General features: G+C 33.5%; 4 protein-coding genes across 4 annotated transcripts; 3 read left to right on the top strand and 1 right to left on the bottom strand.

Moving 5' to 3' along the window:
* Positions 1-6,807: 6,807 nt before the first annotated feature.
* Positions 6,808-42,313, top strand: LOC137925347 (myrosinase 1-like). The gene is made up of 11 exons (XM_068768770.1): positions 6,808-6,878; positions 15,987-16,093; positions 19,017-19,164; positions 22,035-22,201; positions 29,576-29,836; positions 32,535-32,623; positions 34,391-34,538; positions 36,019-36,185; positions 37,318-37,470; positions 39,811-39,902; positions 42,040-42,313. The coding sequence occupies exons 1-11, from the start codon at positions 6,853-6,855 to the stop codon at positions 42,311-42,313; spliced, it is 1,632 nt and encodes a 543-aa protein (XP_068624871.1). The 5' UTR covers positions 6,808-6,852.
* A 10,345-nt stretch (positions 42,314-52,658) lies between these two features.
* Positions 52,659-89,561, top strand: LOC137925405 (myrosinase 1-like). Its single transcript, XM_068768837.1, has 11 exons — positions 52,659-52,709; positions 60,709-60,818; positions 65,483-65,630; positions 67,347-67,513; positions 68,650-68,910; positions 78,925-79,013; positions 81,604-81,751; positions 82,929-83,092; positions 87,397-87,549; positions 88,140-88,231; positions 88,885-89,561. Exons 1-11 carry the CDS (start codon positions 52,681-52,683, stop codon positions 89,000-89,002), a joined length of 1,479 nt encoding a protein of 492 aa, XP_068624938.1. The 5' UTR covers positions 52,659-52,680; the 3' UTR covers positions 89,003-89,561.
* Positions 89,562-90,560: 999 nt separating this feature from the next.
* LOC137925383 (ATP-dependent RNA helicase DDX24) lies at positions 90,561-106,295 on the bottom strand. The gene is made up of 14 exons (XM_068768815.1): positions 106,073-106,295; positions 104,632-105,064; positions 103,898-104,428; positions 102,865-103,017; positions 102,068-102,221; positions 100,689-100,866; positions 99,805-99,934; positions 96,661-96,793; positions 95,885-95,974; positions 94,972-95,083; positions 94,239-94,356; positions 92,595-92,772; positions 91,969-92,131; positions 90,561-90,677 (listed from the first exon to the last, which is right to left on the bottom strand). Exons 1-14 carry the CDS (start codon positions 106,217-106,219, stop codon positions 90,579-90,581), a joined length of 2,619 nt encoding a protein of 872 aa, XP_068624916.1. The 5' UTR covers positions 106,220-106,295; the 3' UTR covers positions 90,561-90,578.
* Positions 106,296-106,992: 697 nt separating this feature from the next.
* On the top strand, positions 106,993-113,010 carry Art4 (arginine methyltransferase 4). The gene has a single exon (XM_068768774.1). The coding sequence runs from the start codon at positions 107,125-107,127 to the stop codon at positions 108,718-108,720; it is 1,596 nt and encodes a 531-aa protein (XP_068624875.1). The 5' UTR covers positions 106,993-107,124; the 3' UTR covers positions 108,721-113,010.
* Positions 113,011-117,721: the final 4,711 nt, after the last annotated feature.

Raw genomic sequence — 117,721 nt, forward strand, 5'->3', positions numbered from 1 at the left:
CTTACTCAGACACTGCTCCCAATTCGCATCCAAAAGACGTAACCACGTGACCTTATGTGAAAACCTTAATATGCCTCCGTTCAGCTTACCGGACCTTCTCAAGAAAAAATCTACAGCAGAATCTTTTGATGAGTTGGCCGGGCACATTGTCCTAAATCTCAAGGCATTTAACGGTCTGTAGCGCTTGGGCAGCGACTTAAATAAAATAATGTAGCAACTAATATATAATCGAGTATTCCAAATTGTATTGTTAATATATATATAAATTTTAACTGTATTTACCCATAAGAGAAAATTGTGTAAGATAAATTGTAAAAAATTATAAAACGCTGTCGTGCCTCGCAGCTGGGAGAAGGATCCGTATCAAATAGCGGCAACCCTCTCCCAACTGTCTGCGTTTAGTTTAAGCGAAAAATAGATATTGTAAAAAAAACACTTGCGATACAGATTAGAATTAATAAAAAAAATATATCGTGTAACGTTGCATGATAGCGTTCCTTATCTTATATATATATATATATATATATATATATATATATATCTTATTTATATATCTTAATTAAAATTATAACAAAAAGCATAAACGCAAGAAATATGTCTCTGAAGGCAGTTCTGCTAAGAGCGTGCAACTCAACAGTTGCTCTTTTCAAATATAGTTTTATAGATGCGCAACAATAATTAGATTCCTCTGCATTAACATTTAATTCCACGCATTAACATCAGTATAGTATTCTTAGATATAATATTATACTGTTATTAATAATATATTTTCAGTATTGTTTTTAAATCTCTCCGGTGGCAGATCTGAAATTTATTGTGGAATTTTATTGTACATAGGTATACCTTGTGCATTGAATGTTTTATTTTAATTTTTAAGGATCAAAAGTAGGAGAGCGCTTACATTTATATCAGAGTTCCCCAAACTTTTTTGTGTCGTAGACCCCTTGCCATGTTTATCCGTGTTGGGTAGACTAGGGGGTCTACCCAACACGGAAAACCTTACCTGATATTGATTTCCTATAAATTTCTAACTTTAGTGAAGTTTAGTGTTAAAAACTTAAAGTAAAAACACATGTTAATTTATACATTTATTAATTGAATTTAAATTAAAACTACTCAAAATAAAATTTTGTAACTGTTATGTAAAATATACGTAACATTAAATAAACATAAAATAAACTATAAATAGAATAACATAGGCAATAAGTCTATATTTTTAGTGAGAAGGATGACCTGATGCTTTAATAATAAATTATCAACATTTGGCGTCAATTTTGTAAGGGTTAATCTTAAATCTACTCGGCTAATGATGTCCAGTCTGTGGACCCCCATTTTCATTTCATTGACCCCCAAATTTTTTTTCACTGACGTAGACCCCTTGCAGGTTGTCATAGACCCCTAGGAGTCGATATAAGACACTTTGGGAATCACTGATTTATACCTTGTATTAACACAATGTCTATCACAGTTTTATTAAATAATTTCGTATGTTACTGCGACCTATAATATATTTTGAATTAAAACTTAATATATCATAAAACTTATACCGGATTGACAGGAAGGAAATAATAAATAACATGACCCATCATGTCATGAATAAAAAACATTTTTTTTAATTACGATGTAATTATTTTGTGCATAATTTATGTAAATACAGATAAAACGAGAAACGGTCAGTTAGATGAAGTTACATATAAATAAAATAAAATACATGCGACGTTCTATCTGTGAGATTAAACTTCAATATAAAAAAAAATTAAATTTAAAAAAAGAATTTCAAAATTAATAATTTTAGTTTTTAACGTATTCTTTAAGAGGACAAATTTAACTACAGGAAATATCTTCAATTAATAGATTAATTTTCTGCAAATTTCTTACTTAGGATGGATTTCCGCAAGATAAGGCCTGAATCCATTAGTTATATATAATTCATACTTTGTGCATTAATTATATATGATTGCTGAACAAACAAGTTTTTCAGCCTACCGCGTGCTTCGCAGTGTCGAGATGGATATGGTCTTGGCGCAGCTCTTCACGGGTCACGGGGGTTCTCTGAATACCTTCACAGGTTCAAGCTCAAGGAGGACCCCTCGTGCTTCTGTGAACCGGGCGTGGGCCAGACCGTGGTCCACCTTGTGGCCCACTGTCCGGCGTTCGAAACACCGCGCGCAGATTCCGAATGCCGGATGGGCAAAAAGATAGAGGAAAGAAGTATCTCGGCCATCATGCAAGACGAAGGGGAGAGAGAATGCTTCCTCAGCTACTGCAGGAAGGTGGTGATGCAATAGGTAAAAATAAAACACAGTAATAGACTCAAATAGACTTAAATATGAATAAAAAAAATTAAAGCAAACACTAAAATATAGAAATAAAATAAATAAAGTAGTACCAAAAATAGTGCAATAAACAGTATAATATAATATGATAATTATAAAGAAAGTATGTGTTAAATATTTGAACAATAATTGTAATGTAGCAAAATAAAATAGTAAGGAAACCTAGAATGTAGTGGTTGAGGATAGGTGTATGGCTAATGGAATGAAAGCAAATACTAATTTCATGGAACCTAGGGAAAGCGATTGTTGTATATTTATCTTATTTATTTTTCCAGAGCTGACTCGAGCCAAATACATTGGTACTTTTCTTATATCTGTAAAAAGATTTAAGTATGTTTGTATATATGTATACCCTAAACTGCTCTCTCCTTCATGTCTCTCATCTCCATGCAAAGGTTGTCTGGTAGAGATCGACTCCAGTGATAAGACCGCCTCTTGTACCTCTATACGTATTGTTTCTTTTTGATAATTATCAATGGTGTACATAATAAATGTAAATAAATAAATATGTTAAATATATGAACAATAAATGTAATGTTGCAAAAAAATGTAAAATGTGATATAAATAAAATTGTAAGGAAACCTAGAATGTAGTGGTTGAGGATGGATGTATTGCTAATGGAATGAAAGAGAAAGACTGGGTAAATTGTGGAATAAAAGAAGCGGTACGACGGATAATATGATGCGTGAAAGAGAAGAATGATAAAAATGAAAAATATGAATAAATTACTGGAAATAGAAAGTCTCTGTCCCACACGAGATAGGGGAACGAGAGGTCCCCAACAGCGGGGACCATTAAAAAAAAAGAACAAACAAGTTTTCAGATGATAGACAGCACCGTCCTCTGCGTACCATAATACCACACTGCGATTGAGGTATATCTACCTTAATAGATATCTTTGGGAAAAGCCTACGCCTGTCATTGGGCGTCTATGGGCGGAACGGACAATATGAGAGTGTATTGTAATACCGAGTACAGTTGCCAACAAAAGAGTTACAAAGTATATGAAGCTTAGAGAAATGTATAGTTAATGGTATAAATACATTAGCAGAAATTAAATATGTTATCATTTGCCATTATATATCTCAGTTTTATAGAAAAGACAGATGTGGGTATCGTTAGTAGAGTAGAGAAAAGGCGTAAGAAAAAGACTAATATATAGCTCCTTGTGCAACTGTGACACAGCGGTGGAGTAGTATGGCATGTAATCACTTGCTGTATCATATACGGAAGACAAAGATAGGATTTTGAGATAGAATTGTGAGAAAAAAATCACCAGCGACACCCCCCACCCCCTCTAATGAAAGATGACGGTAGACGTCGAATCTTCTTGTGCTATAAAGTAAAATTATATATATGTGTAATGTGTAAATATATCTATATACATATATATATGTATATATACATATATATATATATAATAAAATGTAAATTCCGTCAATCTGATAATAAAATGTAAATTCTCTACTTATTCTTCCAAATCAATTATTTCCCCTTCAAAGTAATCGCTTTCCGATAAAACGCAGTTTTTCAAATGCATTCTTCAGTCTTCGAAACAGTTGAAATGGTCTTTTACCTGTATAAAGTTTCGTGTGTGGCAAGCGAAAATCCTGTGTCGATAGCCTTTTATTTCTATATATTTTGCTACGCCATTAGACGTGTTATCTTTTATATTGTTCTCTATTTACACTGGCTACATGTGTGTTAATTTTTTTTCTTAGAGAATCTTTTCACTAAAAGAGTCTTTATATGTCATATACGTGTAGATTGCACGAACAACTCTCTTCTATACCAAAAAATTGTATTTACAGGTTGGTTATATATGTAAGCCTTAAACAGGTGAATGCCAATCACACTATATAAAGTGATCACTTTGATTCACTCTGATATGTGACATTAATTTATTTTTTCATTTCGAAAGCGAAATTGTTTTTTTTTTATTTATTTAATATTCATTGCAAACGCTAGGATAATTTTAAATAGATTCATAATAATAAACAAAAGAGTACAATGGGCGGTCTTATCACACAAGGCAATCTCTTACAACCATAGTATGGAAAGATAGAAGTATTTATAATGGGTAGTTAACGTGTACAAAACATACATATATACATACATATGTATATAACTAATATACTTATAATCAATAAGGTATAACACATATAAATATTATACAATAATAAATAAAAAGACATCATACTGATTTGGATCGCACTTGCCTCAAAAAGAATAAACAAACAGAGAAAGAAAAATAAATGAATTAACAGATAAATAATCATAGGTGTAGTATATATTTCCTAATTATTTTCTTAAAAATAGGTAGTGACAGCACGTCTTATATTTAGCGGTAAATCAGTCAACAATCGAACGGCCTGTGTGGTAAAAGATTTGGCCATAAACGAAAAAGAATGCGCCGCCATTTTTAATTTCAGATTCTCTGATGATCTCAAAGACATCTCATGTGTATTATAAAGAAATTGAAATCTTATTTTTTATTATTAATTATGGGCAATAACAAATCTTTACTTACAGATAGTAAACAAAAATTAATTTTGACGTATTAATACGAATTCAAACTTTTTTGCTACAATAACATTACCTCGCTTATTATTTCTGAAATCACTGATTTTAACAAGGTGTTGTCATTATTTCAGCTTATATACACCCATTGCAACACATAGGCCTTTCCCAAAGATATTTGTGGTGGATATACATAGGGCTTATAATATCGAACTAAAATCTGAATATCGGTATTTGATATTTAAAATTGGAAATATCGAGATACCGATATTAAAACCGGTATTATTAATAAAAAAATTATTAGCTATATTTTTACTTACGTCAGTTGTTATATTGACTTGTTTACAAATAATATATGAAATCCAATAAATATTGTTCTGAAATGAGTTAATATTATTTATTTTATTACATAGATAGTAGGAGTAGATAGATACAAAAAACGTGCGAGTATAAAAAATGAAATATAAAATTCTGTGTTACATTTTACATATAATAGGCTCGTATGGCATTATATAATTAAAGAAGCAAAAAATATGATTAAATTTAAAGTATTTATGATTAAAACATAAACAATCGATCATATCGGTTCTCGGTATGTGTGATAAATTTGCCTGATATAGATTTTAACACAACGAAATTCTTTACATATCTTCAAAAAAATTCTTTCAATTGATTGATATTATTTTAAATGAGATTATATTGTGCATCACTTAAATTTATATCAACTAATGTAATATTAAAATACCGGAATTTTTAAATGAATACAGGTTTTTTTTGATTTCGGTACTCAGATCCCGGAATTCCGGTATTGTAAGCCAGTGATTCCCAAAGTGGTCTATATCGACCCCTAGGGGTCTATGACAACCTCCAATGGGTCTACGTCAGCGAAAAAAAATTTGGGGATCCATGAAATGAAAATGGGGTCCACGATAGTGGATCTCAACACATACACTGATAGTATCTATTTACTTGCATCATACTATGTTATAATATCAAAACATTTACATTATTTATAAATAATGATATAAAGAAACAGACTGGACATCATTAGCTGAGGAGATTTAAGATTAACCCTTACAAAATTGACGCCAAATGTTGATAATTTATAATATTATTAAAGCATCAGGTTCATCCTTCTCTCTAAAATTATTGACTTATTGCTTATGTTATTTTATTTATAGTTTATTTAATGTCACGTATATTTTACATAACAGATACAAAAAATTATTTTAAGTAGTTTTAATTTAAAATTCAATTAATAAATGTATAAATTAACATGTGTTTTTACTTTAATTTTTTAACACTAAACTTCACTACAGTTAGAAATTTACAGGAAATCAATATCAGGTAAGTAGGGGGTCTACCCAACACGGAAAAACATGGCAAGGGGTCTACGACACAACAAAGTTTGGGGAGCTCTGCCCTAGATATACCTTAATCGCCATGGAAAGCGGGCTAGCGATCACAATATAATGATAGAATCCTTCCACAATCCTATATAATTAATGCAGAAATAATCAATTATTTAAGATTGTATACAGATAATCGAACTATAGGATGTACTATTTATTTATTGACAGCAAGCTAATTCATCTCTTTTAAACTTTTATTTCAATTATAAATCAACCTGTAGGTGTAACAACTTTATTCAGTTGCACAAAAATATCCGCTTTATTATTACTGAAAGAGATTTACTCGTCATTCCTAATAAAAATTGAATTCAAGATACATATGAACAGTTGTTAAAACTTGTTGAAATGCTTGTCTTTCATATCTCCACTGCTATTGTATTATCAACCATATTACTATTACATAGATATTAAATTTGACTGCCAGTGTTTTTGTACAGCGATGAAAGAGATGTATGTAAAAAGATTCCGTTTATTGCTTGATTGACGGAGGTAAAGTCTTTGTGTTTTTGTAGCGACCACGCGTGGACATATATGTTTATATATATACAGCGAGTAATGATATACGTAGTCAGTTGGTTGAAAGATGGCAATGAAGCTTGTTGTTTTTAGGTGAGTGGTGACATCAATGTGTCTTGTCAAAATTAAATATAGAATTTTGATTTTTAAAACTAAATAAATATTTATCGTTATATATTGGAATATAATTAAGAGAATAATATATGAAAACAATTTATTTATGTATCAAATTAATTACATAGTTATAGGTGAGTTGATTTTATTATAGAAATGATTTCGTTTCTTGTTTAAAAAAAAAATAATAATAGATAAAGTTAAAATGGCGTCCATTGGCTGTCATATAAAATGAAAAATATATTTTTTTAAATATTACGTTTTGATATTTTAAATTTCTACTTCCAAGGAGTTTTTATTTTGTAATATTTTTTTAACATTTTTTGTTACCGAAAATGATCTGAATCTATTTAGTGTTTTATTAAACTTAGTGTTTTTACTAACTACGGTGTCTTTTATAATGGAACATATATATTGTTAGTAAAAATATACATATATCTTAAATTGAGAAAACATTCAAGGGCATTTAGTTACAACTGATGGTAGGTTATTGCATATAATGTCAAAATAAATGTGGATTTTAAAAAGATTATTATAAATTATTTTGAATTTGGAACAGATCATGCTATATCTTTATATATTCATTAAAATTATTAGAAAATAAAATAAATATGCGTTCTCCTATAACGGCATCATTCATTTTAAACCAACAATGGTTTCAAACACACCTTTATGAACACACAACAAAATCAGACGCGTTCTTTTTTTAATAAATGTCATAAATTCACTTAATACAGTAATAAAACCATTTTATTACCAGCATTTTTATCAATTAGTCCCTTTACATTGTGTAGATATTGTATTATAGGTTTATATATATGTTTAATTTATATATATATTTAGAAGGCTTGAAAGCTGTCGCTTAACAAGCTGACGGAATTGTTACGATCATTGGATTTTATTATTTAATATATTTATATAATTAGTGTATATAGATATTTAAATATATATTGTGGTATAATAATATATTTATAGTAAGTAGTATCCACTAGTATATTCACATAATGTATTTTATGTAAATAATTTTACTTTTGTATTTTATTTTTTGGTTTTATGATATTAACTTGTTTCATCTGCCTGTATTAATTTATCTCTGAACCGCCTTGCGTTAATTGGTAGAGAATGCAATCAAAAAATAAAAAATGTTATAAATAAATAAATCAATATTGTTGAATTAAATATATTATTGTATTAAACATTATACACATACATAAATAACACAATAATTTAGATATATTATGCGCAAATATATTGTAATAAAAACATTGCATTCTTTTATAATAAATATATATTTATCTATTAATAAGGGACAGATTGAGATACATACGTTATATTTATTATAAATATATATTATATATACGTTTCCTTAAACTAAAATCTACTATGGATTCAAACAATATTTGAAAAGACCCCATAATTAACTCCGACGGGTTTTCGTGGCCATTTTAACAATATCATTAGTAAAAATAAAATGTAAGAACAAAATAAATAAATAAATGTACCTAGCCACCTTAGAGTAAGAAGATGATGGAAGAAAGGCGAGGAAAGAAAGAAGGTATAAAAGAGCAAAACGAAAGATATTGTGAAGGACGAAAGTAAAGAATGGAAGATATTGTGACGCGTGAAAGAGAGTGATTAATAAAGAAAATACGGAAAAATTATTGAATAATAAAGTCCCTGATCCCATTAAGTTAGGGGTACGAGAGGCCCCCAATAGTGGGGGCCAATAAAAAAAAGATCATTAGAGTATATCTGTTTTGAAAGAGAGGGAAAATTGTAAGGAAAGGGAAAGATAGAGTAAAGGTAGAAAGTAAGTAAAAGTAAAAAAATACAAGCACTACGTGATAAAATTATTAAAAGAAAGAAAATGACCCAATCCTTTTCAAAGATATGGGTACGAGAGACGCCTTTAATTTATTGTGTGATATTTCTATATATATATAATAATAATAAAATAGACATATTTATTTTAATGAGCAATGGTAGCGTAGCGGTAAACGACTGAGAGTGGTAATCGCAGATCACGGGTTCGATTCCTGCGGCACAATCTATAATAACTTACACTTTGTATATGTATTAATTATGTAGCAGGGGAGGTCAAACCTGCGGCTCGGACGCCTCGTACAGCTCTTTAAAAGATTATTTGTGGCTCTCAATACATTTACCAGTGTGCAGTAACCGGCGATAGTTTGCTAATCGACCTTTGAAAAGAGACAATCGGCTAATTTCGACTTCGTACAGCGTTATCTCTGTAGCACGAAATACAACGACTGACAAAACGTGACATAAGTAATGTGGGACAGAGATAGCGTTCTACGAACCCGAAATTAGCCGATTCTCTCTTTAAGAAAAAGAAAAGCTTATTTTATATTTCTCTGGGCTTTGTAAAATTAGTAATACATTTGTGGGCAATTGTATTACAACTTGTATTACAATACACTACTCTCTAATCTCTAATGTCTCTGTTTAATTAAAATGAACCATCGTCGTTTTAGCCCAGAGTTCCCCAAACTTTTCTGTGTCGTAGACCCCTTGCCATGTTTTTTCGTGTTGGGTAGACCCCCTACTTACCTGATATCGATTTCCTGTAAATTTCAAACTGTAGTGAAGTTTAGTGTTAAAAACCTAAAGTAAAAACACATGTTAATTTAATAATCCTACAACTTACACGATTTTATAAACATATACAATATTTTTTTTACTTCATAGGTACTTTTATAAATAATGTCAATATTTTGATATTATAAGATAGTATGATGTAGGTAAATAGGTACTATCAGTGTATACACATACACTGTCGTGGACCCCCAAATTTTTTTTCGCTGACGTAGACCCCTTGCAGGTTGTCATAGACACCTAGGGGTCGATATAGACCACTTTGGGAATCACTGATTTAGCCTATACACGACCATTACAAGACATATACCTCCCTCAAAGATACTTATAGAGGGCTATACCATAAATCCCTACGCTTGGCAGGCAAGTTTGCGACTTCATTGTGGTATCGGTAGAGCTCAGTATAATTTATTTTCAGGTTCACAGAACCTTCCGTTCCGTGAAGTCTGTCCCGACGAAGCTGTAAAAGCCTTAAGGCTAAGTACAATAACTTTCACAGAAACAATAGTGTAGTATATATAGACACTGCTGACCATTCTATGGAAACTTATTTGTGTGCATTGGCAATCATATATAACAGGGGTGGTCAAACTGCTTGTTAGTCAGGGCCGCTTTTCACAAATTTGAAATTTTTAGCGATCCGCAATTAAATACGTAATTCGGCAATATTTTTTAACGAAAAAGTACATAAAAATAATTTGATGAAAAACAATTTCATGTCATAAATTAACACTAAAAGCACTATCTCTGTCCCACACTACCTATGTGACGTTTTGCTAGTCGTTGTATTTCGTGCGATAGAGATAACGCACTACAACGCCGAAATTAGCCGATTCTGTTTCCAAAAATCGATGTGCAATATTTATCGCCGGGTATTGTAGGTAGTTTCTCCTTAAAGATAAAATAAATTTATTCAATGTTTCCAGCATTTAACAGAACTCTTATTAATTGAAATTTTTTTAATATTCGACTCTGCTTCGCAAGGTATTATAGTTGTGGAGAAGAATCAGGAAGTATCTCCATAAATGGCTAATTTCATCTCCATTTCAGCATTACAAATTTGAAATGGCTATTAAAATACAAATATGTATTAACGAAAGTAATAAAAAAATTAATATTAAAATCTTCATTAGAGATAAAACATCACAAGGGTAGTAGTCTTTATATTTTTTTAATTTTATAAATAGTATACTTTGCAAATTTAATAAACGCACCTTCAATTCTCTTTGCAAGGTGAAGTAGAAATAAAAATGTTTGTTAACAATATATCAAGTGAATAAAAATACACTAGTCAATTAGAAACAAAACTGTGATACCCGAGGAGTGAAGATAAGACATGGAGGGCGATGTTTGAAATAAATGTAAAGAATGACAAGAACGAATTTATTCCCGGGTACTGTACAAAGATTTATATCATATCATTTATATCATTATATAGTTTTTTTTTATTACTTATAACAGATATATACTTAAAAATTAGATTTAAAACCTGTTGCCTCCCTAATTATCTTGCATTTAACGACGAAGTTTTTATTTAAAGTCGATTAAAACGCCGAGGGCAATTTATAACGTAGGTTCGGTTTAAAAGTTTTATTGAAGCATTGATGCGGTCAATGAACTTTTAAAAAGCAGTGTAAGATTCACGCTCATGTGTCAAGTGTTTTATTTGACTTTTCGTTCTTATTTGAGATAAATTAGTCGAAAAATTTGTAGAGAAATATGTTAAGTGTATGTTTAAATAGATCAGGAAGAATGTCTTCGACTCCTAAAAACAGGGAATCCACCAACATGAGTCACCACAAGCACTAGTACTGCTAGAAAAGAGAAACATAACAAAGAAGGATACTTTAATACAGGCAGCATTTTTTTTATTAATTCTAATTTGTATCGCTAGTGTTTTTATTACAATTTTTATTTATTGCTAAAACTAAACGCAGACAGTTGGGAGAGGGTTGCCGCTATTTGATACGGATCTTTCTTCTCCCAGCTGCGAGACACGATAGCGTTTTATACGTTTTTTACAATTTTTCTTACACAATTTTCTCTTATGGGTAAATACACCTAAAATTTATACATATTAACAATACAATTTGGAATACTTAATTACATATTAGTTGGTACATTATTTTATTTCAAGTCGCTGCCCAAGCGCTTCAGACCGTTAAATGCCTTGAGATTTAGGACAATGTGCCGGGCCAACTCATCAAAAGATGCTGCTGTAGATTTTTTCTTGAGAAGGTCCGGTAAGTTAAGCGGAGTTTTTACATAAGGTCACATGGTTACGTCTTTTGGATGCGAATCGGGAGCAGTGTCTGAGTAACAATACGACGGCATTAGCTACCGAAAGAGAACTGCTCCTCCAATAACAACCCTGTCGATGAAGAAACAGTGTATCCGGGTCACACAGATGCGGACACCAATAGTGAAAAAATTTTTAATTTCATTTCGAGCACTGATCGACAAATCTACAACCTCACAAGACCAACATCTATCAGAGAATAGATAGAGAGAAAGAAAGAGAGAGAGAGATTGAGAAAGAGAGGGCGAAGAATGTGTCACTGTCAAATCAAGGAATTATTTGTATTGAATCTTTTGCTCACATTGATGTCGTCAATAAATATCTTTAGTCTTCGTACAATGTTGTTTTGTTCAACTAATTGATTTGTTGTTCCTTGTAAACTAAAGTCTTTGTAATGTATCAGGATCAAGGGCAGCTCTAACTCGTGTAGCGCCCGTGTGCAATGAAACCCTGGCGCCCCCTAGACCTAACCCCTCTCCCCCGCGGCTATAACTATTAACTTTGCCGTCGTAACAACAAAGTTTTTTCATATTCCAACAAGCTATTTTATAAGTAGGTATAGCTTACAGTATGGTGTAAGTTACGGCCTTTCATCTTATGACGGCAGAATAACACTCATTGTTTTTATGCCTGTAGCACATCTCTGTTGCGAAACTAAGCGGCGAACCGCGATAGTTATGTTTCGTTTTGTGTTTTAACTTTTATGGACAGCGAAATAGAAGCGAAATGTATCTAATTTCTGTTTCGTGTGTGAAAAAACTTTTATTTCGAGTTGCAATAAAATGTTCGAAAAAGTAGTCGCTCATAGGGCGCTCATGTTAGATAACTGGCGCCACCGCTCTGGCTGGCCGCTTCCGTCATGACTTTGTTGTACCATGATGGTCGTGGACGATGCTCTTAGCTGTCTCAGGGAGCGCCGTGACGCCTCCTGAGACACCCTGCACGAAAGGTTAAGTCGCCCCTGAATGAGAGATTCTTACTCCTGCGTACAAACTGAATATTACATATTCGTAATGATATAAGTAAGAACAAGGAATGCTTTAAAAATATATAAAGAGTGATAGGTTGTAGTGTACATATTTCTTTTGTATATCATGTATGTTTTATTAAATAAATAAATGACAAGAATAGTGAATTATATTTTAAATAATAATCTACACAATAAGACACTTTAAAAAAAAAAACTTTTTTGGGGGGAGTGGAAGGGACAATCTACAGATTGGCCAAAACAAAGCTCAATAATGAGGTGATAGTTACACAGATAAATATAAAATTTATTTATTCAAAATTGGACTTTCAACACGACTTATTGATCGTCAACATTTTGATTCTTTTTTATTAATTGACCTATTGTCAATTAATAAAAAAGAATTTGTGTTAATATACTTTCTATCAAATATAACCTAAACCAGAGTTCCCCAAACTTTTTTGTGTCGTAGACCCCTTGCCATGTTTTTCTGTGTTGGGTAGACCCCCTACTTAACTGATATTGATTTCCTGTCAATTTCTAACTGTAGTGAAGTTTAGTGTTAAAAACTTAAAGTAAAAACACATGTTTATTTATATATTTATTAATTGAATTTAAATTAAAACTACTCAAAATAAAATTTTGTATCTGTTATGTAAAATATACGTAACATTAAATAAACACGAGACCGCGACTCTCAGGTTTTTACAAGTTCAAAATGTATTGCGACCACAAAGCGAATACCAACATCTTATAACTTACGCAATTTTATAAACATATATATTTTTTTTACTTAATAGGTACTTTTATAAACAATGTAAATGTTTTGGTATTATAAAATAGTATGATGTAAGTAAATAGGTACTATTAGTGTATGTGTTGAGATCAACTATCGTGGACCCCCATTTTCAGTTCATGGACCCCCAAATTTGTTTTTCGCTGATGTAGACCCCTTGCAGGTTGTCATAGAACCCTAGGGGTCGATATAGATCACTTTGGGAATCACCGACCTAAACAAAGAAAAAATCATTTAAATATTCGTTTATAAAATAATATGTTTTTTTGTATCAATTTACTTTTATATTTATTTTTAATTTTATAAGTGGTATATAAATAATGTATTAGGGAAGGTATTAAGAAAATGTAATTACCTTGAATGAACAATGCCAGTTCTTCGTGATGCGTTTTAAATACACTATATACGTCACTTATTTTTGGAATTTATTGTATTTATTTTGAAGTTATAAATTACTAGGTTTGATCAAAAATGTGAATGAATTTTTATACCGGGAACTACTGTAATTACGTCTTGTAGCTGTCTGTGTTTAAATGAAGATCTATGATAGTTTAATCGATTGAGATTGTCTGTAGTGAATTTAAAAAAACAGCGACCTGTTTATATCTTTCCACAGCCAGAAGAATGAGCTCATGTTAGCCGTTTTCAAGCATCATGGATTTTGTACAACGCGTTGACTTATATTTGTTTTAAATTGCAATAAATACATTTAAAAAACTTTTAAGTTAAACGGTTTTTTGATACCCATATTGTGGTGGTTGTGGAAAATATGTACCTAGTCCGCCATATTGGAACGGCGTCCATCTTGAATTTTATATTTTGACATAATGATCGTGTTTTACTAGCCCTTTCATTTGATACCCATATTGAGGGGGTTAAGGAAAAATATGTAATCCGCCATTCTGTATCGGCGGCCGTCTTAAATTTATAATGTTATTGATTTTATTATATTGTATTGTCATCTAAATTAAATGTGTGTACCAAATTTCAGATCAATCCGACAACGGGAAGGTGCTTAAATTTCAATTTCTAATTTTGATCCAAATAAATTCCGTACGGGTCGAACTAAATAAAACCGTTTAAAAATATGCCAAAGTAGCTGAAGAATTGTTAAAATTTCGTGTACGGTGATGATGTGGTAACTTTAAAGACTGTTTACCTGCGGCATGAGCGATTTAAAACAGGGAATAAATTTGTTGATGATGGGTAAAGCGAGGCGGCAATTTACTTTTTATATGCATTTATAATTTTATAAATGATCTACCAATTATGTTTCGCGGAATTTTATTTAAAAACCTGATTCCGTTTATTACAAATGAAATACAGGTTTTTAGCATTAAAAACTTTGATTTAGACAATTAATCAGTGTCTTGTAAATACACTATGGACGTCCCCAGTTTTTTTTTAATTTATTACAATTATTGTAAACGTAAGAATATTGATTTTTTTAAACCGTTTTCTCAAGAAGGTCCAATGGCTCTCTTTTTTAAAACGAATATATTATTTATGATTCCTGCTAAAACTTTCTCTGCGGTCGCTCTATACTGTTTGAGAGATATCGGATTGTTCTACGTCATTCGGGACAACCCATCACAAGGCATTGTTTACGCTATCCCAGGAACCCATGTGGTACTACCACGAAAACCAATCTATCGTCTGCTTTAGAAAGCTAGTGGTAGTTCAGCTCCTTGACTCTAAACACCCGCAACAGAAATAGAATGTTTTTAAAAGTTATATACGAGTCAAATAAACTATGAAACTGTAATAATCTGTGACCTAAAAATGAGAACGAGGGAAGAAAAGCGATGTGTGAAAGAGAAGGAAAGGTAGAGATTGTGAAGGGAAGAATGAAAGGGAATTGTGAATAAAATTTAAAAAAAATATGTACCCGATGATGTAGTTTCTGCTCCGAACACGAAAGAAGGAACGAGGACCCCAAAAACTAGGGCCATTAAATAACTCCTCAACTTGGTCGGGTAATAGTCAAATATTTAGACAAAATAATTTAAAAGTACATAACAATGTAATATATACGATAAATACATAAAAAGTAAAAAACGTTATAAATAAATAGATATGATTCATTTACATGATAATAAAATCTATGTAATTAGTGCAAAGTAAAACTGTAAATGTAATAATGATGAAATAGTAAAGAGAGAGGTAATGTATAAAAAGAGAAATGATAAAATTACTAAAGAAATTGTGATGAAAGTTAGTCGAAAAGAGTAGAAGTTGATGTGACGTTTGGAAGAGGTAAAGTAAAAAAAATTTCCAAAAAAATATAATTTAAAAAAGAGCTTATCCCAAGGTGGGGACCCCTAAAAGCAAAGGCAAATACAGCCATAAATCTGTAAGTTACATGGTAGAGGAAAAAACCTTTATTAACTTGAAATATTTATGTAACAGTATATTGTTGCCTGACTTGATATGCTGCGCAAGGAAATTTCCTCCTGGGTTCAGATTTGGATCAGCAACATCCTCATACCAGGTGGAAGGTGCGTGGAATGTAAGCGGTGAGTAAACGCTATATTATCATCCTTTTAATTTACATTTATTAAACATTTAAATAATAATGATTATCATTGATATATCTAATAGAATTCGTATGATAAAAGAAATATATAATAAACAAAGGGCTGGTCTGGTCTGGTTTTTCTTTTAAAAAAAAAGCTACTTGCAATCTTTTTCCATCACTCGGAATAGACCCTTTAAATAGTTTTACAACTGTAATTCGAATTTGGAATCACAGTACCCGGCGATAAATATTGCACATCGATCTTTGGAAAGGACAATCGGCTAATTTCGGCTTCGTAGAGCGTTATCTCTGTCGCACGAAATACAAACAGTCCGGTATCTATTAGGAGTTGTTACAACAATAACATATATATATATATATATATATATATATATATATATATATATAATGTATGTATAACGGCGAACTTTTTTTCGAAGATATTTCATTACAGTTAACTGTTTGGGCTGTTCAGAGATAAATTAATGTTAATTGAAGTAATTGAGGATGCGAAACGTGGAAGATCACTAAAGATATCTCGCGTCGGCTCCAAGTCTTCGTTAACAACTGTCTTCGACGTATTCTCGGTATATACTGGCCTGAGAAAGTCTCGAACGTAGGTCTCTGGAAACGCTGCGGTGAGATGCCGATCGAGCAGCAGATCAAACGCCGCAAGTGGAACTGGATAGGCCACACGCTCCGAAGGGACCCTGATCACATACCGAGGCAAGGCCTAGAATGGAATCCTCGAGGAAAGCGAAGACGTGGCCGCCCAAAGCAAACCTGTCGGATGATCACCGCAGAAGTGAAGGCAGTTGGAATGACGTGGAGCGAAGTAAAGCGCGAGGCTTAAGACCGCTCGGGATGGCGACGTACTGTGGACGCCATCTGCCCCATCTTGGGGACATAGGAATAAATGAAAGAATGAAGTAAATAAGTCGAGATATAATATTACACAATTCATATTTAGTGCATTGATTCTATTGCCACTGCGATCAACAACTCGTCTGCCAAGTGTGGCGATTATGATATATCTCCCTATAGATATATTTAGTTAGGTCTATACCATGCAATGGGCGTCTGACTTGCAAGATATATCGAATATATATATACAAAGAATTAAATTTATTTCTTGCAAATTTGGATGACTTTAATGGTACATAGAACCTTGATAGAGTAGTTGTTAAATCTGTTGGTTGAACGTAAATAAACATGTTTAAATAATTCATGCCACTTGAAACAATTCGTATGTAACTTGCTCGTTGAACGATCTTACTTTACTTTTTTATTACAATAAATATGTCTTAAAATGACCTTCCTTTGACATAACGTTAAACGAGTTTTTATTTTATTTTATGGATGTTCACGTGTTTATAACTTAAGTGTAAATATTTACTTAACACCAGAACTGCCTCTCGCTCTGGTACCTCGTGGTCCTGTCCATTTTATAACATTTTTTTTTATTTTTGGTTTTATGATATTAACTTGTTTCATCTGCCTGTATTAATTTATCTCTGAACCGCCTTCCAGTTAAATGGTAGAAAATGCCATCATTAAGTTCGCCGTTACACGTAAAATGTAATAATATATATATATAAATGTGTGTGTGTTTGTATGTATGTATAATCTGTATAGATTAGTATCATACTGATTTTTATCTAATAAATAAAATTCTCGTGTCACGGTGTGCGTGATTGAACTCCTCCGAAACGGTTCGACCGATTTTCAGCGTGCATATTGGCCAGGGCGTAGAATCGGACATCTATTTTTCATCCCCCTAAATGTTAAGGGTGGTTCACCCCTATTTTTTTATTTTTTAGACAAAAATTTTTGTTTTTATTTCTTTATAATACAGCATACAAAAATACATATAAACCTAAATTTTCACTCCTCTACGATCAACTCTTATTTTTTATTTGTTAATAAAATACATGGCAAAACAACGTTTGGGGGATCAGCTAGTATGATATATAGATTAATAACATGGGATGTGTAGAATTGTCATTAAAAGGATAATTACCGAGGTCTTTTCTTGGTTCTTCTCGGCAGAATCAAGATTCTGCACCTGGCAATAGTATATGTATATATCTAATATATAAAATTCTCGTGTCACGGTGTTCGAACTTGAACTCCTCTGAAACGGCTTGACTGATTTTTACCAAATTTAATATGCGTATTCAGTAGGTCTGAGAATCGGCTACTATCTATTTTCTATACCCCTAAGTGATAAAGGTTGTTCACACTTAAAAAAAAAAAACATTAATTTTTTTAACGAAATTTTTTGTTTTAATTTTTTTATGATACAGCATACAAGAATACATACAACCATAAATTTTCACCCCTCTACGATTAACACTTATTTTTTATTTGGCAAAACAACGTTTGCGGGATCAGCTAGTATATATAGATTTATAACATGAAGGATGTTGAATTGTCGTTAAAAGGATAATTATCGAGGTTCTTCCCTGGTTCTTCTCGGCAGGATTAAGATTCTACTACTGGCAATGGTATATGTATATATACATTTATAAATGTACGTTCAAGGCTCTTAATATGCTAAACATCTTATTAACACGTTCACTGCGGGCCCAATTTTGAAGAACTTTCAGCTGGTGTGGCTGAGGTCGAATCAGCCTCAAGCTGAACTTCCTAGTAGTGCGGTTGAGGCCTTTTCTGCCTCATGTTCATCAATATTTTTTTACAATATTGAGTCAATGCTTCGCAGACATAAAGAAAGCTATATTTGTCTTTGTCATACCTCATACGGTTGAGTGTAAACAGCCGCCGCACTAGAGAGAAAACACGAGTTTTACGCGCCGCACCAGTGCAAAGTTTACCATGAGGCTGAATCGACCTCAAGCCGCAGTGATCGTGTTAAGTGAAACCTATTCGGTAGAAGTAAGTTAATAAGTTATTTTCAGACAAAACTGCGAGCATATGGGACACATTTAGTCATTCGAATCCGAGTAAAGTCACCGGGCATGCAACAGGGGATATCGCTTGCGATTCATACTTCAGGTGGAAGGACGATATTAATGTAGCTGCGGAACTCGGATTACATTTCTACAGGTATGTACCACTATACCCATCCCACAGCTGGGCAAAATGTAAATAATTTTTCTGTTACAAATCTAATATATAAAATTCTCGTGTCACGGTGTTCGAACTTGAACTCCTCCGAAACGGCTTGACCGATTTTTACCAAATTTTACATGCGTATTCAGTATGTCTGATAATCGGCTACTATCTATTTTCCATACCCCTAAGTGATAAGGGTGGTCCACCCCTAAATTTTATTTTTAATTTTTTAGACAATTTTTTTGGTTTTTATTTTATTATGATACAGCATACAAAATACAAACAAACCTAAATTTTAACCCCTCTACGATCAACCCTTATCTTACATTTGTTAATTAAAAACTTTAATTTTTTTTGCAAAACAACGTTTGCGGGATCAGCTAGTATTATTATAATATAGCTTAAACAAGTATGTTATTTTTGTAAAAAATATTATAATAAAAATTGTTTTAATTATACATGTTTGGTTATAGCTGTAAATACAAAGAGAAATGTCTAGCCTATATTGTACGTTGATATATAGTTCACCCTCTTCAAAATTTAATGGTTTCAGAAACAATATTGTAGATAGAAAAGAAAGGTGTAATAGATTCAGGCGTTACCTCGCGGAAGTCCATCCTAACTAAGAAAGGGACTAATATATAGCTACTTCCGCTATGCACGACTACTGCTGCATTATATTAAACCAAAAATATTTGAAGAGAAAAGTAATCGCACGTGAGAAACATCTGGCTTATGACCAAAAATGGTTTTTATTTGAAATTTTTCCTCCGGCGAGCGGTCTTAAAGGCAAGACAATATAAAAGCCTTGAAATATATCGATATTTATATAAAAAAAAGAAGATTTTGGTAAAATTGACGGAAAATTATAACGAATTTCGTCGAATCTTTTCGAAAATTATGCTCCGTTATATAGACGTTTAATGGATATGTTTTGTGAAGTTCACGTTAAATTTATCCATATGTTTTTTGACCTTTTAATATGAGTGGACTTACTTATTCTCTGTTGATGCGAGTGCTGTTAGCCAGAAGGCTTTTACGGCTTCATCTGAGCTTAGTTCATGGAGCAGAAGGGTGTGTGAACTTAAATGAGTGGAGGTTACGAGTTACTTGTACTGTGGTATTTATTTAAAACTTTTTTCTAAATGAATAATTTACGAGAAGATACAATTTAAAGCCGTGTTGACGTTGATAATAAATATAATAACAATTATTTAAAATAATAGCGATATTCACAATAATAGTTTTAGAATGAAAGAAAGACTTTTTTTTTGTCCATACGTTTAAGAGACAGGTGCATCAGAAGTATTTATTTTTGATTACTTATATTTCAAAGTAATTCTCAGTGATGTATTTATGACAAATTAATTCCAAAAATAATATATAACTTTCAATTTCTTACACTGCTGGACTTTAGTAGTTCAGGAATATCCGAAACATCTTTTTATCCTTCTTCTTATATATATATATATATATATATATATATATATATATATATATGTATACACTAGCTGATCCCGCAAACGTTGTTTTGCAAAAAAAAATTGATATTTTAATTTACAAATAAAAAATAAGGGTTGATCGTAGAGGGGTGAAAATTTATGGTTGTATGTATTCTTGTATGCTGTATCATAAAAAAATAAAAACCAAAAATTTTGTTAAAAAAATAAAAAAAATTTTTAAGTGTGAACAACCTTTATCACTTAGGGGTATAGAAAATAGATAGTAGCCGATTCTCAGACCTACTGAATACGCATATTATATTTGGTAAAAATCAGTCAAGCCGTTTCCGAGGAGTTCAAGTTCGAACACCGTGACACGAGAATTTTATATATTAGATATATTTTAATATATATATATTTATTAACAAATTCAATTTATATATATATATATATATATATATATATATATATATATATATATATATATATATATATATTAACAAATTCAATTAATAAAAATTATTTATTTTCTTGTTTTGTCGTTTATTTATTGAGTCTTTTTCGTTTTATCGGATATATCGAATAGCCGGAACAAACACACAGACAAAGAATGTAATTATTTATGTATATATATAATTGAATTTGATTTACTTTAGAATAAATATCGCTTAATAACAAACAATCTAATTAGTGATTCTGGCTTGGCCCGAAACAGCAAACTCCAGAGGCCATTGCAGGAAGACCGATTCGACACGATTAAGGAAATAAAATCCGATTCGAATATCTTCAAGGCTACTAATATTTTGAGGACTGGAAAAAGCGTTAACGAAAGTATGTTTAATCAGACCGAAATTACTTTGTAGGGGATGAAATTTATTTGGAAGAATAAATATAGAATTAGCAATTTTTTGCCTATGCCCGAAGGCGTATATAGGCTGAAATTATGATGATAAAACAGTTGTTGGCTAGTCATTAGCATAATAAATATGTAATAAATATATGTGTTATTAAACGGTTTTATTTAGTTCGACCCGTACGGAATTTATTTGGGTCAAAATTATGAATTGAAATTTATGCACCTTCACGTTGTCAGATTGATCTAAAATTTGGTACACACATTTAATTTAGATGACAATACAATATAATAAAATCAATAACATTATAAATCTAAGATGGCCGCCGATACAAAATGGCGGATTACATATTTTTCCTTAACCCCCTCAATATGGGTATCAAATGGAAGGGCTACACTAGTAAAACACGATGATTATGTCAAAATTTAAAATTCAAGATGGACGCCGTTGCAATATGGCGGACTAGGTACATATTTTTCCACAACCACCACAATATGGGTATCAAAAATCGTTTAACTTAAAAGTTTTTTAAATGTATTTATATATGTTTTAAAACATCTACCAGGTTTTCAATCGCATGGCCCCGATTACTGCCTACGGGATTTGTTGACAAAATCAGCGAGGATGGGAAAAACTACTACAATGCTCTTATAGACGGCTTACTTGAACGGGGAATCGAACCCGTGGTCACGCTGTATCATTGGGAACTGCCGCAGAGAATACAAAATTTAGGTAAGACCTATGTTCTAATACAGAGTTCCCCAAACTTTTTTGTCTCGTAGACCCCTTGCCATGTTTTACCGTGTTGGGTAGACCCCCTACTTACCTGATATTGATTTCCTGTAAATTTCTAACTGTAGTGAAGTTTAGTGTTAAAAACATAAAGTAAAAGCACATGTTAATTTATACATTTATTAATTGAATTTAAATTAAAACTACTCAAAATAAAATTTTGTATCTGTAATGTAAAATATAGGTAACATTAAATAAACTACAAATAAAATAACATAAGCAATAAGTCAATATTTTTAGTGAGAAGGATGAACCTGATGCTTCAATAATAAATTATCAACATTTGGCGTCAATTTTCAGTCTGTTTCTTTTTTTCGTTATATAATACATTTTTTACTTCATAGGTACTTTTATAAATAATGTAAATGTTTTAATATTATAAGATAGTATGATGTAAGTAAATAGGTACTTTCAGTGTATGTGTTGAGATCCACTATCGTAGACCCCCTTTTTCATTTCATGGACCCCTAGACCGTTTGCAGGTTGTCATAGACCCCTAGGGGTCGATATAGACTACTTTGGGAATCACTGTTCTAATACTAACTGGTTCAAACTTACTACCGTCAAAAGTCATTGGCCTGTAGAAGTGCTTGTAGAAAAATAGAGTAATTTAAAAATATTTCAGAGATATTAATTTATTTATAACATACATTAATCTATACATATAAATAAATAAGATCGGATTATCTGTGCGTAATATTATAATAACTTCTTTTTACTACACGCATACATATTTATGGTACATAAATATATATTTCATTTTTAAAATTTTTATCCGTCTGTACGTTTGTTTCGGCTAATCTCTGGAATGACGAGACCGATTTTGACAGGACTTATACTGGCAGGTAGCCGATGTAATAAGAAGTTACTTAAGATACTGTTGTTAAAAAAAAAACACAAACTAAATATTTTTTTGGTTAAATTCCACGCGGGCGAAGTCGCAGGCACTGCTAGTGTTGACTATCATTTAATAAGTAAAAAATGGACCAATATTTAGCCACTTCCGCACATGCAGTCGTAGTCACTCAAGTGTCTAGTGTTTAACTCTGTGTTTGGCACTAATCGGTGTAACATAACTCCTGAAGATGCCCCGTGGAGGGGTGAAACACATGTTGAGTGATTTAACGGTGGCAGTTGTGTAATTCGCATTGTTGGCAGCATACGCATTTATCAGCGGGCTGGTGGGCGGTGCACTTTGTTGCACGACTACCACTGCATGTGCGGAAGTGGCTAAATATTGGCCTTCCGCAAAATAACGTCAGATTCTATTAAATATTATTTAATAAATTATTTTTTTAACAATTAATTTATTTTCTTGCTATCTATATCGCACTTGATTTACATTTCTTTTATCAGTCTAATTTAGATTAAAATTATTTAATTTCCAATTCAGGGTCATAGGACTCCATTTAGATAAAGGACATGGTTCATTATACTAGCCCAGTGTACAATTTGATTAATAAACTTTAAACTTACTTTCTCTTTCTTACATTGTATCTTCCACAACTAAAGTTTGAAAATCTTTTTGGAAGATTATACCATCTGTGCGTTTTTAGTGTGTTACTTTGTTTACGTACGTGATTCAGACCTGTTTGGAATTGGTCACAACGCTGCGGCCTCGTGGTCACAAATCTACCTTTTACAAAGTGATCAAAATTTTTTCAAGATCATCATGGCTTTTCCTGCTATGTGACTGAAAAAAAATACATTCTATGCGCACAATGGATTAGATTTTAAATGTTGTTTTACGTTGTCTAAATGACCTCGATAAGGAAGAATTATAGCCTAATTTGAATTTATATTGCGAATGCGTTGCATGTATTCCTCGCATTCGTATAACGTTGCCAGAATTTAATATTTATTGTTGCAATTTTAACAATGGCAACACAAAAGGTTGATTTATTCAAGGTTTTATTTTCGATTCAATTTGTTACACAGCCTGTATAATCTGTTCCATATATATAAAATATCTTTTCAGCTTTTATATCAGGGGGAACGAAAAGTAAAGTGTGCTTTCTTGAGTTAAATTCACACGACTATGTCTTTAACAAGTTTTTATTTCTAATCAACGATAAATTCACCTTCGTTATCAACCACCTTTTGCTATCTAGTATACAAAATCCCGTAGCGGTAAAAACCAATCGAGTTTTCTGTAAAATATGTCGTCAGAAACGACATTACTTTCCGGTCCCCCTAATATTTATTTAAGTTACTTATCTGCGTTTGATCACCACCTCGTCTGATGATAAGCGACGATATGGTTGAAATCTAAGCACCCAGAGTCAGCAGGTACCTTATTCTTACCCTGAAGAGACCTGGGTTATAATTCTAAAGAACTAAGGAAGCCGGCATATCATTCTATACTCGGGCTGTTACATCTGTTACAGTTGGCATATACAGGTTACATGATATATACTAGGGGCACCGGAAAGTAATGTCGCTTTAATTTAAATTCACACGACTACATCTTTAAGGAGTTTTTATTTCTAATCAATAATATATTCACCTTCGTTATCAACAACCTTTTGCCATCTTGTATACAAAATCAATGCCGGAACGGTAACAAATCGATCGATTTTTCTGTAAAATATGTCGACAGAAACGACATTACTTATATATATATATATATATATATATATACATGTATGTATATATACACAAATAACATATATATATTTATACATATATGTATATATATATATATATATATATATATATATAAAAATATATATTTATACAAATATTATATGAAATTTCACCGCTAAAATTGTGAACTAGCTGTTGTGAAAACCAATCGGGTTTTTCTGTAAAATATGTCGATAGAAACGACAATACTTTCCGGTCCCTTTAATATATTTAAGTAACAGAGTTAAAAAATAAGTTAATTTGTATCTTTTTTTTTCTATTTATCACATAACGTAACATAAAAAAGTGAAATAGACGGTCTTATCACTCTAGGCAATCTCTTACAGAGAACCACAGTACGGAAACATAAACAGTTAATAGTTTGCAAGAAATCGATCTTAATAAATTTAAAGTGACATTAAAGTCGTTATTGTTGAAAAAACTTGTATACCACGTATGTGTTTAATTATTTTTTTAAAACTACAATAGATAATGATATCTATAAAGTACATTTGTCTCTTTTATTTTGACAATAAAGAGTTTTTTTGTCCTATTTTATTTGCATATATAGGATCCGGTTTTACTTAAACTTTGTTTACATAAATTAGAATAAAAGCTTCTTTGGGAATCTTACCACGGCTCGCAGCCGTTATTTATTACCGAATTGGACTTATGGTTGTGAGAAAATATACTTTTAGATGTATTATCTATATATATATAAATGACTGTCTGTCTGTATGTCCTCTATAAAATTCTAAACTATTCATTTGATTATATGATAATAATTAGCGAAGTTGTTGTGCATGAGCTTATGAAGGTTTCTAAGTTATTTTGGCCAATTTTAGGATGGCGCCACTGTCATTTCAATGATTTTTATTTTTATATTTGGAAGCGTTTTTCAAATATTTTTGTGTGTTTCATTCAGTTAAATTAATTTATATATATAATTAAATTCAAATTAAATTTTATTAGTTTCTTAATAAATAATATCAATAGAATTACCCAAAATGAATTGAATATATATGTTATGTTTTTCCTTCAAATTTATTCTAGTTGGTGGTGTAACAATAAACAAACGCATAGTGCAGCTGAGTAATATATTTCTAAGTAAGTGTGGTTAAGAGAATATATTTAGATAGAAAATATAGGGCAAATTAAAGCCTTTGGAGCAATTTACGGCTTATAGCTGCGGATATACTTTAGAAAACTATTTTAAAAAGACAAAATTGTTACTGTGGTCTTACAATATATTTATGGTAACGAGATTTGAGCAAAAAGTATGGTATTTTTTTAATTGCGAAGTATTAAATATACAGCATATTTAAATGAAGTCCTTCGAAGTACTTACTCTCTTTGATTTCATTGCACTTGTCCCAATGTTGATTTTACTTTCAAAAGCACTTTTGAAATGCTTTCTAAAGGCCTTTCAATGTTCATATTCTTTTTTTTTAATGGCCCCCGCTATTGGGAGCCTCTCGTACCTCCTATCTAGTTTGGGACAGGGACTTTATTTACACATAATTATTTCAGAGTTTTATCTTATTCGACACTCACTTTCATACTTCTCAATTTCTTTCTTTTATTCTTTCCTTTTATCTTTCACAATAATTTGCAATTTTTGTTCTTTCATTCCTTCTTGCTTTCATCGCCTTCTTTTCCACATCTTTTTTACTCTTAGGTGGCTAGGTACATTTATTTTTCAATCTTTATCTTTATTTTTTTGATATCACAGATTTGTTTGGATTTGAATTTTTTAATACATTGCTAGACTTGTCTTATATTCTATTATTATTTGATAAGTTCGTTTACATGTGCATTTATTTCATTATTGGTTCCCGTTTTTCTATTTGGTTTTGTTCCTTTTAATAGCATTACTTACCACCCTACGAGCAAACGATAGGAATGATGGGCGAAGGTTGTCGTCGCCCATCATTAAGGCGATGCTTTCAATATCTCCTTTCAGTTTAGTCGACGTTTCCAGGGCACAACGCATCCCTGCATGTTCTTCCCTGTAATGTTCATATTCACTTGTTTATCAAAAACATGTCTTTTTGAAAAAAATATTCAGTCTAGTCTGCCCACTGATAAATTCTTAAAGGGTTGCAGTATTTTGACTGTGCAAAGGTAGCATAATCAATAGTCTCTTAATCGGTAACTTGTACGAAAGATTGGATTATATATAAACTGTCTCTATTTAATTTATAAAATTTAGTTTTTTTTGTTAAAAAGCTAAAATAATTTTAAAAGACAAGAAGACCCTATATGTATAAATTATAAAATTAGAATTAATTAAAATTATTTTATTGGGGTGATAGTAAAATTAAATAAACTTTTTTAAAAAAAATTAACATTGATTTATGACTAAATGTTCCATTAATAATGATTATAAAAAAAATTCTTTAGGGATAACAGCGTAATTTTTTTTTAGTTCTTATAAAATGTCAAGTCGGAGTCCTTTGAGTACGGTTTTTATTTTCGGGAAGAACCAGAAAAGCCTGCTGATAATCAAGAGTAAGGCAGGTTTGGACAGACAGACGTTAACTCAAAAACTCGGAAATCAATAGCGATTTGTAAGAACGAGTTTCGCACTGAACTTCTTTGGTAAACATCGGTTAAAATGCTTTGCACGAAGCTATACGAAATGTTTAGTTCCTTGACAAGCTGTTGAACCGATCGCATATTTGATGGTACCATTTTTGCCACTCTTTGCACGTTTTCTTCGGGTTTTGAGACGGAAGTACGCTCCGACCTTTGCCCATCCTAAATCGATTTATTACCGCTTTTAAATAACTTATACCACTTTTAAGCACTCTCCAAAGTCATCAATAATCACCATAAAATAATTTTAACATTATGTGCGCTTATTTGGCACTTTTTTGACATTTAAAACAAAATGTAATACGGCGAATTTGAGCTCATTTTTCTAGCTGTAAAAGATGATAGACAAGTCGCTGTTTTTCAAATTCGCTGCAGACAATATCAATGGATTAAACAATATATACATAACAGTATAAAAATTCATTCACATTTTTCATCAAACCTCATAATTTATAACTTCAAAATAATAACAATAAATTCCAAAAATAGGTGACGTATATAGTGTATTTAAAAGGCGAAGGCGAAGAACGGACTGTACTAAAACATTGAATGCAAAAAATTCATTTGTTATAAACGTATCAGACTATCTAAAGCAGAGTTCCCCGAATTTTTTTGTATCGTAGACCCCTTGCCATGTTTTTCCGTGTTGGGTAGACCTCCTACTTACCTGATATTGATTTCAAGTAAATTTCTAACTGTAGTGAAGTTCAGTGATAAAACTTAAAGTAAAAACGCATGTTAATTAATACATTTATTAATTGATTGATTAAAACTACTCAAAATAAAATTTTTGTATCTGTTATGTAAAATATACGTAACATTAAAAAAAATTTTTTTTTCGCTGACGTAGACCCCTTGCAGGTTGTCATAGACTTCTAGGGGTCGATATAGACCACTTTGGGAATCACTGATCTTAAGTATTTGTACAAACGGACGTAGATACAGTAGTTCCTGGTATTTAGTATTTTTTATCACACTTCGTAATTCATAACTCATGGGAGAATATCAAATAGCGGCAACCCTCTCCCAAATGTCTGCGTTTAGTTTAAGCGAAAAATAAATATAGTAAAAAAAACATCAGCGATACAAATTAGAATTAATAATAAAAAACCATTCGCTTTAATAAAAATTATTTATGTTACCTAGGTAAGCGTAAGAATTAAAAACTGATAATCTTTCACCAAAGATCGTCAAGATACCCGCTCTCCTCTCTTCGGTCTTTCTCTGCTCGCATCCAGTTTTCTACGACTTTTACTACGTTATCAGTCTATCTAGTGGTGCGCCTACCCACTAAATTGTACTTATCGGTTGCACGAGCGATCTACCTATCTCCACCGCCACTACAGACAAGGAATGTTCTCATTTTTTAATCGATTTCGCAGCAAAATTCAAACCATATCTCTCTGTATTGCGCTCTGGGTAAATGTCATTTAACTTTAATAAATTATAAAATACATTACGAAAACATAGCGTTTATTGTAATGCTTTTTGATGAAATGAGAAAATAAAATATAAATGTAAATTTAAATATGAGAAGGTTTTTTAAACAAGAGAGTTTTTTAGTAAAAAAAAATGTTTTTAATAAACAATATTGTTTCTATTTTGTTATACGTAAAATGTAGCAAGACATCAGTTTTCATTTTTAATTTACCTGAAGCTGTCATAATTTTCACTACAAATAATCCGTTATATATCTTTTTTATATATATGCGTTTTCGTATGGTCATGAAATTTAATCGTTTTTGGGTTTTTTTTTCAGTATTTTCGTGTTAATATAGCTTATTAATAAGTTCTTAATTGTTTTTTTTAACGTTTTGTCAATTTTGTTTTTTATTTGTCCTGTTTTAATATATACATTTTTTAATAATTTCATAAACGATAATACATTATACTATTGGATAATTAATATATCTAAAAATATTTAATTTTTTAATATTAGCCTCTATCGAAGAGACTATTCCGACTGTTTTGAGGAATAGCGTTAGCAAAAGTGTATTTTATCGGATGTGGATTACTTTGAAAGAAATTAAATTTATTTGGAAGAACAATATTTTTTGATAATAGTATTATATTAATGCAATTTTGTTCCAGGTGGCTTTGCAAATGCTTACGTAGTGGATTGGTTCGCCGACTACGCAAGGGTCGCGTTCACTTTGTTCGGTGATCGCGTGAAGACCTGGATAACTATCAACGAACCGCTGCTGGCATGCGACGTGGCGTACAATACAGGCAACATAGCCCCTGGCATAAGAGACCCGGAGTTCGCCAACTACCTCTGCGCTAAGCATATGCTACTAGCACACGCGAAGGCTTGGAGAATTTATGATGAAGAATTTAGACATATGTACCACGGTAATTTATTCAGGCGTTATTATGCGGAAGTCCATCCTAAGTAAGAAAAGGACCTATATAGAGCCACTTCCGCACATGTAGTAATAGTCGTGCAACAAAATGCACCGCCCGCCAGCCAGATAAATGCGCATGCGGCAAACAATGCGAATTACACAACTACCACCGTTAAACCACTCAACACGTATTTCACCCCTCCACAGGGCATCCTCAGGAGTAATGTTACACCGATTAGTGCCAACTTGTTGTCACTCTGTGTTTGGCTAGGAAATTGAAAGCTGTGTTTGGAAGTAGCTATATATTTAATGGAATCAGGCGTTACCTTGCGAAAGTTCATCCTAAGTAAGAAAAGGACCTATATAGAGCCACTTCCGCACATGTAGTAATAGTCGTGCAACAAAATGCACCGCCCGCCAGCCAGATAAATGCGCATGCGGCAAACAATGCGAATTACACAACTACCACCGTTAAACCACTCAACACGTGTTTCACCCCTCCACGGGGCATCTTTAGAAGTAATGTTACACTGATTAGTACTAACTTGTTGTCACTCTATGTTTGGTTAGGAAGTTGAAAGCTGTGTTTGGAAGTAGCTATATATTGCTCCTTTTCTTACCAAAGCAATTGTTCATTATTCTTATTTACATTTATGAAGAGCTCGAAGAATTGCTCATTTAAAGTAGCAGTTGTCGAAGCACATCGCTTGTGCAATTGACGGTCATGAGGATCGAAATGTTCTAGAGTGGTCAAGAAGATAAACGTAACGCAGGAAGACTCCCCACTAGATGAACTAACTGACTGCGTGCAGCAAAAGACACCAGCCATTGTTGAGATTGCTGTGGGTGTCTATGATGAAGATGATGATTTTAATCATTTTTAATTGTTTTTATTCCTTTAAAGGCAATAATACAAAAGCCTTCTTTTTCTTTAATATATTCCTCATTCACAGTCGTGACTTCAACTATAAAAACATCATCTTTTATTCATTACGCGGTCACTTAAACATGTTCCTTCTTTATTTAAATTCGTTATAAATTAAAAACTTTTTTTTTTGCATTAATTTAATTGTAAAAAATATTTTATAACATTAGATAGTGATCTAATATAGCAGATATCGTCATTAATATTCTAAGCCACTCTTAGATATTTAGAATAAGACCGGATTTATATAGACTATATAGCAGATATAATACACATATTGACATAAATATCACGTTAAATAAAAATACAGTGTGTAAATTAATATTGATATCGATTTGTCCTAATAAGTGAATTTCGTTCAATAACGTCGTGAAATATTTAAAATATTTTATAAGAAAAAAAAGTATATTTAAAAGACCCGTAGTTACATGATTACTAGTGTTTAATTTACTGGAAGATGAAGGCTTTTCGCGAAGGTTGTCACAATGAGCAGTCCTGCGCTGCCTAAATCCAGGGACTTCTTTCAACCCCCTAGTAGGAGCCCCTAGGAGCCTATCGACGTCCAGTCCACTGGCTTATGTTCACCACTCAGAGCCTTTCAGTCCTAACGCCCGTCAGTTACATTGACTCATAACATGAGTAATTTTAGGAGTTACGTTATTGACCTTAAAATTTCTTAAAATATCCTCATTTCCTAACCAATAACCTTTTTACTGATAAACAATGAATGAATTGAAAATTCTTATTAAATGAAATCGGATATTGCTAATCTCTACACATATTCAAAACATATATATATGTATACCAATGACTCATATTAAAGACGTCATGTATATTGATACGATGTCTATATCCGTGAGCGAACTTCATTTAGATAAACCTTATTTTTCTAATTAAATAAATTGTACTGTACCCGGTGATTAATATTGCACATCGACTTTAGGAAAGAGATAATCGGATAATTTCGGCTTCGTAGAGCTATCTCTGTCCCACACTACCAATGTGACGTTTTGACAATCGTATTTCGTGCGACAGAGATAACGCTCTACAAAACCGAAATTAGCCGATCTAATTAGCTCTTTCGGTCGATGTGCAATATTAATCGCCGGGTACTGTATACAGTTTTAAAATTTGCAAATTTAACCCTTAATAGCCTGATTTACGAAAGTGATTTTTTTTAATAATACTGTGTTTGCTTGAGGGTCTAAATGAAGGGAAAAATAGATTTTTTTTTAAATTTCGTCTGAAAGAATATTATACAACAGTAAAATTCGTACAGCCAACCTATAAAAAAAACTAATAGTATTATGAACGTTCGGTTTAAAAGATTGGTATCAAAATTGACACTCTAGGCTATTAAGGGTTAAGTGATAGCCAAATAATTAAAAATGGTATTAAGTCACCCAAAAATGCCTTAAGGCTAATCGGTTGTCTTTGTATTTTCAACGTATAATGTACTAACTCAATCCTACTTCACATTGCCATCAAGTATTTGCAATTTAGGAAATGTTAGCACAAACTGTAATATTAAAAAGGCGTTGTAAAAAACTAAACACACTAATGATTAAAAAATAATTATAGTTAATTTGAAATAATTAAAGATCTAAGTTAGGAAAAGTTTAAGATTAGAGTAACTTAGTTTAGTAAACACTGTTATATATGATATATTAAATGTAATCGTAAAAACAAAGTCACAGACGCTAATATCTGTGGAGTATATAATAAAAAAAATCATAAAATAATATCTATAGTAAACTTCCAATATATATTTCTATTCAAGGTAAAATTGGACTAACCAATCAGCTGATCTGGTTTGAAGAAGACAGCCCGGAAGATGCAGATATAGCAGAAAGAGTGAGACAATACGTGGTAAGTTTTATTTTTAATTAAATGGAAAATGTAAATCGCATCAAAGTGTACAATGTGTTTATTAAACTAATCCCAAAATCTACTGCGTCTTTCTACCGCCTACATAGGCATTTAATGGAATCAGGCGTTATTTTTCGGAAGTCTATCCTAAGTAAGAAAAGGACCAATATTTAGCCACTTCCGCACATGCAGTGGTAGTCGGAGTCACTCTGTGTTTGGCACTAATCGGTGTAACATAACTCCTGAAGATGCCCCGTGGAGGGGTGAAACACGTGTTGAGTGATTTGACGGTGGCAGTTGTGTATATCGCATTGTTTGCCGCATGCGCATTTATCATCGGGCTGGCGGGCGGTGCACTTTGTCGCACGACTACCACTGCATGTGCGGAAGTGGCTAAATATTGGTCCTTTTCTTGCCTACATAGGCCTTAAAGAACGTTAAGATGCTTGCGCTGCACGCATCAGTGATTTCTTGTGACATTTAATATGTCATCGATCAAGTTAAAATCCTGTCTACGTCTACCGCAGTATATATTAGGGTGACCGGAAATAATGTCGCTTTCTTAACTTAAATTCACACGACTATATCTTTAACAACTTTTTATTTCTAATCAATATATTCACCTTCGTTATCAACCTTTTGCCGTCTAGTATACAAAATCAATGCCGGAGCGGTAGCAAATCAATCGGTATTTCTGTGAAATATGCTTTTCTCTATCTTATTTTACGAACTGGGATATATTTTTCAATATCATTTTCATTTTTATTTCTTTTCTCTTTCTATCTCACCCTTTACAACTTCTATCATTTTTTCTCTTCCGTTCTTCATAGTATGTTTCACTCTCGCGGCATATTTTCACTTCACATTTATACTTCATCTTTCATCCTTTGCCGCACTTTTTTTTCTTTTGTTCCGTTTTGTTAAACCTTTCACAACCTTTTTGCAAGCCACATAAAAATGTGACATTTCCCATCGTCTCCCATGCGGTATGCTATACTGTCGTTGGAGAAATTTTCTCTCATCTTTGCTTTACAGTCACCTTTTATTCTTCTGTATAAGGAACAGCCTGTTATTGCGTGCACCGTGGATGGCCCACCGCTGGGACCTAGGGGCACATGGGACGCTCGCTGATGTTAAACCTTTATCCCTGCGAATCCCCTTCGAGCCAGAATCGTGTCCAGTTCCTCCGTGCGCATGTCGCTGTTAGCCTTGTAGGGTTGTTACAGCTTTTGTTAATAGCTCGTGGTTTTGTGGACCTTAATATACCTCCGTTCAGCTTACCGGACCTTCTCAAGAAAAAATCTACAGCGGAATCTTTTGATGAGTTGCCCCGGCACATTGTCCTAAATCTCAAGGCATTTACCGGTCTGTAGCGCTTGGGCAGCGACTTGAAATAAAATAATGTAGCAACTAATATGTAATTGAGTATTCCAAATTGTATTGTTAATATATTAAAATTTTAGCTGTATTTATCCATAAGAGAAAATTGTGTAAGATAAATTGTAAAAAATTATAAAACGCTGTCGTTCCTCGCAGCTGAGAGAAGAAAGATCCGTATCAAATAGCGGCAACCCTCTCCCAACTGTCTGCGTTTAGTTTAAGCGAAAAATAAATATTGTATAAAAAAAACCACTAGCGATACAAATTAGAATTAATAAAAAAATAGCTCGTGGAATTGTTACTTCTAGTGTGACATTATTAGTCTATTGCAGATAAACCTACCGTCATCATTATTTATATATATGGAGCTATATTATTGTTATCTAGGCAGGTATATACTCCCATCCAATCTATACGAAAACTGGCGGCTGGCCTCCGGAACTGGAACAAATAATAGCCGAGAACAGCAAGCGTCAAGGATACGCGCGTTCAAGACTACCCCCTTTCACACAGGAGGAAATCGACCTTATTAAAGGTGAGTAAATTACATATTTGAAGTGTTTGAATTCGGTTCATATTACCTTATTGTTCAGACAATTGTAACTAAAGGATCCGAAGTTCAGAATATTTTCTCAAGAAGAGAAATAGAATGCTCAAGTCAACGAGCAATGGAAGAAGAAGAAATTTCTCTAGAAGATCGAAGATCGAGCCTCATTCTTATGCTAACATTCTTTCAAAGAGCTATCGAGAAGGCTGTACTAGATGTTTCCGTAGGAATTTAAATTAGGAATGAGCAGATTCGTGGACTAATGAAAGTAAGTAAAGATCAGCGAACAGATGAATTAGCAGTGGACAGATCACATAGCGGATAGAGATCACGAACTGGCAGACGGAGAATAGAACGATAAGGTAGACAGATTATAACCAAAGAGGTTTGTCGCCAGACTTTTTTGAAGTCCTGAAAAATAGTAAAAGAAATAAATAAAATTGCTAATAAAATTGTTGTGATATTAGAAATTTAAATTAAGTGCGATATAGATTGTAATAAAATAATAATAAATAATAAATAAGTTACGAAAAAGATAGTAAACGTAAATATTGTTCAACTCTGTATGGAAGACAAAGGTAGTGAGGCGATGTATCTAAGAAAAGTATGGAAAATGAAAGATATTGTGTAGGAAATTAGAGGAAAGAATAGAAAACTTTGAAAAGGATGAAATATGAATATGGAAATTAATTAAAATTATTTGAAAAATTACAATGTATATACAGATCCTGTCCAACCATTATATGAGTTGAACGACAGGCTTTAAAATTGGGATATATTTAAAAATAGAAAATAAGGTAGACAGATTATTATAGGTAGACGGTATTGTAAATATATGAGAGAAGCCTATATCTAACTGTGATGTCCTGCATCTACAAAGATGATGAAGGTGATGTGATCTAGTTGATAATTTTTAAACGGTTTTATTTAGTTCGACCCGTACGGAATTTGTTTATTTGGGTCAAAATTAGAAATTGAAATTTAAGCATCTTCCCGTTGTCAGATTGATCTGAAATTTGGTACACACATTTAATTTAGATGACAATACAATATAATAAAATCAATAACATTATAAATCTAAGATGGCCGCCGATACAAAATGGCGGATTACGTATTTTTCCTTAACCCCCTCAATATGGGTATCAAATGAAAGGGCTACACTAGTAAAACACGATGATTATGTCAAAATTTAAAATTCAAGATGGACGCCGTTCCAATATGGCGGACTAGGTACATATTTTTCCACAACCACCACAATATGAGTATTAAAAAACCGTTTAACTTAAAAGTTTTAAATGTATTTATTTATAATTTGTTAATCTACTGGAGTGTCGATATGAATATTGTTTTACATGGCAATAATTTGCATTTTAAAATTCGAGATAATAAAATATAAGACAGTAAAGATATAGACATATTGGTTATTACATTAGATTCTTTACTATTTCACAATGAAAAAAAATTCCAGGCACCTATGATTTCTACGGGTTGAATTACTATACTTCTCGTATAGTTAGAAAGGCAAAAGATGATGATGTGTTCGGAAACTGGCCGCTTGGGAATGGTGCCGTGGAGCTGGGAGCGGTGATGAGTGTCAGACCTGAATGGAAGAGAGGAGCATCATCGTGGTTTTGGGTGAGTAATCAATTGCATCACCGCGATTGTTTAAACAACCGCGCGAATTACATCATTAATGGTTCTGACAGCGGCATGTCAAAAGGCACGCAGTTATTTGCGGCGGCGTTACCAACCGGGTCGCGTATCAATTGTCATATATCGTTATATATATATATATATATATATATATATAGTTTAAAAGACTATATTTTGGAGAATATGCCTCGGAGTTAATGTCACTCTTAAGGCTCCTTGATTACTAAATACTTTTCCATGAGAACCTTCTGTAAAGTATTAACAACCTATTATTAAGTATAATTACCCCATTTCCTTTCTTCTTTCGTACAATAATACGTATAAATTCAAACCATCGTTACTATTACACCATAAGCGTTTTATATACACCAATACCTCGCTTTGTGTCGTTTCGTTTTGCGTTTTTTTTGAAGTTGCGTCGCTGCTTAATTAGTACTAATTTTCAATGTGCGTCGTTAGATTTTCGAGGTTGCGTTGCTTTGGATTCGAGTTTTTACTTTTTTTTTGTTTTCTTTTTTTTCCAAAAGATGGCAACACTTTTGTTTCTAATTGCGCCATGCCAAAACTCAGGGATTCCCTTTCTAACTAAAAATCAGCGCAATTTTAATACGGTTTTATTTTCACTTTGTTTTGGCAATTTCAGAGTTCAGTTTCAATTACGTAGTGTGTTGTAATGTAGGGTGTTGTCCTTTTTTTTAAAAGGGAATAATAAATTTATATAAATTTTAACGGGTGAGTTTGCGTTTGTTTCTGTTTACAAAAAAGGTATAAATATTTCCAATTTATTTATTGGCAGAGTTAATTTATTATTGTTTTTTAAATGTTTACTTTGTTCAATATTCTTTTTAAAAAGTAATATTTTCGTAACTCTGGAACCTATCTTCGATCTTTACATGGTTTTGCTATAGAAAATCTTAATTCACTTTGCGTCGTGTTTTTTTGGAACGTAACCACGACGCAAAGGGAGGTATTGGTGTATATATATATATATATATATATATATATATATATATATATGTATATATATATATATATATATATATATATATATATATATAGATAGATATATATATCTAAATTGTTGTTTTAATTCCTGAAATTTTATTCGTCACAGTCCAACGCACCTGGATTACGTCAAAAATTAAAATGGCTGAAGAAAAACTACGGAGACATGGAGATTTTCATCACTGAAAACGGATTTTCAACTTTCAGCAGCAGATTGGACGACGAAGATCGTGTACAATATTTTAAGAGTCATTTAGAACAGGTATATATACATATAATACAGTATAATTTAAATATTATTTATCAACATAATCATCTCTCAGTTTTTTAGCTAAGATCAAAGTGTAGTATCTTTGATCAGCCGACATATTTTATCTTCTTTTTTTTGATTAATTCTAAGCGATATAAATATCGCTAGTGTTTTTTTACAATATATTTTTTTTTTCGCTTTTATCGCTTCAGTTGGGAGAGTGTTACCGCTATTTGATACGGATCTTTTTACTCCCAGCTGCGAGGCACGACAGCGTTTTATAATTTTTTACAATTTTTCTTACACAATTTACTCTTATGGGTAAACACAGCTAATATTTTTACATATTACACTCATCAAAAGATTCTGCTGTAGATTTTTTCTTGAGAAGGTCCGGTAAGTACGGAGGTATATTCAGTTTCTCACATAAGGTCACGTGGTTACGAATTTTGGATTCGAATCGGGAGCAGTGTCTGAGTGATCAAAAGTCTGTACTGTGGAGTCGTCACATGGGCAAGTCTCATTATCGATTATTTTAAAACGGTGCAGGTACTGCTTGCAGTACCCGTGCTCGCTTAGTAGTTGTGTGAGATGGAAAGATGTCTTGATGAGTTTTCGCAGTTTGTTTATGTCGGTGAGTTTTTATGTCAACCCTGAGCCGAGCTCTCGTATCTAGCCTGCCAAATGCGGTTGTGTTCAGCGCGTTTTGCGCTCTTCACGAAACCATGTATAAACTAGCAACATAAAATTTTCGTTGAAAATCCTATAGTTCATCGTTATGTTTTGTGAAGAGTCTATTTGTTTGTACAATTAAACGGCATCACCATCATTATATTAGCTGATGGACACCAAATCCAAGGCATATGCCTTCTCCATGATGACCAGTTCACTGATGATCTGATGACCACGAATTGGTAGACGCGACCTTGCAGTGGGCGTCCATCGACTAAAAAACAAAGGAAATATCGTAATAATAATAAAGTAAAAAAAATCGTTTTCATAATCTAAGTTGAAAATAATTAGTCGAATTTCAATGTATAAAATAAATTATTGTAACATATTTCAAAGTGTTCTATTTAGACAGGTTGATTTTAAAAAGGTTTCAATGCTTTTAGCAGGCAAATAAGCTATATATTTATCTCTTTAAGGTTTTAAATATATCTTATCATTTTATGTACATGAGTATAAATTTAGGAGCCACAAATGTCAATGTCGTGAGTTATCATAAAACCTTTTTTGATTTTTATTTTGATCACTGGCCATAAAAGTTGGACCGTTTTAAAAAAGGTAACGTGTGTCAACAAGAAAACCTTAACCGCGCGTTAAATGTTAGTGATTGGGGTTAAGTAATAGGGTCAGAGGTCCAAAAAAAGAATTTGAGGTTATCCGCTTGGTTACCTGTACTTGGGATATTATGGTCTTTTTTGGCGAAACACAATCAAAAGTTACGCGATATCGGAATTGTTTCGTAAGAAATGGCTTGAAACTGACAATGTCAAGAGAATTACATTCAGTAGAACTACACATTTTCACCTTTACTCATATAAAATTACATATTTAATATAAACATCAACTTTTGAACAGTCTCAAGGCGGACACATTATTCGGAAGGTTTATTATCTTCTTTATAATCATTAACAGTGCAGTAATCTTTATCTCAGAACATTCTTGGACTATATTTCTAAATCTTTTAATAGAAAATATGAAAAGACATTGATACAACAAATTTGACATGTGAAGTTTCTCTATTCCATACTAGATGGCGCTAGTTACATAATAAGTGTAGCAAGATAAACTTTTTACAGATACAGACAGTCCTACCTACTTAGGTAAAAAAAAATAACCTGCCTTCCTAAAGCGCAGGAGTTTTAAATGACAAATTGACTTTACTTTTGGATCACAGTATATATCATGGGTGTCCAAGCTCTTTGATAGTGCGAGCCATTTTACGAAATTTGCAAATTTTTTGCTCGCTCCAATTGAATATGCATATAAAACGCACGATAGAATGTTTTTTTTACAAAAATCATATTTAACGAAATTATTCAAACAAAACTTTGAAATTATTTAGATAATTTCACCTTATTTCTTTAATCAGAGTATGGTACAATAATAAGTAATAATAAAACTAAAAATAAAATGAAATATATGGAGAATTCTGGCTGAGCCAAATGATATGAGAGGTTTCTAATTGTTAATACATAATTTAATAAGGTTTTAAATTACAATTTCACATTACTTTTTGATCACAGATTAGAAATATTTTGTATCTACTGCGTTTCTAATTTCTAGAATAGTCCTTCAAAATTGCGTCTCTGTGGAATGGTTGGTTAAAATCTTTTTTTTTTACAGGTCTGGCTTGCCATCACGGAGGACGGTGTTAATGTAACTGGATATACAGCTTGGTCTATGATCGACAACTTCGAATGGGTGGACGGTTACGAGTTAGTTTCTATTTCTTTTTATGTATCATCATCATCTCTTGTGCCGTTCTAAAAAAGAGCTATTGTTGGTAACAAAAAGGCACAAGAAGAAAAGTATGTATATATTTAATTAACTAAGGGTAGTGGGCAGAAGGCCTGGTCTAATTTTGCACCGCAGCTCGGTACTCCCCTGATGGTGGTGGTAGCCAGCCGCACGATCTCCCAGGACTGGTCAGTCGGCAGCAAGTCGAGAGCAGGGAGCGCCGGTAGTTCACAGGATGTGTAGGTTCCGGTGCAAGGTGATATAATTTCAACAGTGTAAAACTTGCAGTGTAAAAGTCGCAGTGTAAAAGTCGCAGATTAAAAGAAAGTGCGAGGCGATGTAAAGGTTGTGGCGTGAACTAAATGATGCCCAGAGAATGAATAGGACCAAGGCGTGAATTTATAACGTAAATTCTAATTGGCCCCGGCGCGTGAGACGTTACACTCTCTCTCATATCTAGATATTGGATTCCCCCATAGATCTCTAACAGGACCAATAGGACCAGGACCTTTATACCGTCGATGGATATTCTTCTTAACGTTCACTTCGTGGTTTCCACTATAAAAACTTAAATCGCCAACGGCTGCCACTTCAACCAAACTGCTGAGACATGTCCACACCTTGAGTGTGTTTACGTATCTCCTCATTTCTTATTTGATTTCACAGAGAAATATAAACAAAAAATATCTACCGATCCAAAATTCGTTGAACGAAAGCGAGTTTACGAAAGTAACTAGAATACAGTATTTGAACAAACTCGAAATATATGTTTAGAGCTCTGTCTGTTAGAAATAGACAAATGTTATTCCGTTAGCATTAAGCTTCACCAGATCTTTTTAACGTATATATTCTACTTTTAGCGACGTATGAATTGCGACAGATGGCACTACTTACTCCATTTTAAGATATGATATTTTTTTCACTGTTCTAATTTTTATAGGAAACATATGAATTTAGACATGAAATGGCAACTTGTAAATATAACTTCGTCATAAACAAGTTATATTTAACCTTAAGTGGTTTTTATTATATACCTTATCTGTTTTCATTTTCGATGCGCCATCTATCGAGATTTTGTTAAATTCTTTACTATCTGCACAGAGTAACTGTCACTATCTGACATCTGTGTGTGCTAGATGGCGCCCCAAGACAATATTATTAAGTCAGTGCTGCCAGCTTCAGGAACGCAAAAAGCAGTAAATAAAATTTTTAAGAACAGTAAATTAGTAATTTCAAATCATAAGATCTACTGTTCAATATAATATAGGATTGATAAATAGTTATACAACTATCGTTAGATTTACAGCAAATCACCATCGTAAAAGGAATTTCTAGGAGTTGTAAAATTAATAAAAAGACAAAACGACATAGTTCCTCTTTAAACTTGATAGGACGATTTGTACTTCGTATATACAGGGCGTTTGGTTATAGATGTAAAAGCTCTAAATGGTTGAATGTGTAGCTAATTTCTCTGCAAAAAGTTGGAAAAATGTAATTCATGTATAACAAAAATGATACTATTTTGGATTTTTAAGTACGTTTATATACTATTTTATCACGGAAGTCCGTACCTTATCCCAGAGTTGATGAATTAGCTATATATAAAAGAAAACCTAGTTTTTCAAGATCGTTTTTTAAATCTTGTTTTAAAATATTGACCTTCGTTGTTTTTTAGAAATTAACTGTACTATAATGTATGGAAGATACTATAAAAAAAAATATTAGGGGAACCGGAAAGTAATGTTGTTTCTGTCGACATATTTTAAAGCAAAACCGATTAATTTTTATCGCTCCGGCATTGATTTTGTATACTAGATAGCAAAAGGTTATATATGACTTTCCGGTTTCCCTGATATATATAATGGCGTTTTAATGACATTGCAAGTCTTTTCACGATTATATTTATATAAATCTATAACCAAGACAGCAATATAACTTAGATATAACTTTTTTTACAAGTAACATTAACTAAAATAACATATAATAATATATAATAATAATATATAGTCCCTGTTAGTATATCTATTTTATTAAATACATCCATCTCTGTTGGTACTATCCGAATATGCTTTCTCTTATTCATTTCTAAAATATAAATTTCCATTTTTGTTTCAGTGTCAAATTTGGACTTTATTACGTGGACATGAAAGACGAAAGTCGCACACGGGTTCCACGCGCCTCTGCTAAATACTACGCGAATGTGATACGAACTCACAGCTTGGACGTCGCAAGCAAATACAACTCGCAACTTTATTCAACTGTTTTGTTTTACGCACCGCTGCCCATTGTCCTCGTTGTCATTTTTCTCTTGATCTTCTCTTGTCCGAAATATGCTAAGATCTTCACTACAACTCACCACAGATTATTAAATACGCCTGATATGTTTTAATCTGCATGTATTGTTTTGTAACAACGCCATCTAGTGAACAAATCAACATGTCAGCTGATAAACGCCTCATCCGAAATCGCCACGTTGACCGATCTTGAGATGGATTCAAAGACGGGTCTCATCCGAAGATTGAAACGATGATCAGTCTTGACCTTCTTTCAGCGACTACTAGAGTACTTAACTATCTCGTCGGACCACAAGGCACAGGCTTTTCCCAAAGATCGCTACAATGATCAATATTGCACTACCCACATCCAGCTACTTCCTACAACTTTGAATATGTCTTCTATTTATCAAATGAGAGCCTTCCCACGCCGCTTCCGTTATTTAAAAAATAATGCATTAATTTATGAAAAAAAAATAACTAAGAAAAGGACCAATATTTAGCCACTTCCGCACATGCAGTTGTAGTCGTGCAACAAAGTGCACCGCCCGCCAGCCCGCACACATTTTTACATTTCTATCAACTAAAAACACTCGAATGTTGTAATATTTATATATATACAATTAATTTTAGATTAAATTAAGGTAATATCAATGCTTAAATAGACCAAAAAGTTTTATAAAATAAATATACATGTTTGAATAATGTGTTGTTAGTGTTGGCTTACTATGGAACATGCTTTTATATAGAAAAGGTCATGGTATGCGATACAGCTCTAGAGATATACACTATACATAGAGAGAGATTATAGACTAATCCTGATTTTGTTAACATATGTATTGTTTGATTAATTTATATCATACTAGCTGATTCCGCAAACGTTGTTTTGCAAAAAAAATTAAAGTTTTTAATTAACAAATGTAAGATAAGGGTTGATCGTAGAGGGGTGAAAATTTAGGTTTGTATGTATTTTTGTATGCTGTATCATAATAAAATAAAAACCAAAAAAATTGTCTGAAAAATTAAAAATAAAATTTAGGGGTGGACCACCCTTATCACTTAGGGGTATGGAAAATAGATAGTAGCCGATTCTCAGACATACTGAATACGCATGTAAAATTTGGTAAAAATCGGTCAAGCCGTTTCGGAGAAGTTCAAGTTCGAATACCGTGACACGAGAATTTTATATATTAGAGAAGATAATTCTCTTTATTATATATTACATCTCTCTATATAACGCGTAACACCAGAATAAAAATATAGATATAAGATAAAAAATTACAATGAGTGGTATTATCACTTAAGACAATGTGTCATAGAAAAGAATAGTATAAGCAGAAGTGGTGTGAAGTGTGAAATGACAGCAGGCGTTGAGGACGAAAGATTCTCGAAGGATGACCACGAACAGGTAGTCAAGGTGTATATAATCTACTAGATACACCGACATTATAGTTAAAGAGAGCAGTATAATGCTACGCTGTTTAACACGTTCACTGCGGGCCCAATTTTGAAGAACTTTCAGCTGGTGCGGCTGAGGTCGAAACAGCCTCAAGCTGAACTTCCTAGTAGTGCGGTTGAGGCCTTTTCTGCCTCATGTTCATCAATATTTTTTTACAATATTGAGTCAATGCTTCGCAGACATAAAGAAAGCTATATTTGTCTTTGTCATACCTCATACGGTTGAGTGTAAACAGCCGCCGCACTAGAGAGAAAACACGAGTTTTACGCGCCGCACCAGTGCAAAGTCTACCATGAGGCTGAATAGGCCTCAAGCCGCAGTGAACGTGTTAATTCTGCGAGATTGTACTGTTCGCAGATGAAATATCTGTTTTATTTTTTAATATAGATAATAAATCGGGTAATTTTGATTTGAACAAAGCTCTCAAAGAATTGTTTTAAAGTTAACAATTAATTTAATTTCTATCAAAATTAACTACACAATTTTTTTTGTTAAATCAAACATACTAAATATAATAAATGACCATGTTATAAACTATGTAGGCTTTACGAAACACCAGGTGTAACAATCGATTTTAAACTTCATTGGCGGTCTGACATTGAGTTTCTATCGGTCAGGTTATGTTGCAGCTTATGCTGTTAGGAAATTAAAACGGTACTCTAACATTAATACTACTAGGATACTTACTTACTACTTACTCCGCTGGCTCAGTGACCCAAAGTGGGTCTTGGCCTCCGAAGCGAGAGACTTCCACTTTCCTCTATCTTGCGCCATCGTCTGCCATTGGTTGACATTCAATTCGCGCAAGTCTGCCTCAACGCGATCGATCCAGCGATACCTGGGTCTACCCACTGGTCTTCGACCCCTCGGTTTTTCCAGGTACGCTATCTTCACGCTTTGATCCGATCCCATTCGCTCCAAGTGACCAAGCCAGCGGATTCGTTGAGCTTTATATTCGCCAATGATATTTGGCTGTGCTACTAAAGTACTACTAGTAAAAATACTACTAAAAATACTACTAGGATAGTGTATTTTATTTATTTGCACAGCATTATGTCCTATGGATTGATAATTAAGGATAGATGTATTGGTATTGAAAATATATTTGTTTTACAAAAGACCAATCCGAGCAGTTCACAGCTTAGAGCCGCGAATATCCTCGAGAAAGCAGATTAAAGAAGTCAATATTTTTATTGTGGTCTCACAATATATTTATGATAACATATGTTTACAATAATTACAATAAATTCAAGAAACAGAGTCCATAATGTATTTACAAATCACCGTGAAAAACTGTCCGCACCAAAGTTTCGACTGCAAAAAGTATCTAATTCATTTGTAATAAACGAAATCAGATATTTAAAGAAAATTCCGCAAAACATTACCGTACTACCATTAACACGTTGAACGCCATGGCGGACACCATGTGTCCGACAGCATGGCGTTGGGGCCCTGGGGCCACACCATTAAATCGAAAATCGACAAAAAATCGCCAAGGTGTTTTTTGCAAATATTGTCAGTAAAACCCTTAAAAATAATGGGCGACTTACGGAAACAGCGATTTACCCATTATTTTTCTGCGGGGCCGCGCGGGTCACATGCCTTGGTAAAAACAGTCGAAACACTGTCTGTTGGCTCCCTAGAGGCTTCTGAAGTGATCGAGGGCATGCGGACACATGGTGTTCGACGCGGCCTTCTGGACCCAACATGATGGCACTCACATGGTGTCCGTCGCGGCCCACTGAACTAAACATGGTTTTTAGTCTGGCGTTCAACGTGTCAATAAATTTCAAAACGGATGTTAAAAATAAATTGACGTAAAAAGTCTTATTATTCAATAAACTAATATTTAAATGACAAGAAACCTAGGCAGTGACGTCGCCTGATTATTTTGATTTCATTTAGGCTATATCTGATAAAGTGCATAGGTATATATCTGTGTTAAACTTTATTAAGATATGTGTTATATAGTTGATCGTAGACGGGTGAAAATTCAAGGTTGTATGTATTTTTGTATGCTGTATCATAATAAAATAAAAACAAAAAATTTCGTTAAAAAAATAAAAAAAATTTTTAAGTGTGAACAACCTTTATCACTTAGGGGTATGAAAAATAGATAGTAGCCGATAATCAGATCTAATGAATACGCATATAAAATTTGGTAAAAGTCGGTGAAGCCGTTTAGGAGGAGTTCAAGTTCGAACACCGTGACACGAGAATTTTATATATTAGATATTACGAGTATATATTCGGGACGCAAAGAGGAGATTCTCAGTTACTGAGCGAGCCAAAGGAGACAAATTAACCCTTTCCTTACGGCAGTTCGTTCCGCCGAATTGACGCTACTGAACCGGGCATGTGCGCCGCGAAGTGCGTACATTGCATGGCGGTAAGCTGATGTTCGAATTATCTCATTTGTGTTACATATATAAAGATTTTACTGGTATATTAATTAAAAATAGAAGTTAGGATAATTCTTAGTAATTTATATAGCTGTGATAAATCTTAAAACACAGATCTACATATAAGCCCACATTACAAGGTGGATGCCGTCTAACTCCGGCGATGGTAACGAAAGGGTTAATAACAGTGGCGTAGCTGTGGTATTTGGGGCCTGGGGCAGATTGGGGCTTGGTGCCCCCCCCCCCCTCCTAAAGAGTCTAAATAATTTCAAAATTCAGAACAGAATGTAGTTAATATTTAAATTTTTTGGCTCAAAATAATAATAAATATATATAAAATAACATTAGATCTTAATAAAATTTATTAGGAAAATTTAAAAACGAACATTACTCACTTCTTGGTTTGCAAAGTCATTAATCACATTTTCAAAATCAATAGTGTCGACTAGTTCATGTTCTATTGACATTATTGCAAGATTATTTAATCTATTTATCATCAAATAATCTTGCAATAATGTAATAATTTATTATTTTGTCATTTAGGGCCCTTTTAAAAAACACTTTATGTGTTTTGTGAATGAAAAGGCTTAAACACTGTGTATATTATAATTTGTAACCGTTTATTTTTTTTTAATGTTCATATTATTTAACAACTTTTTTAGCATAAAAATAGTAAAAGTCGATATTCTTTTCATGTTATTTACTTTAATATATGGTTTTCATTTTTCTTTTAACATTTCATTATTCATCATTCAAAAAAAAATTCAAAAAAATTATTTTCAACATTGGTGCCCCCCCTACTTGTGGTGCCTGGTGCGACCGCCCCGCTCGCCACCCCCTAGCTACGCCACTGGTTAATAATGAAGAAATTAGAATTAGATAAAAAAAAAAGATATGATCCAGCTAATTGGCAAGTTGAATTGACAGTGAACACGAGTGCTGGCTGTTGACACAGATGGCATCATAAAGTTCTGAATTGCCAACCACGTACCGACTTTTTCAGGTCGTTAAAAGAATCTCGATGGATGCTTATCCCAACCGATCCTTTCAGTTTAATCCGTCTTAGCCTTTTAAATAGTTAAATATATGTATGACTACTAACATTAAGTAAACATTTAAAGACAATTTCGTTCGAAACTATTGAATACATACAATACAATTTAAACCATAATATAAATATATAAACCATAATCTCTGATCCCTGTTTAGTAGTTTTTATTTGTTTTTTCGTTGTTTGACTATAAATCATTAAATGTTCTCAGTGAGATAGTTATAAGGTAACAACTGTAACTAATTTTATATTTCTAAGCTTTTAATTTTGTACTTTCCTACTGCCTTTTGTTACTGTTTATCTCCAATAAAGTAAATAAATAAATAAATTTATAAATTCGATACATTTATATGGTAGTACATATCAAAATAACTACTTATGTTAATACGTTTTTTTATGTGATACATCTATTATTGATACGTGAAATAAATTATTCCTAACTGCACTATTTTACGGTTCAATAAGTTTAAAAAGTCGATAAATAAACCCGTTTTTTTCAAATTTGATTAAAAAAACAAATTAAGAAACATTTAGATACTTCTATTTAGTCTAACTTTAAAAACAAGTAAAGGAATAAATTAATTTATATACATATATCTATCAGTGGTAGCACAGTGGTGTAGTAGTGTAGGCTTGTGATCATAGGTCACGGATTCGATGTCCTGAATACAATCGTACAATAAAAGTATAAAGTCAAACGTATTACATAAAACATTAAAATAAATACATTTAAAAAACTTATAAGTTAAACGGTTTTTTTATACCCATATTGTGGTGGTTGTTGACAAATATGTACCTAGTCCGCCATATTGGAACGGCGTCCATCTTGAATTTTAAATTTTGACATAATCATCGTGTCTTACTAGTGTAGCCCTTTTCATTTGATACCCATATTGAGGGGGTTAAGGAAAAATACGTAATCCGCCATTTTGTATCGGCCGCCATCTTAGATTTATAATGTTATTGATTTTATTATATTGTATTGTCATCGAAATTAAATGTGTGTACCAAATTACAGATCAATCTGACAACGGGAAGGTGCTTAAATTTCAATTTCTAATTTTTGATCCAAATAAATAAACAAATAAATTCCGTGGGGGTCGAACTAAATAAAACCGTTTAATAACAACCTAGCACAGACCAGTATATGACTCATTGAACGACTGCAAATGCGACCCGAAGTTAAATTCCACGTAACGGTAATTTATACACTAGTTCCGTACCGTTCATTCGTTTATTCTACGAAATAATTAAAAAGATACATTTAAAATTTCGCGCTAATATCTAAAGCGAATAATTTTCCCGTTACTCGTACGTGTTTCACATAAAAAATATTATGATAATACATACGTTTAAAGATTATTTTACATATCAATATTAACAAGTTTATCATAATATATTCTTAACATAACAATTTGTTACGCATAAATGCATACGTGCGATAGCATTTATAACGTCACGCTGCTATATAGCGTTTAATGTCAACGCTTTTTAGCATCTTCCAACTTAAAGAGCATTAACAATCTCTTGTTTACAATGGAACAATGAAAAAAAAATTCTTTCGTACAGGTCTTGTTCTTTCTTTTGTTTCTTTTTAGCTCGTGTGAAGTGGCACTGGTCACGTAACTCGTGTAACTGATGGCCGTTATGGTCGAAAGGATTTTGAGTGGCGACCACCAGGTGGATCGAGGGGGTAGAGTACCGGGAGGTCCCTGGAAGCAGGCAGCGCAGGACCGGTCGTCGTGACGAACCTATTCCATACAGTGGACGCTAAAAAGAAAAATAAAAGAAAACCCCAAACTAAAAATAATGATAACAATATTTTGTTTATATATACTAACTTCTCTGCAGACTTTACCACCGGCTGAAAAGTAGACAGGCTTTGTTGTTCTTTTTTGCTGTTTATTGCTCGAAGAATTTCTCGTGTGAAGTGACACTGGTCGGGGAACTTCGCTCGTGCAACTGATGGCCGTTATGGTCGAAAGGATTTCGAGTGGCGACCACCAGGTGGATCCAAGAGATAGAGTACCAGGAGGTCCTTGGATGTAGGCAGCGCAGGACCGGTCGTCGTAACGAACCTGTGCCATACAGTGGACGTTAATCCGCTGAATAGAAAAATGAAAAGATAAGACCAAAAACTAAAAATAAGGATAAAAACACTTCCCTTAGGGAATGTGAAACAATATTTTATGTTTATATATACCAACTTATCTGTATACTACCACCGGCTGAAAAGTAGACAGGCTTTATTGTTTTTTTTGCCTTTTATTGCTCGAAGAATTGCTCGTTAGATCGAAAAGTTTTGAAGTTTCGACCATGAGACGGTAAACGCAGCACGGATAGTGCGTTTTATTACAGGCATAACTTTAAAGGGAATAAAATTTAAGGAAAAATAAATAAAGAATTTACATCTTATTTACAAATTCACCTTACTTTTTGATTACTTTATATTTTACAGATTATATATATAAGAAAAGGACCAATATATAGCTACCTCCGCACATGCAATCGCAGTCGTGCACTTTATTGCATATTATGGTAGCTATATATTGGTCCTTTTCTTACTTAGGATGGACTTCCGCAAAATAACGCCTGATTCCATTAAAGATTATATATAATATAAAGCACCTTTAATATATATACTAGCAAAAAAAACTAATTTATATACAGACACAATATATTATATACTTATAGTGATAGATGGACTGACGTCATCGAAAAGGTAGCGAGAAAGCAAAAGACAAGACAGCGATAAACTCTATCTCTCTCTGTCTCTATATTTGTCTCTCTCTGTCTATCGGCTGAAATAATGATGATCATGATCCTTGGAACAATACACACTCTCGGGCTGTATAACAGTGTCCTTGCGGCGGAAGCAATATCACGTCACACACGATGATCATCACACGGACGAGACTCAAGACGCGATCGCAAGATTCATCGATGAGAATACGGCAGCCGCTGCACAGATACTGGTGCACAAACTGATGATGGTAATATGAAGTAGAGATGAACAAGTGATCACCCGAAACGTAATATTAAAAACTGAACATTGTTATACATTCGTAGACTTATTTACTTACAGTGTAATAACGTAAATGTAAAAACAAAGGCACGGACGCTTATCTGTGCAACATCGAACATAATAATAAAAAATGAGGTTTATAAGTAAAAAACTTTAACATGTAAACTAAAATAAATACATGTAAACAAATCCTTATACCGTCCGTACGTACAACAGACAACAATTCAAAATCCATCATGGCGTCTGATTAGTCGTTGAAATATAAAAACAGTTGTCTGACCTAAATTCTTTATATATCGCGATATTTAATTTTATTGCAGAATATTCACCGTTTATTTTCTTTAAGGTTTGTTCTAACTCCCTATGTAGGTTTATTATATATTTTGAGATTAAATAATGTTCACATTTAGTTAAGTACATAAACTAAGGTAGTATAATGTAATTGATTAAATATACTTGAGACAAATTGTCCAGATAGGTAAATTTACCTTCGCGAAACGTAATTTTAAAAACTGAACATTGTTCTTTTTTTATGGCCCCCGCTATTGGGGGTCGTACCCCTATCTTCTGTGGGACAGGGACTTTACGGGCAAATTTAATTAATCATATAATTTTTTATTCTTTACTTTCTCTTCTTTTATACTTCACATTGTCTTTCGGTCTATTCTTTCATGCCACAATTCAGCTGTCTTTCCCTTTTGCTCTGTATCACCTTTCATTCATTCCTCTTTTCTTTTTACATTTTCATAATTACATTGTTATTTTATATCACATTTTTATTAAATTCTATAATTATTTTACATCACAGTACTGTATATTATTTTGCTCTTATTTTGTCGTTGTTATCTATTTTTTTGCAATATTTACGTTTTATTTCTTTCTATAGCATTTTTTACGATTTTTCAGGGAGGCTATTGACTCCTCCCCGATTTTAACGCCAGACCGGCACTCGAAGTCGAGCCGGAGTCCCTCGAATGCGGGACACTGGGCCACAAGGTGGATCACGGTCTGGCCCACGCCCGGTTCACAGAAGCACAAGGGGTCCTCCTTGAGCTTGAACCTGTGGAGGTACCCAGAGAACCCCCCGTGCCCCGTGAAGAACTGGGCCGAGACCACGTCGACACTGCGGAACTGAACATTGTTAGGGCGTCGTTAAAATATATCTAGGGACATAGTAAACACTGACATGCAAAACCTTGAGTAAAAAATCCAAAGTGATAAACGTAAATGTATAAACGTAGGCAAGAGTGGAATACAGATGCCAATAATTTTAAAAAGACAGATTCAAATAGACAGCGTTAGGTAAGCCTCGAAACATACAGCCTTTGAAAAGTGTTTATTTCCGGTAACGACTTATAGCGATTCTTTTTTATTTCAAATTCAGTTCCTCTAGTATTTTTCTCACTTACATAAGTTTTCCCATGTGGATAACAACATGAATAATGTATAATCTTGTAAAAATTATACGAATATCTCTACTACTGCAATAAGACAGTATGCTTGTCAGAACAAGACTCTATTGAAACACTCGTATCTATAATTATATGCCATTAAGAGTAACGCATTCTGATAGTAATATCTATCAAGTTGAACTATTTTATTACGTGCAAGACCACGGCACATACGAGCACTAAAACCTTGTTAAGTTCGTCGAAAGACCACGGATGCAAGAAGCTTTAAACCAGTCTTATTGATTGAGACCAATATACCTACCTGTATATATATATATATATATGTGTGTATATTTATATATATATATATATATATATATATATATATATATATATATATATATATATATATATATATATATAATTTCCGTGTCACAATGTTAGTTACCGTACTCCTCCGAAACGGCTTGACCGATTTTTACCAAATTTAATATGCGTATTCAGTAGATCTGAGAATCGGCTACTATCTATTTTTCATACCCCTAAGTGATAAGGGTGGTCCACCCCTAAATTTTTTATTTATTTTTTTATACAAAATTTTTTGTTTTTATTTTTTTATGATACATCATACAAAAATACATACAACCCTAAATTTTCACCCCTCTACGATCAACCCTTATTTTTTATTTGTAAATTAAAAACTTTGCAAAACAACGTTTGCGGGATCAGCTAGTACATATATATATATATATATATATATATATATATATATATACATACATATGATGACAAAGGTGATTAACATTAACAACCATTATTCTAGTAAACTACAACAACACTAGAATTACATCTTCACTGTATCGCATTCGATTGTGTAATAACTACACAATAGTAATAAATGCGAAGTAGCAGATGATAATGTGTTTTGTGGAAAAAAAAATTGTACACATTACCCCAGCCCTGGATGACCTCACTTTAGCATTTTGAATCTATTCAGATAAGACAACGCGCGACGCTGTTTTTATGGAACCAATATAATGAACGCGCTCAAAGAAATCTCTCAGTTACATTCACGCATTCGACTATTCAGGGAGCGAAGAAAGAAAATGTAAAAAGAAAACCTCGCAGGAAAATATTTTTTTTTTCAAACTCACTATGACTTATTTGAAAACTACAATTTATTGGTGCGTATTAAATACTTTTTATTTTCATTAATTTAAACACGTTTTAATTTAACTTCGATATAAATAAGTAATTATATTATATTAATAGTTTTCATTATTTCTGATAAAAGAAACCATATATATTGAATGTTATTTATGATTATGATAATAAAACACGGTCGTAAAATGTCGTGATAATAAAGTAAAAAAAAAACCAAGTAAATTGAAACAAGTATGAAACAGTTATGTAAATCTAATATATAAAATTCTCGTGTCACGGTGTTCGAACTTGAACTCCTCTGAAACGGCTCGACCGATTTTTACCAAATTTTACATGCGTATTCAGTATGTCTGAGAATCGGCTACTATCTATATTCCATACTCCTAAGTGATAAGGGTGGTCCACCCCTAATTTTTTTTTAAACAATTTGGTTTTTATTTTATTATGATACAGCATACCAAAATACATACAACCCTAAATTTTCACCCCTCTACGATTAACCCTAATTTTTTATTTGTTAATTAAAAACTTTATTTTTTTTTTGCAAAACAACGTTTGCGGGATCAGCTAGTAATCATATAAAATAGTTCTTTATTTAAATTAATTTTTGTAACTGCAACTTACATGAGCTGTATTTATTTTTATCCGTATTAAAACATATGATTATTACCAACCATTTACGTAATAGGAAAAATGCCATAAAAGTCTAATTTGAGAGAAAAAAAATTAAACTCTATCGCATCCTTTATCTTCGAGTTGCTATCCAAACACACCCTGATCTGATAAGAGATCACAATTCAACACGGGTTTCTTGTTCGATATCACTTTTACAAAACCTCAAAAGAGTGGTAGAGTAGAGAATTATTTCACAAACTCTATTATTACTTAAGAATCAAAAAATACAGTAATACCCCGCTTTACGCGAGGGATACGTTCCAAAAAAAATCGCGTTATCTGAATTCGCGTACAACGAGGTTTATGATCAAACATAGTCAAAAATTATTACAAAAAAATACAAATCATTATAATCAATCACTTTAATTCTAGGAACACTTTATGCAATACATACTCTTATTTTTTACTGAAAAATACATCTGTTGTCTTTTGGGTAACGTTTTGTTTACGTTCTTGTTAAATACGCAACACCCAACACTGTTTTAAATTGTTTGACAGATGGTCAAGACACCATAGAGAAGTTGATGACTACATTATATTTATACGCACTCTTTCGCGTAATTCGAGGCATTTGAGCGCGAAATTTGCAATTCGCGTTATAGTGAAACCGCGTATAACGGGGTCGCGTAAAGCGGGGTATTACTGTAATAGGATATTATAGCTTTAGATACATAATCCGAGAGTAATACTGTGATCAAAAAGTAAATTGAATTGGTTTATAAATTATAAATTCTTTATTTATTCATCCAAAATAAATTTCATTCCCTTCAAAGTAATACCAGTTCGATAAACACACTTTTTCCAGTCCTCAAAACAGTGGGAATAGTTTTTTTATCTCCTCAATTATGTCAAAACATCGTCCCAGCTTTGGCCTTAGTTTGGTGAATAGCCAGAAATCGCACAGAGCCAAATCAGGCAAATACTGCGATCGCGGAACGATATTATCAAGTCTTAAATGATTTTTTTTGAGCGATTTCGGCACCAATTTGACCACAAAACAGCCTTCAATATACTTTGGTCTGAACAAAATGATTTTCCAACTTTTGAAAAACAGAAGCTTCGCAAATGTTATAGACCAGGGATGAGCAACCTGCGCCCCCATGCGGCCCTCGAGGCAAGTAAATTGTAATTTATTTTTGTATATTTTTTCAATGCTAGAATCAAGACTTTAAAGATAATAAAAGTGTCTAATTAGTTGTAAATCGGTTGATTACGAACATGAATTACGTTTATAACATGGTTTGAACCTTAAACATATACTTTTTTTTTCATGGCCCACTGTTTTTGAAACTGCGGACCTCCGAATAAAAAGGTTGCTCACCCCTGTTATAGACAGATCAACCTACAAAGGAGTAATAAATGACAGATCAACCTACAAAGGAGTAATAAATGGTAGTATCGCCTTACTTTTTGATTGCAGTAATACGAGTTGCATATAAAAATGTTACTAACTTAATTACTTGCTAATTGCTTCTTGCTTGGTTTCGGTTGAAGTTGATGCTGTTAGCCCTAAGGCTTTTACAGCTTCATCGGAACTGAGTTCACGGAGCGGAAGGGTCGGAGAACTTAAAAATAAAACAGAAGCTGAACAGACGCGTTCCAGTTGTACGATATCATTCGCACGTAGTAAACCGCTCTACCCGAGTAGAGCTGTTTTTTGTGAATTTGTATCGCTAGTGTTTTTTTTTTTACAATATTTATTTTTCGCTTAAACTAAACGCAGACAGTTGGGAGAGGGTTGCCGCTATTTGATACGGATCTTTCTTCTCCCAGCTGCGAGGCACGACAGCGTTTTATAATTTTTTACAATTTATCTTACACAATTTTCTCTTATGGGTAAATACAGCTAAAATTTATATATGTTAACAATACAATTTGGAATACTCAATTACATATTAGTTGGTACATTATTTTATTTCAAGTCGCTGCCCAAGCGCTTCAGACCATTAAATGCAGATTTAGGACAATGTGCCGGGCCAACTCATCAAAAGATTCTGCTGTAGACTTTTTTCTTGAGAAGGTCCGGTAAGCTGAACGGAGGTATATTAAGTTTTTCACATAAGGTCACTTGGTTACGTCTTTTAGATTCGAATCGGGAGCAGTGTCTGAGTAAGTGATTAAAAGTCTGTACTGTGGAGTCGTCACATGGGCAAGTTTCGTTATCGATTATTTTAAAACGGTGCAGGTACTGCTTGCAGTACCCGTGCCCGCTTAGTAGTTGTGTGAGATGGAAAGATGTCTTGATGAGTTTTTGCAGTTTGTTTATGTCGGTGAGTTTCGAATGGAGTCCTATGGTATGTCGACCCTTCCAAATGCGGTTGTGTTCAGCGTGGATTGCGCTCTTTACGAAACTCATTGGGAAGTAGACATAAGCCGATGTAGAGTGCAAGTAGAGCTGTGTAGTTTTGATGTTGTGTATGCTTAGAATGGCAGCGTGGACCGCAGGCGAGCCAAGGATATATCCGACATACAACCTCCGTTCGTCCACGCTGTTCGCAGTTAGGGAATTTCAATGAAACGTACTTAAAAATGTAAGAAATATAAATGAATCGCTTAATATTTTGCTAAACAAATCTTTTATCACATCTTTAAAACACGATAAAAGTAAGTTAGTAATATAAATTCCAAAGCCTGTCATATTAAAATCTCAACAGTGATGCGAAATAAATAATAAACTAAAGGAGGATTAGTTTCTTATACCGCATTGAGATAATGTTGTTTAATATGTTATCTATTTAATATACAATAAAATAACATAGCAATAGAATAATGAGATTTCCGACATGATATAAACAAGTCATTATCTATTTATACTGATATATTTATTTACGTTAGCATATGAAATATATGGCGCTATCGCCGCCCAAGCGAATTTAAATAAATTCCGCTCCCCGTATCGACACGACATTCGGTTTACATCGAGCTCCCGCCCGCCTAGACCGCGTTCAGGGCGGTCTGGAGAGGCCTCTATCACTCCTGACCACCGAGTAGTCCACGCTTCACACAACTTACACTACACCTCATTCACTACACTATACACCTACACGGGTATAGTATCTCATCGTGCGTGCGCGCAAGCCTGCAGACCTCCTGTTTCCACGAACTCAATTTCGAAAAAGCCTTAATCGGCTAGCAGCATAAAACAAATCAAATGTAATGAAACCTGAAATATATTTATACTTCATAAAATTAATAATGTCTTGGAGTTATCTCATATACAAAATTCTCGTGACACGGTGTTCGAACTTGAACTCCTCCGAAACGGCTTGACCGATTTTTACCAAATTTTATATGCGTATTCAGTAAGTCTGAGAATCGGCTACTATCTATTTTCCATACCCCTAAGTGGTAAGGGTGGTCCACCCCTAAATTTTTTTTATTTTTTAGACAATTTTTTTAGTTTTTTTTCTTTTAATATGATACAGCATACAAAAATGCATACAACCCTAAATTTTCACCCCTCTACGATTAACCCTTATTTTTGATTTGTTAATTAAAAACTTTAATTTTTTTTGCAAAACCACCTTTTCCGGGATCAGCTAGTATCTTTATAAATTTATTTACACCTAAATCATAAACATAAAAAATTGTTTTAGTGTTAAATATGTAATGTCTGTATTTATGATTGTAAAAGTCATCACAATAAAACCGATCTGAGTTTATTATCGACTCTTATATCAGGAAGCGTTTGGTACGCTATACGTTAGTTTAGTATGTTTTTTAATTTCTATCTAATTGGTCTCTTTATAAATTGTTTTATGGCATGTATATGCGGTCACTTCAAATGACACCATGTGTTAAATGAATTATGAATATATATGTGAAATCGTATAAATTTTCATATATAAATTTTTTGTTACATTTAACTTTTAACCCTTAGTAGCCTGATTTACGAAAGTATTTTTTGATATTACTGTGTTTGCTTGAGGGTCTAGATCAGAGTTCCCCAAACTTTTTTGTGTCGTAGACCCCTTGCCATGTTTTTTCGTGTTGGGTAGAGAGCTGGCGGGCGGTGCACTTTGTTGCACGACTACCACTGCATGTGCGGAAATGGCTAAATATTGTTCCTTTTCTTACATAGGACGGACTTCCGCAAGGTAACGCCTGATTCCATTAAATAAACGACTATGAGCGTTGTGACGGCGTCCGCGGGAGTTTTTAAATATGGCGGTTTTTTTGGAATCAATATTACTTTGCTCCAGGGGTGTTCAGCATGTTTTTAATTTCTGGTCTCTTTTTAAATTATTTTTACATATGTGGTCAATTTAAATGACCCCATGTGTATTATACTATGATTAAATAAATAATGAATATATACGTGAAATAGAATAAGGTGTATCATTTAAATTCTTTATAAAAAGTTAAATGTTAACTTTTTTATATATATATTAGGGGGACCAGAAAGTAATGTCGTTTCTGTCGACATGTTTTACAGAAAAACCGATTGATTTTTACCGCTCCGACATTGTTTTTATATACTAGATGGCAAAAGGTTGTTGATGACGAAGGTGAATATAATATATTGTTAATAATATATTGTTGATTAGAAATAAAAACTAATTAAAACTACACTATACGCGTTCTTGCTTGCATCTTTGGCACGCAGCCAACGCGCAGCACGCGCGCGTCTCCTTTGGTAGTTCTCTGAGAGTCTGGAACTAGAGTTCGATGTATAACCGCTCGCAGGCGAATTATTCATTTTCCACGCACAAATTATTGTAATTGTTAAATTGTATTAAATAAACGTTTTTCCAAACCACAAATAAGATTTTATTTATATTTATAACAATATTACTCTGGAATATTACAATTTTTTTTAAGCACAGAGAAATATAGAGTGGGCCATAAATTTTTGCACTTTTGAAACATGTGTAGAAATAAAAGTACAAATGCTATTTTGTTTATCATTTATTTATCGTAATTATCATTCATTGATATTTATTTTTTAAAAATTACATCGTCGAGATGTGCTCCGTCTCGCCGTTGGCCCCTTACTCTCACGGTTTTGGAGAAATCAAGTGTTGCTATTTGCAAAAATTTTTGGCCCACCCTATATTTGAAACGCTTACCTAAATGAATGAAATGTAAATAGATAGCAAAACTTATTTTTATCTTGACGGTAATAACATAATCCTAATGTTGTATATTATTTTATTATCTAATATACATAGATAATATATTAATTCTTCAGATAAGTTAAATTTTATCTTAATGTTGTTTCAGAATTATTTAATAATGAGATACCTACCTACCCAAGCTCTTTCAATTATAAAACGCATACTTAGAAAGTGATCAGGGGCAAAAACAACACATGATATGCGCCCAGAATTTAGCCTAGATCACCTAAATTGTAACATATATATGCCTGTACTAGATAGATTGCAAACCATACATCCAATGGCCTCCATTGAGAAAATTTTGTAAATTATTAATTATATCTCCAAGAAGGTTTTAGCTTTTTAATCAGTCTACATTTATCCTATCAAAACTGCATTTTTTGTTCAGATTTTTATTTACATGCATTACACAAAAACGCATGAATGAGTACACCTACTGAAATATAAAGCCTAGAGTAAGTTATCGAAGTATTGAGTCGTTGTGTTCTAAGTAAATAACATATAAGTACAAATTGAATATACACCAATACCTCGCTTTGCGTCGTTTCGTTTTGCGTTTTTTTCGAAGTTGCGTCGCTGCTTAATTAGTACTAATTTTCACTGTGCGTCGTTAGATTTTCGAGGTTGCGTTGTTATGGGTTAGATTCTTTATTTTTTTTTAAAAAAATATGGCAACACTTTTGTTTCTAATTGCGCCACGCCATCAAAACTCGGGGATTCCTTATCTAACTTGAAATCAACGCAATTTTAATACAGTTTTATTTTCACTTTCCTTTGCTAATTTTGGAGTTCAGTTTCAATTATTTAGTGTGTTGTGCTTTTTTTAAAAGAGAATAACAAATTTATATAAATTTTTACGTGTTGTTTCTGGTTACAAAAAATGTAAATATTTTTACAATTTATTTATTAGCAGTGTTATATTATTTTTTATTTAATGTATACTTTGTTCAATTTTTTTTTAAAAAGTAGTATTTTTTGTAACCCTGAAACCTATCTTCGATCTTTACATGGTTTGCTATAGAAAATCTTAATTCACTTTGCGTCATTTCAATTTGCGTCGTGTTTTTTTGGAACGTAACCACGACGCAAAGTGAGGTATTGGTGTAGTTGAGAATGGATGTATGGCGAATAGAAAGAAAGAGATAGATTGAGAAAATTGTGGAATGAAAGAAGTGGAAAGATAATAAAAAGAGCTATCTACCCAGATCTTCCTACTAGCTCGTGACCACCACTCCAGATAATGCGCATTTATCAGCGGGCTGGCGGGCGGTGCACTTTGTTGCACGACTACCACCGCATGTGCGGAAGTGGCTAAATATCGGTCCTCTTCTTAATTGTTATAAAATTAATTATAATAAAATGATTTTACATCCTAAACTAAAATAGTTTTTTGACGAGTTACTCTTAAATTGTTACAATTAAAAAAAAATTTTTTCTGAATATTATTTGTACTCTAAAAACAACAAAGTGCAAATGTTATCCCCGTTCGGAAGTACATATGTTTGCGGAAAATTTTAAAATAATATTTTACAGTGATATATATAAAAAATAACCACCGGTAAAAACTGAGTGATTCACGATAGGGAAAGTAAAGTTTTAAATATAAATTTGTATATGAAACCTTTACTTTTCATTAAATTTGACATTTTTTTTAATTCTAATGTTTATTATAAATAAAGTATTGTAAATTATTAGGTGTCACTATATGTGCGGCTCGCCAAAAAAATGTTTAAAATATTATATATATTAATATATATATATATAAATATTATATATATATATATATATATATATATATAATATATATTGGTCAAAGACTCGTCTTCAAAAATTGCAGTATTTTGCCACGTGTTGCATGTTTTAGACCTTTTTTTCTTAGTTATAAATATACAAATGTAAATTGATGTGAAAAAGCTTATTATTCAATAAACGAATATTAACAAGAATCCTTGGCAGTGATGTCGCCTGATTTTTTTGATTTCATTTAGACTATATCTGATAAAGTGTATACGTATAAATATGTGTTACACTTTATTAAACTTTAAAAACTTTATTTTGCATTAATATTTGTATATTTTAATGTTGTAATATATAATGTGCATATATATAACATAATGTGCAACTAGGCAAAAAATTTTAAACTTTATTTCTGGTCGCTGACTAAAAATATTTCTCACCCCTGTTATAAATCATTCTACAATACTCTAATGAAAATTCTCTTTGACAGTTTCCTGATTAGCGCGGTATGGTGCCAAGAACACCGGGAGTTCCCGCCGGGATTCTTGTTCGGTGCTGCTACCTCATCGTATCAAATTGAAGGAGCATGGAATGCTAGTGGTAAATATATTTTTAAACGGTTTTATTTAGTTCGACCCGTACGGAATTTATTTGGATCAAAATTAGAAATTGAAATTTAAGCACTTTCCCGTTGTCAGATTGATCTGAAATTTGATACATACATTTAATTTAGATATCAATACAATATAATAAAATCAATAACATTATAAACCTAAGATAGCCGCCGATAAAAAAGGGGGGATTACGTATTTTTCCTTAACCCCCTCAATATGGGTATCAAATGAAAGGGCTACACTAGTAAAACACGATGATTATGTCAAAATTTAAAATTCAAGATGGACGCCGTTCCAATATGGCGGACTAGGAACATATTTTTCCACAACCGCCACAATATGGATATCAAAAAACCGTTTAACTTTAAAGTTTTTTAAATGTATTTATTCAGCATTAGTTTATTTACCACTGCACTTATATTCCACGGCATGGGTGGGCACTCCACTAGGAGTACTGAAGACATGATGAGACAGATGAAATGTAAGAAGTAAGGAAGAGAATGAAATATTCTAAGACGCGTGGAAGAAGAGAAAATAATATATGTGAAAAAATTAATTAAAAGAGAAATAAAAGTCCTTGTCCCAAACTAATTACGGGTACGAATAGACCCCAATAGCAGGGACTCTAAATAAAAAAAATCTTTGGGGAAACCTATGGTTTGGTGGGCGTTCATCGGCTGAAAAGATCATCCCACGAAAATCAATCAAAGATACAAGAGAAGGTACGTATAACGCATGAAGGAACCTGAGTTGTCCAGGAATGAGGGTATGAAAGCCGTCACCAAAACCGTCCAAGGCATGACCGCAAACACAACAGTGTACGACAGAGTAGAAGAATATATTTCTTCTGTAAATTTCTATCACAGAGACGTGTCCACATTATAACGTCTTACATTGCGTTCACTAAATCGCTTCATGTAATGACTATAAACAGCTTTTCGTGTAAATTCAATCATCGGTGCGTGTAGAACGGTGACAAAAGGTTAAGGACCCGCATGTGAGTTACTCTGAATGTCTATCTCCACATAATCATGACCTGAATGCCTGACAACAGAAATCTTGACACACTTTCTACCTTTTCCACAAACAACAATACTTTAATTATACATAGAATTTTTTTGTTGATGGATTAAAAAACTAACATTAAAAAAAATATGTATATATAACAAAAACCATTTTAACAAAAAAATAGAATAACTAATCTAAATTAGCAACTCTTGACACGTAATATAAAATAAATGAAAAATAACAAATCACTGATCGGCATCCATCTGCTATGCCACCTACTTCTGTCAATTGGACTTACACCACTTTCATAATCGATGATTATGCAATTTCATTTATCGACCGATTTTAAGTTGTACAAAACATGGGATTTTTTTGAGAAATTATACACGGACTTATTATATATAAAAAATTTACTTTAAATTAAGCATGAATTACGTAATAGCTCATTTTTCTCAAAAAATGGACTTACACCACTTTCAAAATAAACTGTCCATATATATATATATATACTAGCTGATCCCGCAAACGTTGTTTTGCAAAAATAATTAAAGTTTTTAATTAACAAATGTAAGATAAGGGTTGATCGTAGAGGGGTGAAAATTTAGATTTGTATTTTTGTATGCTGTATCATAATAAAATAAAAACAAAAAAAATTGTCTAAAAAATTAAAAATAAAATTTAGGGGTGGACCATCCTTATCATTTAGGGGTATGGAAAATAGACAGTAGCCGATTCTCAGACATACTGAAAACGCATGTAAAATTTGGTAAAAATCGGTCAAGCCCTTTCGGAGGAGTTCAAGTTCGAACACCGTGACATGAGAATTTTATATATTATATATATATATCATTTTTTATATATATATATATATATATATATATATATATATATATATATTCACGGTGTAATCCACATGATAATAACAGAACAGCCCAATTCAATAGAAATTAGGATAAGATTGAACTCTTCTGATTTTAACTTCCACAGAATCACATGTTACCTGAAAGACTGTAAACATTTGTGAAAAAATAACGGGGCATATATCATTGATTAATATTAAACACATATTTTTAAAAATCAATTCAGGTATTTTCTTTAAAATACGACAGATTTTCTCCTCAAACTCAATACAGTGGTATAGAAATTGAATCGGTTTGTTCCACTTGGGAATTTTTACATTATAATAAGATTATTTTAAAATTTTTATTCAATGAACTTATTAGTGATATATTGATATATTTAAATATCACTAAGATAACATAAGTTCGTAGATTATAATATAATATAACCAGTAAAATTTAAAGATAATAATATAAAATTCCATTTAAAAATTAGAAATAAAAATATTCAAGACTTATTGTAAATACATTTAAAATGCGAAACAAAATTTAAGTTACTACTTTTTTATAAATTGTAACCTTTTTAATTTCATCAACCAACCAGATACAAATAGTATAGCAAAAGAGGTTTTATTACAAGTTTATAAATATTTATTACGTGAGCTTATTGTTAATTATATCTTATTACAATAAATATGATGTATTTACAAGACGCCCATTAGGGACGACGGGATTTTTATTTTTTAATTTTTTGGTCCCCGCTATTGTGGACCTCTAGTTCGGACAGGTATATTATTATCAATAATTATTTCATTTCACATTTTTATTTTCTATCTCCTTCTTTCATTTTTCACATTTTCTCTTTTTCGCACAGTATTCATTTAGATTTACAAAACGCCTCCCATTCTTTTAAATGTTTGATATTTACTTCAGATTATTATTATTACTACTTTTTTAATATAATTTTTACAACGCATTTTTTAATTTTTCTAGTAATTTATATCAGTAGAGTATATTCAGTATTTTAGTTGGTTTTGTATAGTCCTATAACGTCACTAAAGAACTTGTAAGTGTTTTTCAAAAGGAAAGCGATGTTCCTGTAATTAATGCTTGCTACCCATTTCCATTTCTTTGGTTCATTCTCAATTCTCCGTCTAGGTTAGACCAAGTCAATGTGGTCTCGAACCATCGTGATAGCACCACGAGGGTTTCAGGGGTAGCGTATCCACGCATACCCCGGGACGAGCTATCGAAAAATAGCACAGCGATCCCTGACCGGGCGATACCGCAGTCCCCCGTATAGCGCAGAGGGCGACCACCGGGGGGGGGGGGGTAGTGGGTAGGAATCCCACATTCCCCTGTCCTCCCCCCAGAGGCAGGCCATCTTGAATACCGGAAGATTTCCCCCACCGAAACAAAAAAAAAAGTCAAAGTCAGGGGAAGTTGATTGATTCAGGCAGCATATGACCGGTCAATGTGACTATCTTGGTGGAAGATCTTGCAGTAGGCATCTATCGGCTGTCATGATGGTGATGATTGAATTTTTTTTTCCTTCATCACCTTTTTAGCCCGTAATCGAAACATTAGGTAAGCGGGTTGGCGATCGTGTGGTATTAAATAAATAAATACACCAATACCTCGCTTTGCGGCGTTTCGTTTTGCGTTCTTTTCGAAGTTGCGTCGCTGCTTAATTAGTACTAATTTTCACTGTGCGTCGTTAAATTTTCGAGGTTGCGTTGTTTTGGGTTCCAGTCTTTAATTTTTTTTTCGAAATTTTCTTTTTTTTCTAAAAGATGGCAACACTTTTGTTTCTAATTGCGCCATGCCATCAAAACTCGGGGATTCCCTTTCTAACTAAAAATCAACGCAATATTAATACAGATTTGTTTTCACTTTGTTTTAGCAATTTCAGAGTTCAGTTTCAGTTACGTAGTGTATTGTGCTTTTTTAAAAAGAGAATAATAAATTTATATAAATTTTTACGCGTTGTTTTTAGTTACAAAAAAGTAAATATTTTTCAATTTATTTATTGACAGAGTTTGTTTTTTAAATGTTTACTTTGTTCAATTTTCTTTTTATAAAGCAGTATTTTCGTAACCCTGGAACCTATCTTCGACCTTTACATGGTTTGCTATAGAAAATCTTAATTCACTTTGCGGCGTTTCAATTTGCGTCGTGTTTTTTTGGAACCACGACGAAAAGTGAGGTATTGGTGTAAATACATTTGAATTTTTAAGTCTAAGTCTTTAAGTATAGATGAAAAAAATTAATGAGGATTCTGTTTAACTTTCTGCTCCGTTCTAATATTATCTGTTTTGTAAATAAATAAATAAAATTGTAAACTTGAGGAATGAGGTTATGAATGGAAGGCTTCGAAAAAGAGGGAAATAAAATGAAAAGGAAAGTTAGATGAAATGCGGAAAGAAAGCAAAAGAATGGAAGAACATAGGATGTATGAAAGAAGAGAACGGCAATAAAATTATAATTAAACAAAATTATTTAAAAATATAATAAGAGTTCCTAATCCACACCAAGTTAGGGATACGAAAGTGAATGGAAAGCTTCTAAAAAGAGGGAAATAGATTGAAAAGGAAAGTTAGATGAAATGCGGAAAGTAAGCAAAAGAATGGAAGAACATAGGATGTATGAAAGAAGAGAACAGCAATAAATGAAAAAATTATTAAAAAAATGAAATAAAAGTCCATAATCCACAGCGAGTTAGGGATACGAAAGTTCTCCCATTTCGAGGGCCATGTAAAAAAAATATATTATTTGTTTCATTAATTTTTTTTTAATTTCCTAGACAAAGGCGAGAACATATGGGATAGGTATGTCCACACCAATCCCAGCGCCATAAAGAACCAGGACACTGGGGACATTGCAGCAGACTCCTACCACAAATGGGAACGAGATATCAACATGACTTCAGAATTAGGACTGCACTTCTACAGGTAATTTACAAACATTTAATTTGAATTTAGAATACAGTAATACCCCGCTTTACGCGACCCCGTTATACGCGGTTTCACTATAACGCGATTTGCAAATTTCGCGCTCAAATGCCTCGAATTACGCGAAAGAGTGCGTATAAATATAATGTAGTCATCAACTTCTCTATGGTGTCTTGACCATCTGTCAAACAATTAAAAACAGTATTGGGTGTTATGAACGTATTTTACAAGAACGTAAACAAAACGTTACCCAAAAGACAATAGATGTATTTTTCCGTAAAAAATAAGAGTATGTATTGCATAAAGTGTTCCTAGAAAGTGAAAGTGATTGATTAAAATGATTTGTATTTTTTTGTAATAATTTTTGACTGTGTTTAATCATAAACCTCATTATACGCGAATTTCAGTTAACGCGATTTTTTTTGGAACGTATCCCTCGCGTAAAGCGGGGTAGTACTGAAGAAAAAATTCTAAATTCAAAGTATTTTTTATTTCCCCCGCTATTGGTGGCCTTTCGTACTGCTTATTTCTGGTTTAGGTACTTTTCTTTTTAATAATTTATTCACTTAATATTTTTATTTACACTCTCTTCTTCCATGCATCTTAAGGTATTTCTTTCTTTTTCTTACTATCTACATTTCATATGGGTTTGCCTTTTCATTAAATTTCCCCCCTCCCTTGATGCCTTTCATCCATCACCTCGTTCCTAAGTTTTTACAAATTTTATTTTTATTTTATTTTACAGTATTTAATTTAAGTATTTTGTTATTGCTTATATTTATTTTGTTTACAATTTTATTAGATTTTAACTTTTATTCTTATTTATTATTTATGCAGCGATTTTCTTACAGAACTTAGGGAACTATAGACGTGTCTTTTCTTCCTTGATAAGCGAGGCCATAGTATCCTATCTTAATTATAATAGAGAACCACCCAACAGTGACTCTGTGTTTGGCACTAATCGGTGTAACATAACTCCTGAGGATGCTCCGTGGAGGGGTGAAACACGTGTTGGGTGATTTAGCGGTGGTGGTTGTGTAATTCGCATTGTTTGCCGCATGCGCATTTATCAGCGGGCTGGCGGGAGGTGCACTTTATTGCACGACTACTGCTGCATGGCGGAAGTAGCTATATATTGGTCCTTTTCTTACTTAGTATGGACTTAAAATAACGCCCGAATCCATTAGATATCACAGATTAAATTTGTCACCATTTTTAAATTTTATTACAGATGGAACTTGTTTTTTATCATTTTTATTCATTACCATATATCATTATTCTTATTACTTTTTTATAGAAATCCAGAAAGATCTGACGATACTCCTCGTTGCTTCACACATCTTTTTTATTTTAATTTTTTTTTATGGTCCCCGCTGTTGGACAGAGACTTTTTATCTCTCGTAATTTATTCATATTTTTTATTATTATCATTCTTCTCTTTCATGTATCATATTATCTGTCGTACTGTTTCTTTCGTTCTACAATTTTCCCAGTCTTTATCTATCATTCCATTAGCCATACATCTATCCTCAACCACTACATTCTAGGTTTCCTTACTATTTTATTTTGCAACATTACATTTATTTTTCAAACATTTAACACATATTTTCTTTATAATTATCATATTATATTATACTATTTATTGCACTATTTTTGGTACTACTTGCTTCATACATTTAGTTTAAATTGTATTCTACTATTTTTTTTTAATTTTAGATTCTCTTTATCATGGGCACGTCTACTACCAACGGGGTATACGAACCAAATAAGCGAAGATGGCAAAAATTACTACAATAACTTAATCAACGGATTGCTGGCGCGAGGTGTTCAGCCAGTGGTTACATTATACCACTGGGATCTTCCACAGCCGATACAAGACATTGGTATGATTGTTTTACTTAGACTTTCACCGAAATCACCACATAACGATCTCTACCACCAGCGGACAGGCCAAAGAAGTACTTCGAAAGCACTGATAGGTCATATAGAACTGAGATTTGCGATCATAAGTCGCGGATTCGATACCAAATCTTGAATAATTCATATGCTTTATTATCACAAATAAGTTTACAAAGTAAGAGTAACAGTGTACTTTATGTACCGTAATACAACACTTGATCGCCCCGGCTGCCAAGCGTGGTGATGGTATCTTTTCATAGATATCTTTGAGGGAGGCCCCGGGCAGTGGGCGTATGTAGGCTGGTCTGATGGTGAGGAAATACTACGTAATTACGTTCGAATCTATACATATAATTCGAGTGCTAGTCTGGCGTAAAAATCAGGGAGGAGTCAATAGCCACCCTGATAAGCGGAATAGATAAAAACTCATTCATAGCCCTCTGCAACACAATTGCAAAATTTGCCATTGAAAGGAACAAAACGCAAACACAATAAATAAATAGAAAATAGATAAAGGATAAAATAGAACCAAAGTGATACATAAAACTGTGATAGAGAATAATTATAGGATAAGTAATAATAATGTTAAATAAAAATGTACAATAAAAAAATGTAAAATGAAAAATGTAATAACAAAAGAGGAAAGAATGAAAGATTGAACAGAGCAAAAGAGAAAGATAGAAGAACTGAAGCATGTAAGATAGATAATAGACCGAAAGAGACAATAAAGTACGAAAGAAGAGAAAGAAAATAAAAACTATGTGAAAAAATAAATTGCAAATAAAGTCCCTGTCCCACCATAAATAGGAGTACGAGAGGCCCCCAATAGCGGGGGTCATAAATAAAAAAAAAATGTTTCTTAATTAGTTTGACCTATTTAAGACAGATGGCGCCACTGTCATCCCAATGGATTTCATATATCGCCGTGATAGTTCACGCTGACTTGATTTGGAACGAACACAGCAAATGAATGATGACTTAGAGTTGCGGGTAACAAAAGAGTTTATTTAAATGAATTTAACTCACATCGAAATCTACAAAGATATTCGAAAAATGTTTTTAGCTGGGGGCGTAGCAATGTACAGGTAGAAATAAATAATGGAATAATTTTATTCCGTAGGCGGCTGGACTAACCCACTTATAGTGGACATATTCGCCGAATACGCGGCATACGCGTTCTCCATTTTCGGCGACCGCGTCAAGACCTGGATAACAATTAACGAGGCCATCGTGATCTGCGACCTGGGATACAACACCGGCATGATGGCACCTGGAATTTTAGAGCCTATGTTCGCACCTTACCTCTGCAACAAGTACATCTTGCTAGCACACGCGAAAGCCTACAGGATCTACGACAAGTACTTCAGATCGGAGCAACACGGTAAGTTATTGTCAAGTCATAGTAAGTAGTCTTACCTATTAAGGTACGCTCAAACCTTTTTATATATATATATTCATATGTATACATATATATATATATATATATATATATATATATATATATATATATATATATATTCTCATTACCAATTCCATTCAGAAACTGTGTGTGACCAGTGACTCTTGCTGTGTAAAAGCGGGCATTATCATGCACAAGAAGAAAGCAATCTCCTATGAGGCCTTCATAAAGAACGACGTGATCAAAGAGAACCTCTTCCACATATCGGTCTGCAGTCAGACCGCCTCCACAGCTTCCAGGGTTGAAAACAAGACCTGTTTTTCCTTCCACTGAAATGTCCGCCCACATAGAATTAACCCTTTCCACTCCAAGGCTATTATGTAGCATCGATAAAATTTAATTGAATTATAGTTTCTTGCGATTCTAGAATATGTTTCATTCATTCGTGATTCAAACATTTTAGTAACTAAAATCTTTCCTGTTTAAAAATTTTCCGCAAAAAGAAGTATTACACCATGTCGTGTATCACTCGACAGTGGAGCTTGTGGAACAGAATCAGTGTCGAGTGACACTCGACATTGGAGTGGAAAGGGTTAACGAGTCGACTGAGGCATTTCAAATCTTAGGAACATCAAATGCGTTCGATTCTATCAATAAAACAAGAGTATTTAGAATTCCAAATCCGAAATAAATACTCTACGATACTACATATGACAGAACAATATAAAGTTTTTATTATTACCTGCTTAAAATTAGAAGTACTTTTAATGACAAAACCAAGTTCTATGCTGGCTTTAGATACAATATAATCTATGTTTATCTAACACAAGTTTTATATCACTTATAAATTTCAAGTGAATTTTCTAGTAAATATTAGGTATATCGGGAAGTGTTGTCGCTTTCTTAAGTTAAATTTACATGACTACATTTGTAATAAGTTTTTATTTCTAATCAACAATATTTATACCTTTGTTATCAACTTTTTGCCATTTAGTATACAAAATCAATGCCGGAGCGGTAACAAATCAATCGATTTTTCTATAAAATATATTTGTCTGAAACATTACTTTTCGGTCTCCTAAAATTTGGACATAAATGAATAGTTATCTTTTAGTGGTAGTACATTACGAGTACATATAATACTGTAACTTGTTGACGTTTAACTTAAGTTTATTAACTTGGTTAATATCTGATCAGAGATGTGTAACATCCGCATTGGTAACAATTTTTTGGGCAATTTTGCAAAAAGAAAATTTTTAATATCATTTATATCTAATATATAAAATTCTCGTGTCACGGTGTTCGAACTTGAACTCCTCCGAAACGGCTTGACCGATTTTTACCAAATTTTACATGCGTATTCAGTATGTCTGAGAATCGGCTACTATCTATTTTTCATACCCCTAAGTGATAAGGGTGGTCCACCCCTAAATTTTATTTTTAATTTTTTAGACAATTTTTTTGGTTTTTATTTTATTACTAGCTGACCCGGCGAACTTTGTTCCGCCTCAATGGCAATAAATAAGCAGATTGCGTTTTTTTTTTGGAAATATTACAAAAAAAAATTAAATAACTACATTAATCATTCATTATTATTTCTGTATTTTAGTACATAGGTTGCTCTTCACTTAAGTACCTTGTAATACACGACATTTTTTGTTTTATTATCAGGCGCAAAAACAAACAACGCAGATGGTCTTCCGACCCGTGAACATGCCACGTATAATTGACCATGTGAAAAACATGAATGTTCTAGATTTAAACCACAAACTTTTAAGGATTGGCCTTGTGATTTGTTGATGGTCATGGCGAATGCAAGACGTATCGGAAATTGAAGTCTTTTAAATTCAAACGGCATATCGGTTGGGATCATCGGGATCCTCGGAATGAGAACTTCCTCACCTTTGAATTTTCCTATCATTATCGTAGCGTAAATTACATTGTTCATCAATTTACTAACCACCAAACGCGTACCGTTGCACAGTTTTGGTTGGTTTATGTTTCGAAGCATGATTACTACGGAGCCAACCTTTAGGCGTAAATTGTGCGGTGGTAAGCCAGGCACGTCCAAAGAGTTTAAAAATTCAATTGGATAGTTGGTGGCTTCATCTTCATTTGTGACGCAGTCAATAGATTTGAATGAATGCATTGTTCCAATGATCTTATTTTGAATTATGTAGTTCAGGTCATCTACATCTTTATTCTTTGCCGCTAAAATTGCTCGCTCACTCAACCATTCATTATTTTTGTAGTTAGAAATAATATTTGGAAATACATTGTTGATAAGTTCGTCTTTTGATGAGACAAAATTACAGAAATTATTTGGAAATGATATTAATCCGCTCGATTCATCGACAGGTACTTGACCATTACCGATAGTCAGCAATTGCTCCGAGAAATCTTCAGCAGATGTATCATTAAGCAATGTAACTCTCATGTTTGTTGTCAGCTGCAGTTTCTTCACATAGCGCCATAGATTTGACGATTTGAGGCAAGCGTTTATTTCATCGACAGCCGTAGATCTTGGAATTACTGGCAGTATTTGGCGGAAATCGCCAGACAGTAAAATCATTGCTCCTCCAAAACATCTCGAGTCATTGCGTAAATCTTTTAATGTTCGGTTAAGTGCTTCTAATGCACGTTTATGCGCCATTGTGCATTCGTCCCAGATGATGATTTTCGATGCCGCTAAAACTTTGGCCATTGCTGAGTGTTTTGCAATATTACACGTTCGTTCTTCAATAGTTTGAAGATTTAACGGTAATTTGAATGCTGAATGAGCCGTACGGCATCCTTCTAACAATGTGGCTGCTATTCCAGAAGAAGCAACTGCAACCGCTATGTTGGATCTCGCCCGAACAGTTGCTAAAACTAATGACATAAGGAATGTCTTGCCAGTTCCACCAGGGGCATCTAGGAAATATAAACCACCATTTTCATCAGCGATTGCCTTCATTAAAGTATCATAAACTTCCTTTTGTTGGTAATTTAACAGGGGTACATTCCTTTGAACTACTAAATCTAATTCCTGGTGATCATATTCACGTTCCCGTTCCAATTCTCGATTAAATGCGTCATTCATTTCACGATTTGGCGCTGGCATTCCTAACCTGATTAATAAATTACCGCACATGAGGTAACACATATCTTCGATCAAGAGTAAAGCACGATTATGTATCTCCTCATTCATCTCAATATCGTGATTTCTGGAACTGACACGACTTTGATGTAAAATATCTTCTGACATACTATCCTTGTATTTGTGCCACAGGTTACATGGGTTTGATGGAAAACATGTCGAAATTATGATAGCGAATAATGTGCGTATCTGACTTGGAGATGCAGAGATAATGGCTTCAGCGATTGTCGTATCCCAATGGGTATCGTTTTCTAATAAGTTCAATTCTTCACATGCAGCACGATATGTTGGGAATATTACACCATTAACAGTTCGTAGTGTCTCAAATGAAGTTGGCCCACGCACATTTACCAGCAACAACCGCAAATAGAAACATTCATCATTCTTTGGATGAACTGTATACATACGACTAAGAGCATCAGTAGAACGCACATCTGGATACCCAGGAACCGCATCACCTTGCTTCCGTCTTTGAAAATTCTTGGATGAAGCATTCCAAGTATAATAACGTGGCATCTCCGAGTAAAGCAAAGTTCGTGCAAACTGATCGCTTTGGCAGATTGCAAAAAAACTGGTCAATGTAGTTGCTGGAGGTGTTTCAGCACGTTGCGTAGCATTCGAAGCCGTGAAATATACTCGTTGACCATTCTCCAGATGCACCGCCAAATGTATAACAGTAGGATGACGTTCGTGAATTGGAAATGCGAATATACGCCAAATCGCTTCATTACAGTTCACATAACGACCAACTTGATAGCGTGAAATTTCATCGTTGGTATTTGAGGATTGCAATCCAAAAACCGCCATATCACTGCCTTTCGTGACATATTTGCAAATATATTTTATGGACTTAACTGAATTGCAGTATTCAACGTTGCAATGTGTCTTGAACGTTTTAGAAATAAGTGGCGAATATGGAACAATCCAACTGTTGTCGACAACGAAATCCATTCTTTTCACTTTCGTTGTGACAGTTCGACCGTTGTCATCTGGTGATCGACGCCGATACAGCGGATACCCATCGTTGCCAGTGACAGTCTCCGCCGTTAATTTCCGTGGATATCGTTTAGAGCACTTTCCATCGACCATGCAAGGTGATTGGAGATTGATGGCACCACACGGTCCATGAATCATATTAGTAGTAACAACATCATGTAGGTCTGGATCGACTTAATGATCAGGAATCTCGGCACATATGATATCATCTATTTGGTCAGGTTGAATTCTTTCCACTAACCAAATAAGAATGTGTGCGTGCGGCAGGCCTCGCTTTTGCCATTCGATTGAATACATCCAGCATCGAGTATCTCCAAAGATGCGTTGTTTAACAATAAAGTTCATCAGGGACCGAATTTTTTGCCTGAATATACGTGCTGTGATGTCGTGTCTATCATTTGATGTTTGTCCGGGAAGCAGCAATTGAGTAATTTCTATCCATTTTGGATTACAGGTAAAAGTAATAAAGAGATCTGGCCGGCCGTAATGACGAACATATGTCATTGCATCTTGTGCATATTCATGCATATGACGTGGGCTACCAATGTACGTCGCCGGCAGAATAGTTAATCGACCATTATTAGCTGCATTTCCTTCAGTACTAACTGCATCACGTAAATGGATGTACTCCTCAGAACGCAGTTTGGCTTGGTTCAACCTAATAAATGTTAAACATTCCGTTTCTATTTTTACATACATGTTAACGCAATACTGCTGAAACAATCGATGAAACCGCAGCAAATAGTTGTCAGCATTTTGACGAATCATCAAACGATATGCATAATAATTCATTGAGCTAACTTTGTAGTTTCTTCACCTGAAATTCAAAATTGATTAATTAACCATTTCAAAGACAAATAATATAGAAATAAACCATTATTAAGATACTGATACTTTACCATTCAATGGATTTATCATTTTAATATTAAAATAATATCCATCTTCTCCTTGCCAATTCATCAGTGGGTATTGCAATGCGTCATATGATCGATGAGTTTCAGATATTTGTTGCAGTTGTCCAGTATCGCGACGTGTAAGCACAATATCGCGTTTTTCCAATTGTTCACTAACAATCAGGATGGCAACTTCGTCTACTGTTGGAGCATTAAATGTGCGTTCGTGTGTTCCAGATGGTCGTTTATCTGCTTTAATGACAACTTTATAGTCATCATTTGGCATTTGCTCTAAAGCACTCTTAAACAACCTGACCAATGCATGATGTTCATGAAGCAGACACTGCAAGTCTTGAATAATTGCACGCTTCATTCCTGCATTGATCCCTAGGCGTCGATCAAGTTGTTCTTCCATGTTGCCCATGAAATATATTTGTAAAAATTTATTCTGTGTACCTTCGAAAGGTAGTAATGATCCAATTCGATGGTGGATCTGTCCTTGTATCTACAAAATAAAAACCAGACAGTATTAACTGGGTTATAAACACTTTTTCTGTGAGAGGGTAGAGTTCAGTATTAGCAAATATAATACATACCAATAGATAAAGTAAGTTATTCTTTAACTACATTCTATGTAAGTACAAAAATAAATACCTTAAAAGTCGGATTAAATCCTCCTTCTTCGATAATGTCTGCCCCAAATGACGTCATTTGGAAACAACTATTGTATTTTCGAGTATTTGCAAGAAAGTGGCGTGATTCTTGTGTTTCGCCACAAAGCAATGAATACAATGGCTCATGTGGCGGAGTCAACACTGGCAATTTCACTTTACCATTAAGGCAGCATAACCCAGGCGTTTCTCCGGAAAACTTTAATGCACCACAATACTCGCAAACAACGTCCATTTGCCCAATGCAAACGCTAGGATGCAAGCTGTAATCATTGCTGCAATCGTATCGAAACGCTGCTCGATTCAAATCAGCTAAATATCTTGTTCTGCGTCGCACATTATCTATTTGTTGCCTTCTGTTGTTCGCTCGACGATTCTGCATTGCCAACCGAGCTGTTTCACGGGCTGCTTCACTTTGCTCTCGTGATTGAGAAGCACGAAGTCGAGCCATACTATCGCGGCGCTGTTCACGTGCAATTTCTTGTTCTTCTTCAGTCCTTTCATTTGCAGTATTTTGTATTCTTCTTGCATTACGGCTTTGTCGGGAAAGATTCGATCGTCTTGGTCGCGGCATTATTAATTAAACTTCACTTCACTTCAATCCACTTGTTAATTATTTATTTAATAGAAATAGTTTTAATATTGATTTCTTACAAATATCAAATTGTCATCCATACGTCAATACATAGCTGTCATTTTACGTCAATTACATAGCTGTCATTTGCGTTTTGTTATTCCAAGTCTGATTCTTTTTTGTTACACCACGTTTTATAGTGACTGCCGTTTCATGTCAAGTCACACGGGAACGCTGTCAAACGGGATAAAAAGTATCCTATGTCCATCTCCTGGCTCTAAGCTACCTCCCTACCAAATTTCAGCCGAATCTGTTCTGCCGTTCTTGAGTTATAAGTGGTGTAACTAAAACGACTTTCTTTTATATATATAGATGATACAGCATACAAAAATACATACAAACCTAAATTTTCACCCCTCTACAATCAACCCTTATCTTACATTTGTTAGTTAAAAACTTTAATTTTTGCAAAACAACGTTTGCGGGATCAGCTAGTATATAATAATAAGCAATGGTTCCAAAGACTCTTGTAGTAATCCTGATAGGGTTAGACAGACGTATATAGCCCTTGACGACAACCGCTTGCGTTTTTTTAATCATATAAGAATATCATCTTAACAAGTCACCATTGATACTAGATTCATTCAGTTTATCAAGAACATCATATTTTATCCAATCAAAGGCTTTGTTATTATCAGTTTCGTGAAAGTTCATCTGATCTCCATCCGTGCATTTAGATATGAATTCGTTGAAAAGCATAAGATTAGATATAACTGACCTGCTATAATAAACCATGTTGTTTTACCCGATAATCGCGATAATGCAAAGTACGTATGATTGAATACAAGTCACACAAAAGCCTTCGCAAATATGCACAACTTTGATAAGGGCCGATAGTCTTGTTGACGTTTTTTGATGTAGCAAATTTGAGCTGGCAGGTACAAAAGGCGCCCATCCTAAATTTTTTTAAAAAGCGAAGCCTTGGAACTCCTGGGAGAACCTCCGCTACATACTACGAGTACTACAAGTATGTTTTTTGACCCCTGTTTTTGGGGTCATCTCGTACTTCGTATTATTTTAGTTCTCATTTTTTCCTTCCATATGTCATTTGTTCATTCAAAGTATATTTTTTTTCCTTTTAAATGGCCAAATGGCCAATTGGAAAGCTCTCGTACCACTGTGACTGTGGGATAGGGACTTTTATTTTGTTCTTGTTCTTTTGTATTTTTTCTTTCTTTCTACATTTCTTCTGCTTTTCCATTTGAATCGATTCTTTCATTCCTCACCTCGTTCCTCAATTCTACATTTCTTTATCCTTTATTATTTATTTTACTATTTCCATTTATTTTTACATTTCAACTTTTATTTAATGGAATCAGGCGTTACCTTGCGGAAGTCCATCCTAAGTAAGAAAAGGATCAATATTTAGCCGCTTCCGCACATACAGTGGTGGTCGTGCAACAAATGCACTTTTGTGTGCAATTTTAGATTTTTTTGTATATTTATTATTATTTGTAATGTCAAATGGTATAAAATACGACTGTTTGAATAAAATTGTAATCGATTTTGCATTATACATTGTAATACTCAAACCGGCAACCATTTATTAATTGATAATATGTAAAATAATACATATATAATCATGAATTCTTTAAAACCATTAGATATTTATTCATTTACAACACATATCGAAGATATAAACAGTTACAATGTATTATTAATGTATGTATCATTTGTATTTAAAACAGACATTAATATAGGCTTGAATTATAATAACAAATTAAAACTGCAATTTCAGTTTTATGTGTAACTTAAATGTATGCATTTATTTTATCTACCGCATTCATCTGTGAAGTGGTTGGAATGGATTAATCTGACAAAGGAAGTTGTCGATACGAATCATACTGCATTTTAAGATATCACTTTGATACTAATTCTATTTTTATATTAATCTATCAATCAACCATTCTTGTATCTACATTATGACATTCACAAGATATCGTTATATTCAATTCAAAGTGTCAAATAAAGTGCATTATTATCATGATACAAAATTCAATCAATATACTTTTTTCTTTTATTTTAATGGCTGCCGCTATCAGAGGCCTCTTGTACCTCTAACTTATTTATGGGTTAGGGACTTTTATTACTTTTTAATAACTTTTTACTTATATTTTAATTTTTGCGCTCTTTTTCCATGCATCTTAAGATCTTTCATTCTTTTCTTACATTCTTCATTTCCTCTGTCTTGCCCTTTCATTCCCTTTTTCCCTTTTTTCTGATGCTTTTCATACTTCACCTTGTTCCTCAGTTTTTTTACAAACTTTTTTATTTTTTTATAAAAATTATTTGTATACTTAAATTAGTTTTATTTTATTTACGTTTTTCTTAGATAATCGACTCATTACTTTTTATTACGTTTATCACAATTTTCCTACATAGCCTAAGAAACCCTGGTCGCATCTCATCATTCTCGATAAGCGCAGCTATAGTGTCCTCGCAGATCTTAGTGCCTAACCGGCATTCGGAGCCGACTCGGAGTCCTCCGAACGTGGGATAATTGGCCACAAGGTGGACCACGATCAGTCCCACGCTCGGTTTACAGAAGCTATATAATTTAATTAATTTGGGGCCTCCCATACTTCCCCTGTGGAATAGGGATAATATTTTCTTAATAATTCATTCACATTGTGGGATTCTTCCAAGAGCCGGTAGTAATGTGTAGAGTAGTAGAAGTATGTATATTCTTTCTAGATTCGCCCGTATTTATATCGACATAAGAACAATTTTGTTTCTGTGGAATTCCCCTTTTCGATGCACCGCTGACTATGACATAATGCTGCTGCCATAATACCGATGTAAATAAAGAATTTTATTTCTTTTTTTATTTTATTTCTTTGATTTTTTTATAATCTGTTTTTATCCAGTATTTTCTGGCAACAATCTCCCCTTTTTGGGGACTTCTCGTTCCTCCCTGGAACATGTAGGATAGATACGTTACAATTCGAGTGAAGTGTTTTTCATTCAACAAATTCTTTTATTACACTTTTCTCGTGTCATCTCCTATATTACAATTTTATTCTGTCTTTTACAATATCTTTCTTTTACATTCAAATCATCTGCCGTGCATCACCTTCCTTCCCTCATCTTCACAGTTTTGAATTTTTCGATTTTATTTACATTTTACTATTTATTTAAATTATTTATTTCTAGTTTTATTTATACAATTATAGCTATTTTATCATCTTTTATTAATTACTAAACGTATGTTGCTTTATTCATGACTAGCTTGGGATCTTACATCACCGTCTTTTACTTAGTTCCGAGACTTATTCCTTTCTATTGTATATAGTACTACTTTTTTGTAGAATTCTTGAAATATAGCAGTATGCCTCGCATTGCCTAACTCAGGGATAAGAAACCCGCGGGCCGCATGCGGCCCTCGAGGCATGTAAAAATTTAATTTATTTTTATTTAAAAAAAAAACCAAGTAGCAAGGCTTAAAGTATAACAAAGTGTCTAATTAGTTTTGAATATCTTAAATACAAACATATACCACGTTTATAACATGTTTTGAACCTTGTGTATATACTTTATTTTCTTCATGGCCCCTTGTTTTTGAAACTGCGGCCCTCCGAGCAAAAAAGGTTGCTCACCTCTGGCCTAGCTCAAGGTCATCCACATGTATAGCTACACTAAGTTCTCTTCCGGTCTATTCTGCAGGAAAGGTGTCCCTAGCTAACAATCTTCTCTGGATAGAACCACTAACACCAGACGATGAGGAACTCGCAGAACTGGGCAGGCAACATTACGTAAGAATTTAAAAAAATTATGAATTTAGCTTCGCCATGTTTATATACGAATAGAGCACTAGCTCAACGATTGACAAAGACTTGCGATGGTAAGGTAAGGATTCAAATCCCGGGATTCATTAGTCCACAAATAAATTTCCAAAGGATGTGCAACAGCGTCCGTATAGCGATTATCTTATATCTACACATATATATCTTTTAGAAAACCTACGCCTTGCAGTAGGCGTCTATTGGTTGAAACTACATATTGTATGTCATATACATCTTTTATATAAAATTCTCGTGTCACGGTGTTCGAACTTGAACTCCTCTGAAACGGCTTGACTGATTTTTACCAAATTTAATATGCGTATTCAGTAGGTGTGAGAATCGGCTACTATCTATTTTCTATACCCCTAAGTGATAAAGGTTGTTCACACTTAAATTTTTTTTTATTTTTTTAACGAAATTTTTTGTTTTTATATTTTTATGATACAGCTTACAAGAATACATACAATCATAAATTTTCACCCCTCTACGATCAACCCTTATTTTTTATTTGTAAATTAAAATATCAATTTTTTTTTTGCAAAACAACGTTTGCGGGATCAGCTAATTTTCTTATAAAATACTGTCTGAGAAGTCTTATATTTGATTTCAACTTAAATCATTACTACTTTTGTATATATTTCCAATTATATTTTTATTTATTTATTTACTCTTTATTCACACAAAAAATGTACAATAGCGGATTTAACGCCATATGCGTTCTCTATCAGTCTACCTCAGGACACAAGGGAAACAATCGAGGCAGGTGTTTAAACTATAATAAAATAGAACATATAGGTATGTTATACATACCTACTAACGATACAATAACAATATTTACAAATAATCCTCGTATAAATATTTATATACAATACATAAATAATATATACATATACTTCGTGTAGATAAATATAAATAATAATAACTATTGTTGTGTAGATTCTGCTTTCTGCATATGTTCCCGAAGTTTCCGTTTGAAACTATAACGGCTTTTTAATTTTTAAATCGCCAAAATATGATATTCATTTATTTATTCGCTTCATTATCCACGTAAGATCATGTATAATGATTAATTTACTTCAAAAATGTACACAGAACCTAATTAAATAGAAGCTAGTCAACTTATAACATTCTATATCTTAACTGAAGCAAAAAAAAAACACATCTTAAACTAAAAACTTAGAACAAACTGTGTTATAGTAACTAAAGGTTCACATTCTGATATAAGAGTCTAAAATAAACATTACAAGTGTCTTTAAGTATTGTAAACTTAATAAAAAACATTCCTCGGTCACTAATAATATAAAATATTATTCGGTTAAATAGAGAGCATGGCTGTTCCATACCGAATGCTTTAATTGACAGTGCATCGTAATATAAGGGTTTAATATCATGAAGTGTTCCCATAGTCAGGTTAAGAGGGGTTTGGAAATGCGTAGTCTGACAATAGGTCGATTATTTTCTTTTAAATTAGTGTGTCGTCTGTCGGAATTCGCAGGTTAACTATTGGGCGATCGTATGAATATAATCGCCCATTAGTTAAACCGCTACCACAATAGTTTTTTTTTTTTAAATATATAAGAATCTATATTTCACAAACATAAGGGTCCGTGCTTTTGTTTGTACAATTACATACAATATTTTCGAATATTTTTTTGCTCACGTTTTTGCATATCATATTGTTTACTAAGTCTCTTAAACTATTTGAAACTAAGCTGAAGTCAACTTATTAAAATGATTATTTTTTTATGATTTACCACATTAGTTAACCCGCTACCACAATAGTTAACTAACTGCCAAAATACTTAACTCGCTACCACAATAGTTAAACTACTGCCACAATAATCAACCTGCTACCGCAATAGTTCACTCGGTACAATAGTTAATCAACTACCACAATAATTGACCCGCTAGCACAATAGTTAACCAACTAACACAATAATTAACCCACTACCACAATAGTTACCTGCCACTACAATAGTTAACCCGGTACCACAATAGTTAACTCTATACCACAATAATCTACCTGCTACTACAATGGTTATTCCTCTACCACAACAATTAAACCGCTAACATGATAATTATTCTGCTACCAAAATAGTTAACTCACTACCACAATAGTCAACCCGCTACCATAATAGCTCGCTACGACATCTGTAGCTATGGTACACCATAACTTCAGATGTACCAGCTATGTGTCCTTAACAATGAAATTACCTATTGTAGCTGCCATTGAACTTTCATATTTTATCGCCCAATCGCTAATTCACGAGTCACGACCGACGCCAAAATTATCATCCTGTTGACAGATGACAGACTTCGAGAAACGGCTGAAATGCAAATGTAATATAATATGGAATAGCGTGTCTATGGGAACCTCTCACGATGTTATTCCCACATGTTTATAAATAGTCATCCAACCTTGACAAATACAAGAATTCCGTGACAGTGTTCCATGTGGAACAATCATGTGATACTTCATCCAATTGTCTTTTATTTTATTTAGGATAGAGAATTACTATTTTCAATGGTACTCATACTAAATTATGTTTTATTTTATAAGTCTGGGCGTTACTCTCATCCGATATACTCTAAAGAAGGAGGATGGCCACCTTCCATTGAAAAGTTGATGGCGGAATACAGTAGACAGCAAGGATTCAGCAGGTCAAGGTTACCTGCTTTCACTGAGGAAGAAATAAAACTGATGAAAGGTGAGGTTTAAATATATTTCGTATAGATGTACCCCTAACTAGCTCGGGCTATGGACTTTTATTTTCGCTTTTTTTTAATAATTTGCGCTCTTCTTTCATACATCTTAAGATTTTTCACTCCTTTCCTTATTTTCCATATTTCATCTGTCTATTCTTCCATTCCATTTTCTCTCTTTTCATCAGTACGATGTATGAAGACGAAGTGATGATTAAAGTCATCCATTGAGCAATGAAGAGGGATTTGCTCGAAGTTTTGCTGTGAGATCGAGTCAATGATGAGCAGTTCAGTAGAACCAAAGTCGAATAATTCGAAGAATTGCTTATCTGAAGTGACAATGGGAGGTTCACATTTCTCGTGCAACTGACTGCAGTTGGGGCTGAAAGGTTTTTGAGTGGCGACCATAATTTGGTAGACGTGGTAGTCGCAGGACAGCAGAAGACCAGTCATGGTAAGAAAGGGACCAATATTTAGCTACTTCCGCTATGCAGCAGTAGTCGTGCAATGAAGTGCACCGCCCGCAAGTCCGCTGATAAATGCGCGTGCGGTAAACAATGCGAAACACAACTACCACAGTTAATTCACTCTACACGTGTTTCACCCTTCCACGAGGCATCCTCAGGAGATATTACACCGACCAGTGCCAAAGTTGGCTAACTCGGTGTTTACCGCTGTCGGTTTCCCGCTAACTAAACCTATATAACCTTAACTACGCTAGCTAGCTATATTCGATGAGTGGCTCACTCGGTGTTTGGCGCATTTTTTGCCGCACGTGCATTAATCAGCAGGCCGGCGGGCGGTGTATTTTATTGCACGACTACTGCTGCATAGTAGAAGTAGCTATATATTAGTTAATTTGTTACTTAGGATGGTCTTTCGCAAAGTAACGCCTGAATCTATTAGATACCAGTCACGGTGATGATATTTGGAGATCTATGACTTGCAATGATGTTCTATCGTAGATGCTCTTCAAGGTCAATCCGTACCACATCTATAAGGCTTACCGACCAGCGCCATCTAGTAGGTTGTAAGTGAAAATATGATGGATTAGTTACCTTCAGATTTCATGTACCAAAAATAATTTCCACTATTCACCTCAGTTAACATTACAATGATTATACACGATTATACGTTTAAAATGCATGTAATAGATAACAATTTTTGTTTTTAAATACTCAGGATCATTCGACTTCCACGCCTTTAATCACTACACAACCAACTTGATAAGGCCAGCGAAACTCGGGGAAGACCCAGGGGTGTGGTTCCTGAACGGCTCCAGAGAACTGAATGCGGTGCTGGAGGTGAACTCGTCTTGGCCTCAAGGAGCGTCGCAATTGATGAGGGTAATTTTAAATTTCACTCTTAAACACTAGATAAAAAATCTTTAATATAGATGAAATTTATGCTATTATATATATACAGGTTAATTAGTTATGTTTAAAAAGATAAGATCATTTATCTGCAGTTTTACACACAGAAATATTTCATTCATTTATTTTTTTCTCTTGGAATGCGACAGACAAATAATTCTGTCTACAAGGACAGATGGTAGACAGTAATTAGTTTTAATATATTATTTATATCTTGAATACTATTTTTAACTATATTATCATTGCCTTATTTAGTATTGCTCAAACCTTTTAATTGAATAGGTAGTAAGATATACACATACATACATATATATATATATATATATATATGTATGTGTGTGTGTGTGTATATATATTAAGTGTAAGCAAATGAACTGTACATTTACATATATATATATATACATATATTCGTAGGAGCGTCTTTTCACTCTATATTTCTCGTAACATAACATTGATTTCACTGATAAGATACGTGTAAGAAGGTGTACGTAATAAGTAAATAAAACCTAAAACAGTTGGTGTATGTATATAAATATATATATAGAGCAACTATCATCGCTACAAGCAATAAAAACAAAAACCGAACATTGTTTTTAAATACAGATGTATAAATCCATTATCATTTACCATTAATTACCTGTATAACATTCTATATTTATTTTATTACTTATTCACAAATTTACAAAAAATTTGTTTGTACAGCTTAATTAAAAACTTTAAGCTGAACAAACAAGTTTTAATAAGCCAACGCATTATGACCTAAAGTAACCTTGACTTGAACAAAAAAACTAAAGACTCTTTCACACCACGCAGTGTTTAAATAAACGTTCAATGGGCATGCAATGCATTACTTAAACAAATAATATAATAAAATACATATAGTATTGATTATATAGAAATAAATTCGGATTGTATTGTGTGTGTTTATGTATTGTGGCATTATCCATAGAGCTCATAGTCTTGGATATATTGACAACACGAAGTCTTTGTTTCCCCCCCGTGGTTAAATATTAACTTTGCCGTCGTAACAAGAAAGTTTTCTTCATATTCCAACAAGCTATTTTATAAGTAGGTATAGCTTACAGTATTGTATTAGTTACGGCCTTTCTTCTTATGACGGCAGAATAACACTCGTTGTTTTTATGCCTGTAGCACATCTCTGTTGCGAAACTAAGCGGCCAACTGCGATAGATTCCAAGACAACACTCTTAGCTGTCTCAGGGAGCGCCGCAGCGCCCCCTGAGACAGCGGCGCCCGTGTGCATTGCACACCCTGCTCTATAGGTTAAGCCGCCCCTGATAAAAAGTAACTTAAATTATACGAAGACTGGTAGGAAGTGGCATCAATATTCGGACGACCTTTAAAAGATTGTCCGTCTCTTTCTCCAAAATTTAAATGACCCAGCGATGATCTATTTTGCCCACTATGTGAACACTAACTGCAACTTTAACTTGCTAATTTTCTAAGCTATATTACATATAACAATCATTGTTATTATGCATGTAGCACAGGGCTCCTTAAACTATGGGCCGCGATGGAGTCGAGAGATTTTAATGTCAAATATTTATATATACCATTTTATAACATCACTAGAGTTGGCGGAATACACTTTACTTGCAGCCTCTAGACACGCGCATTCGTTTAAGGTTTTAAACTAATATAAATATAATTTCTATAATTTTTTGTGCAAATTTTAATTTTAGATTTTTGTATGTTTCATAACGAATTTCAAAACTATACATTTTCATATGTATTACGTATATTGTTGCCTAATAAATAAATTATCAAAAAATATTAATTTATATTCTTTTATATTTGTATGGGGTCGTCAAGAAACTCGCGATCATAAATGGGGTCGTGAATGAGAAAAGTGTAAGAAGCCCTGATATAGCACATCTCGTTATCGTTTGATAATTGCCGCCACCGCGCTGGCTGGCCGCTTCTGTCATATTATTGTTGTACCATGATGGTCCAAGACGATGCTCTTAGCTGTCTCAGGGAGCGCCGCGGCGCCCGTGTATATATTTTTTTATTGGCCCCCGCTATTGAGGGCCTCTCGTACCCCTAACTTTTTGGGATTAGGGACTTTATTGTTCAATAATTTTTTTTCAGTCTTTTCTTTATTTATCACTCCTTTCACGCGTCACAACATCTTTCATTCTTTACTTTTGTCCTTCACAATATCTTTCGTTATGCTCTTTTATACCTTCTTTCTTTCCTCGCCTTTCATTTACCCGACATTTTATTTATTTTTATTCTTTAATTTTATCTTACATTTATTTTATCTTTATTTAAACATTTATTTTACTTTCTTAATTCTTTATTACACATTTCTTTTTCTATTTCTTATTATTAGTTAACAATTTATTTTGTGCAGAGTTTATTAAGTACCTTATTCTATACAGTTTTATTTCTTTCAACCGTATCACTCGCCACCCCACGAGCGAAGCCCCTGTATATTTCATACTCTGCACTATAGGTTAAGCCGCCCTGGTTCATATCAAGGCCCCAGAAACAGGTGAACTTAAAATTTATGCTGGGTGATCCTGTCTTGGTTCTATTTTCTATGGTTCCCACTATTGGGGATCTTTCGTAATACTCGTACTATCTTAGGACAGGAACTATTCATTTTCTTTTTAATAAATTTTTTACCATTTTTTTTTATTCTCTCGCTTCACTAGAGCGTTATCTCCGTCGCACGAAATACGACTGACAAAACGTCACATAGGTAGTGTGGGACAGAGATAGTGCTCTACGAAGCCGAAATTAGCCGAATGTCTCTTTCCAAATGTCGATTAACAATCTTTATCGCCGGGTACTATACGTGCATGCATTAGAAAATAATATATTACTTTTAATAATCATTAAATTGAAATTCTAATCATTATAATTAATTCATGTAAATTTCTATGAAAAATAAATTAAGAAGAATCAAAATCAATATTAATTTTTTAAAATCATAAATCATTATGGACCTCTCTACGGTTAAAGGTTTCCAACCATGAAAACAATATTCAACGATAAAAACCTTCAGACAATTACAATTGTATGTTCAATAAAGCTTGTCAAACTGGCGACCCGATTTGAACAATTCCGGTCCTATCAATATATCCTTTGGCATTGTATTTTAATGATCCATGAAGTCAATTTATTAACTTTATAGATATTTATTACATTATGTATATGTTTGTCATAAAATATATATTTTGATGATTATATATTTAGTTTTTTGCGACTCAACTAACATTAAGCAATATATATTTAAGTTAACTTTTGAATTTGACACTCCTGTATTAACTTATTGATTTATGACGTCAATTTGAACCAACCATATCTAATTTATAAAAATGTGGCTTAAGACTCGTTAGCTCAATAGGTAAGAGCGCCGATATAAACTAATGCTTGACCATCGGAGGGCGGAGGTTCAAATCCTTCACGAGTCAGATTTTTTTTTTTTTTATATTTTATTTTTCATAATTAATTCATATGTAATTTTTTTATTAATTAATGTAATTTTTCTATTCAAATATTAATGGTTAGGATATCTAATTATTTTCATTTAATTCACACAATAATTATTTTTAAAAAATAAAACTGATAATTGTGTAAATTTTCAGCAATTACCTGATTTTACAATAAAATCAAGCCGATATATATATAGCGTGTTCGCAAAAAGATTTGTTTTAGAAGGTTGAATATGTACCTTTATTTTGTTCATTTATTTAAGGTATATACTATCTAAAATCAATGGTTTTGTCATGTCTTGCTTCCGTATCTTACTATCGATAATAAAGACACTGCTATGTTGATATCTTGTAATCACAGTTATAATGAACTTTTGCATAGGGAACTTGGATAATCTAATTTCATTTAATCGTCACAACGCGCCAAAATATTTGACATTTGTCTGTGTGGTGCGTTCAGAAACGTGCGTTATGAAACATGCAAATTACTATACATTCATAAATAATAAATAACATGATGTTTATATATATTAATAAAAAGCGTTTTCAAAATTATAACTATCCAATATTAAAATAAACTATATTTTTCTATCTGTCACCGAAGACTGAACTGCGAGAAGTAATTAACTTATAAGAATGCGACAATTTATATAAAATAAATACACTACTGCAACATTTTTCAGAATAATCACTTTATAGAAAACGATTGTAAATAGGTTTACAAATCTTTTATTATAATATAATTTAATATTAATTTCTGAACGTAAGTCTTAATAGTAGTCATGTTGTTTTATTTTCTTCGTATGTTGCCAGGTTTACCCCGAAGGTATTCGCCGACTGATGTCGTGGCTGAAGGAACAATACGGAGACGTTGAATTATTGATAACCGAAAACGGATACTCAAACACTGGACATTTGCTGAATGATGAAAATAGGATCCAGTTTATCAGAGACTATTTGGAACAGGTAAATGCTTGAACATGTTGTCAACATAAAGTTCAAAATTGTTAATTATCAAAGTTCATAATGCATATTTAAACATGGATTGGATCATGCTCTTTGCCCAATTTAGTATTTTTGGTACGATCGACGCTCACTGCAAAATGGCCGATTGACTAATGATTGGTTTTCGACTTTAACAATATAGCTGGTCCACCTTGTGGGTAACTTACCCACTTTCTGTCACAATAGCCACCAGTTTATATTAACCTGATATTAATTACGATTCCATGTATAACATATTTATTAATATCCGAAACGCACCAGAAAAGCCATGTTCTACTACTCCCCGGAATTGCTTTATATACACTATTGCATGAGTAGTACGTACTCAATATTTATGAATTGAAATTTTGAAAAAATGAAATCTGTATGGACGTCATAAATAATTTTCACGCCATCTATCGAGTAATTGTAAAAATATTTAGTAATTTTCATTGTTTAATAAGTAATTTTGAAAATTCTTTTGATTCTAAAAATAAATATTTATTTAGTTTTATATAGTACGCGAGGAAGTATATTTTAACATTAATCTTAATTTATAATAATTTTTTTAGGTATTATTATCTATTTGGGAGGACGATGTTAAAGTAATCGGCTACACGTATTGGTCTCTAATGGATAACTTCGAATGGATTGACGGATATGGGTTAGTATGAATATTAACATTTTTAAAATAACTTAAGAATTATATTTCCACTGATACACAAAACTATGTTTATTTTGATGACAACGCCATCTGTTGTGGTGGATACAAAACTTTAGCATTAAAAGATAACTACCACCTTGAGTTAGTTCCTCTAGCTGATGCCGGCGCTATTTTTGCTAGAGTTAGCGAGGTTTCAATTGAAGTATGGAAGATAACACTCTGTTACGTTAGTATTGTTCCTCTATGCTAATAAAGCTGCAGCGTGAGGCATATATTCCCAAAGTTGGTACAATATATACACTAGATGGCGTTGATAAGTATTTAACTGACCACACAAGATCACAGATTAAATTGCCTTATTTACCGAAAATACTTACATAGTTTTCATTAGATTTATTTTTATTGCCATAATTAAGTCAATGGTTAAAATTAATCAATTATGTAATAGTGATAGAATACCAATCCATCTGTATTTTATAATAGCAAATTGGTAAAAGATTAGCATATTGTACGTATGTTTAGTGTATTCTCTCTATTACTTTAGTTCTAGATGATGGTTTATTAGATTTAATCACGAAAAAAAATGTTATTTTTTTCTAGAATACCAGACTTGTTCTCTTGAGCATATATTAATATATAAAATATAATTTCAGAGTAAAATTCGGACTTTATGAAGTGGATTTCGACGACCATGAACGCACCCGAACGCCTCGAGCGTCAGCACAATACTACTCTAATATCATACGCACAAATACACTCGACTTGGATTAGACAGAAGGAAATCATATACTTAGACGAACATAGCGCGAAGGTTCCTAGGACAATGCCCCTCATAGTCACGTCTCAGTTCCTTATTTGTCTATTAATCTGCTTTTTGTAATTATATTACATTTTTAACTAACACTTCAGACATGTCAAACTTGTAGATGACACTTGAGGATATTTTATTGCTCGCTTGCTAATTTGTCAATCGCATTCGACGTCAAAATAAGCGTCTTGACTATTTTAACTTAGCATATCAGCATTACCGTTGCTAGCTTACTTCTTTAAATATAAAAAATATAAATTTAAAAGTGCGTATATATTCCTATTTGACTAAAGACATTTTGAATTAAAATAATAATTAAAAAAAGAAAAAATTTTGGCGCCCGTAGCTTATTATCTCTCTGTGATCTATGTAAACTACAGATAATAAATGTCAAATTAAGATGACATTAAAAAAATATATTAATTTGATATTTATGATTTTTTTATTTAAATACCTTCTCGCTTATCGAACGCTTGTTATGTTAAGTAAGCTGGGAAAGGTTAATAAGTGCTTAATTTTCAAAAAAAAACTTGTTTTTAACAATAGTTTGACTACTGATATATTGATTATTAATTTTCAGTCTAATATTTTAATAAAAACAATAGAAATACATCTAATTTAACCATTGATAATGCTAATTTGTTGGCTATTTAGACTAGTTTTTTTTTGTGCATATTTTTTAATATTGTTCACATTCAGTTTAATGTAAAAATTATTACTATAAATACTTTTAAATAATTACAATTAACAGTCAATATTATGTACGCTTCCAAATAGATTAAAAATGTTACAAATGTAAATTTGTAAGCTTATGTAAATTTATTTAAAATTGTAATTAATTCTAGACTTTATTGTTGAACGTCTTTAATGTTTTAAAAGACATTTAAAAGATATATTTTTATTTATACATATGATTTTAGATATCATGTAAAAATAAAGGCAAAGAAAAAAAATATATATTTATTTATTGTTATATGCTGTATTATTTAAAGTTCAAATATAAAACTATATAATTATATACTGTTTGTTTTTATTTAAGAGAAATTTTAAAAACATTTTTATTCTAAGAAGATTTATTTTAATTGGTGTTTGATGGTAAAAGTTGATGTAAAAAAATTAAGAAAAACAAATTAAATTAATCTAACTTTTTAAATAAGAAAATCAAATTAAATTATCCTAACTTTTTAATGTCATCATCATAGCCTATAGACCAGTGATTCCCAAAGTGGTCTATATCGACCCCTAGGGGTCTATGACAACCTGCAAGGGGTCTCTAACATATTTCTGATCTTACATACTCGTCCAAAGTTTTCTCCTTTTCATCACCTTTCATCCTTCACCACACTGCTCAAATGTCACAGTTGTTGGGTTTCTTATCTTTTTTTACCACAATTTATTTAGTGCTTAAAGCGTTGGATGTATCACAATCAGATAGTAATTCTGATTCTTTCTCTATATTTGTGAATATTATTTAATATTAGAAAGTTTTGATAGAAAATAATAATAAATGAAAGAAATATGGCAGTAAAAAAATAAAATTTATTTCTTGAACTGCTTCTGCAGCTTCAATAACGGTTCGTTCTTACTTTTCCTCTTCTGCTTCTTTAACTCGCCCGTTTCTAGAGCTTTCTTCATCGCCTGATGTAAATGAAAATGAAAGAAAAAAATGTTAATATATTGTCAGCGGCGCATTGAAAAGGGTAATTCCACAGAAATATAATTCTTCATTTACATGGATATTATGACAGCAACATTATGTCATAGTCAGCGGTGCATCAAAAAGGGGAATTCCACAGAAATATAATTTCTTGTTTACAACGGTATTATGGCAGAAACATTACGTCGTCGTCAACAGCGCATCGAAAAGGGGAATTCCACAGAGTTGTTCATTTACATCAACATAAATACGGGCAAAGCTCGAATGAACATACACACTTTTACTTCGGACTTCGTGTTGTTACTACCTCAAGACTAACCTGCCTTAGGAAGAATCACACAATATAATAATCAGTCATGTTCTATCAGTTTTGCTTAACAATGCATCGAGAGGGCTAGGGTTGGAATTTCTCTACAAAAAGGATTTATGCGAACAAATTTTACCAAAAAAGATACTTATTTTATTTGGTTTTTTTGTTCGTGGTTTAAGAATTTTCCTTATATAAAACTAGCCTAAGTTATTCTTTGTTCCAATCGGAACAAACGGACAAATAGACAATAATCTAAAAACGTGTAATTTTGGTATATCTACCATATAAATATTGAGCAATGGTAGCCCAGCTGTAGAGAACAGACTTTCAAATTGGTGGATGGTTCGATTCTAAGAATTCAGTCTTACATATAATTCACACTTGCGTTAATTATTTAACTTTGCCACTGACCACAAAGTTTCCAGGGGATGTGCAGCAGCGTCCTCTACATACCAATACCACATGCGATCACCAACCCCCATACCAAGTGCCGCGAATACGGTATACCACCCCATAGATATTTTTGGGAGAGGCACATGACTTACAGTGCTATACCGAATTATATCTAATATATAAAATTCTCGTGTCACGGTGTGCGTGAATGAACTCCTCCGAAACGGTTCGACCGATTTTCGTGAATCTCAGCGCGCATATCGGCCAAGGTGGAGAATCGGATAACAGCTATTTTTCATCCCCCTAAATGTTAAGGGTGGTCCACCCTCAAATTTTTTTGACAAAATTTTTTGTTTTTATTTTTTTATAATACAGCATATAAAAATACATACAACCCTAAATTTTCACCCCTCTACGATCAACCCTTACATGACAAAACAACAATTGCGGGATAAGCTAGTATATATATAATCCCATCCAAAAAAAACCCAACATATATTGAATAATGAATTTTTTAAATTTAATTTAAAACTACCGATTTTCTATAAAAATATAAATGTTTGCATTACCTGCAAAGCGTTTTCTTTGAGTTGTGGTGGAGGCATTTCGTTCAGAGTGGGGAACTTGAAGGAGAAACCTTTGGGGAAGAGCGGTCTCGTGAGCAATGCGTCCAGCTGTTTCCTTTTGATGTTTAGCGCTTTATCTATGGTCGGGTCTATTTGTGACCTCGGTCTATGGTAAAGAGTTAAGAAATTTTTTTTTTTTCAATAAAATAATCACACAAAAACCACCACTATGACAAGTATTCAACGACTTCGTTGGTCCAACTAGTGGGAAGTCTGCCCACGCTGCAGACTAGTGGTCACCATTCGAAAACCTTCTCTATCAGCCATCGTACGAGCGATGTACCTTCCACCAGACCTTCCTTCAGACGTGCAATTCTTCGAGATTCTTCTGTGGATCTCATTTCTCATCTCCCGGTGAAACCCCTAGCATAACCCTCTTCATTACTCTCTAGGTGACCTTGTGCCTTCTTAAGTTCTAAGTGACCACGTCTCGGATCCATATATCATCACCCTCAACACAGTTAAGGACCTTCGTCTTCACGTTTCAGAGCCTTCCGAATGCTGCCCATTCGAGTGATCACTTCCTAAAAGCGTAAATATTAAAAAAATATTACGTTTATAAAGGATACAAGTCATCATCGTCAATGATGATGTCCATCTCCCTGGCGGCCTTCTCCCTCCATCCTTCCGCTTGGTTGGCGCGTCGCCTCTTCAGCATCAGGCCGTCGACCTCCCTCGCCAAGGCTACCGTGTCGCGTATACCCGGGATACTTTGCTCCGCAACCGGGAATGTCGGAAGTTCTGATGCTGGAATAAAGTTTTTTTTTTATCCATTTATTCATATTATTATATTGTATTTTAATACGCAGTATTATTAAGATTCGATTTTTAAACATTACCCATACATTTGAAACCAAATTAGCTTACATTCACCCTTTCAAAATAAATAACTTAACTTTTAATATTTTCAAGTATATTTTTGATCGGTCCAATTTTTTTATACGTTTTTTGTGGCATTCTTTTATGAATTCTATAAATAACTTATTTCTTATATTTTAAAACATAGTTTTAATAAACCTACAATAAAAATATATAGAAATTAAAAGATGAAGAATTGATACTGAAATAAATACATACATTCTTAAATCTTTTCTTTTGCGATTTATGAGAGTGATAGATGTTTATACACACAAACACACCATTTTATTTATATATATATATATATATATATATATATATATATATATATATATATATATATATATATATATATATATATATATATACTCACATGTATATATATATATATTTATATACATATACATAGATTTGAAAACAAAATTCGAAGCTAATCTCATTTAAACATTTTTTAAATAATCATCCTTAGACATAGACACGCGCTATACCCTCCATCGACTTTTTTACACTATGTTGTCATCTTCAACCAAAAGTTACCATAAACAAAAATATGCTTAGGTAAAATATACATATATATACACACACACATATGTGTGTGTGTGTATATATATATAATACTCCTACTGAGATCACCTTGCCTACGGATCAGAGACGTTGTCGCTGAAGATTGGCCTCAAAAGACCCAAGGTAACGCAGAGAGCAATGGAGAAGTAAAAATGAGATCCAGAGAAGAACTGATCACCGACGCAGCTCAAAGGATTGCTCGTATGAACTGACAGTGGGCAAGGTACAGGCACGTGCAACACGCCTGAAAGATTCTCTAATGGTAGGAGCCGGTAGACGCGGTGTGAGTGGTCCCCCCACTGGGGTGATGGTCGACATACCTATGCTAAAGTTGCTGATCATCGGAACCCTTGACAAAACATTTTATATTTAATATTTAATGGAATCACTCGTTACCTTGCGGAAGTCCATCCTAAGTAAGAAAAGGACCAATATTTAACCACTTCCGCACATCAGTGGTAGTCGTGCAACAAAGTGCACCGCTCGCCAGCCCGCTGATAAATGCGTATGCGGCAAACAATGTGAATCACACAACCGCCACCGCCTAATCACTCAACACGTGTTTCACCCCTCCACGGGGCATCTTCAGGAGTTATGTTACACCGATTAGTGCCTAACACAGATTCTAACTCTAGATGCTGATGACAGCGGACATCCAGTCGGTTGGTGACCTTAGGGGATGGAAGGTAGAATGGAGGGCTAGATGCCTTGCAATGAGCTTCTATCGACTGAGGTCATCAAGACATTTGCAAAAATCATCAGCGCCAACAATTTTAGGTCAGTCTACTCACTTTTGTTCAAAGTACGACACAGCTTGGTGTAAGAGTAAGCCTCTGATGGTTCCATCATGAGGATGGTGAGACCCTCTTTAGTCGCTCGAGCCGTACGCCCACTTCTGTGAACGTAATTCTGAAAAAAAAATGAAAATATTTTTACCACTCATACTACAAAATATGACAAGCCCAGAAAAAAAAACTGTCAGAAATTGGTTATTTATTTATGTTTTATTTTTAATTTAATATTAATCCCTCTTTTTATATGTCACCTATTTAATGGAACCAAAATCGAATGATTTATTTTTAATCTGTTTCCTCTTTTTATATGTCACCTATTTAATGGAACCAAAATCGAATGATTTATTTTTAATCTGTTTTCTCTTTTTATATGTCACCTATTTAATGGAACCAAAATCGAATGATTTATATTTAATCTGTTTTCTCTTTTTATATGTCACCTATTTAATGGAACCAAAATCGAATGATTTATATTTAATCTGTTTTCTCTTTTTTTTATATGTCACCTATTTAATGGAACCAAAATCAAATGATTTATTGTTAATCTGTTTCCTCTTTTTATATGTCACCTATTTAATGGAACCAAAATCGAATGATTTATTTTTAATCTGTTTCCTCTTTTTATACATCACCTATTTAATGAAATCAAAATCGACAAGATATAAGAAATTTTACATCAAAATTTAACTTTTAAAATGACAAAAAATAAAATAAAACAACGAATCCTTACCTCAGCAGTTTTGGGAACCTGATAGTGAACCACGTGATCGACATCCGGGATATCAAGCCCACGGGCCGCAACGTCGGTCGCAACCAGAACCCCGTGGGGGTCGTCACGGAATCTATCAAAAAATTAATACATTAGCTTGAATAGCTTGTATAGACAGCTTGACTAGCGCATCCAGCGTTTTCCGACCTCAACAAGGATATATGTCAACTTTCTGGTTCAACATCCTTCACCGGGCTTATCACCGATCTCCACTCCGAGACCTTCAGAGTCAAGTGCTCCTCTGTTCATCACACAATGTTTCCTGACCACTGATACCTTGAGAGGTTTGCTGCCAAATATATATTATATCACACATACATAGTTATTTCAATTCCCCATTACTTTTTGGTAGTGGATCTATCGCCACTATAAAATCTTCAGCGCCCTCTAGTAGTAACGAAAGGCTCCACATCTTTTCAAAAACCCACAATATTTTTTTCATTTTAAGCCATATAAGAGCTAAGATAATATAAAAGAGTAATTCTCTAAAATAAATATCTTCTTTCGTTGCATGAAAATCTATCACTGAACAACAATACTAATCTACAATACCCGGCGATAAATATTTCACATCGACGTTTGGAAAGAGACAATCAGCTAATTTCGGCCTCGTAGAGCGTTATCTCTGTCGCACGAAATACAACGACTGACAAAACGTCATACAGGTAATGTGGGACAGAGATAGTGCTCTACAAAGCCGAAATTAACCGATTGTCTCTATCCAAAGGTCGACGTGCAATGTTTACCGCCGGGTACTGTATTTCACGGGGGGGGGGGGGGGCATAAGAATTTTAGAAATGCTAAAGTAGTATATGCCACAAAAAAGGTTGAGAAACTCTGGTCAATACATGATAATAATTTTGAGCATATTTACCTTTCTAGATTCTTCAGCCTTTGTCGCTGTGGCATGCTGGCGTGCAAAGGTAGCGGATTGCATTTAAGCAGGCCTAGAAGTTGTGCTAACCTGAATAATAAAGCCTTCGTTATTACTTAAAAGTATCATAAATATTTAAACATACTGTTACAATCACGAGTTACAGAACCCTCTAAATAAAAACACTGAACCCTAGGATCAAGAACACGCGTGACCTTGAAGTTATTTATAGATTTTTGTGTACGGTTTTTGAAAATTCTAACCGAGTACAATCTCGTACTTACTAGAACCTTATCCGTGCTATCTTCATCTACAGAGACAAAATATTTTGCTTTCGGGCAGGATATAATTTAATTTTTTCACTTTACTGCTTTGATTGCCTTTTTCGTACGAACACTACGTGGATGGTCAGATATTTTTCTGTCACAAACAGAGGAGGTTTCATTGCACCTATCAATAGCCCGGTACAAAAATATTTGACTAACACCAAGCGCATGCAATCGCAGCGATTCTGTTCTCTTTATCAACCCACTCCATTTTAACATCACACAATATTTTACAATGTTTTGGCGCGAAAATGAGAACAGACAATGAACTGTCATTTTGACAGATTCCAAATTCAAAAGTTACATTCTGTATATTTTTAATTATGACAATATTTATGGCCAGACTAAATATTAATTTAATTGTGGTTCAAAAAACTTTTTTTATCGAAAATTCCAGAATTTTAACTTTTTTTCATTATAAATTAAAAAGGGAGTATATTAAAATCTCACCTTTTAACACTTCCTATAGAGTTACAGAATACAATTGTCCTTCCGGGATGCGTTTTTAATATGTAATATAAATATACGTCCTTATTTTCTAAAGAGCAGGCGATACGGCATTCTGTTAAAGTCTCCGCTGCACCTGGAACATAGAATATAAAAGATTACTTGTAACATTATCATTTCAAGTAAGAGGGGACCAATATATAGCTACTTCCGCTAGGTAGCAGTAGTCGTGCGATAAAGTGCACCGTCCGCCAGCCACCCCCGAGTCTGGTGTTTGGCACTGGTCGGTGTAACATTACTCCTGAGGATGCCCCGTGGAGGGGTGAAACACGTGTTGAGGGATTTAATGATGGCAGTTGTGTAATTCGTATTGTTTGCCGCATACGCATTTATCAGCGGTCTGGCGGACGGTGCACTTCATTGCACGACTACCGCTGCATAGCGGAAGTAGCTATATATTAGTACTTTTCTTACTTAGGATGGACTTCCGCAAAGTAGCGCCCGAATCTATTAGATATTATCATTTCAGTTGGGATGTCCACTACTGGACATGGTCTCTGCCACAGATTATTAATCCAATGACATTTTTTTTATGGAGCCTTGATGGCACGGGATAAATATATAGGACATTTGTGCATGGCTGACACATATTATCCTATACAAAGTGATCACTATAAAATATTTTACATTAATTTATATTTTTTATTTCAATGCTACAGGCCAAAAACTTCTGGCTGTATAGGGTCTGTGGACATAAAGTAAATAATATACGAAGGTGAATCAAAAAGTTCTTAGAAGTGCATATATATGAAACCTTTTTGGATCAAGTTCGATATTCAAATTAAAGAGTGTCTATCACACTATATTTATGCAGACTCACTTGTTTTTGTCAGTTCGTTCGCATGTAATAAATTTTTTTGTGCAACGAGTTGCTAAAAAGTCAAAATTATGGATAAAAGTGAGTTACGTGCGGTGGTAAATTATCTCAGTTTGAAAAAAATGTCTACGAAGAAATTTTTTTGGACATTCAGCAGACATTAGGGGGTGATGCTGTACCCTATTCTACGGTTGCGTACTGGGTGGCTGAATTTAAAAGAGGTAGATCAAGCTGTAAAGATGACCCGCGTTCTGGGCGGCCTTCAACCTCCGTTACAGAAGAAAATGTCAAAAAGGTTGAGAATCTGGTTTTGGAAGACAGAAGAATGACTATAAAACATATAGCTGAGATCCTAAAGATATCTTTTGGTAGCGTTCAATCCATTTTAATTGATTCACTGGGGTTCAAAAAAGTGTCTGCAAGATGGGTGCCACGAATGTTAACCGACGAAAACAAAAAGCGACGTTTGGAAATTTCCAAGCGTAATCTCGAAATGTTCCAGCGTGATTCGGATATTTTTTGCCGTCGCCTTGTCACCATGGATGAAACGTGGGTCCACCATTTTGATCCTGAAACTAAAAGACAAAGCATGTCTTGGAAACGACCATCCTCTCCATCCATTAAGAAATTTCGAGTTGCTCCTACCGCTGCCAAAGTTATGGCCTCTGTGTTCTGGGATAGTGAAGGAATCCTTTTTATTGATTACATGCCAAAAGGCCAGACGATTACTGGACCCTATTATGCAAATTTAATCCCGAAAGTGCGTGAAGCGATTAAAGAAAAACGTCGTGGAAAACTGTCGTTGGGCGTGTTGTTCCTTCAAGATAACGCTCCTGCTCATCGATCGGAAGTTGCGCTCAACGCAATCCGCTGTGCTGGCTTCAATCTCCTTGACCACCCACCATATTCTCCGGACTTAGCCCCAAGTGATTTTCACTTATTTCCAAATTTAAAAGAGGAAATTCGTGGAACAAAATTTCACGATAATGACGCGGTTATAGCTGCCGTAGAGGACTTTTTCGAGAGTCAAGAAAATATTTTTTTTTCACAAGGAATAAGGAAGTTAGAAACGCGTTATTCTAAATGCATTGCATTGGAGGGAGATTATGTAGAAAAATAAAATATTATTATTTAAATTTTTGCATTTTTTAATATTGATTCCAAGAATTTTTTGATTCACCCTCGTATATCCGAACTTTTAAAATGCCTTTTCTTATTACACCAATACCTCGCTTTGCGTCGTTCTTTTGCGTTTTTTTCGAAGTTGCGTCGCTACTTAATTAGTACTAATTTTCACTGTGCGTCGTTATGTTTTCGAGTTTGCGTTGTTTTGGGTTCAAGTATAATTTTTTTTTTAAATTCTAAAATATAGCAACACTTTTATTTCTAATTGCGCCATGCTCCAATTCGGCGATTCCCTTTCTAACTAAAAATCAACGCAATTTGAATACAGTTTTATTTTCACTTTGTTTTGCTATTTTTAGAGTTCAGTTACGTACGTAGTGTGTTGTGCTTTTTTAAAAAGAAAATAATATATTTACATAATTTTTTATGTGTTGTTTCTGGTTACAAAAATGGTAAATATTATTGAAATTTATTTATTGGCAGAGTTATATTATTTTTGTTGTTTAAATATCTACTTTGTTCAATTTTCTTTTTAAAAAGTAGTTTTTAGTAACCCTGGAACCTATCTTCGATCTTTACATGATTTGCTATAGAAAATCTTAATTCACTTTGCGGCGTTTCAATTTGCGTCGTGTTTTTTTGGAACGTAACCACAACGCAAAGTGAGGTATTGGTGTAGATTAATTATGTAAGATTGCAAACATGCAAACAATTATCTTTTTTGTAAGCAGAAACAACATGTAAAAATTTAAATAAATTTATTATTTATTTATTACAACACATTACGTAATTGAAACTGAACTCCAGAATTAGCAAAACATAGTGAAAATAAAACTGTATTCAAATTGCGTTGATTTTTAGTTACAAAGGAAATCTCCGAGTTTCGATGGCATGGCGCAATTAGAAACAAAAGTGTTGCCATCTTTTAGAAAAAAAAAAATTAAGGACTCTAACCCAAAACAACGCAACCTCGAAAATCTAACGACGCACAGTGAAAATTAGTACTAATTAAGCAGCGACGCAACTTCGAAAACACAAAACGAAACGACGCAAAGCGAGGTATTGGTGTACAAAGTATGAATTGTATTTTTTAAAATTTTACATAAAATAAATAATTTTATATATTTTTTTAAATATATCCTTACCCAAGTTCTGAGTGGTGATGTCCACAACTTTGGGCTCAGTCATTCCGATCATTGTGACGAGTCTCTTTATCTTCTGCTGCGGGGTCATCTTCTCTATTTTTCTATTTATTATCTTCCCACGTGGTGTCACCTGGAATATATATCTTATTATTTAACACATATTTATTAGTTGTAGATTTAAATGCTTTTAAATCGTAAATACATAGCTCAAAAAACTAAACCTTTTACACGTATTTCAAATCACCATATATAAAGAATAAAGTGATCACTCTGAAATATGTCAAAGTAATTTTTTTTAACAATTTTTTTTAACAATTCTTGTCAATAACTGCTAAAATTAATTTTAATATTAAGTATAGATAATAATTTTTAAACACGCTTTCTATTACTGTATAATGAATACTTCATTTATTTTTTAAACCATCAATTTATAAATAGGATGTACCTTGGAATAATTGACAGCATATGAGCTATATATACATTCCTTTAGAGCTTCTATAAATATAACCAATCAACCTGTATATGTTGAAGTATCAACAGATTTACAACACTGTTCTGAACTATTACATATATATTAACATTTTTATTAGAAATAAATAAATATACATATATTAAAGATTGACAGTTCATCCTTGAAAAATATTATCAGTGTGAACACAGCTTTAATACTGATTTATAAACCGCAAACATAATTGTATTATACTTTTAAAGAAACATTTCGTCACATATAGGCTTGACGTTGATTTATGGGACACCATGCACATTAGATAAACATTTTACTTTCATCATTTCGTCAGTAAAAAACACCCTCGCTTTGGCACAGATTAAAAAAAAAACGTGTTATTAGATTTTAAGTGAAATATAAGATAGTGAAGATCTCTTACCTTCTTTCCTTTCATATGGACGGGGAGATCGTGGACTAGAGTGAGAGTTGCGGAGAAGACGAAGTTCTGCCTCGTGCTGCGCTGTGCTTCGTCATCGTTCAGACGCTCTAGCAGTGGATGTAACTCCTCAAAATGACCCCTTTCAACCATACGGTCAGTCTCATCGATGGCCAGGAACCTTAGAAATATCAGGAAATAATTTGATATAAAAGATAAAATTCATTTATTCAACATTGGAACTTTTAACAGAACTGTTATTGTTCGTCAACTTATTATCTATTTTATTTTTGACTCTGCTTTGCAAGGTGTTATAGTTGTGGAGAAGAAGCAGGAAGAAACTCCACAACAACACATCCTATAATATATAAAGATATAGCCTAAATGAAATCAAAATAATCAGGCGACATCACTTCCAAGGATTCTTGTCATTTAAATATTCGTTTATTAAATAATAATCTTTTTTCGTGAATTGATATTTTAATATTCCTTTTGAATTTTGTAAATGGTAGTCTAATAATGTTTTGCGATATTTTATTAAAAAACCTAATAAATTGGTACATCCAGACATTCGTGCATTTGAATTTATTATAAACATACAATATATTATCATAAATATATTGGGAAGTCAGTGTAAGAATATTGAACTTTTTAAACAGCTTTCTCAAGGAGATTCATGACCCTATGCCGTAAATAGCACAGATATCTTTCTTTTGAAAATGAATAAATAATAAATTTTTAAGACATATACAGGATAATCGGACATAGATGTAAAAAGTGTATATGTATATTTATTTCAACCGTAAAGTCAGTATTTACGCGAATAACAATGCTATAGCAAAGCACATAGCGTTTAAATTCGCTTGATAATGTTTGAATTGTAATTACCAGTCATAGCAAGCTCTTTCAATCAAACTCTTGCGAGTGAAAGGGACAAATGATCAAAATGGGCGTCGACAATTGTAAAGAAATGTAAAGCTGCGTTTACATGCGTAAACTTTTTTTGTTAATAAATTAACAAGACTATTTAATTATTTTCATCCATCGTAAAAAATTCAACTGCCTTTTAATATTAAATCTATATTAAAAAAGAATTTTAGAATCTTCAAAAAAGGCATAAAGCATGTATATTGCAAGACATAGGCTACCCCCAAAGATCGCCACGATGATGAGTCTTACGCCACATCCAGCGACTCCCCGCGATCTTAATTTTGTCGTCGGTCCCACTAGTGGGTAGGCCTACCCACGCCACGTCTACCATCTCGTGCTCGGCAAATTTTGTTATCACAATTAAAGATAGTATTTTTAAGTATCGCACCATATAAACTAATTTGAAAGCCAGTGACCCAGCAGTGGGAAACATAATGCTAATGCATACTAACTTCACAGAAGATAGCTGCTGTAAATGCGGTTGCCCCTGGGTAATTAACTCCCAAAGCCTGCCAGGAGTAGCTACCACTATCTCCGGACCTGATCGCAACACCCTCTCCTGTTTCACCGCAGCCATTCCACCCACTATTGTTGCAATCTTAATGCCTGTAATATTAATAATTATTTATATTATTAACCAGCTATTGGCTTGGAGCAGTCCAATAAAGAGAGAGTAAAAAACATAGCAACCACACTTAAAGGTACTGTACGATCGATCATATATCCGACAGTAAGAAAACCGACGGGAAAAAAAGACACATTCCGTGATCGAGCCAGTCGGGGCTGACGGCGAGCAACCGAAACGGTCAGGTTGGGTAATTAAGACAATAAAGTTATGCGGGCTTTATTACACCTTTCACTGAAGCTGGCAGGCCCGTCAGAGTTCAATCTGATTTTAATTTCCATCAAATTGATTGATTCTAATATTCTTCTCATGAAGTACAGCCATGGTCAAATTAAAATGATCCTATTATATATCCATTAACAACTAAAATTGACCAAAAATTGTCTGCCAACAACCAAGATATAAAACAAACTACCAGACTCATTGTTTTCACTAGCAAGCATGTATCATCGACCTGATCACTTAAGATCAAGTGACAAGGAACTAAAATGCTTTGTCTGTAGATAAAAAAAACTCACGAGACTTTTTCAGTACGACTGACAAAAGTATTCCATTATAGTGTTTCATATACATAAATAAATATTTATACACCCTCAATAATACATTTTTATTAACATATATCACCTGTATATTTAGCAGCTGCTATCAGATGCCTGCTGATTTGTATCGCCAACTCTCTTGTTGGTGTCAGTATCAATGCATACAGGGGCTTCCCTGTCCTTACTTCCACACGACCTGGCATTTCAATATTATCTATTACCTTCACACATCCAATACCTGTAAAAAAAATAAACTATGAAAGCCTAGAATAGCAAATAATAAAACTCAGATATATACATTATGACACTGTAATTTGTTAGAGAGCAACGTAAAGGGCTATGGTCTGAAACTGCTAGATCGAATCAAAAATGAGGACTTCCCCAGAAGAATTAGGACCACGAGCCAGTGGATTCCACGTGGGTATGCCATGAACTAGGTGGACTGATGACATGGTTAGTCATTGGATGCAGGCAGAGCAATATCCGTCATCTTTGAGGGAGGCCTATGTGCAGTGGGTGTTTATTGGCTGAAAAGATGAATAACTTCTATCACACTTTTGTAAGTATTCATCATCGTCTTTAAGATCATAGACATCCACTGCTAGATATACACACTCTCCACACATAGATTCTCATTAAGACTGGTTGGAAGCCGCCTGCATCCAGGGTCTACCTTGACAAGATCTTTTGACGTTATGAGTGGATGTTCATACTGGTCCATGGTCTCTACTCCAAGAACCTTCCAGCCCCAGTGATCATCTATTCTGTGCAACCCGCTGGGTTACTTCAGTTACTCTCATTCTTGTTGCGATCTTGGAGAGAAATCACGGGCATATCCAACTCCTGGACTTATTCAAACCATGAGCTTTAAGTATGAAATAAATGATTTTGTTTAGTACTGTCTGTATCAAGTCTATGCAAGTAAACGAAGATGTGATAGAGAGAGAAAGAAGTATTTTATTATTTGAGATTATTAATAAATTATATGGACATAATTTTTCTACAATTAATTATTTTGTATCATCTATATAATTTTTTTATTTGTGTGGGTGCTGTAACAATAGTCTATAAAAACTTCGGAATATATGCTTGAATAATACACTAAAATGAATAATCACCTTTTTTATCAACTTCATCTACGCCATCCGTTTCTTCACCGACATCATCACCATTGCTATCTTCTCCACCAGCTTTATCTGCTTCATCATCACTGTTTTCCACCAAGTCATCAGAGTCAAGCATTTCGGACAAATGTACACAACTATCACTATCATCACTATTATACTCTTCTGTTAATTTCTTCTTTTTTATAGGCACTTCTATTTCTTCTAAATACTCTTCATGTTCATCATGATCTTCCGATATATTCTCTTTCATATTTTCCGATTCTTCATCACTGGAATCATTATTTTTAAATTGTGTATTCTTCTTTCCTTTCCTTCTTTCTTTATTTACCTGATTCTTCTTTGTTTTTTCTACCATATCATGATTTTTCTTCTTTGTTGATGTCTTTTTGTATGGAATTTCATATACGTTTAATCCAGCTTTGGCTTTCTCCTTTAATTTCATAATTCCTGATAATATTGGAAGACCGAATGCAAGGGTTTTTCCACTTCCAGTTTCAGCTGCACCAAGAATGTCTCTCCGCCCTAAAAGGATATAGTTAAAAGTTTAAAAATGTTTGTGTATGTATATATGTAGATGTACAGAAAATTTTAAAAATTATTTATGAAGTCATTTATAGTGTAGTATCTATTACCGTGCAAACATTCTTTGACATTTTTTAAATTAAGCTCAATGAAGTAGAGTCAAGTAAACTTTAATAGTATATTAAGATATAACATTAACTTACCATGAATGGCCGCTGGTAATGTAAGTTGCTGTATCTTCGTCGGATTCTTGAACCCAAGTTCCGCCAAAGCATTGATTATTTCCTCAGGCAATTTAAACTCTGCCCAAGACAGCATGTCTTCCGGTGTCAGTTTTGTATGTGATCCTGATATATCACCAAGTTTACGCTTTTTAGGCTTCAATTCTCTTGTAACTTCTACTTTTACCTTTTCTTTCTTTTTTCTTTTGGTATTCTCTTTAAGTGCCGTTGAATCTTTTGTTTTGGTTAGACTTTTATTATCTGTATTTGCTACTTCATTTGTCAGTGATGGTTTTATCTTGTCACATGTTTCTACCACAAAACCATTTTTTAGTTCTACTTTACTGTTTTGTGTTACTGTTCGCTCTTGTAACACTGCTTTTGTATTTGTTTTTGCCTCTTTCGGTGCTTTTTTCTGAAATAAATTATTTTAAATTTGTTAATTTTATCTATTTTCATAGTGTTTTGTCCTATGGCACATTACTTGGGGCATTGTTCCAGATATTGAGTCAATATTTTTAAAACAAAAAAGAGAGAGAGCAGTGCTGACTAATGACTACAAACTACTACTAAAAACTTTGAAATAAATAAATAAAAATAATAATACAATAAATAATGATAAATTGTAATATTTGGCTCTTCCAAAATAAAAGGTTGCCAACCCCTGCCTTAGACTCGAAAGTTCAGTGGGACACGTATCTGTCTTTTTTTGCCAATAAATTTAGCTTCTCTGCTTACGCTGTTTGAAAAGGGTTCTATAATAATGTTTTTTTTGTCTGCAAAACATTCAAAATTATTTAAAAACTATTATAGATAAGACATTAATACATGGAATAAAAATAAGCTATATATTCCTAGTTAATGTCTTCAAAAATTAAAAAAATCATTTACCGCACATAGTATACATGCATGTACAATAAAATTCCACAAAGACTTGCAAACAAGTTACCAGAGGATTGGCAGAAGCATCCTCTGCATACCATAATACCAAACTTTGATCACAAACCCGCCTGCCAAGAATGGCAATTATGATATATGCCCCCATAGATAAATTTGGGGGAAGCCCACGTCTTGCAATGGGTGACTATCGGTATATGTTCAATAAACAGCATTAAATTAAACTTAATGGTCATGTACTTAAAGAAATACTTAACATAATGACACTTTTCTGTTGGTGCATATGTTTAAAAGTATATTATTATTTTTTTACAAAAAAATGTTAATAAATATATAGAATATCAAGACAATGTGACCATTACTAAGTATTGTTTTTAATATTATGATAGTAATTTCTTATTATTTTTAACGCACGGAAATAACACAATTATTCCCTTTATTTACGAGAAATTGATAATATTAAAAAGAAATATATTTTAATGGGTATGTAGATAAATGAAACAGCGGGTATATAATATTAATTTACCTTTTTAGATTTCTTTTCCTCTTTATCGAAACCATAATCTGTACATTCCTCAAGACCCACAAAGCCTTGAAATTTATCGGTCATGGATACTGGAAAACCTTCTAGAGGGACTGTGTCCCACTTCATAGTTTTGAATTTTTTGGACATTGTCGGTATACTTACAACTTATCTATACGATATCACAATGTTTTTAACCTAAGATTTACTGCGGCGTGATTTTGACATAAAGTTAAACAGTGTTATCATTATCAATTTTTTATTATTACAGGATTATTTTTCATTATCATTAATAATTGAACTTGTTTAATTTTAATAAATAAAATTTAAATAAGGAGAAGCAAATAAATTAGACGGAATAAATAATATAAGAACTGATTAGGTAAAATGCATAAACACAAAAAGTTTCCAGTAAATAATATAACGCCGTTTTATTATACCTGATTATAACGTGATATTAAAAAAATTGTATCAACGAGTTAGTACTTAAGATCCTTCATAGTACACTGTGTTAAAAATAACTTTATTATTTGGAAGAAATTTTTTAAATTCACTAATAGAATTTTTTCTTCCTTTTCAATATAAAAAATAAAAATAAAAATTGTGAATATAAATTATATTTAATATCATGTTTTATATTTTGCATTAAGATTTATATTATGATGAATTTTAAATTTTAAAATATGTTTTGTACAGTGTATAATATAATGTTTGAAATTTTTTATTTTAAATATATCATAATACATTTATTAATAGTATTAATTAACACAAGTCTGCAATAAAAATATCTTTAATTAACAACAACTTAAAATAATTTAATTTAAGCAGCTGCCAAAGCTTTTTGCCATCTTGTGCATCATCATTCACAGATTACAGAGCAAAAAAATAATAGCACGCTGCCGCCGCAACCATAGATTAAAGGAGGGAGGAAGTTTGTGAGTGATCGATTTTACGCCGGCCTCCTAAAAACTCGCCAACGGCATTTCTCTTTGTTTGCCATCACGCGTGTGGACTGTTCTGAAAGAGAAGCGTCGATTCAGTGTCGAATAACTAAAATGGCGAACACGTTTCGCGCGGTGACGGTCTCCGCCGTCAACAATGACGGAGCTCTAACGCCGCGGTTCAACTTCCCCACAAACATAAACGTGGACTACGACCCTCAGGGGCTCAGTGTTAAAGTGATTCGTGCAGATCCCGTTCTCGCGCAGGAGGTCCTGGAGTTTCCCGTCCATAGCCAAAGCGAATGTTCCCGTGTCGCCGGCCAGTCGTATATATTCACTATCGACAATGAGACCTTGTTTTTCAAATTCGCGTCGGACATTGATTGTCAGAGTTTCCACCTGCTGGTCACGAAAATCAAAGCTGGCCGGTGTTCGAGCGTGTTCACCGTGCGCACGGAGGACTCCTCGGCGATGCAGTACTTCCAGTTCTACGGGTACTTGAGTCAGCAACAGAACATGATGCAGGACTATGTTAGGACGAGTACGTACCAGCGAGCGATTTTGTCGAACATTAACGATTTTAAAAACAAGGTTGTGTTGGACGTTGGCGCGGGCTCTGGTATCCTATCGTTCTTTGCGGCTCAGGCGGGCGCACGGAAAGTGTATGCGGTGGAGGCAAGCAACATGGCTCATCATGCGCAAGCTCTGGTCCGCGCGAATGGCTTGCATGACCGGATAACTGTAGTGGCTGGCAAGATTGAGGAGATAGAACTGCCTGAAAGTGTGGACGTGATTATATCTGAACCGATGGGTTACATGCTGTACAACGAAAGGATGTTGGAGACTTATCTTCATGCAAAGAAGTGGCTCAAACCGAATGGTAACATGTATCCGACTCGTGGTGACTTACACATAGCTCCATTTACCGATGATGCTTTATTTATGGAACAGTATAATAAGGCTAATTTCTGGTATCAAACATGTTTCCATGGTGTAGATCTCAGTGCATTACGTACAGCTGCCATGAAGGAATATTTTAGGCAACCAATAGTTGACACATTTGATGTCCGCATTTGTATGTCGAGGTCTGTGAGACATGTGGTTGATTTTCTTAATGCTAATGAAACTGATCTACATCGCATTGAAGTGCCATTTAGATTTGAGTTAACACAGTCTGGCACCTGCCATGGACTAGCTTTTTGGTTTGATGTTCTCTTTGCAGGCAGCACACAGCACATATGGTTGTCTACAGCGCCAACAGAGCCGTTAACTCACTGGTATCAAGTAAGATGTCTTTTGGAGACACCAATATTTGCTAAGCAGGGCCAGGCATTATCTGGCAGGGTTTTACTGCTAGCAAATAAACGGCAAAGTTATGATGTTACAATGGAGATTAATCTAGAAGGTACTAATATATCTTCATCTAACACATTAGACTTGAAGAACCCGTACTTTAGGTACACGGGAGCTCCTGCTGCTCCACCTCCAGGTGTGAACACAACGTCTCCAAGTGAGTCATACTGGAACACTATTGACACCACAGGAGGCCTGAGTAACGGACAGGTGATCCTTACAGATGCCTCACAACAATATTGCTCAACGCCTGATAAAACTATTGCTTATGGAGCCCACCCGAATATGATAAAGACAGTGATGCTGCAGGAGGAGTTCATCAAGAGGATTGGAATTAGTCAAAATGGAGACATATAATCCGCGAAGATGCGCCGTGCGCGCCTAAGGGCCCTCAGGAACCGTCATAATCGGTTGTGAACTATCTTCCGTTGGAACATTAGTGTTTAAGCAGACTTATTTATTAACGGAGCATCACAGTTTCTTTTTAAATAGGTGATTAATCAGAACGGGGAGCCTTGACTATTGGTAGGCGTTATGCATCTCCTTAAAGTTTTTGTGATTAACCCTTTTCGGTGGATGTTTTGTCAGAGGTTTGAATGACGCTTATTAGTGTAATTTGACATAGACATTGCTTTAATTGAAATTTTTTTTTTTGTAAATATCCTCCTAACTTTAACTGGTGACACAAAACTCTCCAAAAGGGTTGACGGCTTGGGCTATGGCTCTGGAACATATAGCTGTCATTGCTCAAATTTTTCTTTTAAGCGTAAACAAAACTTGTTATTGGAATCTTCATATTTGTACTTGATATCATGACAATGTAGAATTTTTCTATAAACCGGCCAAAGTTCCTCAATCTCAATTTGGGCAATGGCAGTTTACAATAATTAAGTAACGTAGCAGTTCAAGTACATGTAGGATTAAGTTATAAGTGCTGAATTTAAAATGATAATGCTAAACATTGTCAATACTCATTTATCATTAGATGCCAGAATTAAGTTGGTGATAAGCTATAAAAGTGAAGCTTTTATATGTTTTTGATATTTAAAAACATCTGTCTGCCAATCATTATACAGATTGTGTGGTAATTTTGACACGGTGTTGCCATTTGCAACAATTAGGTATACATACAAGGCTACTTTTTGTTTAGTAGAAACATTCATAAAACCTTGTACTAAAAATTGGCCTAATTTGTAATTTTGAAATTTAAAATTCTTAAAGATGCTTATTCATCTTAGTGTATTGTATATGTTGCCATGTGCATCGAGTAGTTATATTTTCTGAATTGTCTTCTAAGTTACAAATCTGAACAAATTAGAATAAACAGTAAACATCTGTGACGTCAAACAGTGAATATAGGCTTATGTGTGTGTGCCTTAATTTGTCATTCACTGCCAAAAAAACATTTAACATTTCTATATTTTATTTTTGCATACTGACAGAAAAACATTTAGTACACAGATTATAAAATTTATTTAAAGTTGTATGAAATGATTTATGACATTGGACTGAAAACTAAGAATTTTATTTGTGACTGATATGATATTGCATTGTGTCAAAGTTATGTCAAGTTTAAATAGCTTTACAGCCAGTTCAGAAAGATTTCTTTTTCCTCTCTGCGTGGATGTGTAGATGTCATATAACAGGGGTGTCCAAACTGCATCTCGCTAGCCATTTTTGGCCCCAATTGATTGTTGGATTATTTCAATATTTAAATTTACATAATCTATGTCAGCTCCTGGGAATTCGAAACAAATTACTGGAGTGAATAATTATTATTATTATTCTAACATAAAATTAGCGAAATCCAAACACTGATCATAATTACTTACCGGCATCTTAAGTATTATTAGGAGTGCTGTCATATGTGTGCCGTTATATAATTTTTGTAACAAAAATATTTGTTAGTGTATCAAATTAAATTGCAGCTTGCGAAAAATTTCAAATTTAGAACAATGGCTCGAACTGTCAAGGAGTTGGGTCACCCCTGTCATATGACATTGACAGGTCAACAGGTTTTTTTTTTTAAAAAGTTGTAGTTTTTAACCAATTATTTACACAATGTGTATTCATTTTTAAACTGTATATATGCATGTACAGAATTTACCATAAAATAATTCTATACAGACTATGCTAAAGCCACATTACCCTTTAATCACAAAATTAAATACAAAATAAATAATTTTTGTTCATTATTTCAGATTTTAAAAGTTCAAACATGTGTTTCTAATCTAAATTTTTTTTTTTGAGTTTGTTGTTCTCTGTGCTGCTTTATGAAGGAAGATAAACTTAGTTTTAAGCTGACGATTATAAAATGATTGTGATGATCTCATATATCAACACTTACCTGCCACAGCAAGTTTTAAAAATTTTCCATTCAGGTCGCGTGGGGTGTATATGACCCACGCTGTAATAGTTAAAAAAAGTTGTTTTAAGACGTATGCTTTACACTTTCTCAATACTGCAAAGCTATAATTAGCGGGAAAAAGATATAAATTTTAATATGCATTATGTATGTGCGTATGTGATGTTAAGTTATTTATATTAGACCCTACAGTTTATTTGTTTAAGAAACCTTTGATATTCAATGAGAACTGCAAATGACCTGAACGGAAAATGCAGCTGGGGTAATATACGCCCCACATGGCATGGAAATGTGTTAAAAGCTATTTTGACTTTGACTCTGTCATTTAGGGGTAGATTGGATTTATGAAATGTACCTAAGATTCAAATGAAACTATGAATTTGAAATTTTATTTTTATGAACTTCAGGAAGGTAACACTGATTTCTTATAGTGAATAGTGCATGTATAATTTTGTACAATTAAATTAAAATGATATTAAAAAATTAAAACTTTCCATATGGTAATAGAGTGGTAAGAAATGACCTGCACAAACATAAAAGTTTTTGATTAACAGTTCTACCTCACGATTTGGCAGACGGTAGTTTTTTCTTTTGGTTTCAATAGGGTTGCCAATCCTATTTCATGATGTAACAATTATTCTACGAGATGTTATTGTGATAATACAAGCAATAATCTACTTGGGTTGTAATACAGTGTTTTGTAAATAGCTCAGCATGTAAAGGGAAATATTGTTTTTCTAAGGTATTTTAATTGAATTTGTACAGTGAGAGACTGGAGTATTGAATTTTGGTAGCATACGTGACTTGGACATTGTTATTATGGGAAGTGGCAACCCTTGTTAACGCCTTAATCACTTGCCATTGGTATGTAAAGGTTTTTTTTAAGGCAGCTGGCTTATACTTTATTTTTAGCTGGCAATCTAAATTTTGAATAAGGCTCTAAATGCATTATCAAATGAAATTTTCACTGCTATCTGCTATCACACTGATGCTGTTTTGAGTGTATCCTATATATTTTATTTTGTCATCGAAAAAATTAACAAACTTTGTTTTATAAGTTACAATGGTTTCAGAAGTAATATACATATTGGCGCATCCTACAAAATTATAAGTGACTTATAAACAGCATTATTGTGGTTTCAGATTAAGTTAAGCATGTGGAAAAGTAGGTTCCGTGTATTGTATTGTCACATTTGGAACGATCACCACATCTAGTGCACGCCCAGTGTTGGTAAATGCGATTTCATTTTATAGCAGTCATATTGATTTAAGGATATTTTGTAATTTTTCTTTATCGCATTGTTACAATGAATGCTAGATGTGGGTACTCTGAAAATATTTATAGCGTTATGCATTGTTCCATTCGATTTGTCCGATGGGGCTATGTAGTCTGTAAGTGTCATAATTTCTACTTAATTTGTGATGATTGATCACTTTGTAATGCAACAATTTTAATGTTAAACATTTTGCGTTTGCAACTTGTACTGACTGTTTGCTGTATTTTTTTTTAAATCATTATTTGACTACCCACAAAGGAAACATAAGACTGGTTGCACATATTATAGAGATAATATACCGAAAAAAAGTAATATATGTATATTTTCTCGTGTATTTGAGTCCATATTTTAAATTGTCCTTACAAAGTGATCACAGTAATTTGTATGTAATGTACTAATTGGTATACAACTTTTTTTTTTGTGTAAATAAGACAATTTAATTGTAAATCAAGTCGAAATGGCGGAGTCTTTGGATTATCTCGTCACGTGAGCGTCATGGTTGTGTTTAGACGAAGCGATTGAATACAATAATATTAAGAGTCGAGCTGTGGATGTATTGAAAGGTAATTATTGTTTAACCTGTAGGTGGTTGCGGAATCGATTGCGGCGTATAATCGATTATATAGCATCGAATCGATTTCCCAATGACCGTATAACGTCCAGCCGAATCGATAATCGAATATTGTATTTTTTGTTTTTAAGTCCCGTGTATAATTATGTAGAACAATTTACTTTTAACTTGTACGGAAATGGTCTGGTTGTAAAGGTTTCGGGTCTGTACCGTTTCGGAACGCAAACATTTTCCTCGTGATGCATTTTTTTTGTCTACAGTATTACTAAGGGATGATAAATTGCGTCTAAATGTTCTCGTCCATTCTTGTCTACGAGATCATGAACTCGTTTGCGGTTTCACTATGGTTATGACAATTATTATAATTATGGAAAAAAAAAGAAATTGCAGTCATCGGACGTTTTCGGTAATAATGTGAAGTATTCTTAATCTGATTGTTGTCGTTTAATTTGCCTCTACTTCCCTTATGTTTAATCATCATCACCGTATAACCTGGTAGATGCCTACTACAAGACCCACCTCTCCCAAATATCCCAAGAACAACCTGTCTTGAGCTGCCCGAATCTAGTGACCCACCTAGTGTGAGGCATACCCACGTTTGGACTACCGGCTTGTGGTTGCCACTTGAGAATCTTTCGGTGTGCCCAACTTACTGCCACTACAGACTAGCGATTCTTCAATCTACGTCACCCACCTTGGTTCTTCTGTGGATCTCTTCATTTGAGATTCTATCAGCGGTCTACAGTGCAGTTCTTTTTTTTTTACTAAGACTGACTACATAGAAGAAAAAATATTTAAACACTAGCGTAATGAAAAGACATGTAAAGACGTATAGTTCAGTGTTTCATGTGTGTTCCAACGTGGGGTCCACGTCCCACAGTTGGGCAATTTGATTTTTTAAAGGGGCAATTCAAACGTAGACTCTACACGAGTTTAGCCATTTCGCTTTAATATATATATATATATATGTGTTACATGGGGGCGTAAGGATGTTACAGACTAAGGTGTGGCATGACACATAAAAGATATAAAAATGTTGGTAAGGTTAGTAAAATCCAAAAATATAGTTTTTTGATTTAGTGGTATTTTTCATAACAGTAAAAAAATATTTACATTATGAAGTAAAATGAAACTTGTTTTATAATTTCAATGTTTAGATGACTTTGGGCGCGGAGTCTCATCAAATGAATGGTAGGTGATACAAAAGCAAAGAAGATGATCAGCTTAAATGCGATGGTGAAATTTTGTTATTCAAAATGGTCGGAAGAGGCTTTATGGTATGTGATAAAGTTCGATGATATACAAAGTAATTACAAATAAAACCTAAAAGGGGTGAATGTTTTGGTTATTTATTGACAAATGAACTAAATAATCACCTCTAAAACTACCACCTGTTTTTAAACACCAGGAATAAAGTGATCAATGAAAAATGTTACTTATTTTTTCAATTGGAATGCGACAGTCCAATAGTCTGCAGAGATAGTAGCCTATATTATTATTTCGTATTTCATTTCTGAAACCATTAATTTTTGAATAGAGTGCAGTTCCCGGCGATAAATATTGCACATCGACTTTTGGAAAGAGACAGTCGGCTAATTTCGGCTTCGTAGAGCACTATCTCTGCTTTGTTAGTCTTATTTCGTGCGATAGAGATAACGCTCCACAAATCCGAAATTAGGCGATTGTCTCTTTCCAAAGGACGATGTGCAATATTTATCGCCGGGTAATGTACCTCTTTAAAGATATACACCTGTTTACAATCACATACGAGTATGTCTAACGAAGAAATAATAAGTTGGTTTAACTAAGAATAAATAAATCAAAGTAATGCCTCACTGGCGTTGTACCTGTCCACACATCGTATAAGTAAGACGTACCTGGAAAGGTCGTCAGGTGAACAACCTTTCCGAACACCTTTATCTTACTTTCAAAAAGTTGGGCATCAAAGGAGTAATTATGATTGAATAAACAGTGTTCCGTCACGGGTTTTTCAATGTTCGAAATTAATTTCTTAAAAAAATGAAATACATTATCCTAATTTAAAAATTCGAAATTTAAGCTTGAATATTGAAATGTTAAAACTGGCTGAATCAACAATTTTCTTAGGCATAATTTCAGATAAAAAGGTAAGAAAGACAATTGAAAGATGTTAATATGGCTAAGCTTATAGTACCCGACGATATTTCACATCGACCTTTGGAAAGAGTCAATCGACTAGTTTCGGCTTCGTAGAGCACTATTTCTGTCCCACACTACCTATATGACGTTTTGTCAGTAGTGCGACAGAGATAACGCTCTACGAAGCCAAGGCAAATATTGTATTTTAATTATTTTCATAGCACTTTATTATGGGCTGTTGCTTCCGAAATTAATTCAATATTTATTTTGCAAAAAAAGCTGTTTTATTGGGTATTTATACCTTGAAAGATATTTCCTTAGAGATGAATTTAAATAAATTGGTATTCAACTACAAAGACATATATAGGTTGCTTCTCAATACATATTTAATATTATATTGTGTTTCAAAATTTAAATAATTATATACGGAATAATGATAGACGCAAAACAAATAATAATAATGAATAAATTTCTTCTGCAAATAGTTGGATTCTTCGTGGGTCTGTGTAAACGTATATGTCATAAATTTACAAAAGATATTTATTACTCTGCACCTATAAACTTAAATCTTAATTTATTAATTGACTTAAGTCTCTAGGAGTTTTTTGTTTTTTTGGAAAGTGCGCAACTTGATTAGATTAATTCATTTACGTTTTATATCATAATGTACAAATCAAAAATTGGTAATATATTTAAAAAGATGAGATTTAAGAAAACTAATAATGCAAAATAATTGATGAAAAGTGCGTATTGATGTCTAAATGAATAAAGACATTGTATATTGAGGAATTGGAACTCAAATTAATGTTTGTAGCTTGATGGAGACAACACGTGATTATATTTTTATTAGTTATTTTTAGATTATTGAAGTGCGCTTGTAGCGAAATAATCGCAGTTGTCAAAATGCTTTCGCTTATCTGTCAATCCATTAGTCTACGCATGCGCAAAATCTAAGGACGCGCGGCGTATGATTGGTTGGCAGTTGTCAAAACCGCGTCTCACGCCGAAAAATATTATGAAATATAATAATGGCGAACGGCGTCAAGTGACTTATGTGTTGTTGTTTGTGAATTTGTACTAAATCTTTGGAATATGGAATTGAAGACTTTCATTCGCATGACAAATAATTTATTACGGCGTTGGTGTATCTGAAGTTGTAGGCGGATGACTTTTAAAATGAACTGTGTCTATCTTTCATCCAAGCGTTTTAATTTTTGTGCTCCAGCTTGTAAGGTGTTGTCTCTAACATTGCCTGTCTAACCTGTTGAACTCCATCACGACTGGTGACCCTCGTTGAACAAGACGCCATTTCATAGACATTGTTACGTGGTGTGAGTGCAAACAAAAACGATAATGGAAAGGTCCGATAATGATGTAGACCCTAGAGTACTGCGCGTTGGCGTTCTAGTACCGCCTTTTGGCCGGAAGAACCTGCGCTATGATTTGCCAAGGTAGAAAACCAATGATTGCTACATCGACGACATTCTTGTGTTCTCCTGTAATGCGGAAAGCCATCGTGCTCACTTGTGCGAACTCTTCAACCGACTGAAGAAGTACGGGGTGCTGATCAACACTTCCAAATGCGAACTTGGAAAACCAGAAGTCGATTTTTTTGGATACAGTGTTTCAGCTGCAGGATCCAAGCAGCTTGAGAATAAGGTTCAGGCGATCATGAACTACCCTATTTCTAAGACCGTCAAAGAGCTTCGTCGCTTCTTGGGGATGTTAAACTTATCGCAGATTCCTTCCCGGTGCTGCGGCAAGGTCATGCTCCTTTGAACGCTTTGTTTGCTAAGCAGTCCGAAGTTAAAAGGTTCTCATTCAGTCCAGATGACTCCAGACCTTCAGGAAATCTTCGAGAAATGCAAAACTTTCATTTCGAAGGCAACCTTACTTACACATCCAGATAGTTCCACCACATGGACTATCGTTACTGACGCCTCAGAATCGGCCATTGGAGCTGCACTGCAATAACAAAAAGGAGATGACTGGGAACCTTTAGCTTTCTTCTGCCACTAGCTAACCAGTACTAAAGCGAAGTACAGCCTTTACGATCGTGAACTTCTAGCCGTGTATGAAGCTATCAAATACTTCCGCCATATGATCGTAGTTAGGACTTGTGTAGTGTACACATACCATACCATAAACTACTAACTTTCGCCTATTCCATGTGCAAGGAGAAATGTCCTACGACAGTTCCGACATCTCGACTTCATAGTACAATTTACGACCGACATTCGCAATCTACCAGGAAAAAAGAATCTTGTTGCTGATTCCTTGTCTCGCGTAGAAGAGATATCCTCCATCGACTATCAAACTCTTGCGCAATATCAGGATACAGATCCAGAACTGCAAGATTTGTTCTTCCAAGGTCCCAGCTTGAAACTTGAGAAGACAACAACAGTGATACTCCAGTCTACTGCGACACCTCTTTGGGACTACCCCGTCCTTATGTCACTCTTCAACTTCGGAGACAGATCTTCGACACAATTCATGAGCTACATCATCCTGGAATCGCAGCTACTGCACGACTAGTCTCACAAAGATTTGTATGGCCAGGGAAAGACTGTAGAGAATGGCCAAACCAATGTTTGCATTGTCAGCAATACAAAATCTCCAGACATACCAAATCTTCCTTTTCCTCATTTCCTACCCCATCTTCGAGGTTCTCTCATATTCACCTCTACATCGTAGGACCATTATCATCTGATTTCAGGTACTGCCGTACGGTCATTGATCGATTTACACAATGGCCTGAAGCAATTCCACTTAAGGACATCACTGCAGAGTCATGTGCTGCAGCCTTACTCTCGGGATGCATTTCTCGAGTTGGTTGTTTTTCAAGAGTGACAACCGATCGGGGACACCAGTTCACGAGCAAGCTCTTCCGTTCTCTCATAACTCTGGTGCACGTCACTTCTGCACGACCGCCTATGATCCTGCTGCTAACGGAATCATCTAGCGCCTGCATCGCCAACTCAAGGCACCCATAATGTGCCATGCTACTACACAGTGGACAGAAGTTCT

This window comes from Battus philenor, unplaced genomic scaffold (genome assembly GCF_028537555.1).
Source record: "Battus philenor isolate CCGP_79_NKW_IND1 unplaced genomic scaffold, ilBatPhil1.0.hap1 SCAF_27, whole genome shotgun sequence".
In the NCBI taxonomy this organism is placed as follows: Eukaryota; Metazoa; Arthropoda; class Insecta; order Lepidoptera; family Papilionidae; genus Battus; species Battus philenor.

Coding starts and splice junctions, on each gene's coding strand:
- LOC137925347 (XM_068768770.1), top strand. CDS start 6,853: ATGGCAATGAAGCTTGTTGTTTTTAG. Junction 16,094..19,016: donor AGGTGCGTGGAATGTAAGCG/GTGAGTAAACGC, acceptor AGTTATTTTCAG/ACAAAACTGCGAGCATATGG. Junction 32,624..34,390: donor AAAGAGTGAGACAATACGTG/GTAAGTTTTATT, acceptor ATTGTTATCTAG/GCAGGTATATACTCCCATCC.
- LOC137925405 (XM_068768837.1), top strand. CDS start 52,681: ATGACTTATTTGAAAACTACAATTTATTG. Junction 81,752..82,928: donor AGAAATAAAACTGATGAAAG/GTGAGGTTTAAA, acceptor TTAAATACTCAG/GATCATTCGACTTCCACGCC. Junction 88,232..88,884: donor GAATGGATTGACGGATATGG/GTTAGTATGAAT, acceptor ATATAATTTCAG/AGTAAAATTCGGACTTTATG.
- LOC137925383 (XM_068768815.1), bottom strand. CDS start 106,219: ATGTCCAAAAAATTCAAAACTATGAAGTGGGACACAGTCCCTCTAGAA. Junction 102,222..102,864: donor AGCAGCTGCTAAATATACAG/GTGATATATGTT, acceptor TTAATATTACAG/GCATTAAGATTGCAACAATA. Junction 94,357..94,971: donor AGGTTCCCAAAACTGCTGAG/GTAAGGATTCGT, acceptor TTTTTTTTTCAG/AATTACGTTCACAGAAGTGG.
- Art4 (XM_068768774.1), top strand. CDS start 107,125: ATGGCGAACACGTTTCGCGCGGTGACGGTCTCCGCCGTCAACAATGAC.